Source organism: Myxocyprinus asiaticus, chromosome 46 (genome assembly GCF_019703515.2).
Source record: "Myxocyprinus asiaticus isolate MX2 ecotype Aquarium Trade chromosome 46, UBuf_Myxa_2, whole genome shotgun sequence".
NCBI classification, from domain to species: Eukaryota; Metazoa; Chordata; class Actinopteri; order Cypriniformes; family Catostomidae; genus Myxocyprinus; species Myxocyprinus asiaticus.
This window is the reverse complement of record NC_059389.1, coordinates 30,392,509-30,531,218: the sequence shown is the minus strand read 5'-3', so window position 1 is coordinate 30,531,218 and position 138,710 is coordinate 30,392,509. Positions and strand designations below refer to the sequence as shown.

The following is a 138,710-nucleotide window of genomic DNA, read 5'->3' as shown; positions in this document are numbered from 1 at the left end:
AAATGCAGCTTTTAATGTAAACAAAAGATGAACAAGGTAACTCAGAATAAAATAAAAACAAAACACAGGGAACCAGGTACAGAACATGACAATACATGTGAAGACTGACAAACAAACCAGGGGAAACAAGGAATACCTGGGAAAACAATCAGGGAATGAGGAACATCTGGGGAAACAATCAGGGAGAACCAATCATGAAATAAAACTACAAAGGACTACAAAACTAACACAGAAGACAGGAACAGGGAACTAAACAAGAATTTCAACATAAAAGTCTAGACAAAAAACAGGGAATGCATGACAGCCTCCATTGTATTGAGGCTGTGATGTAATTTCTAGGGAAACAAGGGATTGCATTCCATGGGCATAATGAACAGAGTCAGAGTCAAAATCAGGGCAACTTTCTTGAGTGCATGAACCTTCTCACACAGTTTGACCCATTTCTACAGCGGTACAATGCTCTATCCCATGCTACCCATCTGTCTCACTCATCACACAATGAAATGATTGCATGTATTTCAGAAGAGGTCACAGAAAACATCATGAAATAAATTAAAATGTCAAACATGTATGCTTTGATGGCAGATGAGGCACAGAACAGGCACTCTGAACAACCGTGTATGTGCGTTATGTTATGCCTGAGGGCAGAGTCAAGGAAAATTTGCTTGGTCTTTGCAAACTGGATGGTTTTGATGCACAGACCATCACAGATGCAATAGAGCAAATGCTGCAGTCACATAAAATTGACCATCTAATGTGTGTTGCACAAGCATATGACGGTGCTTCAGTCATGAGTGGAGCTGTGGGGTGTGTACAGGCCCGCTTCAGAGTACGTCATCCAGAAGCAGTATACCTTCACTGCTATGCACATTAATTAAATCTTGTGCTGTGCCATACATGCAAGGCAATACCAGAAGCCACCAACTTTTTTTATTTACTGGAGAGTGTTTAATCTTTTTACAGTGCATCTCTATTGAATCACCAAAAGTTTGCTGATGTTCAAAAACAGCTTGGACTACAATCAACTGTGCTTGGACAGCTGTCAACAACATGCTGGGCATGTCAGGTGAAGTTTGTCAATGCTGTAATTGACAACTTCTGTGCTGTTCTGCAGTATCTTGACAAAATTTAAACACCAATGACTGTAGGCCTCCAGTCCAGACTCAGCAAGTTTAAGACTCTCTACATGCTGCTGATATTTCATAAACTTCTATCCATCACTGAAGGCCTCCACAGATACCTGCAGAGGGAAACTGTAGACTTGGGACAAGCAGTTCAGTACAAAACAGCAGTCCATGACTCTCTTAAAGAACAACGCACAGCTCAGCATGCTGCTGAGTTATATGCAAGGACAAAGGCCTTGTGTGAGGCAAATAACATTCCAGGGCCTTCTGTAGGTTTAAGACGCAAACAGAAGAGGCTGGATGATCATGTTGAGGAGGCAGCATGCAGTACATCCTCAGAAATCAGTTCTTCAGATGACTTCAGGTGTACATTGTACTACCCATGCCTTGACCGAATGATTCAAGAGATTGATAATCGTTTCTCAGGAGTAGGAGTTGATCTTATGAAATGCATTCAAGCCTGTCACCCAGCATCAGACACCTTTCTTGATGATGACCCCCTCAAGATTCTTGCCACATATTATAAAATTGACTTGCAGTCAGAGGAGCTCCTGGTGGCTTAAAACTTCTTGAACAAAAGAAAGGAGAAAGAAGTAATTCCTGACATAGTGTGTACAAGCTGTTAAATGCTGACATGTTTCCCACATTGTATTCAGTATTTCAAGTGGCACTGACAATCCCAATTAGTAGTTGCAGCTATGAACGTTCGTTTAGGGCCTTGTGTTGACTGCATACATGGTTAAGAAACACCATGGACCAAGACAGGCTTAACCACCTGGCAGTAATGTCAAATGAGAAGGAGCATTTGCTGCTGTTGACCATGAGAAGGTGACTGACAGATTTGCCCAAATGGAATCAAGATGATACTGTCTTATTCTACCATCATCAAAACAGTAGAGGAGAGAACCAGACTCAGACACACTGTAAATGGGATGGAAGGAGGAAAAAATCAGATAAAAAAACACTTTACAAACATGTTCTATTTGTTAACATTAGTTAATGCATCAACAGTTTTACAGCATGTATTAATCTTAATCTGTAAATATACATTTTTAAAATACTATTGTTCATTGTTTCTTCATGTTAGTTCATAATGCATAAATTAACATTTACAAAAAGAGGAAAAAGGGAAATACACAGGGTAAATGGAGTGGACTGACTAGAAGAGGAGAAAGGGAGTGGAAAGGGATATTGAGAAAAATGGGTGGAGAGGAGAAAGGATGAATAAGAGCAAAAAATGTCTGGAGAACATATAAAAAATGGAAACAAGAGAGGAGGAATGAAGAGATAAGAAAAAATGAGTGGAGAGGAGAAAAGGAGTAAAGAGAAGAAAATGACTAGAGAATTAAAAATGAGTGGAGAGGAGAAAGGATAAATGAGAGCAAAACATGTCTGGAGAAGATATGAGGAGAACATATTAAAAATAGAAACAACAGAGGAGGAATGAAAAGATACTGTACAATGAAGGAGAAGAAAACAAGTGTGGAGAGGAGAAGAGAGAAGAAATTACAGTGGAGTGAGAAAGGGAGAGCAGCCAACACAAATGGAAAGGAGAGAAGGTATGGTGAAAAGAAAATGCTGTGTAGAGAGCAGGAAAGCAGACAACAGCACAGCATGGGAAGATCAGACAAGACTCTATGAGGCAGAGACAGTGTAGAAATGATGCAGAGACTTCACAGGAAAGGTGAGGTATTGTATATTCACAGTGCTAGATTAAATAACTTAAAGCTGTGTTTAGTGTAATGCAATTAAACAGAAAGATAGGGTTCTTTGACTGGTATCTGTAGAGTAAGAGTACAGTGCATCCGGAAAGTATTCACAGCGCTTCACTTTTTCCACATTTTGTTATGTTACAGCCTTATTCCAAAATGGATTAAATTCATTATTTTCCTCAAAATTCTACAAACAATACCCCATAATGACAACGTGAAAGAAGTTTGTTTGAAATCTTTGCAAATTTATTAAAAATAAAAAACGAAAAAAAATTACATGGACATAAGTATTCACAGCCTTTGCCATGACACTCAAAATTGAGCTCAGGTGCATCCTGTTTCCACTGATCATCCTTGAGATGTTTCTACAACTTGATTGGAGTCCACCTGTGGTAAATTCAGTTGATTGGACATGATTTGGAAAGGCACACACTTGTCTATATAAGTTCCCACAGTTAACAGTGCATGTTAGAGCACAAACCAAGCCATGAAGTCCAAGGAATTGTCTGTAGACCTCCGAGACAGGATTGTATCAAGGCACAGATCTGGGGAAGGGTACAGAAAAATTTCTGCAGCATTGAAGGTCCCAATGAGCACAGTGGCCTCCATCATCCGTAAATGGAATAAGTTTGGAACCACCAGGACTCTTCCTAGAGCTGGCCGCCTGGTCAGGGAGGTGACCAAGAACCCGATGGTCACTCTGACAGAGCTCCAGCGTTTCTCTGTAGAGAGAGAACCTTCCAGAAGAACAACCATCTCTGCAGCACTCCACCAATCAGGCCTGTATGGTAGAGTGGCCAGACGGAAGTCACTCCTCAGTAAAAGGCACATGACAGCCCACCTGGAGTTTGCCAAAAGGCACCTGAAGGACTCTCAGACCATGAGAAACAAAGATTGAACTCTTTGGCCTGAATAGCTGTCTGGAGGAAACCACACACTGCTCATCACCTGGCCAATACCATCCCTTCAATGAAGCATGGTGGTGGCAGCATCATGCTGTGGGGATGTTTTTCAGCGACAGGAACTGGGAGACTAGTCAGGATTGAGGGAAAGATGAATGCAGCAATGTACAGAGACATCCTTGATGAAAACCTGCTCCAGAGCGCTCTGGACCTCAGACTGGGGCGAAGGTTCATCTTACAACAGGACAACGACCCCAAGCACACAGCCAAGATAACAAAGGAGTGGCTCCGGGACAACTCTGTGAATGTCCTTGAGTGACCCAGCCAGAGCCCACCGTGCACCGACGCTCCCCATCCAACCTGATGGAGCTTGAGAGGTCCTGCAAAGAAGAATGGGAGAAACTGCCCAAAAATAGGTGTGCCAAGCTTGTAGCATCATACTCAAAAAGACTTGAGGCTGTAATTGGTGCCAAAGGTGCTTCAACAAAGTATTGAGCAAAGGCTGTGAATACTTATGTACATGTGTTTTTTTTTTTTGTTTTTTTTTTCCGTTTTTTATTTTTAATAAATTTGCAAAGATTTCAAACCAACTTTCACGTTGTCATTATGGGGTATTGTTTGTAGAATTGAGGAAAATAATGAATTTAATCCATTTTGGAATAGGGCTGTAACATAACAAAATGTGGAAAAAGTGAAGCGCTATGAATACTTTCCGGATGCACTGTATGTAATTTCAAACATATTTTGAAGTGTATCCCGTCTATTTTGATGCATACATGAATGTCTCTGGGCTAAGCCCCGGATATCCACTGACCCAAGTCCGCCCCTTTCTGATACAGTTTTATTTCATGTTTCACCTTTTAATTGTCAGAATCTTTAACAGTGCATTTTAAATTATTAGGTTTTATTAGAAAAAAAAATCAAGTTTCAACAACATTACGGAAAGCGTTGCAATGGAATGCAGCTGCGCATAGACAGCGCTTTGAAGTGACCTGCGTGTGTGTGCAGGACATTCCATTTTACAAAAACATCTTCCTTTGATTCCTCTGTCCTCGTTTCCTTTACTTGGATCCTTTCCTTGTTTCCTATAAGAGGGTAGAGCTAGGAAATGAAGAAAGGAAGCAAAGAAAGGAAACAAGGATACACAATTTTAGAAATGGGAAGCACCTATGGTGCGTTCGACTTCATGTAGCGCTGTGCATATTGTTCACGGGTGGACTTATTTGATTACACCGCACCGATCTGATATCGTGAATTACAATTTTTCCTAGTGAGAATTCAATTAGAGATATCTTGAATTATAAAGTTCATAGGAAGAATACAATTAGAGATATTTTGAATTAGAATTCTACCTAGTAGAAAATCAGTTGTAGATACCTTTAATTAGAATTTCACTAGTAAAAATGAATTTGTAGATATCAGAAAGTATTTTTTAATGTAAGCCAATATGACTAGTCAAAATAGCATTGTAGATATCTTCAATGTATATTATGACTAGCCAGTATAACATTGCAGATATATTCAATGTGTATTATGACTAGTCAAACTTGCATTGCAGAGATCTTCAATATCAATTTTGACATCTGACATAGAAATCTGGAATTGGAATTTTGACTAATCAACTAAATTATGACTAGTCATGCATGGGGCATTAAATATGGAGCCAGAATGATCTAAAAAAGAATATATTTACAAAATACAATTCATAAATTCACAGCACAATTCACATTCACAAAATACAATTCATAAATAAACAAGTGAGGGCACAAATATTTCCCCAATTGCCCACACAAATACTTCTCACTTAAATTTAAAACATTTTTACATACACGTAACCAGTGGTGTAGTGGTGCCTGGAGAAGTGGGTATACTCTTAATTTATGCAAAGGATGAACGCTCTGTGTTATAAATAGTGACATGGAAGACTAGACTTGTATATTTAGTTCACCCCAAAATGGGCCAGTAGTATTTGCACATTGTCACTTAACTTCTGCTGCTTGACTTCACGGAGTAAGGATCATTATGAAATTAATATTAGACACAGAAGAGGTGCAGATTTTGCAATCAATACTGGCCCAAAGACTATAGGAAGAGACAACTACATAATTATGAATTTTGAATGAACTATTCCTTATTCCTTAGTCCATCCACACATGAAAATTGGACAACTATTCTCTAACCTTGCAAGTAGTCTGCACCAGTAGTTTCTTTTGTAAACTATCTCTTGGAACAGCTGATTTGCAACAGATAGTGTAGGCCAGAATGTATAATAACAATATTTAGTTAAATATAATGAACAAAAATATATACATTTTACAACATATTTATGAAAACCACAGTGAAATACTCTCTCAACCCAATGCAGGGTTTCTAAATAAGTGCTCATATTTTTGGCTCAAGGGACTTAACTTCAGGCAGGTAAGTAGTGCAATACTTATATAAATATGAAATAACAAATAACTGATTTTGAACACAAGATTTATTGTCAGTGCAGGTTTTGAAACCTGTCAACAGCCTGTCTACACCTGTACTACAGTATATTCCAGACAGACTTGCTCTCTGCAGGGGTTTTCACACTGCATTGTCTAGAACGCATAGAAGAGGCAGCACGGTGGCTCTTCAACCAGGTCCTTGTATACTTTCTAGGATCAAACTTGGAAGTAGGGGGTCCGTTGATGTTAATCATCATTAAGTTTGATATGTTTGAGACCAGTAGGACAGCCCTTTTGTATGTGCTGATATTGTTCATAAGGCTAAAGTTCCTTTCACACTCTGCTGTGCTGACAGGGAATGTTTTCATACAGTTAATGAGTGGTTTTAGGTCGTTGGACTCACTGTTGGGCTCTTCCAGTAGGTCCCGCATCCCATTCAGTGCTTGGTCTGTGTACAAGTTAAATCGCTTGCACAGTCACTTAACTTGTTCTTCACCATGGCGGATGCTGGGGTTTGATGGCCATTAACTCTGAGCAAGGATGCTGAGGTCCTTGATGGTCTCATCTTCGAAAGACAAGCGTTGCTCAAGATTGTTCACAAGTCTTTGTATGAACTGGCCTTGATTGATAGACTTGAGCTTTGTATTTCTTTTCAAGGCTATTGATCGATACACCCCACTCTCTTTTGCTTCTAAAGCCTCACCATATTTCTCACCTGGACTCTCTTTAAATGAATGTATCACTCTGATTGTGCATTTCAGCAGATGCTCTGCTCTGAGGAGAGTTATAGAATGAGCCTGAAGTTCCTGTGACAGGACACTTAGTTCATGGAGTGTGTCATACATGAGCCTAAGGTCACAAAGAAATTCAGGACTTTGAACACGGTCCAATAAACCTCTGTATATTTGCTTCTCATTGTTGGACCTCCTCTCATCAGAACAAGCATTCTTAAAGTGCTACACAAGAGCTCCCAGTGATGTCCAAACAGCATGAACAGTCCGAAAGCTACTGGCCACCCAGCGTACATCCAAGACTCTGCCAATGCGAAGAAGTTGTGAGCCTACTTCAGCTGCTGCATATTTGAGTTCACGCTCATTTTTGTTTGACATACTATACAGAGAATATAGCTTGTGCATAAAAGCTTTAAAGTGATTGACAGAGTTTACCTCATCAACTGCATCTGACACAGCTAGTTCAAGTCTATGGTTCATACAGTGCCATAAAAAAAGCTTTGGGAATCTCAAGGTCAACCTAGTTGCTACTCCTGACTTTTTTCCTAACATGACGCTGGCGCAATCAGTGACAAATGTTACCCAGTTTTCAACAAGCCATTGTTCTGTAAAGCCAGCATTAAAGTGAGTAAACCCTCTACTATGGCATCTGCTCTCTGATTTTCCAGTTCAACAAGCTCAAGGAATATGAATTCAGGGCTTTCTTCTTCTTGAACTGATGCTTTAACTGAAACTGTCATGACAGCTTTGTGACTTAAAGAAGAGGCCTCGTCAATTAGGACAGCTAACTTACTCGATGATGCTATTACGCTACTGACGATTTTGCTCTGCATCTCACTGGCAACATGTTTGGTTATTAGTGTTGCACTGTAACGTGAAAGAAGTATTGATCCCATCTTTATACCATTCAATTCCTGCAGCTCAGTGAGGCTCTCGTGGTCAGAAAAGGGTCTGTTCTTTTTGGCCAAATGGTTGGCTGTTCGAAACACAGCTTCGGTTTCCTTCATGTAGGACTCAGTCATAGCCTCCACTGCATTCTCAATGACCACTTCTTTCTGTTGTTCTGCCATCTTCACACTTGAGAGTGGGCCTTAGACAAAGCATGTTTCCTCACCTTATTTCTCAAGACTGACAGACTTGTCTCTCTACTTCCCTGGCCAGACGCTTGAATTTCAAAGTTCATCCATTCTCTCTCTCTCTCTCTCTCTCTCTCTCTCTCTCTCTCGAGAGAGAGAGAGAGAGAGAGAGAGAGAGAGAGAGATACACCTTGCTCCTTAATGATTCCAATGAAGTTCACACTGCTACAGACCAGACATCCTGTGAAGCATAAACAAACAATGTAACTACTGTATTCATATTTGTATGTGTGTAGTGTCCATTTCTCCCACATATATATATATATAAGCACACAAACACACACACTGTATATTTATCTGTGTCCACTGTTTTAGAAGCTGCCAAAACTAACAATCTACCTAAACTTACCCAATTTTTTGTTTTTGTATCCTAACCAGGGGTTCTTGGATTTAAAATTTTATTTTTGTTTGGCTGTCCACAGGTCTGGCCAGTCATTATTGGTGTCTACAAAAACAACAACAACAACAACAACATGAGTGACTGAATTATGGGCTATAAATGTAACAGTGGAAACAATTACCATAACCTGAACATTACTGAATTTAGTTCATTGACACAAGAATTTACAAACAATGCAAAATCTAAATGTATTTGTCACTGAATCATTCATTCAAGAGATTCATTCAAAAACACTAAATCATCCAGTAATGAAACAAGTGTAGTCTATATGAGTGAGTCATTGAATCATTCGTTAAAACCGATTTTTTTAAATAATTCAAATAAAAAATTAAAAATTAAATAGACTGCAGCAATTAACATTTTGTCAGGACCTCTATTAAATTACATGCTATTTTGTTTAGTTGTCTGTAGTGATGTTACATATGACACTGAAGATTCAAAGCGTGTATCGAGTTCACAGCGCAATTTCTCATGAAGCTCCGTGCCGGAGCGCGTATAGTTTTCAGAGAAACACGTGATCAACGAAAAAGAAGCCTCACTTTCTTTCCAGTCACGAGAATGCTTCACTTTGTGTGTCGAAATGTTTAACACAGGACCACTACTCTATGAGTTTATGGAAGTTCAAGTCCATTTACTAACATTTTTATATATATTACATTATCATATATTCTGCCATATAAACCCCATAAATATAAATATAAGGACATAAGTATAAAAACCATAAAATAGGCCATATAGGCTACTTGCCTCTGTTGGTCGTATTATTGTTGTTGTTGTTGTTACATTGAATTTATTGTCACACTATAATATGTTAATTATATTATGAGAAAACTGAACACATTTGTCGGATAAAATGGATAAATGGATTAATGAATAAAACATCGGAGCTGCGCACTCGATTTTATGGCTGCTATAAATTTAACCTGCCACAAGATGACACTGTTTTTGACACTCCTGATGCTTTGAATCTTTTCCCGAAACAATCAGAGAAAAGCTTCAAGAGGCTAAATCCCTAGTTGTCTGTTCAGAATCGTGATCTCTGTTTGAAACAAAAAAAGCCGGCGCCTTGGTCCTGACCGCATCACTGTCTTTACTGGGTGTTTTTAGGGTATATTTGCATTTATTCACATATGATTGGATTAGCTACTCATGTGCTGGACTGTCATGATTTTGGCTAATGCAGGACACTACTGAATGATGTGCATCAGAGGGGATTTAGAAGTGGGTATACGCAATGCCGACTGATAAAGGAGTGGGTATATGCCGTATACCTGCGTATACCCTGCACTACGTCCCAGCACGTATCTGTCAAGTTCTTTAATTTGTATCAAAACATTTGTGAATGTTGATACGTTTGTTTATGGATTGTTGAATCTGTATTTGCAAATAGTCACATGTGTGGATCGCTTTGGATTTGTGTGTGGCTTTTTTGAGACTTGCCTGCCAGGTTTCGATTCACAAATTGCAAATCATAACATGCCTTGCTGAACTCTGGTGGATATTGTGCACATTCGATCATGGTTTAGCGTTTCACTGTTCATTCAATCCTATGAGAACAACGGGGTGAAATATCAGATAGATTTGGCTGTTTTAACAATAAAAACATGACGAAAAGCTGTTGTGTAGTTTTTTGCACTTCAGACAAAGCCAAAAGAAACAGAACTGATTTTTTTTCTCCCCAATTTGGAATGCCCAATTCCCAATGCGCTCTACATCCTCGTGGTGGTGTAGTGACTCGCCTCAATCTGGGTGGCAGAGGACGAATCTCAGTTGCCTCCGCGTCTGAGACCATCAATCTGTGCATCTTATCACGTGGCTTGTTGAGCACGTTACCGCAAAGACATAGTGCATGTGGAGGCTTCATGCTATTCTCCGCGGCATCCACACACAACTCACCACGCGCCCCACCGAGAGCGAGAGCCAAATTATAGTGACCATGAGGAGGTTACCCCAAGTGACTCTACCCACCCTAGCATCTGGGCCAATTTGGTTGCTTAGGAGACCTGGCTGGAGTAGGCTTTGCTGGCCCTGAGAAATCGCCACTGCTGTAAATTATCGTCTGGAATAGTGTGACACAAAATGTATAGTTTCAAGTGATAGGTTATTTTAAAAACAAGAGGCTGGACGATCATGTCTTCATAGGCACTTTGGGGGTTAATACAGAAGATTATGATGATGACTCATTCAGAAGAGAGTGACACCGATTTGTGTGACACAGAGGATGAAAACTATGATGAAACCTATTATAGTGTTTTTGACATGTCAATTTCAGTGTCTGAGCCTGTGTTGGTTAGGTCACAAATATGTTGACTGGTGTAATGTATCTGTGTTGAATGAGATTTTTGCAATAATAGACCAAATGTTAAAATGATCTGTTGCCTACGAGTGTTAAAACAAAACAAGGAGAAAGTTTTTTATGTATGTTTTCAAAATAAGGAAACAGTTGTTTCAATGATTTTCAACACAAAAAAAAAAAAAAAAGAAAAGAAGAAGAAAGAAAGAAAGAAAAGGAAAAGAAAAAGAAAACATTTAAAGAAATTTGAGTGTGTTTAAGTGTAATGCCTGTACTGACCTGTTTGGAGTGAGATGTACAAGACATTTAAACTGTTAAAGAGGATTAAATTGAATATTTGCTTTTAACAAGTGGTTATAATTTACTATCCTCATGGTACTATAATCAGTTTTTAAGGGATCCACCAAAGGCCTTCTCTATAAATAAATGGTAAAACAAATATACTTACACTAATTATTTAACAAACATAACTGACATGTTTTAAACCTTTGAGTTTTATGTCTATATGTTTTTAAGCTCATACTCATTATGTTTCATTTTTAATTATTAATATGTTAAGGAATTAAATATTTCACATTATTCATTATATTATTTGCACTCTTCCAGTTTACTCAGTTCAGTTTGATAGGTATTGTTATACAATTAAAATCCATATAACTTTATTTATGTATTTTTGTATTTTATTTTTATAATTATTTTTAAATTGAATACAATTAAATTTACATTCTCTCATACTCTCTCTATATCCACAAACACACAGACACACACACACTGGAATTTAATTTAAACTGAATCATTTCATTTTAAATTGAAGAGGATTAAACACCATATTTATTTTTAACAAGAGGATCTACCCTCTAACTTTTTTAACTGATAAGTAAGAGTAAGCACTTTTGAGGGCCGATCCACCACAGGTCTTATGGTCATGAAACTTATAAGGCAAACATGATTGAACTACATGTCTGAACTAAACGTAAATAAAATTAGGACTATGCTGTTAAACACATTAATCCATATCATACAGCACCACAAAGTACAATACAAAAGTAAGATTTAAACAAATATTAAGATTAACTATACATTTTAATATTAAATATTTAATTCTGCCAAGTATACATTTTTGCAAAAAAAAAAAAAATAAAATAAAAAAAAACTAATGTAAAACAAGATATTTAACCAATTAACATGTTTTAAACTTTTGAATTTTAATGTTTTATATGTTTTTAAAGCTCATTCTCCTCACTCCACACACACACACACACACACTCGATTTTCATTTAAAATGAATTATGTCATTTAAAACTGAACAGAATTAAACAACATTTTTTGTTTTAACAAAACATCTAACAACTCTCTAAATTACAAATATGAGTTAACACTCCTCAGGGGGGCCCCATACACTAAGATGACCAGATTTCTGAAATGAAAAACGGGGACATTTCAAGTTCAATGGTCAATAGGTCATTGAAATTTCATGTTACTTATTAAAAAAAGGGGACAAATCGGATTTTATATATTTTGACCATGGTGAATGTGGTAATGTGCTGAACTATGCACTGTAAGAAATGATTTTGGTTTAACTTAAAAAAGTAAGAAACCTGGTTGCCTTCAAATTTTGAGTTCATTTAAAATAAAATTTGATAATAAAATAAAATAAATAAATAACAATTTGAATAAAAGGGTATAGTAAATAACAGTTAGTGGAATTTTTTTTTTTTTTTTTTACATTATATCAGTGCATTGCCGTTGTGCCATTAGTTTACTCAATAAAAACACAAATTCTTATGTTATCTGAACACATTAGTGAATCTAAGTTGATTTGGCAAAAAATATAAAGTTAACAAATCATGGAAATATTTTTTTACGGTGTGGTGTATCATGCTCTATTGAATACTGTAGCCTTTGTCTCAGTGAAATTCAAACACGGAGGTAAAGTTGTAAAGTAAAGTGTTTGCATATCTCATATGGACCTGTTTTTCTATTTTTTTATTTTGATCAAGTTTTATGCATTATGGTGCTCCTTTTCAGTCACTTGTTTCCCTGCAAGGCGCAATGTAATATATGCTGTGATGATGTACTGACTAACTGTACATTTCTTTGCAGATATTTTATTATACATTTTTCTTTATTTTTCCATGTTATTAATGTCATATTCTTCTTTGAAATTTATTTTCGGATATATGTTAAAACAACAAATGAGCAAATATGTGAGAAGGCACTTTCTTTAGTCAGTGTGTGATATTACTAGTGCGGGAGGGAGGGAGAGGGGGTGTTTGGCCGATAGGGCTGATATACACAACACACACTGATCAAAGATTCAATTATTGATTTTATTTGTTCATCTGTGGGGAATAATTTGACTACTTTTAACCAGCATGCTATAGTTTGTGGAGTCTATGCAGGAATTCCAGGCCAAACTTTCCATACAATTCCGGGCCGTATTCAGAACCTGTTATAAAATACATAACAATATAACTTTATAACATAAATAGCTAGTATGTGCCTTATCTTCAAGTTTATAACAATGACAATAATTCTCTTCAATTGCCTGGTCCAGTTCTTAATGGCAAAACTGGCCCGATCAAGTAATCAGTGAAGGAAAACAAATCAATTGAAGCTGCTATAGCGAGCAGCCCCCTCTGCAGGTCAAAATAAACAGCACATGGTAGGCTTTGCTGCTCGGGCTAAGTTTCTTGCCATTTAATATAATTCACTATGCAGGCTGTTTTGAACACTTGGGAAAAACGGGGACAATTCCAGGGATAGCTCCAGTCGGAGACAGACCACCAAAAATCAGGACTGTCCCCGGAAAATGAGGATGTCTGGTCACCCTACCATAAACACACCCCCAACTTAAATTCTTCCGGTTGTGAAACTTTAAGGCAAGACAGAGAATTAGTAAATATCTGCTACCATGCGTCAAAATAATTTATTACCCTTTTTTTAATGACTGCACCTGTTTTTAGACCATCCATGCCGTCCATCATCCCTCCCTCCCTCCCAGACACCCCCACCACAGTCAGGATGTGTTTATGACAACCAAAATCCCCACATGGCTTATAAACATGTTTTTAAATGCATCTTTAAATGTGTACAATGCTTAGTGGAAAAGTGGGTGTGATGAGCCGCAATGCTGACGTCATCATGACAGCGCCGGCTACAGCGTGCCTCTGTGTATTGTTATCTGTTAGTTCATAGGCGTTTCTCAATATGCGTTCTTTTCTGTACTTGTGTTCTTGTGGACTTGTGAAACGTCATCAGTCGCAGCCAAAGTACTGTTCCAATTCAAAGTCCGCATTTAGCCAAGTACAGTCCAAATGCCCAGATGTGTTCTTGCTCTGCCCGTTTTATTGAGGATGAATCAGGAGGTGACTTGTGTGTACTTTGGACAGCCAAGTATCCCTGAATGCATTTCGCACCAACCAGCGGCAATGGTGGAGGAGAAAGCGCACAACAGTAAGTTATAATTTTCGAAATACTACTGTTGTTGTGTCACAGAATATAGTTTTAAGATTTTTTAGGTGAGAATTTTGTTGTTTAAACTTCAAATCTGTGGTCGATTTATCAAGGTAGAGCCTACTTGAAAATTTGCTCTGATGTTTTCGGAGTGAGGTCCCGCTAGCTATAAAGATGGGGCTCATGGTACCCCCCTGAGAACAGCCTTATCTTGGCAAGTCCTTTTGAAATTTGCCTCTGGCTCTGATGTCTTTGTAGTGGTTAAACATGAGAGATAATTAGTTTTGGGTATATCTAACGGGCAATCTTTTGTCTCAGAATCTAAATCGTTATTTGTTCCTGGGCTAATCGGTTTGTCTGAGGGCAAAGTTAAGGTTCATAACTTTATATTTTTATTTAACTTTAACATTGTACTAGAGCGCTGCCTTTGTACTTTTGACCGAATTGTTTGCTTGTTTTTATTCCCTGTTGTACAAACTTGTTATACTTGTTATAATGGCTATTATTGTGCATTAAAACTAACATTTAAGCAATATTTTAATCAAAGGATAACTGAGGAAACCCGGGCCCTCATTGACTGGCGGGCGGCCAACGAGAGTCTTGGGAAAGTGGATGGGAGTGAGTATTGATTTTGAGTGCTTGTATCATTGCCTGTATATCTGGGGAAGGGTTGGAGCCAGATTTGGGCAGACTCCATCCATAATGATTAATATCTTATTGAAGTGGCAGTGTCACTCTTTGTTTATGTTTTTGTAGGACAAGCGCATCATGTACAGACCCTGGATTGCCAATGTACACATCCATAAATGCACCCTTGGCATCACAGATGCCTTGAAGTAACACTGAGGGGAAAAGTTTTCTGTTTATGTAACATTTCTTCTGTGGCTTTACAGGAGGAAGAATCCTGATGTGGCACCTATCGATGGCACTGGCAGCACAGCGGAATGCCTCATGGCCAGCAAAGCAAACAAAGATGACCCCCACCTCCTCCATCTCCTCTGGTTTGGGGAAATTAATAGCTCTGTGGAGGATGGTAATCATTTCCTCCATGACGTTGTGGACGGTCCTGCAAACTGTGGCTAGTGGCATGGCAAAGATGTCTGTATTTACCTTGTAGGAGGTTCTAAATGTATAAGAGATGTCATAACTTTGCTTAATCGGTTAGCCAGAATTTATAGGCAAGCCAGAATACCGTGACCAGCACCTCAATTTCATGGCTCCATCCATGGGCTTTTTGCCAGGGCAGCATCTGGACCAGCATGTTGATGCTGTTCCTGGATAGCCTGAAGGCTGGTTTCAAGTCAGCTCCAGAAAAGAACATGGTGAGGATAAGCACATGCTCATTCATTTGTGCATACCTTTGTAAGGGACTTAGGTCCAGTTAAAAAAAGAAATCTCTTTTTAGAATTTTTTAACCTTGTTTATTAATTGTTATGTTTATTATGTATTTATTGCTTATTTATGTGTTTTTACTATTTAATATTTATTCATCTGTATTCTAAATATATTGTCTGATATGAATTGTTGAAGTCTACCAGAATTAAATTTCCCTCTAACATCTGACCTGTTTGGTCGTGTACTTGCTTAAGCTTGAGAAGGTTTCTATTTCTTTCATTGCTTATAAGAGCATACCTGTCTTCCCAGATTCTGAGTCAAAAAGTTACTGTAGCCTACATGATTACTGTATCATAGACATGAAATGTCCTGTTTGTGTTGAAGTCTGTCCTGGTTAATAACTAATGATGTACGTGACACAGAGGAGGTACAGGTCCTTCTTGCATTAATGTATAGAGATGTTTGTGCACCTAACTGTACAAAGCCTGTCAGACTGCGTATCAACCTCTTGATATTTGAATACCAAGAAGACAAATGGCAGGTATGTATGTGGAATGTAAGCTAATCCATTTCAATATTATTAACTGTCAAACCTCCCCTGTACTTGGCAGTTTATTAGGTAGACCTAGACAAATCTAATGTAGTCTAATACAACAGACCAGCAAAAAATTGTAACATTATAATCTTGCTGAGGTTAAGTTTTTTATGTTATCTGTTTTTGAGAGGTGTTTGTCCATGCCATTTATGTGAATGAGGATAGACTAAATATTAGAAACACCTCTCAGGGGGGAGTCGCTTAGCACCATGCGAGGGTCGTACGTGTGAATGGCGAGCTCTGCGCACTTTGCTAGTTTTTAATATTTTTTGTGTCATAAACCAGTGAGATTCGATACACCCTGTTCCATAACTGTTCTATGAGCACAGTGGCTGTGTCTTGTTTGGAAGGATACGTCCTCCGGATGTCGCATTTGTCGGCCGCATACATCATTGATGCTGTCTCGTTTCAGAAAAGCGAGTAGGACACTTTGAATGCAGCCTTCGAATGCGACCTTCTTTCACGGGAATTCGGAGGATACATGAGGTGTATCCTTCGTGTGCACTCACAACCCACAATTCTTTGCTTCAATGGAAATGTCTAAATAAATTTGCCCATTTGCCAGTAAATATGATGTTCAAATGCAAGGAATGTTAATTCCCAAGTTGAAGTACCTCAGTAGATGGTGCAGAGTATATAATATGTATAATGATATTAATATATAATTAAAATAAAGTATTAGACTAAAACTACACCTGTAAAATCTATTTTCTTTTCTCTTTACATCATTATAACTCTCCTAAAATGTACCTCATACATTCCCTTCCAGAGGGACTTTGTTCCCTTCTCACTCAAAGCACTCGTGCTTGTTAAAGAGTGGCGTGCTATCATAGCAACCATGTTACGTTCCGTTTGTCCTATGAAGGCCGTCTCATTTATACGAGGCTTGTTTAAAGGAGGACACTTGGTATACTGCAGCCTTCAAAGGACGCATCCTACCTAGCATGCAGCCTTCCAAACGAGACACAGCCAATATGCCAAAGAATTCAAAATCCTCGGGCTCTGTCATTAAAAGACACTTATGTGCTCAAGCTGATACCCCTGACAGTGCAGTAGACCGGGGACGAGCATGTCGGTAATGCTGGCAAAGGTCATTGGATACAAGAGTGGGGGACGTTGAGAAATGGTCATCGGAGAGGGAATTAGCTGCTAACCCATTAGCAACCAAGACAGACTTGGAGCATATTTGGAAAAAGTTGGAAGATATTGAGAATCGTAACTGGCGAAACAACATCCGAATTGTTGGAATTCCTGAGATGAAGAAGGCAGAGATATGATGAAATTCCTAGACGAGCTCTTTCCGAGTCTGTTCAACATAACAGGCTGGAAATCGATCGAGCTCACAGGGTTCCGGCTCGGAGATCGACAGGCCCCGATCAATTCTTGCCAAATTTCTGTGATCATCCGATAAAGATCTTGTGTTACGTGAGGTGAGAAGTAAAGGAAGGCTTTCTTGGAAGAACCACAACATGTTCTTGTTCTCAGACTTTGCGAATTCGACAAGAGAGAAACGTGATCGATTCAAGGAAAGCAAGAAACTCTTACATCAACGGAAGTTCGCTTTTGCACTGATGTTCCCAGCCAAATTGAGAATAGATACTAAGGATGGCCGCAAAATATTTACATGCCCACAGCAAGCAATTTCCTTCATAAAGTCAATGGAGTGAGTAGGTCATTGTGTGATGCTCTCGATGCAGCCGAGTGGACCTGACTCACTGAACATTCACTTGACCATCCGAGGAAACTGGGCACCTTTTTTTTTCTTTTTGTGCTGGCTCCGCCTAGCGGCTGGAGTTTGTTTGTGTGGAATAACACTCCTTCAGGACAGTATGTGGATGAATCTGCACGTTCTTTGTGCTTATGCCTCCTATTGGATGGAGTTTGTTTTGTAGGATATTTCTTGCAAATCATTAGAGTGATTAGGGCATGTGTTACACTCATGTAACAGCCGTATTGGGCCGGCTTTCTGAACATTCGTTTGACTGCCCGAGGAAACTGAATGGCCTTTTTATTTATTTTTTGTGCTGGTTCCGCTAGCAGCTGGAGTTTGTTTTGTGGAGGAACACACCTTTGGGACAGTTATGTGGATGAATCTACATGCTCTTGGTGCTTATGCCTCATATTGCTGGAGTTTGTTTTATAGATTATTTTCTGTTGTTTAATTCTGTCTCACAAAATTAGCATAGAAACACCGGACTTGAGCAATCCGATGGCAGTGTTGTTGCGGGGGATCTCGTAGGCATACATGAGTTTAGAGAGATGGATGCCAGTTGGCGCTGTCGTGCGCGGGGTTAGTGCCCCCTTTTTTCTTTTGTTCTGTTTGTTTGGTTCGGGGGGAAGTTCGGGTTTTGTTTGTTGCTCTAATGTTGGAATATGGTCTTTATAATTTTGTTTTTGTCACACAATTTATTTTTTCTAATATGTCAAAATGTCAAATGTTAATATGAGTGGATTGTCTATCTCCATGTGGAATGTGAATGGGTTGGGGCACCCCATAAAAAGAAGGAAGGTTATTTCTTTTCTTAAACGTAAGAAATATGATATAGTGTTTCTTCAAGAAACACACCTATCTCCGCAGGAAGCTGAAAAATTTGGGAAGATATGGGGTGGACATGTTTTCTTTGATGCTTCACAGGATGAGTAAAAATCTTGGTCTTACAGATATTTGGAGACTTTTGAACCCATCTGGTAGGGACTATACCTTTTTTTCATCAGTCCATAAGATTTATTCTAGAATAGATTTTTTTTATATATCTATTTCCCTCATTTCATCTGTTGAGGATTGTTCAATTGGAAACATCTTAGTCTCAGATCATGCCCTGGTGAGTTTAGAGGTGTTGCCACATACGGAGAAAAAGAAATCATATAGTTGGCGCTTTAATGTATCCCTTTTGCAAAGTCCTGAATTCCAACAAATGTTAAAGGCTGAAATCAATGTTTAAATGGAGACCAACTGGTCCTTAGTATCCTCTGCAGGCGTGGCTTGGGAGGCACTTAAAGCAGTTCTTAGGGGTTGGATCATACAGTATGCCTCATTCATCAAAAAGTCCATAGCACGAGAACTCATGCAGTTGAAAGGGAATATTAAAAGTGCTGAGGCAGAGCTGAATTGTCGAATGTCGTCTGATGGTCTCAGAGAATTGACCCGATTGAAATACAGAAATAATACTATTTTGTCGCTGAAGGTGGAGTTTTGGCTATTCAGGGCAAGACAGTCTTACTTTGAGTCGGGGACAAAGCAGGGAAGCTTTTGGCTAGATATATAAAGCAGAGAGAGTCTTTTTCTACCATTCCCTCAGTGAAATCTGCTGGTGGTGAAATTTTTACCTCGGCCATTGATATTAATAATGGTTTTAAAGAATTCTATCTTGATCTTTATAGTTCCACATCTTTGTCTACTGATGAAGATATTAGAAATTTTGTGGAACCTTTAGAACTCCCTAAACTGATGAGATAAACTTGGAGGAGCTTGGAGAGGTAATTAAGGCCCTGCCAGCAGGCAAGGTTCTGGGGCCAGATGGCTTTGGCACTGAATTTTTTAGATCTTATGCTACAGAACTGGCTCCACTTTTGCTAGAAGTTTATACGGAATCATTAAAGAATGGAAAGCTTCCGCCAACCATGACACAAGCCCGGATCAGTCTGATACTTAAAAAGGACAAAGATCCAAGTGAGTGTAAGAGTTACCGTCCAATTTCCCTAATCCAGCTAGACATTAAAATATTGTCCAAAATTCTGGCTAACCGATTAAGCAAAGTTATGACATCTCTTATACATTTAGATCAGGTGGGGTTTATTCGGGTCCTTAGCTCTTCCGATAACATTAGGCATTTCATCAATATCATGTGGTCAGTGGCGAATGATCAGACTCCAGTCGCTGCCATCTCACTTGATGTTGAAAAGGCATTTGATATGGTAGAATGGGATTATCTTTTTAAGATTTTGGAAACATACAGATTGGGAAAACTTTTATTGGATGGATTGTTACTTTATAGACACCCGATAGCAGCAGTACAAACAAATGGATTAATTTCAGATTATTTTACTCTGGATAGGGGCAACCGGCAGGGTTGCCCTCTTTCCCCATTATTGTTCTGTCTTGCCCAGGAACCATTAGCAGCCGCGATAAGAAAGGAAGATGATTTTCCAGGGGTGGTGGCGGGAGGTGTGGCGCATAAGCTTCTGCTTTACGCAGATGATATTTTAGATCTATGCCTTGCCTCCACAGAATTATTAATTCCTTTTCTAATTTCTTAGGATACAGAGTCAATTGGTCTAAATCCGAAGCTTTGGCTCTGACAGTTTACTGCCCATTAACGGCTTTTCAGCCAGGTGCCTTCCAGTGGCCCAAATAGGGCATTAAGTCTTTGGTCATTTTATTCCCAGCAAATTTGTCTGATTTAGTTAGAGTTAATTTTGACCCCTTAATAAAAAGGTTTTCGAGTGATGTGGGGAGGTGGGCTTCATTACATTTATCTATGATTTGGAAGGTTAATGTTATTAAAATTTAACTACCTGCTACAGTCTCTCCCTGTAGATGTCCCCCTCTCTTATTTCAAGCAATTTGATAGCATAGCTAAATCCTTCATTTGGAATGGTAAATTTCCCAGATTACATTTCAATAAATTACATAGGCTGATTGACAAAGGTGGGCTAGGTCTACCCAAGATTTTGTTTTATTATTATGCATTCAGTCTCAGACATTTGGCTCATTGGTCACTTCCACCTGAGAGAGCCCCTCCCTGGTTGCCCCTATTTCGTCATTGCAAAGCCTTTCTATCAAACTAATCGGAGAAGTTAAGTTACACCCCGTTATCTCGCATTTGCACTCGGTATGGACAAAAGAGTCCAGAGTGTTTAATCCGGACATTTATTTAAATGTTGCCTCGAGCATATGGCTGAACCCAAAATTATGTATTAATAAGTCCCCTTTCTGCTGGTCAGAGTGGACTGTGAGGGAGGTTAATACACTCGGTGACCTATATGAGAGTGGAGTGTTGAGATCCTTTGAAAATTTGGATTCCCAGATCTCACTTCTTTAGGTGTTTACAGCTGCGCCATCTGCTCTGTACTATTTTTGGGAGTAGCATACACCCCCCTAAAGCGGCAGATACTCTGGGAGTGGTGATTACTGCTTTTGGAAAAGGTCATGAGGCATCAGTGTATTATTCTCTGCTAATTCAGAGTCAGGAAGACAGAGCTTTAATTTCTCTCCAGAGATTATGGGAGAAAAATTTAAACTTGGTATTTTGATTAAATGTTGATTCAGTGTATATATGTTTTGTTTTTCTTTGTTATCTGTACAAATCAATAAAAAATGTTAATCGGAAAATGCAATGTAATCAAATTACAAGTCCTTGATTTTTATAATCTGAAAAAAAAAGAAAACGAAAAGAGGCAGGGTTGTGTTTTATATCATACTTGGTATTGAGAACGCCCTAGATTTAGCACAATGTTTATGTTTACGGTTCAGATACAATTTCAACCAGTCATACTCATCATACTTCTGTGTTCATTCATGTGTTTAATACATTTTGACATACAGACATTTTCAACATAGGTGCATATACTCCAGGACATTATGTAAGTCACATTCCATCTGCCGGCATTATCTCATGCAAATGAAATGATGCGTGTGTGTAAATAAAGATTCAATATATGTTTTAATCGTTCATATATTGGTAATTTGTCATTACAGTCATGTTATATTGTTTGATAATTACCTGTTTCTCCTGTTGTTTCTTGGTCTGTTCCAGTGATCACATGTAACCAAAGGATTACATTTGTTATGTAAATGCAAAACTTTTCTTTGCACTTTAATGTATATAGCACTACCCTTTATCATGGACTGTAAATAAAGAAAACTTTTTACCTGAACCCATCATGCCTACCTAGCTCCTCCCCCCTATGGGGTTACATTTGTGCCACAATTCTGCATGTACATGATCATATTTTGAGCATGCAAAAGGGCATTTTGCACACGTGAGAACTGAGTTTTGTGGAGGAATGTTCGTCTCACAAAGTAGAATGTGTTTAGAGTGAAAGAAATTCAATTTTGCACTCAAAAAATGTTCATCTGAATGTGTGCAAATGTTCTTTTTCTCATACCAAATGTCACTTACTCGCTCCAGTTGCTCCCCTGATACCCACCCTCTGTGTTCTCTAAGCTCCGACTGCTCGCGTGCTCAACACAACACAACGTTACAGTGTGCCAAAATTCCAGCCAATCAGAGATGAGGCTTCTGAATTCTGATTGGCTGGCTTGACCACCAATCACAAGATCCCTGCACTACAGAGATTGGAAGAGGAAGAGACGTCTTTTGGCAGGGTTGGCCATCATATTGTTCAAATGTCTAATGCTCAACGACCACACATAAGCAGCTCATTATTAATCAAAATCAAATCGCGTTATTGTCATTACACCATGTACTACTGTTTCCTACACCGCAATTCAGTGGTGGTCCTTACTGAAGTCTTATGACAATACACACAACAAATACTCACTGCACAGTATACACAAAACACATATCGTCCACTTCACTTAAATCATATGTAGACACATGCACAATTTTAAGAGAAATGTTAAGACAAAAACTTAATTTGACCTCTATCCCACAGGATATTCTGTGAGAGCAGTTTATGGGGAGACTTGTGAACAAATTGCAATCTGCCATAAATCAGCAACCACTTAACCTTGATTACTTGGAGTTTAAGAGCTGCTATAAGCTTGTTATATTTTCTGGACAGATGTACATTCATCCAGAGATTATAGAAGGACTGCGAAACCTTCATCACCTGGTCAGGTCTGATATTGAGGCTAGATGTGTGCCATGTCTGGAAGTGGAAACAGTGGTTGGTCCAGGTGCTAGATGCCCCAAAATTGTAATTGAGAGAGAAAAACTGAAGATGGATACACAGCTACCAGTTTCCTGCATTGCCAAATGCCTTGGTGTTTCTACAAGGACAGATCACAGAAGAATGAAAGAATATGATCTTTCTGTCAGAGGAACATACGGCACCATCACAGACCCTGAGCTGGATAATGTAATTTCAAGTCTCAGATGCCAAATGCAGGATACCGCATGGTTCAGGGACATCTGGTTTCAATGGACCTCCGTGTTCAGTGGTGGAGAATGATGGCATCCATGCATCGGATCGATGCAGTGGGTATCTTTTCACGGATCACACAATTTGGATGTGTAGTACGGAGAACCTATTCTGTGCAAGGGCCCCTTTCCTTGGTCCATATTGATAGTAATCATAAACTCAACAGGTACAGTGTCATGTTTACATTTTAATTAATATATTAATTAGATGTCTATTAACATGTGGAGGGCATAATACAATCAGCCTAATTACAGTAAAGTCTTTGAGTGGAATACTTATAGAATGTACTGGTGGTGGGAAATTAGGGATTAGTCAAGAAATATGTATGTGTTCTAGTTGTATAGTCAAGGACTGTCATAAATTTAGCCTAATAATGATTTTACTCTGTCTTTTTCATCCTGATCAGGTACAATATTGTTGTATTTGGTGGAGTGGATGGATACTCAAGGAAGGTTATTATTAAACACGTCAATAAATTAATTTCATTTTAGGATATAGCGCCTTTGGCGAGATGTCTGGGTGGCTGTCACAAGCAAGTACTATGATGTTCTACACACTCTTGAGGAGAATGGTATGCTTGACATCTCGGACATCCTCCACCTCTTTGGAGTGCATTACATTTTTCTTCCTCGCAACAGGGTAGACCTTGATGCCTTCATTGGAGGATGGAACAATCACCCTCTACGAACAGAAGGAAACCACTCCTGTACAACTGTGGCAATTGGGAGATGTGCAAAATCTGGAAGAGGGGGAAAGACTTCAGGTTGGGCTACACACATTTTCTATTCTATATATAATATTGATTTTGTTTTTTTGTTTTTTCACTAATAAGACATAAGAAAACAATGTATAGACGCTTTTGGCTTCTAAACAACAACATACAAAAAAAAAAAAAATGCAATAATATTTAAACAAGAAGTTAATAAAAGCATCAGTGAGTGATAGTATTACTATTGTTATGTATTTTTCTATTAATTTTTAGGATTTTCAAGACTCAGGCATAGACTGGGAAAGTGCCATACTGCAAGAGAACTCCACTGGTGCTGTTGTGGTCCCTGATGTTGAATGATGAGTTGAAAAGTTGCTCACTTGATGAGCAAGCCTTGACTGAGCTGCAGAGAGCTATCGATCCTCTTTCTTACTCTCCTTCACATGGTCGTGACTTGTATGTCCAGTTTCTCAACAGTGTAGCTCCATAAGGAACAAACATACACAAACATTTTGCTCAGGAATTTTTTACTTTATTTTGTTTGCTCAAATGGTTACTATGAAAACACAGAACACCTCTTAACAGCTGTCATGTAAAAACAATGAAGCAGCAGTGAAAATATTGTAATACGTTAGCAGACCTTTCTGAAAGTTATTGTCAAGGCACGTGAATGTGAAATATAACAGAACATTTCACTTGTAGCCATTTTAGAACATGATGTGAACACGAACACCTGTGAGCATAATGCAGTTCAAAGACCTGTTTGAATATTATTAGTCACAAGTGATATGCTAAAGTGCTACATTTCTAAAGTGCTGTCAACAATGTTGTGAGTTTATAGACCTGTCTGTCTATCATGCCTTAAATTAAACTTTGAAGTATCCTCCTCCACATCTTACAGCATTACTCATAATTCTTTTAAACTCTTGGTACATGTTCATGTGTTTAACTGGAAACATTATTGTGCAAGTGCAGGCACTAACAATCGGACAGCACACAGAGTGATTTCCAAGTCGTTCCATGCAATCATGATCAAAATTACATGTCATTTTAAACTGTCTCTTTTCATCTGGGAGGATAGGGATGTGGGACTGCCCTGTCATCCACTGGGGCACAGTTTGGACTGAGAATGGTTGTGTGTCACAGGAACTGTATCTCCTTCCTCATCAGCAATGGAAGTGTCAACTTCATATAGAAAAATAAAGAAGGAACAAGACAAAGTTCTGGTTTTAGGTCTTCAATGCAAGCAGTACAGCATCAATAAAAGTAGTCGCTAATCTAGGTGTAAAAGAAGAAACACAAGTACCTAAGGTCATTCTGTTCGAAAAGTACAACAAAACTTACAATAAAACTGATATTTACCTGCCACTTCAAGCTCCTGCAGGAAGTCTTGAAGGAAGATAATCACCTTCCTCTCAGCACTCTCTTTCGATGTTACCTTTCCACTAAATTGAGGCTGACATTCATAATGATGATGAAGTCAGCATCATCAAATCAAATCAAATCACTTTTATTGTCACACAACCAAATACACAAGTGCAATAGTGGTTGAAAGTCTTGGGTGCAGTTCCGAGCAACATAGCAGTCATGACAGTGATGAGACATATACCAATCTACAATAAACATCAAATTTACACAACACAATTTACATATCTAATATACACATATTTACACACAACACAATATACAAATAATAATATACAATGTACAGTATACAATACACACAATATAGAATACACATACACACAAAATATAATACACATAATACAATAAAAATAGTATATATTGTATATATAAAATATACAGTAGGTTGTATTGTACTGTATTGACATTCAGGCTGTCGGTTGATAGTAAGTTGCCAGTGTGTTAAGAAGGAATATAATTTATGACAGTCCAGTGTGAGATAATAAGATTAATAAAGTGCAGTGCTGATGTATATTGATCATGAGAAATCAAGAGTTCAAAAGTCTGATTGCTTGGGGGAAGAAGCTGTCATGAAGTCGACTGGTGCGGGTCCTGATGCTGCGATACCGCCTGCCTGATGGTAGCAGTGAGAGCAGCCCATGGCTCGGGCGGCTGGAGTCTCTGATGATCCTCCAAGCTTTTTTCACACACCGCCTGGTATATATGTCCTGGAGGGAGGGAAGCTCACCTCCGATGTTGTGTCTGGCAGTTCACACCACCCTTTGCAGGGCTTTGCGGTTGTGGGCAGTGCTATAGCCGTACCAGGCAGTGATGCAGCCAGTCAGGATGCTCTCCACAGTGCAGGTGTAGAACCGTGTGAGGATGTGGCGGTTCATTCCAAATTTCTTCAGCCGTCTCAGGAGGAAGAGGCGCTGATGAGCCTTCTTCACAATGGCCACAGTGTGGACGGACTATGTGAGTTCCTCAGTGATGTGGACACCCAGGAACTTGAAGCAGCTGACTCTCTCCACCGGTGCTCCATTGATGGTGCCACAAGCTCCTTGGTCTTGCTGACGTTGAGGGAAAGGTTGTGCTCCTGACACCAGCGTGTCAGAGTGTGCACCTCCTCTCTGTAGGCTGTTTCATCATTGTCAGTGATCAGACATACCACCGTCGTATCATCAGCAAACTAAATGATGGCATTGGAGCTATGTGTTGCCACACAGTCGTGTGTACAGGGAATACAGGAGTGGGCTGAGAACACAGCCCTGTGGGACTCCAGTGTTGAGGGTCAGTGATGAGGAGATGTTGCTGCCCATTCTAACTACCTGGCGTCTGCTTGACAGGAAGTCCAGGATCCAGCTGCACAGTGAGCTGTTTAAGCCCAGAGCCCGGAGTTTCACATCAAGCTTGGAGGACACAATGGTGTTGAATGCGGAGCTGTAGTCTACAAACAGCATTCTCACATAATGTTCCTTTTTTCCAGGCGGGAGAGAGCAGTGTGTAGTGTAGATGCAATGGCATCATCAGTGGAGCAGTTGTTGTGAGGCAGCACAGAGCAGATGTAATCTCTGATTAGTTTCTTGTAGAGCCGAGGAGGGCGGGGCCGGGCTGGAATGAGACACACCCGGTCCCCAATCAGCCTGACAGGGCGCGCGAGGGATAAAGGCAGCCGAGGACGACAGTTCGAGAGAGAGAGAATTGCAGGCAGCTGTACTGTGTGGTTTTTGGTTGTGTGTTTGTTTAAGTTGTTTATTAAATTTTTATTTAAGTTGTCAAGCCGGTTCTCGCCTCCTCCTTTCCACTGAACCCCCTTACACTGGTGCCGAAACCTGGGAAGGAGGAGGGATTCCCATCGCAGAGTCCTCGACACTGCCATCCACCCAGGGGAGCGCCGCTGCCGTCCGACGGGGGACGGAGTAGCCCGACCACCTGGACGTGGGGAACGGCCGCCGTCCGCGAGGCGAGTGGGGACGGGACTCCCCGACCGCCTGGAGCGAGAGAGACGCTGCCGGGGGCGGAGGAGTGCCCTGCCATCCCCCGGGAACGCGGAGGGGTCAAGAGAAGACCGCCGTCCGCGGGGGGAGGAGGGAAGCGACTCCCCAACCGCCTGGAGTGGTAGGGCCGCTGCCAGGGGCGGAGAAGTGTCCCCACGGGATGCCGGGAACGCGGAGGGGTGTTCTGTCCGCTGGGGGTCGGAGGTCTGACTCCGGTCTGCCCGGGGAGGAGCGGCTGCAGTCCGCCTGAGAGGGTGGAGTAGTGATCGAGGACCACGCGACGGCGCATCAGAGAACCGGTGAGTTTCTTTTTTCTCTCTCTCTCCTCTCTCTCTCTCTGTCGCTCCGTGTTGGCCTTTCCCTCGCCATTTTGTTTTGTTGTTTTTCCCCTCCTGTCTCCTCCCAGGTCGAGGAAGGCGGGGATGACCCACCGGCAGTTGGGGCGTAAGGCACGCCCCCCCCCCAGAGAGGAAGGGTGGGGGATGTATGTCATGCCGGGGGCTCCCCGGCCTGAGGCAACGCCGGGAGGAGTGTAGAGCAGAGGAGGGCGGGGCCGGGCTGGAATGAGACACACCCGGCCCCCAATCAGCCTGATGGGGCGCGCGAGGGATAAAGGCGGCCGGGGACGTTAGTTCGAGAGAGAGAGAATTGCAGGCAGCTGTACTGTGTGGTTTTTGGTTGTGTGTTTGTTTAAGTTGTTTATTAAATTTTTATTTAAGTTGTCAAGCCGGTTCTCACCTCCTCCTTTCCACTGAACCCCCTTACATTTCTCAAAGCATTTGCTGATGATGGGGGTCAGAGCAACAGGACAGCAGTCATTTAAGCAAGTGATTTTGGATTGCTTTGGTACAGGCACAATGGTGGATGTTTTGAAGCATGTGGGGACCAAAGACAAGGATAGGGAAAGGTTGAAAATGTCCATTAAAAACACCAGCCAGTTGGTTCACGCACACTCTGATGACGCGGCCCGGAATGCCGTCTGGACCCGCGGCTTTACGGATATTCACCCGTCAGAAGGATCGGGTTACATCCACTACAGAGACGGAGAGTGAACTAACCTCTGTAGCTTCAGCTGCGAGAGCTCTCTCCACGAGGGCAGTGTTATTTCCCTCGAAACGAGCATAAAAATTATTTAGCTCATCCGGGAGAGAGGCAGCGGTGTTCATGGCGGAGTATTTATTCCCTTTAAAGTCTGTGATGATATTAATTCCCTGCCACATGTTTCTAGAGTTGGTGGTGTTTAACTGTCCTTCAATCTTGTCCCTGTACTGGCTTTTGGCTGCTCTGCTAGTTTTGCGGAGTGCATAACTGGCTTGTTTATGCTCCTTCGCGTTCCCGGAATTAAAAGCAGAGGTCCGCACATCAAGTGCCACGTGAACATCGCTATTTATCCATGGCTTCTGGTTGGGGTAGATCTGTATTGTTTTGGTTGGAAAAACATCGTCTATGCACTTTCTGATGAAACACGTTATGCCATCAGCGTAAACCTCGATGTCGTCATCAGAGGCGGACCGGAACATCTCCCAGTCCGCGTGATCAAAACAGTCTTGTAGCATATCTGATTGGTCCGACCAGCACTGGACGTTATGAGGGTGGGTGCTTCCTGTTTCAGTTTCTGCCTGTAAGCAGGCAGAAGCATAATGGAAGAGTGGTCCGATTTGCCAAATGGTGGGTGGGGGAGGGATTTGTAGCCATCCCGGAAGGGAGAGTAGCAGTGGTCCAAAACCCGGTCCCCTCATGTGTTGAAACTGATGTGTTGGTGGTATATTGGTACGATTGATTTGAAATTGGCTTTGTTAAAGTCCCTGGTCACAATGAACACGGCCTCAGGGTGCGTGGTTTCCTGCTCACTTATACTCCCATACAGTTTCTTGAGTGCCCGGTCTGTGTCAGCTTGTGGCAGGAAGTACACAGCAGTGATAATGACCACTGTGAATTCCCTCGGTAGCCAGAATGGTCAACACAAAAGCATGAGAAATTCTAGATCAGGAGAGCAGAAAGACTTGATAGAATGTACGTTCCTCTGATCACACCAGGATTTGTTGATCATAAAAAATACACCACCACCTCTGCTTTTACCTAAGAAGTCTTTCGCTCTCTCCGCTCGGTGCACGATGGCTGAATCTGGAATCTCAGCAGACATCCAAGTTTCTGTAAGGCAGATAATGCAGCAGTCCCTCATCTCTTGTTGGAAAGAGATCCGCGCTCTCAGCTCACAGAGCTTGTTATCCAGAGACTGAACATTTGCCAGTAGAATACTGGGTAGCGGGGGCCGATTTGTGCGACGTCTTACTCTGATGAGAACGCCGGCTCTCCTTCCCCTTTTCCTTCTGCGTTTCCGCGGCCGGGCTGCCCAGACAAAGGGCTCCACTGCCGTGTTTGTAAACAGTGGGTCAGCATTGAGGAATTTGAAGTCCGGTTTATGGCATGCAATTGCAGAACCAATGTCCAAAAGTGTTTGTCTATCGTAGACAATAAGGCAGACAACATCCAAGACAAAAAAAAACATAAGAATTGTAAACAAAACAAACAAAAAACTGCAATGTTGTGTCGGAGCTCGCAACGCAGCTGCCGTACTCGGCGCCATCTTGAGTCCATTTGATAGAGCTACCAAAAAAAACATGAAAGTGGATTTGGTGATTACATTGTCTTTGTATTGAACTATAAATAAAGAAAATACTTCTTGGAGAATTGTAACAATACATTTATATTTAAAATACATACTTTTATTATCTTTCCTGGAACAAACAGTGGTTTGAATACTTTGGAGTTGGTAGTCATTTGATCCACCAGGCCATACAATTGCATGCCCTTTTGTAGTTGCTGCATTATTGGAATCAGTCTTGTTGTAGAGTGTAGGAGAATAGCCCTTTAAAGAAAAACAGATAATGTTAACACACAAACAAAAACAACAAACAAATGGCAGTTCATGTAAAAACCCTTATCAAAGGATGACTTCTTTCTTCTCATGCTTAATCTGGCCATTTTACCCACAGCTAACAATTTCATCAGCCAACATCATTAGAGATTCTGTATCTAAAGCATCTTCGATCTGCAAGATTCAACAGTGGAAAGAGATGGTTAAATATCATGTTAAACATGTTATAGACCTGACACACACTGAACACACTGTGTTCCAGAGAGTCACTTACAATGGAAATGAATGGGGCCAATTTCTGAACGTTAAAATACTCACTGTATCAAAATGATAGCCACAAGACTTGAACAATATGCGTTAACATGATTTTAGTTTGATAAAATCGCTTACTAACCTTTTCTGTGTAAAGCTATATCCAATTTTATCTGTCACAACATAATGTCAACAAAACCTTATACCATGAAGTTACCATATAAATTACAATTTAAAGAACTTTACAGCTAAAATAGTGCACGAGTTTTAACAAAAATTAAGGCAGGTCAAAATAATTTTTTGTGGAAATCAACACTATGCCACAAATGCTGTCAGTTGAGCTTAACTTGTATTGAAACTGGAATATTCCTTTAAAATAAATGAACTCAGAAAAAAGACTGCGTGTTACCCACCTGAAATTCTCTTTATCAAGGTTAGTCAAAGTGTACTTGGGATTTTTCCCCTGGCTCTCATCTCCCTTAAAGAATCTGTTTTCAATGCCTGAAATCATGTCTTAAGCAAAGACAAATATTCATTTTTTTTTCTCCCCTTTTTCTCCCGAGTTTGGAATGCCCAATTCTCAATGCGCACTAAATCCTCATGGTGGCATAGTGACTCGCCTCAATCCGGGTGGTGGAGGATGAATCTCAAATGCCTCCGCTTCTGAGACCGTCAATCCACTCATCTTATCTTGTTGCTTGTTGAGCGAGTTACCGCGGAGTGGTTTCTATATGTGGATCAAACTTACATCTAGAATAAGAAAATATATGGTTATGTAATATTCCAGAGTTTGATGCATTTTGATTAAATGCCACAAAAATGTGGAAAAAAAACACACAAAAAATGGAGCAATCTTTCAAGTTCAAGGTCAAGTTCAAGGTCAAGTCAAGTTGTTTATGTTTGTTATGGTTTGGATATCACTTATGTAAATAAACTGCACTTGGGTTCATCTTTATTTCATCATCATTGTCTTCATCATTGCCAGTGCCAGCAACAATCATTACAACCTGAGAAGCAGCATATAAGATATTTAGACTTGCTTTTAGAGAACAGATCTTGAATATAAGTATATTTTGTCTTTACTGCACTTGCAGAAGTATAACAAAGTGAAAAAATACACATATACAAAATACATTTATATTTAAGATATATTCTCTTAAAGCAAGTCTAAATGTATATGTTGCTTCTCAAGTAAATGTATCTTGTTTTAAGGATTTTTTTATATTTGTAAATGACAAGACAAAAACACTTGATAACAATGTTTTTTTTTTAATTAAACTTAAAAAGTTTTTTTTCTTTAATTAAGTAAATGTCATTTAAAGGTATTTATAAATGATGATTTTGTCCTCTTTATTGTTAGTAAGCACGTTTAATACAACTTCTTAAGTTGGGGCACAAGCTGAATAGTCAGTTAAGAGCTAATGATTAATCGTTGCAATAATTGCCGAATAGTAGAATAATCGTTTTAATAATCATTAGATTAGTCGATTATCAATTACTCATCTGAGTCCAAGTCCAGTCTGAGACCAGAGTAGGTTGAGTTCGAGTCAAGACCGAGACCAGAAGAGGGTCGAGTATGAGTCAAGACCAAGACCGAAGAGGGCCAAGTCCATGTCGAGACCAAGACCAGTAAAGGCTGAGTCTAAGACAAGAGTTTATGAATGTATTAAATGTATAATTTAAATAACTATCGACTCTAGGCGCATATATCAAATAATCCTCATTTATTATTTTCTTAAGCTTATGTTGGTTACACAATATTACCAGTTGAGAATAAAAATTTAATAAATGGCATGTCCCAGGTTAAGTGAACAATTGGTATTACAATTACGACATGTCAATGTTAGCAAAATGTCAGTGAAAAACTTAAATGAAAGTTTCAAAGTGCCTGCGTGGCTCAGCATGGCAATACAAACTACCAGCTTGCTTCTGTATACTATTATATTCCATTCAAGTCAAGTAAACATTTCTGCTTTACAAAATACAGTATTACTGTACTATAACTAAAATGGGCCTAAAAACCAAACAATAATTTATTAAATATGATAATGTTTATATTTAAGTGAATATAAACATTTACATTCAATTTGTTAACAATTTCCTCAATTGCACTACTATATTTATTCATTGTAAATTGCATTTCTTCTTACTTTTGCCTCCAAGATTTCATCTCGGGGTACGCACAGAAACCGTTTTTTCTTTTTTTTACTTTTTTTTTCAGAAACCATTACATTCTGATGATACTGAGAAAAGTATTTTTACATTTTCCTAAGTATGTTAAGCATTCATGTAACTGATGGCTAAATCATTTCTAAAAGACTAGAGGCCGCTCAGACCAACGCAGTGCAACGAACCCAGATAGCATACGTATTTCTCAGAGATGTCTGTTTTAGATCTTTTAATCTGGAAAGTATCTATCATCTGCTAAACATCTTAAACATATCATATTTACAATCACTTTAAATTCTTATTAACATATGAGATATACTTATTGACATACGTCTTATAGATGTATTGCAGAAAAGCAAACAACGTAAACTAATCGTCTTCCAGATGTAATCACACACATCAAATAGATGTCTGGGTGTTGTACATGTGCTATCAGGGAAAAAAGTATAACACAGGTGTCTCGAGACATGTTTTTAACAGTTGATGTTCTTTTTAACTTGACAAAAGAATTTAAAAGAAGTGGCGCTCCTGCACGAGACGCCAAAAACACAGCGATACGTAATGCAACAGTCAAAAACATATGTTTAGCATGTTTACATAGAAAAACTACTAAAGATGCAACAACTCCTTATTTACAAGACATAGCACCAATGGACTTTTCTCAAAGTTACCTCTCAAAAAAGCAGTCTTTTGCTCACTGTAGGTAAATATTCACTTTATCCAATGATTAGTTTGTTTTCCGTTTTCTAAAATATCCTGATGCTGTTTTAACGAGTGAGAAGATGCTGCAAATTATTCAGTGAGATAGAAGTCCGAACTAATCGGACTGAATAGCCAATCGATTCAGACCTTTTTGCTAACGTTTTTGGCCAATTCGCTGAAAAGAACTGACTCAATAGAATGATTTATTCATGAATCGGGCATTACTAGTGCTGATTTTACACAGCAGAATGAAATGCAGGACAAATGTCAAGATCTCTGATATTGCCAGTCAAAAATGTTTGTCAGATAAATCGAAGCTTTCACTGTATATTTGTTTTAAAAGAGACTCGACTGGAGTCGGGGTTAAGTCTGAGTCCACACTTGTTCGAGTATGATTCAAGACTGAGTCAAATTGCTCACGAGTCCATAACTAGACCAAGACCATGAAAATATGGTCTTGGACTCAGACTCAAGACCGAGTCTGGTCTCAAGCACTACAACACTGATTTTTGCAACCCTTTACTTAAGCAAAGCTGCCTAATTTTTTATTATTTTACAGATATTGATAGCATATCTTTCGATTTTGTTATTAAGTATGTTTAATACATTTTAATTTTGTTATCTTCACATGAATTGTAATAGTAATCATTTAGAAATAGAAATATATCTTTATGTTCAGAGGGGGTGTACTATTTTCTGCTACAAATAGACAAAATCATTTTGCACTAAAGTCCTGCACACCCGTTGCTTTGTGTAAGAGCTACCCTCCACATAGGCCCTCCATTTTTGGAAAGCTTTTAGGCAGGATTCTTGAGGTCTTAGATAATGGCAAAAAGTAAAGCAGACAGTTGAACAGAGGCAAAGGATATAGCACAAGATTAGTGGTTGCTATATTCTGTGGGGCATTTCATTTAATGTCCTACAACAAAATTCCCAAATCATGTGAGTAAACTATACCTCTATTTGGTCACTGACTTCAGGAATAGATACTGTCTGTTGTCCCATGCCTGCTTGTAGTTCAAGTTCCTCATTTGGCAAAGGTGTCACTGTTGTATTTTTGGCAACAGGTAAAAACAAAGTGGGATCTTCTTGCTTGTCTTAAGGCACAGCTTAGTGGCAGTTAGGCACCTTTTTTTTTTTTTTTTTTTTTTTTTTTACCACGTTTGAAGTTTGGCCTGAAATATCCTGGAAAAGTTCTGTGAATTTTTGTGAAGTGAATTTTTGTGAAGTGTAAATATGAGTTGATTAGTCAGTGTTGCTAGCTGAGATGCACACAGTGTACATTTTCCAAGACAATTACAATCAAAATGTAATAGCATAGCCATGTTTCTGAACACACAAAAAAATATAATTTGGTTTACTAAATTATGTTTATTATAATATTTCTCTTAATGAATGCTTAATCTCCAGTGGGGCTTCTCAAGTCTCTTCTCTCTGTGGAAACTAAACACAATATTGACTGAGCTTATAACAAATGTTTCATTTTGAACAAAAGAGTGTGCGTGAACTTAGCCATCTCCTCCTGTTCTGTTCTGTTCTGTTACTTGGCCCTGGTCTCTCAGGTTCTGTCTGCCTTGATGGGCTGTTAGTGTTCACTGTGTTCAGCAGCAATGACACCAGGTTCCTTGCTGCTGATTCGATTTCACCATGTCCCTACATGAGTTTGAATAAGTTATAATATTTGTTTTCATGAGTCATTTCAAAAAATTTTGAACATTCTGACAAAATAATGAACTTTTCAATTCAGTTTTCCCCCATAAAAGCTGAAGGTAAATTTTTTTTTTTTAACATTTTGACATCATTTTTAATCATAAAGGGCAACTTGATTGTTGTTCTTTAATTAATTATTTTATTTAACGATTGAAGCAAGGGCTGTAACAACAGTGACGATAACACCAGTGACAAATTCTCTTAAAAGATGAATTTGCTGTCAAGAGCATCACAAAACACACACCACTAATCTGACTAAAATCAATAAATCATACCATTAAATCAATTTTTTTTTCAATAAAAAGCTATCATATGAATATTAAACAACATAACACCAATGACATATTAAAATGAACCCTGTGAAAATTTACAGTTAAAATGCAAATTAATAACTTATTCAACATAGTGGGAAATTTACTGAATGCTAATTTAAGCCACCTGTTCTTCCTCGGAACTTTGACGTTTTAGGTTTATTAAGTTTTTAACATGGATAATGCCACTGGCATGAAATCAAGGGACAAACATTCTTATTAAATTATTAAAATTATTAATTATAATTTGTTTTGCTTTTTTGCACACTTGTTAGGCTTTGCACTAATGCTTGACCTGAGGAAACAAAATTAGTAAAAAATAAACACATAAATAATGGTAAATGTCATAGAAGTGGAGTACCAGATGAAGGGGACAAGGGTTTTTTCTGGCAATTGCCCAATTCGTATGTATTATTTTTTAAATGTGTAAGGAAATATAGAGTAAAGCCACTTTGTTTTATTTAAAAACAGTTTAGGTTTTAAATTTGGGTTTTTCGCTATTTGAAGTCTTTTTCATGACTGAAAAGTCAAGGGACAAGTATGTCACCATATTTTGATAATGACCCTCATAAATGAACGCTTTTATCCAAATCAGAATCCTACAACAAAGGTGGTTAATGTTAGAAGACAGTTACAGTACTCAGCTTATCTGCTAATTTGACGTAGCCAGACAGCTACTTTAGTAACAATATGGCTAATTGTTCACAAAGAATAGAAACATAAGTTAAACAATGACAAATATTAAAACTCACTTTTTCAATCTTGTGATTGATGGTCAAGCCAGCCAATCAGAATTCAGAAGCCTCATCTCTGATTGGCTGGAATGTTGGCACACTGTAACGTTGTGTTGTGTTGAGCACGCGAGCAGTCGGAGATTAGAGAGCACAGAGGGTGGGTATCAGGGGAGCAACTGGAGCAAGTGAGTGAAACTTGGCACGAGCAAAAAGAACATCTGCACACATTCAGATGAACATTTTTCAAGTGCAAAATTGAATTTCTTTCGCTAAAAATACTTTCTACTTTGTGAGTCGAACATTTCTCGTGCGTGCGAAATGCCCTTTTGTAATGCCCTAAATGTAACCCCAAACTCCCCAACCCCTCAATATCACACATTCTGATACTGGCAACTTGTTATAAATGAATGGTATATCTCTTGTAAGGGACATACATTCATTTATTACAAGTAGCCTGTTGCATGAAGCCGGTTTCAGTGGCTAATCTGGTAATATTGAGGTTGGTTTAAGTAAGAAGGCAGGTTGGTTTTTACCAGTTAATCGCCATAGCAATTTACGCTACACAGCTAACCTGCTCCATTGCAGGTTTAATACAGGGTTACAGATCACAAACTGATGCTGAATAATTTGGAGCGAGAGATTCAGGGGGTGTGACTTTATTGTGTCAGAGATATCATTTTAAAGTGAGCTTCATGGGGAAATGTATATATTTAAAACATTTAAATGTATATATTATGATTTACTGCAGTATGCAGTGCGTAATGCTGAAAACCTCGTAAGGTTCTTCTCACACTTTAAAGACGCATCTTTCCACCTAAACAAATATACTGGTAAAATGTATTGTAGACTATCACACAAAGTAACATGGCTTGCACTTTGTTAAAAGATAATGCTTTTAATTTAAATGAATATAAAACTTTTACATATTAGATAAATATAAAAAAGCCTGTATGTTCTTATTGTGAACCTATATAAATTCAATTACACATTATATTCAGTTATTTTTTCCAGCAGTCACCTCAGCCTTCCGTGGCAGCAGCTGTGTTTTTTCATGCTGTGTAAATGTTAATTCTTTATATTTTAATAATGTTCTCTTCACATTCAGCAGAGACATAAATAACGCTGAATTTCTCGTGAAAAGTAAACCGTGCCAACTCTCTCCGAGCTTTACGCATGCTGTTCGTGGCAAACGTCAATCATTCATGTGCATGCGCTTCATGGTTAATCATGAACTCAGGATCAAACTCTAAGCTGACAGAGAATGTTTATTACCGAGTGTCTTTAGATCGAAAATAATAATTCCTTATATTTATATAGCGCTTTTCTATGCACTCAAAGCGCTTTACACAGTGAACAGGGGACTCTCCTCAACCACCACAAATGTGTGCAGCATCCACCTGGATAATGTGACGGAAGCCATAGTGCGCCAGTACGCTCACCACACACCAGCTATTGGTGGAGAGGAGAGAGTAGAGTTATAGAGACAATTAATGGATGGTGATTATTAGGAGGCCATGATTGATAAGGGCCAATGGGGGAATATGGCCAGGTTACACCCCTACTCATTTCGAGAAGTGTCCTTGGATTTTTAATGACCACAGAGAGTCAGGACCTCGGTTTAATGTCTCATCGGAAGGACGGTGCCTTTTTACAGTATAGATTCCCCATCACTATACTGGGGCATTAGGACCCACACAGACTGCAGTTTGAGCACCCTCTGCTGGCCTCCCTAATACCTCTTCCAGCAGTAACCTTAGTTTTCCCCAGGATGTCTCCCATCCAGGTACTGACCAGACTCAACCCTGCTTAACTTCAGTGGGCTACAGGGTGATATGGCTGCTGGACAGTGTTTTGGGGCTGATTTAGACTGTTGCTTTATTTTAGACTGTTATATATAAATAATTAAATACAGTATATTTTAGAAATATTATATTGTTTATATGTATATACTGAATGTTTTTATTGCAGCTTTGATGAACCTGTTCTAAACCGGTTTAGCTCTATCTGGTTTCGTCAACCTGAAACTTACTCTGAAACTTTGAGTTTATTCAACTTCATGCAATAGGCCTCAGGTATCACTAATGTTAATGTATTATTTGTTTAATGTATGTTTATTTTCATAAAAGGATTTCATTGTGCTTCTTCATTGTATGGTTAAAAATGTCATGACTATTTATGTGTTAAAACCTATTCTTTGAGGAATGTGTTTTAGGGAAGTAGCGTTACCCTGTACTAATGGTATGATCCATTCAAATTTTGTGGGAAAAGAGCCTATAGAGCCTGAGTGTTATTAGTGTCCCTCCAGCTGAGCTCCTCTGAGGTTGTTCAAGCTTTGTCGAGACCTGAAGATTGTTATATGAGTTTGAGACACTACATGCATTTTTTAGTGCGCAGCTTTTGCTGCTCCTAGCAATTTTGCTTTGTGTTTTGAATCAAAGTGTGCTAGCACTTTTGTTGTTAATATATATTTTTTTCTTTTGATTTGCTTATTTTGCCACTTTTCTTTGCACTTTAATGTATATAGCACCACCCTTTATCATGGACTGTAAATAAAGAGCTCTTTTTAACTGAACCCACTTTGTAGGGATGGGGAAATGAAGCCTCATAAAGCTGTGAGGCTTTTCCCTGACTCTTCCGGGAAAAGATTCAAAGATTCGAGTGTCAAAACAGTGTCATCTTGTGGTTAGTACAAAATAAAGTAGCAAAAAACCTGAGGATGAAGCTCCTACGGATGAAGCACCAACCACACACCTCATTGATGTAGTTTAAATGTTACATGCACAAAAAAAGCCTAACACATGTGTGTGTTGATTTTCTGCCTCTGATAAAATCATTTACCCAATAAAGCATGGCAATAAATGCCAATATGAACCAATATAATTCAATATGATGTAATATAATAATGTATATAAATAAACAAGAGTTGCATATGGCAAGTATTTGGGCTGTAATTATTATCTCTATACTACTTGTATGACAGGGTATTTCATAATGTAATTGAATAAGTTTGAATTAAAGCCTAAGAAGTTTGAAATGGACAAAATTATCCATCCATTTAAAGCGCAGGACTAAGATGTGAATAAGAACATCTTGTGTTATGGGATCATCTGGTTATTAAATGTGCTTATGAGACTTGGCAGTGATAGTGCTTGTGTAACTGTGGGAATGGCAGAAGTGGGATGGAGAAGTTTTTAATTATTTTTATTGAGAAATAAGAGCTGTTTGACAGTGTTGGGCCTGAGTCTATTTCTCCTCTTTGACAGTACTTCCTCTGCCTTAGAGAACAGTCTCTCACAGAGGAGGAGGCTGGTGTACAAAGAAACTGCAGTGCCAAAGTGTATAGAATGAGGGTAAACTTGTTTTTGTATTTTCCCATTATCCCAGTGGATCTTCGGCTCTTTGAATGTTTGTCTCTGTAAGGTATCTATCAACTTCGACTATTGCATCAGCTGTGGCATTTGAGCTTTGTTTGCTCTGGTCCACAGCACTGTCCAACAGGAGCCACAGGTTTCCACCTAAGAAATGTGAAGGGAAAAGTACTTGAATGGGAGTGACTATACATGTACATTGACTGAATACATCATACACCAACAGTCAACAACTATTTATTTTTTTGTGGAAAAAGATATTAATAAATAAATACTTGAGCTTGTTGTAGACTGTTGAGTTCAGGATGGTGGTTCTGTTGACAGAGTGCTTGTCGATGTTGATGGTCTTTCGTCTTCAGTCCTGATGATATTGGCACATTCTGCTTATAGCCGTTTGACAGCCTCTGTCATTTTATTCTGGTTAAGGAAACCCAATATTTTAAACCTTGGGACCAGCAAAGTTGCCATGGTCATTATGCTCAGCAACTCCATATTCTAGATGTGTTCCCTCAGATGCCTGATGGGTTACTCAAAGCTGCAATAAAAACATATAGTATATATATATATATATATATATATATATATATATATATATATATATATATATATATATATAAACAATATAATATTTCTAAAATATACTGTATTTAATTATTTATATATAACAGTCTAAAAAAAAAACAGTCTAAGTCAGCCCCAAAACATTGATTACTACTGTTAATGAATAGGTTAAATAAATACAAATAAATACTGATTTGTTCCCCCTGTAAAGAATGGTGTATCATTTTCAGTAATGGAATGAGTTTGGAGATGTTTTTCCTTATACAGCTCTACTGTGGCCTGGTGGAATGGGGAGAGAACACACAGAATTTGCTCTATGGCTTCATACTCACTATGGCTTCATCAGGCGGAGTAATGTCAGTTTTAAGTGAGGCAAGGGATGCCCCCATAGTCTGTCTTTCATCATGCAGGCATTGAAGCATGTGAAAAGTGCTGTTCCAGCATGTTTCCACCTCATTGACCAGTTTAAGAACTGGTCTGTGCATCTCCTGCTGCATCTTGGTCAACATTTATCTGTCAGTGGTGCTGCTTCTAAAATAGGTGACCACTTTCTTCGCTTTCTTCCAGATGTCACAAAGAATTTTTTTTTTAACCATTGTGTTAAGGGCATGTGCAATGCAGATTGAGTGTTTCACTTGCGTAATTCTTGCACAAGCAATCATGTTTGCTGCAGCATCTGTGACAAGGCACTTCGCTTTGTCCTTGACTGCCCACTCCTCCATAATATTATTTTTCACCAGGGCCATATTTTCAACCGTGTGTCTGTTTGGGAACTTTTCAACCCCCGACAAGACAGTGGTCCACTTTTCATTGTCATCAATATAATGACAGGTTATGGCTAGGTATGCATCCATGTTGATTGAAGTCCACACTGCTGTATTCATACTCACCTGCCTGGATGGCAGCATGTAGGTAGGGTCCAGAGCATGGATGAGCCCCCTGAAACCTTCATCCTCAACCACTGTGGCTGAAAGTCTTTGATAACCATATTGGCCAATGCCTCATCAACCCTCTTCTTGTGAGAAGCTATAGGGAAAAACAGAGTTTTGCTCAGTTTTTGCTCAAAAGTTTGCATACCCTGGCAGAAATTGTGAAATGTTGGCAATGATTTTGAAAATATGACTGATCACGTCTTTTATTTAAGGATAGTGATCATATGAAGCCATTTATTATCACATAGTTGTTTGGCTCCTTTTTAAATCATAATGGTAACAGAAATCACCCAAATGGCCCTGATCAAAAGTTTACATACCCTTGAATGTTTGGCCTTGTTACAGACACACAAGGTGACACACATAGGTTTAAATGGCAATTAAAGGTTAATTTCCCACACCTGTGGCTTTTTAAATTGCAATTAGTGTCTGTGTATAAATAGTCAATGAGTTTGTTAGCTCTCACGTGGATGCACTGAGCAGGCTAGATACTGAGCCATGGGGAGCAGAAAAGAACTGTCAAAAGACCTGCGTAACAAGGTAATGGAACTTTATAAAGATGGAAAAGGATATAAAAAGATATCCAAAGCCTTGAAAATGCCAGTCAGTACTGTTCAATCGCTTATTTAGAAGTGGAAAATTCAGGGATCTCTTGATACCAAGCAAAGGTCAGGTAGACCAAGAAAGATTTCAGCCACAACTGCCAGAAGAATTGTTTGGGATACAAAGAAAAACCCACAGGTAACCTCAGGAGAAATACAGGCTGCTCTGGAAAAAAACGGAGTGGTTGTTTCAAGGAGCACAACACGACGATACTTGAACAAAAATGAGCTGCATGGTTGAGTTGCCAGAAAGAAGCCCGGTTACAATATGCCCGACAACACCTTGACACGCCTCACAGCTTCTGGCACACTGTAATTTGGAGTGACGAGACCAAAATAGAGCTTTATGGTCACAACCATAAGCGCTGTGTTTGGAGAAGGGTCGACAAGTATTGTGCTCCTTGAAACAACCACACCATCTTTTTCCATTACCTTCTTTTCTGCTCCCCATGGCTCAGTATCTAGCCTGCTCAGCACATCCACGTGAGAGCTAACAAACTCATTGACTATTTATACACAGACACTAATTGCAATTTAAAAAGCCACAGGTGTGAGAAATTAACCTTTAATTGCCATTTAAACCTGTGTGTGTCATCTTGTGTGTCTGTAACAAGGCCAAACATTCAAGGGTATGTAAACTTTTGATCAGGGCCATTTGGGTGATTTCTGTTATCATTATGATTTAAAAAGGCTAAATAAATAAATAAATGGCTTCATATGATCACTATCCTTAAATAAAAGTTTTTTTGCATGATCAGTCATATTTTCAAAATCAAAGCCAAAATTTCACAATTTCCGCCAGGGTATGCAAACTTTTGAGCAAAACTGTATATTCATTGAAATTATGATAATGCTGCCCAAATTATCAACAAACAAGGTAGGGAAGAAACAATCCTACTACCTTGTGTGCATTCAGGATTTTTCTCGGGCTGCGCTTTCTCATGAAAAGCTCTGAAATGTCTTAGCATGGATGAAGTGTTATTTCCACACAAAAGCTCCTTGTCACACACCAAGCACCTCACCTTCTAAATTTGAATAATATTTACACTGTAAAATGCCCTACGAGCCTTGTCTGTTAAGTCTTTTACAGCCATGTCAAACTGTCCAGAAACTGAGATTGTCAGACCTAAATAATTGTAACTGGTAACATGGCTAAGAATTTCTCCCCCAAATGTAAAAACATATTTTTTTGTATTTAAGACGATTTTCTTTTGAAAAGTTTTGACTTTAGACTTGTCCATGTTTATTCGTAAGGCCCAGTTTCTACAGTAATTTTCTAGAATTGAGAGGCTTTCACGTAATCCCTCTGTTGTAGGTGAGAGCAGCAGTAGGTCATCTGCGTATAGAAGACATTTAATTTCTCTGTCCTCTAGATCAGGGTCTTCAACCATTTTCAGGCCAAGGACCCCTTGGTATGTAGAGAGACGGAGCAGGGACCCCTGTTGCATATTGTCTGAAAATTTAGTGTTGCATTTTATGCCTATAAAAACGTGTATGGTACTGTCACAGTGTGTCACTGTTATGTTCAAAGAACTCTTATTTTGAAATGTTTTTTGTCTTCTGTCTTTAGTTTCCCCTGAACTACATTTCCCATGATGCACTGCCTTCATCAGCCATCTGTTCCCCATCTTCCTCACCAGTTCTCCATTCCCTCATCAGCACCTATTTGTATAAAAACCCTTTAGTTTTGTTCCCTCTTTGTCAGTTCTTGTTTGTTGTTACATGTGTTCATGTTTATTTTTATTAACATTTTATTTACAAAATGTGACAGAAGAACTGACCCAGTATGGATCTAGCAGCTGTAAGAATTCTCCTCATTACACAAGGGGACCGTCCAGTTGAGGATCACGTCCGAGTTTCTTGAACTAGCTAATTTAGTGCACTATGATGGCCGCGCTCTGGTGATTTTCTTCAGGGCTGGTCTAAATAGTGCACTAAAGGCAGGGATGCCTCCAGCAGATCCTCACTGGATGTCGTGTGATTACGTGGAGGTGGCTCTGAAACACTGTGACTCCCCTTTCACTGTGGGTAAGGCGGTTGAGGACACTGAACCACCTCCCACAGTAAATGCCCCTCAGCCTTCCACAGCCCCTTGCTCCAAACCTTCCACGGCTCCTTGCTCCAAGCCTTCCATGGCCAACGGCCAACAAGCCCATGCCCGCCACGGCAAACGAGCCAGAGCCAACACCTTTAGCCTCGACCATCCCAGAGCCAGCGTTGCAAGCCCCGTTCGTCCCAGAGCCAGCTCTTGCTGAGCTAATAGACCTGGTGTTGATTCCCGCCCTTATGCCCACCCTGTGTACCCTTCCTCCTCCGCTGGTTCCGTCCAGCATCATAGACTCGCTGGTTCCGTCCAGCACCCTAGCCCTTCCTCCTCCGCTGGTTCCGTCCAGCATCATGGACTCGCTGGTTCCATCCCAGCACCCTAGCCCTCCCTCCACTGCTGGTTCCGTCCAGCACGATGGCCCCTTCTCCTCCATTGCCACCACCCAGGACATTAGCTCCTCCTCCTCCTTCTGATCAGCCGGTTCCCCCCAAGTCACCGGCACGACCATCACCCCCGGTGACTTCCCAGACAAGGGGATCTGTCGACCCTCCCACTCCGCCTTGGCCCTATGAGCCCTGGACTCTGCATTGGCCCTCCAATCCCTCATCATCACCTTGGCTCTACGTCCCCTCGTCTCCACCGTGGTCCTCCAGCCTATCAGCATTACCGGGGTCCCTCGTCCCCCCAGCTCAGCCTTGGTCCATCGGTCACCTGGCTCTGCCTTGGCTCTCCGATTCTCCGGCTATGCCTTGGCTCTCCGATCCTCCGGCTACGCCTCGGCTCTACGATTCATCGGCTCCACCAGAGACCTCCATCCCTACAGCTCCGCCTTGGTCATCAGTCCCACCGGCTCCTCCTTAGTCCTCCGATCCCCCAGCTCCGCATTGGTCCTCCGAGCCACCGGCTACACCATGGTCCTTCGAGCCTTCGGCTGCTCTCCAGGCACTAAAACCCCCAGTTCTGCCCCTTGAGCCTCTCACGGCTCCACCTTCTATGGCTCTGCCCCTCGAGCCTCTCATGGCTCCACCTTGCATGGCTCTACCTGCCTCCGTCGATCCTCCCTCGGCTCCGCCTGCCTCCGTCGAGCCGCCCTCGGCTCCGCCTGCCTCCGTCGAGCTTTCCACGGGTCCACCCTCCTGATCCTGTCCTGATTTGATCTATCTAATCTATCAACATGATTGGCTAGGGGGAGTCTCGTGATTCCCGTCAAATCAAATCACACATAAAAAACTTGAAGGGCAGCTGTAGATCTGGAGCCAACTGTTATGGATGTGGAGATGCCTCAAACACAGTTCAACACCTGAACATCTCGGCCACACCTGAAAGGGCTTTTCGCAGTGAAAAAGGCCAATTGCTTGACTGTGTCATGTGAGTTTAACTTGCTCAAGCCAGATGTCAGCATTAATCCTGCCTCTAATTTTAAGAAACATATCGAGGTAAATTTCATATTTCTGCTTACTAGATTCTGTGTGTCTATAATGTAGCCCAGGGGTGTCAAACTCAGTTCCTGGAGGGCCGCATCCCTGCAGAGTTTAGTTCCAGCCCTGCTCCAAAATGCCTCCTTGTAATCTTCAAGCACTCCTGAAGACCTTGATTAGCTGCTTCAGGTGTGTTTAATTAGGGTTGGAGCTAAACTCTGCTGGACTGTGGCCCTCCAGGAACCGAATTTGACAGCCCTGATGTAGCCTGTAATTTAACTATCTGTCACTGAGATTATTGGGTTGATGTGAGAGATTAAGGCAATGTTATCAATAGGGCTGTGCGATAAAACAATTGTGATGTTTATCTGAAAAGAGAGAGAGAGAGAGAGAGAGAGAGAGAGAGATGTCCTTGATATCGATGATACATTTTGGGTAATTTTCTATACTTAGCCTATGTTCTACATTTAGAACAGGGGTGTTCATTACATCAATCACGATAGCAAGACAACCACTGGTTGGTTGATCTAGATAAAATATAAAAGACTGACTTTTTATTTCCTGACATTTGTAGCTGCGTGCTGTTTGATTGACAGGTGGCTAATGTTTGTGAGCTAATGCGGGTACGCGTCTAAATGGTCAAATACACTTTATAATTCTGCCAATGCCCATCTTGGTGAGGCACTAATGTAAACACAGTCGGTTTGGTCTAAAGTGAATGTAAACAGTGGGACAAAAAGCGTATTTGCATCAAAATGTTGGACTTGAAATGTGCATTTGTGCACTGTCTAATAGGCTATGTCATATAAAGGCTATTAATCAAACAACAATAACAAGGAAACAAGAAAACCACTCACTACTTTTGGCTGAATAACTTAAGTAGGTTTAAAAGTATTAATGTAATAGAATAAAACAGTGACATTTTTAATAATAATATTTTTTAATAATACCGACCCCTGATGTAGAGAGTGTGTTAATTTGTATAATAAATTACCAGGAAAGTAGAGATGATAAAATAATTTATAAATTATGCTTAGCCTTTTTTTCTAATGCCTGATAGAAAAGTATCAAACTTTGTAGAGCAATTCTTCAGGCAGAATAGTCCATCAGTCACAAATATACTTCAGAAAAGTATGCATAATGCATTAGAACACAACTATTGCTGGGCTTAAAAGATACAAGAACAAAATCAATGGTGGAATATTGTATTTCAAAAGGAGGACAATGTGGCCCCCCATGTGCTACTTAAAGAAATAGTTCACTCAAAAATGAAAATTCTCTTATCATTTACTCACCCTCATGCCATCCCAGATGTGTATGACTTTCTTTTATCTGCTGAACACAAATTAAGATTTTTAGAAGAATATTTCAGCTCTGTAGGTCCATACAGTACAAGTGAATGGATGCCAAAATTTTGATGCTCCAAAAAGCACATAAAGGCAGCACAAAAGTAATCAATATGACTCCAGTGGTTAAATCCATATCTTCAGAAGAGATATGATAAGTGTGGGTGAGAAAAATATCAATATTTAAGTCAATTTTTGCTAGAAATTCTTCTCCCTGCCCAGTAGATGGTGATATCCACAAAGAATGTGAATCACCAAAAACAAAAGAAGAAAGTGAACGTTAAAGTGGAGATTGACTGAGCAGGGAGGAGAATTTATAGTAAAAATGGACTTATATATTGATCTGTTTCTCACACAACCTATCATATCTCTTCTGAAGACATGGATTTAACCACTGGAGTCACATGGATTAGGCTACTTTTATGCTGACTTGTGTGATTTTTGGAGCTTAAAAATTTTGGCATCCACTCACTCGCAAAAGAGATATTCTTCTAAAAATCTTAATTTGTGTTCTGCTGAAGAAAGAAAGTCATACACATCCGGTATGGCATAAGTGTGACTAAGGGTGCGTTCACACTTGTAGTTCGGTTCTCTTGGTCCGGACCAAAAAAGAAAATTATACATTTAATCCTGGTTCGCTTAGCATTCACACTGGCATTTTTTACACCAAACCTAAAGATACAAAACAAAAGGAATCAGGAAAAAGTCACAACCTGGTTGGACAGCTTTTATGACGTATATTTTTTGACGGAACTTGCAGAACATCCAAAACAATGCTGGCTGCGGGGCTAAATGCGCTTTATATATGTATATATGCTGGTATTTTTACCAGCCGAGAACAAACGAAGAGTTAATAAAATGTGTAAAGGAGTCAAAACAGCACCAGGAATTCCTCCGCTGCACACACAAACGAGGATATGCTGCAAGGACGGCTAACGGCGGTTCCGACGCCTGTACCGAACTGTAATGGGCAACATAGCTCCTATGATTAGAAGAACCAGGTATGCTTGAGGTCAGTATTAGGCAAATTACTTCCTGTTTTTGGTCTGTATTGCATTCATATATCAATTGAACCGCACCAGAGTTCGTTTGGAAGCGGATCGAGACCCACTATTCAGGCGGTCTCGGTCCGCTTGTTTGGTGCGCACCAAGGTTTGGATGGCAGCGTTCACACTTGTTTAAATTAACCGCACTAACAGAGCAATCGCACCAGAGTTCGTTTTAATTGAACCAAACCTGCCAAGTGTGAACACACCCTAAATGATGAGATAATTTTCATTTTTGGGTGAATTATTCCTTTGAAGGCCGATGTGGCACCTGTACCAAACAAATGCTCTACCCCGTTTATTGTGCGGGACATGACGCGCCAAGTGACCCTGCTTTTTTAGTGTTATTTTTTGCATTCCTTGCATTGTTTTGAACATATTTTATGTGCAACAGTAACTCTCTGTCGACATTAAGGGAAATTTAGACATTGCAGATAAACTGATTTTAATGTAATTGTTTCATACATTATGATATTGAAAATAACTTTCATCTTTTCATTTATATAATCATGTCACCCTTTTATTTTTATTTTTCCATCAGATTCATGTAGTGTTTGCAGTTTCATTGATAAGTGATGTATTTTAAAAGTTGTCAGTCACAAACACCCATAAAATACCTATATTTTGTTTTCTTTCTGGTTAACAGCCATAAAAGGGAATGTAAATTACAGTATGTGTGCTACATTTTGAAATTGCAGCATAGAGTTTTTATTATGACAGGGCATAGCTTTCGCAACTCAGTACTCAATACTCACTACTCTTGAGTACTTTTAAATGAGCTACTCTTTTACTCTTACTTGAGTAGTTTTTAGGACAGGTACTTTTACTCTAATCAAACTACATTTTTTAAGAAGTAACAGTACTTTTACTTGAGTATTATTTTTCAGTACTCTTTCCACTCCTGACTGTAGTTAAGAATTACATTATTGTACAATTGTATAATGATGTGCCTTTATTGTCCAGAAGATGGTGTCAATGTATTAGTTTTGATATTAATCCAAAACATTTTCTGAACTGGTTTAAACTGTTTATGAAAAGTTTAATATACAGTTCGGTGTAAAATGTTAGGCATTTCTGAGAAATGCTGTAAAGTGTGGAGTTTTCAAAAATAATGCCACAAATAGCTTTTATTTATCAGTTTCATACAAAGTGCAGTAAACATAAAAAATCTCAATCAAAATTTGGTGTGACATTCCTTTGCCTTAAAAACTACACCAATTCTCCTAGGTACACTTACACAAAGTTTTTCAACAGTGTTGGCAAGTAGGCTGTTCCAAGCATCATGAAGAACTTGACACAGTTCTTCTATGGATTTAGGTTGCCTTAATTGCTTAATTCTCTTCATATAATCCCAGATTTACTGTATGGCTTCTTGTTCTTCTATTCAATTCTGTGTGCAAAAGATGTTAATATCTAAAATTGATATTTCCTACTGACACACTAAAGCAAAAGACAGAAAATAACCATCTTAAGACAAATGTTTGTGAACCATCTCATGTGCCCGAGACTTTTGCACAGTACTGTAAATGTAAACAATAATAAAAACATGTTTATTATTGGGAGGAAAACAGAAATATTCATCAGAAAATGGGGGTATACATGAATATGTTTTACAGACAAAACTTCGGAGGCTCAGAAGAAAGAGATCCAGGAGAAGGAAAGTCTGACCAAGAAACTGTGAAAGAAGGTTCTAAATGCTCTCTTAAAGCTGCACATGACATCACCTGGAGATTCTCTAGATTTCCTGGAAAAAGAGACTGACTATATAAAGAATGATGGATTGATAGACTATTTGAGATGTATAATTATCAACATGAATACTGGTGTCTGTGCGAATAACAATAATCAACAATTTATTCATTTGGAGTGTTTTGTATGGAGTGTGAACATTGTACAATAGGCAGAACCTGCAATTTGAAAATCTTGAAATTAATGTATGGATTCAGATGGGAAAAATGTATTTGTATTTTAAATGTTATTTTATGTACCTTTACCCTGCAATTCATTCACCCACTGCTTATGTATACAGCCTATATACAGAGATGTGATGCCATGTACAGTATTCAATATGCTTAGAATATAAAAACATGAGGCAGTGAAAATGCATCCAGTGTTCACAAGACCTCTCTCTCCACCAGAAGATATCCATATATCAGAGTTCTGACTGATATACAAAACCAATCAACATCAACAGTTTATGTTAACTCACACTCTCCTACCAGCCCAAGAGTCAGCAGGGGGAATACAGAAGGAGGCAGGAGATGAAGTGATGGTAAAAATGAGCAGAGTTTATTGAATAATCTTAATTGCATCTTTCCCAATGCTCAGTCTGACTTTGTATGACCAGCACAAATTCAACAAGAGTTACTATACCATGCAGTCAATGGAGAATTACTTCTTCACAACATTGTCCCATGACATTGAAGACCTTGAAATTGAAACTCTTTATCTCTAACTTGTGAGACAATATAGCACACAAAATAAAATTAAACAATTTGACAAATAACAATATAAAAAATGAGTAAAAAAATTATATTAAAATGATATATGTATGAATAAAATAATATGAAAAAATAGAAAGACATAAATTAAGACTTTATATATATGTATGTACAGTATGTTTGCTCTCTTTAAGTAACATTCACACGGGCAGACTGGCCGTCGGGAGCACCGGGCGTTTTCCCGCTGGGCCGCTGGGTAATTTTGGCCGTTCCATTGCTGTGCAAGCACTGGCCCGTCCTACAGGCGATATAGGCAGCCGCCCTGGACTCCGACATGCCCGTGCAGACCCCATTACAGAGTGAATATTCTAAAAACTATGTTAGGTAAAGCCAGTTCAATTGCTTTTATTTTGGGAAAACTGAAATTACTTTTAGTTAGAAACTACTTACACATCGTAGCATATTTCTGCATATTCGCTTTTTACTGTGTACCTCACTTGGACCTCATTATTTGACCAATCAAAGACAACATATTAAGTATAAGATGAGCTCTGAATAATCACAAAATGACAAATAACTGCAAGTTAGAACAAATACAATAACAGCAGCATATATAAAATCTGCAAACAGTAAAGCTATGAGCAGTACATAGTCATTTGCATAATTTATTCATACCGCAGGGAGCTAAAGTGCAGCTTGCTGAATAATGCTCACGCCAGATACAAATGCAGAAAATAAGTAATGAAAAATATTACTTTGTGGCTGTTTGAGTCTTTGAGGCTTACTTTGTTTAAAGCATAGCAGAAACAGCACTTGTCAAAGCATAGGGCTTTTCACTTTTTCTCAAGCATAATCTGGGGAATTAAAACACTGCAGATATAAAGACGCAACAAACTCACATAGAGTGAAAATATGAGCAATTAATCTGCAAAATATCTGAAAAGATCTATACTTTAAGAGGTATGTTTATTTTGTTTTAATATATTTATTTTTGTTTATATTTACAGTCATGTGAAAAAGAAAGTACACCCTCCTTGAATTCTATAGTTTTACGTATCAAGACATAATAAAAATCATCTGGTCCTTAGCAGGTCTTAAAATTAGGTAAATACAACCTCAGATGAACAACAACACATGACATATTACACCGTCATGATTTATTTAACAAAAATAAAGCCAAAATGGAGAAGCCATGTGTGAAAAACTAAGAACACCCTTACTGCTTCCATAGGAATTAAGAGGCTAAGTAGTAGTAAGGTGCTGCTAATCAAATGCCCTATATGTACATATTCTGGCCAACTTTCATTGATAAAAAAATAAAATAAAAATAAAAATAAAAACATTTACACATTTATGTGAGTGATGACAATGCTTAAAATTTCATGTCAGTTGTGTCCTGCTGTGTGACACTTTCTTCATCTAACTATTTTAAAGAACATTTTATGATCTTGTATAGCTATATATACACGTATAATATATTATTATTATACTTGTTTCCACAACCTCATATTAACTAAGACAATAGTTTATTTACATTTCTAGAAAAAAGTTGAAAGGTGATTAAGATCTTTAAAAACTGAAGAAATGCTGACTTGTCACAGCACATAAAATACACACTTTCTCTTTTATTTTCATGTATATTTTAACCTACGTTAACATACGTAGTATGTTGGGGAAAAAAAATAAAAAAAATTCAGACATGTTATTTGTATGAGCTATAAAGTGCTTATTTTTAGTGCTTTCTCTAAAAATATCCACATCACATTTACAGTGATTTTATATGTTTTAAAGTTATGACAATTTTTGCACTGTGGGGCCCGTTGTCACGACTAGCAGTAAATAGAAATGTAAAATTGAATTTTTTTTTTCAACATGAAAACTTTAAACTGAGCCGGAAAATGAAATCAATGAGCTGGTGTGTTATGGTGTGGTGTGTTGTGGGCCGGGATTGGTTGGCCGCTCTGGGCCAGAAAGTCCAGGGCCACTTTTTAGTCCCAGTCCGCCCCTATTCACACACACACACGTTAATGTATGAAAATATAACTTTAGATCCTTCTGTCATGGAATGTGGTGAGTAAGTTTCTTTAAAAATTAACAGAGAAAGTCATGAACCTTTTTTATATCAGTTCATCACTCAGAATGATTTAGCCTACAACACCTTTCTCTAAATGCTTATTGAGGGAAGTACAGCAGGATGCAGGAAAAATGGTTGAGTATTGTTTTAGGTATAAAATATCTACATCTAGTGCCTTTATTGTCCATTTATAGTATTTAAACAACAGCTTGGCTCCTTACCTAGTTAAAAACCAGCTAATTTCAAGATGTTGACGTGACATCAGGTCGTCACGTGGGTCACCCGCTGTGTAAGATGCTCAAAGCACAAGACGTTTGGTCAGATGTTCGGTTAGACGTTCAGTCGGTCGGTCGGACACTGGGTTTTGGCATGGAGTTCCTGCCAAAGGGCAGACATTGACACGCTTCACTGAGCCGTGTTACATACCGTGTTGCAATACGTGTTAGCGAAATTGAACACGAATCACTCCATTGCAATATGTGAATGATGTGTGACGTCTGCCTAGGCTTCACTGACACACGTGGTTTACGTGACGTCTGCATCATGTCTACATCTCGTCTGCGTCTTGAATATAATGGAATAAATGGTAGAACCTTAAAAGAAAATCAATACATTGAGTGACACGTTCAGTGAGACGAGTGTGTGATGCAAAATCATAATTTTGAGCTAAATCATCTTTTGTTCCTCATTTGCATAAAGCAGAGAAATTTCAAAAATGTTGATGCTCTCGACCACCCTCAATGCTTTCTCCACGCCGCTGTCAATTCTACAATCCACCTCGAGAGCGTGGCGCTCAACTTCCATAGGAATGCATTGAAAATGCTCGCTCACCTTCACTCACAACGTGCCAGTGGAAATGTACAGCTTGCAGTTTCTGCTGAATTCAGTGCTTTAATAACAAACGGACTTCAAATGATGATTGCATGCATTCATTGTGACAATACTGTGGCTGGATGGAAAAAGCACAATAAATCACCAGTTTTTACGTTGGGCATTTGGAAATAAAGTTTGCTTCTTTCTGACTGTAATCATGCATATTTATGATGATTAGATTGACAGTGAACTGAAAATAATCACAGAATGAATTTGAAATTGCATACTACATACTGTTACTATTTCTGCCATAGACTGATGTGGCAGAAGCAGTAAAAGCAGTATGGGAAGTATAGGATTGCGAAGACATCCAACATTCGCTGAAACACACCCCAAAGTGACCACTCTCTGGCGTTGAGAGCAGCCTTGAGCTGAGTTTTTCAGCGCCAGTGGAAACATACGGTTAAGCAGAGAAATTTCAAAATTTTCAATGCTTTCTCCTCACTGCTCTCAATCCCACAATCCACCTCGAGAGCGTGGCACTCAACTTTCATAGGAATGGTTTGAAAGCACTCACTCACAACACACCAGTGTGGAAATGCTCCGCTCAAAGCCGCTCTCAACGCCAGCGAATGTGGGCCGTCTTCACAACTGCATGCTTCCCATACTACTTTTACTGCTTCTTCCACATCAGGCAGAAAGAGTAAGAGCAGTATGTAGTATGCCATTTCAAACTCAGCCAATGACTGTTTACAGTTCACGGTCAAAATAATCCTCATAAAATGCGTGATTACAGTCAGAAAGATGCAAAGCTTTTTCCAAAAGCCCAATATAAGAAAATATTTTTCATTTTTCATCCAGCCACAGCAGGGGCATAGCCATTATTTTAAAAGTGAGGGGGACGGAATGTTTGGAGCAAGACGAACATAAGTATACAAGATTATACAGTACTGTGCAAAAGTCATAAGATGTTTCACAAAAGCATTTGCCTTAAGATGGTTATTTATATCTTCAGCTTTAGTGTATCAATAGGAAATATAAATGTTAGACTCCCAAACATTCCTTTTGTAAATAGAAATTATTAGAATAGAAGAACAGGGCACTCTGTAAGAGATGTCATGTCCCCCACGGAGCCCCCCACTGAACATCGTGTCAGTCTGAGATTACATAAAGAGACAGAAGCAATTGAGACAGTCTAAATAGATAGAAGAACTGTGGTGAATTCTCCAAGAAGCTTGGAACATCCTATCTGCCAACAACCAAGAAAAACTGTGTCCAGGTGTACCTAGGAGAATTGGTGCTGTTTTAAAGGCAAAGGTGGTCACATCGAATATTGATTTTAGTATTTTTGTTTACTGGACATTGTATGACATTAAGTGATAAACGAAAACTATTTATTTCATTATTTTTGAAGACATCCTTACTATGCAAAATTTTTCACAAGTGCCTAAAAATTTGCACAGTACTGTGTGTGTGTGTGTGTGTGTGTGTGTGTGTGTGTGTGTGTGTATATATATATATATATATATATATATATATATATATATATATATATATATATATATATATATATATACACACACACACACACACACACACACACACACACACACACACACACACTGATCAGCCACAACATTAAATGCACCTGCCTAATATTGTGTGGGTCCCCCTCGTGCCGCCAAAACAGCGCCAACCCGCATCTCAGAATAGCATTCTGAGATGATATTCTGCTCACTACAATTGTACAGAGTGGTTATCTGAGTTACTGTAGACTTTGTCAGTTCGAACCAGTCTGGCCATTCTCTGTTGACCTCTCTCATCAACAACAAGGTGTTTCCATCAACAGAATTGCAGCTCACTGGATGTTTTTTATTTTTGGCACCATTGGCATGGTAAATTCTAGAGACTGTTGTGTGTGAAAATCCCAGAAATACTCAAACCAGCCCATCTGGCACCAACAATCATGCCACGGTCGAAATCACTGAGATCACATTTTTCCCCATTCTGATGGTTGAGGTGAACATTAACTGAATCTCCTGACCCGTATCTGCATGATTTTATGCACTGCCACCACATGATTAGCTGATTAGATAATCGCATGGATGATTGTTGGTGCCAGATGGGCTGGTTTGAGTATTTCTGTAACTAGCAAACAATCAGTAGGCTACTAATGTATTATATATATATATATATATATATATAATGATAATTCTGTGGAGACTTAGAAGCATGGAGAAAAAAAAAAATATTCCTCTTTCCTTAATTTTACCTGACATTATTGCCGTGAAAGAGTCACACAATCGTCAAAGTGGGTAAATGAACTGGTAAGCTGTAATGTTGTCACCCACTTTGATCCAGTGTTGGATTAAAAACGCAAAATAATTCGCGTGTAAGCGCGAGTGCCGATTGCGTGCGTAATTAAGCTTATACCGCTTTTAGATGCGAGCTATAATACCATAATAATATCATAGATCATCAAAAACATCAACAGATGCCAAATGGAAACTTACATTTCTTGATGTCACAGTAAAAATATGAGTGAAGAGTATTTTTCAACGTTGAGTTCGTGACCAATGACAGTTGACCGAGAACCAGCTAGGGTGAGTGACGTAGTAGACATGGAAACGACGCTACATGACGAGGTCATGTGGTAGGTGGTTGAGCAGCTGTCCTCTCTTAAAAGATTGATCAGTGATTTTTAACGTTTGCATTTACACATATACACACTTACTTTATGAAACACATCACGTAAACATATTTGTCCCGTGAAAAAGTGCGGGGGACGAAGTTTGGTTTTATTGACAATGGGGAGACATGTCCCCCCGCATATTAACCACTATATTTTCACAATGAATGCAAGCAGTCTACATTTGTTAAGTCTGTTTGAAGTCTCACTTTTGCTCACCCAGCCACAGTATTGTCACAATGAATGCGTGCAATCATCATTTGAAGCCCGTTTGTGATTAAAGCAATGAATTCAGCAGAAACTGCAGCATTTCCTTCGTATGTTGAAGTGCTTATGACAGACCTCACTGCTTTCAGCTCACAGTGATTGGCTCCCGCCCGGCGTTTTTCGTTCCACATTTGAATAAAGCGGAGGAATTTCAACATTTCTGATGCTTCTCTGAGCCGCTGTCTAGCCTACATTCCACCTCGAGAGTGCTCAACTTTCATAGGAATGAAGTGAAAACGCTCGCTCACCTTCGCTCAACGCGCCAGTGGAAATGTACGGTAAAGTTTCTCACTTCAGAATCGCATTTAAACAGCCTTGTGTTGCCGTCTACAGAAGGACACCTGGCTTATGTGCATCTCAAGCTCTAGAAACGCTGCTCACCTTTGACTTCAAGACGACAGCAAAACGCTTCTATGCTATAAGAAAAAGAGTCATAAATTCTCACCTTGGCTAATTTCTTTCTCTTTATTCTTATGACACAATAACCACACAATTTATATATATATATATATATATTTCGTTGCGAACAAAAAGATGTGGCAATTTGCAGTTTAGTTTTTTTTGTTTTGCCCTTTGTTTTTATTAATAATGTTTTTAAGAATTAGACGCTTTTCCATGATTGCCGTTTTTTTTATGCTATAATGAACAAACGTTTACTGTTCATTTTACTTGATTGTATCATTATTATATTACATATTATGCACGAGTCCATCGTGTTCCAGCGTAAAATAAACACCGAAATGAGATGACCGGATTTTTTTCCAATTTGTCTGATAAACTTTCTAATTCCTGGACATGTTGGCCAGCACCACAATTTCTTAGAGGAAACTCTGATCCACCCAGTAGTTCATTACAATAATCTCATCTTGAGGTCATGAATGCATGAATTAGTTTTTCAGCATCAGCAACAGAGCATGTGTCATAACAGCAATATTTCTGAGGTGGAAGAATGTTGTTCTACAAACATTGGAAATGTGATTTTCAAAGGACAGATTGGTATCAAACATCACCCAAGTTCTTAACTGTAGATGACATAACAGTACATCCATCGAGAGTCAAATTATATTTTAGTGTCTTATTTTTTTTTTTAGAGGTTTTTGGTCCAATAATTAATACCTCTGTTTTGTCAGAATTTAGTAGAAGGAAATTTCTGTCTATCCGATCTTTGATTTATACACTCTGCTTAGAGAATTGGGATATTCAACCAGGTATTGAAGAAATATAAAGCTGAGTATAGTTGGCATAACAGTATTTGAACATCTGCAAGAGTTTTGTTTCTGCTAATATTCTACAAATTTCAAATGTTTTCATAAAAAAAAAAATATATATATAAAAAATTATAAAGAAAAAAGCTGATTTTGTGCAATAACCAGTGTGTTCACATTCCATCACTGGATTTTATTTAAACTATGTACACCTTAAAATGGCATGTCACAAAGTAAAAATAAATTCACTTCTGATCAACCTTAAAACAATTATTTTCTCTCTCATTTGTCTCATGTACACATACTGATATGATGCATTGAGCTCTGTTTACATCTGCAAATGAACTATCATAATAGTTTCATGATGATCATTGTTTTGGATTCTGCAAAAGGGAGTTTGAAAGTCTCCTCACATCACAGTAAAATCAGTCCCATTTTAAATAAGACAGTTCAGGGAATTCATTTTAATTGCATTGAAAATATAAGCAATTACATTTAATGCGGTGAATTGTGTTATCATTTGCATTGTTTAGTCTGCATAGAAATGTATGGTGAAATTTGAACTGTAAATTTAGATGTATTATTCCCTGAAATGCCTAAATGAAATATTATATTTGAACTACTCATAGGATCATATCATAAATCGGCTGTTGGTCCATCGGTGACCCTGAACTTTTAAACTGTAATTCAATTGCTGTTCTCTTCAGTAGTTCATCAGTTCAGTCCACATTAGTGGTATTAATGTAATGCCAAGTCAAATAATCTATGATACTGCTTAAATTATCATCTTGGTCCTGTTCACTCTTGTCCAAATCCCTCCGTTTCCTCGATAGCAAAAAGAAGTTTCTCTCGCAGTTGCTCTAGGTTCTTATAGGGTGGCAAATCCAGTCGATTGAAGCTATAAAATGAAGGCAGAAGGGATAAATAAGTAACTTCTAAGAAAACAGTTATTTTGTACCATCATCTGATGAAAAAAATCCTCACCAGGTGTGACTTCTAGGCAGCCATGTCTCCTTCCCCACTTTGTCTATGCAGAACTTTTGTGGCCCGTTACTTCCTTAAAAATGTAAAAGAGAAATAAATACTTGAAAAAATGATAAAAACGTAACTTTATACTATAAAGCACTCTCTAACAATGAATGATTGGAGCCATTTACATTTCTAAACATTGATAGTGTACAATGTGGACAAATGATTTATTATTTTCACATTTCAAGTTTTCCTCTCTGTTATTAATACTGTTCAGCTCACTGGCCAAGTAACTGCAAAACCAGTAAATCAATACCACAAAGAAAAATCAGGTAAAAAGTTCTTCATATCTTGATTTAATGCAGTTATTTTACGCTGATGTATTTATCTCTCGTGTCTGTGGTTTATAGACAATGTAACTGTACAAGGAAAGTTGATGCATAAATCTACCCACCTATAAGTTCAGCAAAACCCCCAACAGGCAATCGACATGTTCCTGTGACAAACTGAAGCAGACGAATTCTCTTTTCATTGTCCATTTCCTTCACGACCTATGTCACACATGATGATACATAATAAGAGAGGGTAGATATGAAGTGATCACACAAACACACATGTGCTTTAGTGTATAAATTACCTGCCAGAACCAGTGGATCTGTTTGCTGTTTTTGGTGTAATGCCGATAGATGGTGTTCTTCTGCCAATCATTCAGATCGATCTCCTGCATCCCACACAACATCAACTGCAGAAGAACCAATCACACATCATTATACAGAATATATATTCTGACCATACACAACAGATGCTTTGAAAAGCGGAATACTGCTCCTCAAACATGACCTAACATCAAATATAACTTGATGATTCTTTCCATAGAAACATCCCCCACCAAAATGTATCATACTAGTTTCAAAATAGCCAGAGTGCTGATTAGAACCAAGAAATATGATCATATTAGCCCCATTTTATCATCATTACATTGGCTACCAGTTAAATTTCGTATTAATTTTAAAATTCTGTTAACTACATACAAAGCTTTGAATGGTCTAGCTCCACAGTACTTAAGTGACCTTCTGTCATGCTATATTCCATCACGTTCATTACAATCGCAAAACTCTGGCCTGTTAATAGTTCCTAGAATATCAAAAATAAAAAGAGGTGGTAGATTTTTTTTCCTATTTGGCTCCTAAACTATGGAATAGTCTCCCTAACACTGTTCGGGATGCAGACACACTCACTCAGTTTAAGTCTAGACTAAAGACTCATCTATTTAGCCAGGCATACACCTAATTTATCCTTCAACTCACAATTAGGGTGCTTTAGTTAGGTCTGCCGGAAACCAGAAACATTTATCATGATCTATAACTCTGCAATAAATTGAATGGCATATAAATTAATATTATTATATTTGTTTCCCTGTCTCAACCTCAGATTTCATATTCTTCATCCTGCTTTGTGTCAGACTCCACTGCTACGTGTCACTGAGTGATGACGACAAATTACAGCCAGTGCTAGCCAGACATCACTTCAGTCTTTTACGATGGACTTCAGAGGATGAACTGTTGCCAACTCCAATTGTAACACATTGGATACTTCAAATGCTACTGCCTGAACCTTGGACTTAGGATAGACCTCACCGAAATGACCTGCCGGTTGAACTGCGATGCACCTCATTGATCTCTGCCTGCATCACCTTTGTCTATTGATGGACTACACTCTTGAAATGGAATACGTAGACTATCAATTAATTGGCAACAAAAGCCTTCATCAGCCAACTAACAAAGGACAATGAATCTATGTGAACTTCTGCAGTTAATCCAGGATGAACTTCAAAGACATTAGTCATTAATCTTACAGTTCATACAAATCTTTGTTTAAACACTGGCCCTTAACACTTACTTAGTTTACTCATTTTAAACCATGACCTGCACTGCACATAAATAACTAATATCAGCATTATATTCATGCTGGTTAGCCAGAGGGGAACTGGCCACAACAGTGAGCCTGGTTTCTCCCAAGATTATTTTTCTCCATTAACCAACATCTTATGGAGTTTTGTGTTCCTTGCCACAGTCGCCTTCGGCTTGCTCAATGGGATTCTAAATACAATTATTTAAAAAAATTTTTTTACTTTTTTTACACAATTTACAGTCATATTTCATCAAACTACACAATGATAACTCTAAGACATAATAGATATTACAGTTTCATTTTCTGTTAATGCATGATTTTTTCCTGTGTTGTTAAAAGCACTATACAAATAAAAATGATGACTTTTAAAGGATAGATTGAAATAGCTTATTACTTTTTCATTGCGTCTCTTTAACAAACGTTTCCTAATTTTTTAAGAGTGTTAAAGAGAATTTCACTATTCTCTGTCCCCTACCCAGACTTTTTAACTTCCCCTCTATAATAAATGTATTGTACAAAATGTGTTAATTCTACTTTGCACTTTCTAATGAATTTATAAAATCACATTTCCAAATTAATTAGCTATTTATATGAACAATCTGTTCTTTAATGATAACAAAGAACTGCTGAGAATCTTATTTGTATAAATTCAAAGTTAATTAACTGCTAGCTAACTGTTGTGCTAGCAAGTTTAAGTCTTAACCTTTTCTCCAAAAACTGAGAATATATCATTACCATCACACACAATTTGAGAAATCCACACTATCACACATTATACTAAAATCCACTTGAGGGTTTATTAAGGGCATTATCAGATCTTTATTACAGGACTTGGTGATAAACATTCAGCTGGAACATAGTTTGAAGAAAGTTAATTTTTCAAGATTAAAGAGTCAAAAGTCCCTTAAATAGAAGAATTACAGAAGGGTGCCAAGGGTGACTTGGCCTGAATTTACCATGCAGTCCAAACACAGTTATTTAAAGCTGTTTATTCAATGATGTCACTGATGCTTTGTGTCTTTGTATAGATGAGAGTTATTTTCTACTGTTAAGTGTTTATAAATGTAGCATGTCACGTCCTTGTTAGGAGATATTTTTGTTTGCTAAAAATACAGCAACACCCACCTCCAACTCTTTCTCATCAAAATACCGCAGCCACTCCAACGGTACGACCTCATTGAAGCCATCCAAGAAAGCCTTTGTTTGCTCCTCCACGCCCCGTGTGAACCGCCAATCAGTAAGCAGACTGCAGGAGAAACATGCAATGAGTTTAAATGACTGTCTTAAACAAACAACTCTCAATTTAGAAGAAAATCTCCTGGCTTAACATCTTAAATTTAGTTCTGTTTTTCGTAGAATGCTATCATTTGGGATTAGAACACTTTGAATATAGTGCATGAGTCATACGGACTACTTTTACAATAGTTTTATGGTGTTTTTTTTTGTTATTTGGAGCTTAAAACTGTCATCAAAAAGAGTGGCAGGATTTTCTTTTTGAAACAACATGAGGGTGAGTAAATAGTGACAGAATTTTCATGTGACAACCCATTAAATGGCCAATAGAATAATCACTAATATAACTTATTATGTGAGGATGGGGCTGAAGTACCTGATATACTCCTCTTTATTGTCCTGAGTGACCAGCTCATTTTCTCCATCGTTCTTCAGCTGGTGTGTCGTCACTTTACCCAGAATCTCCATGTCTTGAGCGAAGTACAGCTCTACACCACATTCTTCCAGATCATTCTCTCTGTGAACATCAGGGTGAATATAACGAGTGTTGTAGTATTGAGTCGTATTGTCAGTATCGAGCGCCGCAGTATTGATACTCTACAGTATTAAGTGATGTAGTATAAATTCCCTGCAGTATCGATACGTTGCAGTATTAAGTGATGCAGTATTGATACTCTGCAGTACCAAGTGCTGCAATACTTAAACTGCGCATTGGAGTGCTGCAGTATTGATACTCTGCAATATTAAGTGATGCAGTATTGATAATCTGCAGTTTTGAGCACTGCAGTATTGATACTTACTTGACCCACATGATGGAATTGTAAAACTCAGGGTCAATGGACTCCAGGTCTTTCAGGGTGGGTTTCTTGTTGAGCATGCGCTTGTAGAAGGGTAGAGTGAAGCCAGTGTCAATAAACTTCCCATGATACAATGCCTGCAGAAACAATTACAAGTCAAAGGTCATAAAAACAAACACTGAACTACATCATCAAACATTCCTGTGAGCCAAATGAACGCAGTTTAGCTTTGTTCTGTGGTTCTGTAAATTCTCTTTCACCATATATATAGACTTAAGAAACACACACTGCAGACTGATGTTGCTTTAAAGAGGCAGCAGACTGTTTAATGTAATAGCACAGAACTCTGGGAATGATCTCCAAAAACAACACAGAAACCCTCAGAAGAACAGTCTGTTCAAAGCGGACACAGAACAGCAGAAACAAGAGCTGTGGATGAATGTGTACACAGGATAGAGAAGCTCTATGATGCATGTTTGAGAATGTTAAAGAATTAGTTCACCATACAATGGAAATTTTGTCATTATTTACGCATCCTCATGTCGCTCAAAACCTGTAAACGGAGAACAAATTTTGAAGAATCTTTATATGTGGCTGTCAATCTCCAAAAAGGACAAAAAAGAAAACACCATAAAAGCACAATAAATGTAGATCATATTAGCTCCCACTCTATATTCCAAGTCTTTTGAAGTCATACGATAGCTGTGTGGCGAAAAGAATGAAATTGAAGTCGTTATTCAAGATGTTATTGATAATCGTTGCCTCCACTGAGACGCTACAATTTAATTGTAGTTCACGTTCAGATACAGAAGGGTGCGTTGAGCCTGGTATGATGTCAGTTTGAATATGCAGAATGGAGATTTGAGAGCTGCAGTGAAAGAAAAGTTTATCAGTGAATAGCAAAAAAAAAAAAATTACTGTATGACTTCAGAAGACTTGGAATGTAATGCACAGGTCTTTTGGACCACTTCTCTGATACTTTTATGGTGCTTTTTTTAACTTCTTAAATCTTAAACATTTGTGGTCATTACGATCAGAATCAGAATGAGCTTAATTGCCAAGTGTTCTCACGTACACAAGAAATTTTTTGGGTGATAGGAGAAACAAGCACACAGAACATTATAGTGAGACAAAATACAAAACAAGGTAAGAGTATAAATAGACATACAAAAAATATGACATAGAATGGCGTATGTACATGTGCAAGTGGTAATGTATGTGCAAGGTAGGGGTATGCACAGTTATTAATAATTAATTAAATATGTGAATTATATTGTTCATGTGGAAAATGGTCTGAGGGTAAAAACTGTTCTTGTGCCTGAATGTCCTGGTACTTAGTGCTCTGTGGCGTCGGTCAGAGGGCAACAGTTAAAAGAGGAAGTGGGCAGGGTGTGTGGGGTCCAGAGTGATTCTACCTGCACGTTTCTTCACTCTGGAGATGTACAGGTCTTGGAGGGTGGGCAGGGGGCACCAATAATCCTCTCAGCAGTCCTGACTGTCCGTTGTAGTTTCTCAATGATGGCCGAGTAGAACTGTGTAAGCAGCTCCTGTGGCAGGTTGAACTTCCTCAACTGGTGAAGGAAGTACAACCTCTGCTGAGCCTTCTTCACAATGAAGTCATGAGAGATGGTAGAGCCCAGGAACCTGAATGACTCCACTGCTAACACTGTGCTGTTCAGGATGGTTTTGGGGGGGGGGGGGGGTGGTTGCGGGGGTATTTCTCCTGTTGTCCACTATTATCTAAACTTTATTGAGCGTGTTCAGCTCAAGGTTGATGTGACCGCACCAGACAGCCAGCTGATCAACCTTCCATCTGTATGCAGACTCGTCACCGTCATTGAGGAGGCCAATGACCGTGGTGTTGTCTGCAAACTTCAAGAGCTTGACAGAGGGATCCTTTGCTGTGCAGTCATTCGTGTACAGGGAGAAGAGCAGTGGAGAGAGAACGCATCCCTGAGGAGCACCAGTGCTAACAGTGAGGGTCCCGGATGTGAGTTTCCCCAGTCTCACTAGCTGCTGCCTATCTGTCAGAAAGCTGGTGATCCATAGACAGATTGGGGTGGACACGGAGAGCTGGGTCAGTTTGGTTGAGAGAAGATCAGGCATGATGGTATTGAAGGCTGAACTGTAGTCCACAAATAGGATCCTTGCATAAGTTCCAGGTCTGTCAAGGTGTTGCAGGATATAATGCAGTCCCATATTGACAGCATCATCCACAGACCTGTTTGCTCAGTAAGCAAACTGAAGGGGGTCTAGCAAGGGTCCAGTGATGTACTTCAGGTAGGCCAAAACCAGTCTCTCAAACAACTTCATGACCACAGACGTGAGAGCAACAGGTCTGTAGTCATTAAGTCCTGTGATTTTGTTTTTTTGGGGGACTGAATTGATGGTGGAGAGTTTAAAGCAGCAGGGAACTTCACACTGCTCCAGTGATCTATTGAAGATCTGTGTGAAGATGGGGGCCTGTTGGTGAGCACAGATTTTCAGAAAGGCAGGTGAAACACCATCTGGGCCTGAAGCTTTCCTAGGAGGTGGATTCCAGGAGGTGTTGGTGTGTGTGTGTGTGTGAAGTGAAGATCAGAGTGGGGAGGGGTGTGAGACTGGGCTTTTCAAAACTGCAGTAAAACACATTCAGGTCATCAGCCATTTGTTGATTCTCTACAGAGTGAGGGGGTGGTGTCTTGTACTTGGTGATGCAGGATTGTTGGCTGAAAACTGGTTTTTCAGCTTTTCAGGAAAAGCTTCTTTTAGCCACTCTGATTTCCTTAGTCAGTGTGTTTCTGGCCTGGTTGTACAATATTTTTATCCCCACTTCTGTAAGCATCCTCTTTGGCATGACGAAGCTGTCTGAGTTTTCCTGTAAACCATGGTTTATCGTTATTGAATGATAAAAATGTCCTAGTAGGGATGCACATTTCCTCACTGAAACTGATATATGTCACAATATCTGTGACCTCATCCAGGTCTGTGGCTGCAGCTTCAAAAACACTCCAATCAGTGCAAAGCAGGCTTGTAGTTCCAGCTCTGCTTCATTGCTCCATCTCTTTACAGTCCTTACTACAGGCTTAGCTGATTTTAGTTTCTGCTTGTAGGTCAGGAGAAGATGAACCAGACTGTGATCAGAGTTCTAAAGCTGCTCAAGGGACAGAGTGATATGCATTCTTTCCAGTGATGTAGCAGTGGTCCAATATTTTTCTATCTCTGGTGGGGTATGTGATGTGTTGTTTGTATTTTGGCAGTTCATGGGTCAGGTTAGCTTTATTAAAATCTCCCAGAATAATGATAAGAGAGTCTGTGTTGTTGCTCCATGTCTGTGATGTGATCATCCAGCTGTTGCAATGGTGGGTTCACGCATGCTTGTGGCGGGATGTACACACCGACCAGAATAAACGAGGAAAACTCCTGTGGTGATTAAAAAGGGTTACAGTTGATGAAGAGCGCTTCTAAATTAGGACAGCACATCTTCTTCAACGCTGTTACATCTGTACACCAACTTTCGTTGATGTAAAAACATGTTTCACCGCCTCTCATTTTCCCCGATGATTCCGCAACACAATCTGCCCTGAACAGCTGGAAGCCTGGCAGATTTAACATGCTGTCCGGGATGGCTTCAATCAACCAATTTTCCATGAAACACAGAATAGCGGAGTTAGAGAAGTAATTATTTGTTTGAGTGAGCAGAAGCGGTATATCCGTTTTGTTGGTGAGGGAGCGGACAATCGCCAGATGAATACTCAGCAGCAGAGTCCTAAAGCAGTGTTGACGAAGCTTCACAAGCGCGCTGGCTGGCTTCCCTTCGCTTGCGTCTCTTGGAGCACTTGTAGAACACCGCTGTGCCTCCAACTAAGATGTCTAATAAAATGCATGAATAATCAAACACCGGCAAAAAATTACCAGGTATGCTCTGCCGAATATTCAGCAGTTCATCCCTGGTGAAACTGATTGGGAAAGAGTGACAAAAAAAACATGACAAACAAACAAAAGTAACAAAAACACTAGAGAGCTCCACACCGAAACAGCCAATCTTGTTATAATGTATCTGTTGTCGTATTGAAAAGACAGTTTGAAAGATGTTTGAAAACAATGTTTTTTTTCTCAATCCACTCAGTGGCACTAGTAACACAGCAATTACACACTTAAGCTTTGAGTATAACAGGTTTGAGTAGTGAAACTACTCAAGCGTTCTCACCATGGCAATGAAGCGTCCAATGAAGCGGAAGTATGTGAGGTGGTCAGGGTTGATGGAGGAGGCTGGGTTTATCTGCAGACAGTAGTTGTTTTTACCAGCGTACTCAAACAAACAATACATAGGGTTCAACACCTCATGAGAGAGCAAAAAAAACCACTCCCTACAGACAGAAAGAGAGAGAGACAGAGAAAGACATACATACATAGCAGACATACATGCATACAAACAGACATACATACACACAGACAGACAGAAAGAATGGAGGCAGAGGGGAAACAAGAAAAACAATGTCAGTACCTCATCATTATAACAGAAGTTAAAGGCAACAATAAACTGCACAGAGAGACTCAAAGGTCATATAATATTCCTACTTTTCCTTTACAGACACATAAGGAAAAACCATTTAATCCTCAATGTAGGCATGTTGCCAAATTAAGTAAAAATCAAAACTGGTCTAGAAAACATTCTTTGTTAACAAACAAATTGTTAGCTACATTTGTATTTGACATCTTCAGGAAAGGGGTGTATTTAAATTGTTTTAACTTGAATAGTAAATTAATTTCTAAAAAGACACCCGCCAGACAAAACATTTCACAAAATAATTTAAACATCATTGTAATAAACTATCAATTTCAGAAGCACTGACAAACTTCAGAAGCATTTTCTCTGCAAAACAAAATATAATAAGAAACATTACAAACAGACAGACAAAATTAATTACTGGGAAATAATATATACAAGTTCACAGAAATCACATTAAGCTAATGAAAACACTGAAAACCAAGAACATCAAATTTAATTGTAAAATGCTTAATCATCTTTTTGTGGCATAGAAAACAGTAAAATAGATAGATATGTAATTTTTAAAATCAAGGAAAAGCTTTTTTTATTTTTATAAAGGCATTTGATATGGCTTATACAGTATGTGTGATGTAAACATCTGGCATTAATTTATTATTCAGATTTATATCACACCCTGTTTAACAATACACACTGAATACATAGATTAAATTAATAAATTAAACACCAAGTATTTATGCTTCATGATGAAATTATTACCTGGTGTAAATTGTCCTGTTGCAATGAGAATGAGATAAAATCCCTTCTAATAAACAACCATTTAGTTTTGACCAAATTGTTTGAAGTCAAGTGACATTGGCTGTAATAAAGGAATGAAGGTGTGACATAAAGCCATGAAGATGGAAATGAAAATGTAGACAGATTCACCACCACACACAAACACACAGCAAACTATAACCACACGAACAGAACCCAGCCCTTGACCTTTGACCACAGGGTGTTTGGAGAGAAGGTGAAGGGGCAAACAGAGCACATGACTGGGGGTTTGGGGTGAGGGTGGGGGGCTTGTGACACCACAGGACGATGCAGACACCCCCACACATCCCGTCCGTGGTTCTACCCTGTGGTAGAACAGCATGATGTAACCTACCATAGGGTAAAACCACTGACGCAACGCAGGAGACACACAGACACAGAGTGACGAGTATGAGGAGCTCCAGACACCAAACGAGCAGAAATACACCAACACCTCCCAGAAACAAAAAACTTTCTGTGACCGATATTAACATGAGAGATGATACAGGCATTCAGTAACACTTGCCTGGCAATGCCTCCATAATCTAGCCCCTCCTCTCCTCTCATGATGATGTACAGCCTCCGACGCAGATCATACGGCTTCATATTCATGATCTGACAGGAAACATGGTCATATTTCAGATTATTTTATAATCTACATTTAGCATGATTATGGAACTAAATGTGATTGAAACTTTTAAAAATGATGAAAAAGTAACAAAAAAGGAAAAGAAGAGAAAGGAACCTTCAAAAAAGCTCTTTCACCTTCAGATATCATTGTTCAGATGTTTAAAGCAATTAAATAATACCTCATTTCATTTAATAAAGGTAAAAACTACACATAACTATAGCTGACACTCTGAATTGTATCACAAGCTTTGGCGGGAAAAATTTGCATATTAACTATCACAGCTTTCTAAATCACACAAAACTGTCACAGCTAGATAACACAACTGCTAACACTTTAAGAACAAATTTTGAAACGTTCCAAGTATTTGACCTGTAATACACACTCTTTATTAGGTACACCTGTACACCTAATTATTTATGCAATTATCTAATCAACCAATTGTGTCGCAGCAGTGCAATGCATAAAATCATGCAGATATGGGTCAGGAGCTTCAGTTAATGTTCACATCAACCATCAGAATGGGGAAAAAATATGATCTCAGTGATTTCAAGCGTGGCATGATTTTTGGTGCCAGACAGGCTGGTTTGAGTATTTCTGTAACTGCGGATCTCCTGGGATTTTCACGCACAACAGTCTCTAGAGCAGAGATTCAGACGAAAGAACAATTCAGTCTTGACCGAGATCTAAATCTTTGTGCTAGTTACCTGCCACCTGGCTAAGTGATTGTGTAAGTATATGTGTATAAAAAGCTTGGTGTGAATGGCCCTTTAATGTACCGTGTTAAATAAACGATACATATGAACAAGCAAAAAGACAGCTAGTATTTATACCCTTAACCTATATATATATATATATATATATATATATATATATATATATGAGCCAAAACATCATGACCACCTGCCTAATATGCTGTTAGTCCTCTGCGTGCAACCAAAACAGCACAGACCTGCCGAGGCACAGACCTGCCGAGGTGTTCTGTGGATCGGACTTATTGGTCCAGCACATCCCACAGATGCTCAATCGGATTGAGATTTGGGGAATTTGGAGGACAGGGCAACACCTTGAAGTCTTCATTATGTTCCTCAAACCATTCCCAAACAATGTGTGAAGTGTGGCATGGCGCATTTTCCTTCTGAAAGAGGTCACTGCCATCAGGGAATGACATTGCCATGAAGGGGTGTACCTGGTCTGCAACGATGTTTAGGTAGGTGGCACGTGTCAAATTGACGTCCACATGAATGGCTGGACACAGGGTTTACCAGCAGAACATTGCCCAGAGCATCACACTCCCTCCACCGGCTTGTTGTCTTCCCACAGTGCATCCTGGTACCATCACTTCCCCAGGTAAACGGCGCACACAGTCATCCGCGTGATGTAAAAGAAAACGGGACTCATCGGACAAGGAAATCTTCTTCCAATGCTCCAAGGTCCAGTTCTGACACTCGTGTCCCCATTGTAGGTGCTTTCGATGGTGGACAGGGGTCATCATGGGCACTCTGTTGCTACAAGCCCCATACGCAGCAGGGTGCGATGCACTGTGTGTTGTGACACATTCCTCCCGTAACCATCATTACAATTTTCTGTGACTTGCGCCACAGTAGACCTTCTGACAGTTCAGACCAGACAGGACAGCCTTTATTGTCCTCACGCTTCGATGAGCCTTTAACACCCTGTCGCCGGATTGTGGTTTGTCCCTCCTTGGACCACTGTCGGTAGGTACTCACCACTGCTGACCTGGAGCACCCCACAAGACTTGCCGTTTCAGAGATGCTCTGACCCAGTTGTCTGGCCATAACAATTTGGCCCTTGTCAAAGTCGCTCAGGTCTTTACTCCTGCTTATTTCTTCTGCATTCAACACACTGACTACGAGAACTGATTGTTCGCTTACTATCTACCCAGAACTTGACATGGGGCCTTGTTAGGAGATAAAGTCATTCGCTTCACCTGTGAGTGGTCATTGTTTTGGCTCATCTGTGTATACATACTGAATGTAAAAATATTCACACACAAATACTGGACTTCTATCACTCAGCTTCAAAATGAACAGTTCATCTTATCTCCTAATATTTATATCAAAGGGCACTCGATTGATGAACCCTGAACTATTGTATTTTTTTGACAGAAGATCTCATACTCATACTTGCCCAGTTATGAAGAGACTTTTTTGACTGTTTAGGATTTTTTTTCTTCTTCTTCTGTTTCAAAGTACAGAAGATGTTTTACAACATACAAATGTTTTATAACTCCCCCCCACAATTTTTTTTTTTTTTGGGATTATATCATAGCCGTACTGACTATAGACACAATGTAAGTTATTATTTTCCAGACCTTTGCTGGGAAGGAAATGTCGAGACCAGACCTCTTGGAACTTTAATTGATTACCCCTGCTCTAGAATTTACTCAGAATGGTGCCAAAAACAAAAAACATCCAGTGAGTGGCAGTTCTGTGGACAGAAACGCCTTGTTGATGAGAGAGGTCAACGGAGAATGGCCAGACTGGCTCGAGTTGACAGAAAGGCTACGATAACTCAGATAACCGCTCTGTACAATTGTGGTGAGAAGAATACAAACTCAGAATGCACAACATGTACACCCTTATGGCGCATGGGCTAAAACAGCAGAAGACCACGTTGGGTTCCACTTCTGTCAGCCAAGAACAGAAAGCAGAGGCTGCAGTGGTGATCTGAGATGCTATTCTGCTGTACAGCAAATTCTGTTTTATAACTACACAGTTAAATATTATGTTGTTGGTAATTAAACGTTTTTTAAAATTCATGTCAATTATGTCAAAATTATGACACTATATGTGACCACATCGTATTTGTAGTGTAAATGCTCATGCGAAGCACCTACTTACCTGCTGAAATGAGTCTTCAAACAGAGTCTGTCGTGAAACAGAGATCTTCACATGACTGGGCAGAGCGTTCGACTGCATACAGACACAAACAGACTAAGCTGCTGCATAATCATTAGAAAATGCTGCAAAAGAATGAGAATGCGAGCGATTCACTTGACTCACATGACACAAGAAGCGAAACTGGTGATATTTCCACCTGAAGCTCCGGTCGTATGCGCCTGGAGAGCCGCCCTGCCGCGAACTGCACAGGAAGAGCCAGAAAATAAAAAGCTTGAGAACATCATGATGTCATTTTCTACATGAGCTCCAGATAGTGGTATGAACATTACCCTCAATAAAAACCAAACAGACGCAGTGAATGTCACACTGAATGTAACGAATGGCAGAATACAGTCAGAGATTATGCATATTCCATAAACAGTTGAAAATAACATGTTAAAGAGTTTAAAAAGATACGTAGAAAAGACAGGAGTTAAAGTGAGCCCAGCTAAGCATTTACATCAGAAACAGTATAAGATGGATACATGTTATTTTTCAAGTTGTTCTGTTCAGCTGCACAGCTGTGTTAATAAAAGCTGACTCATTTCACTATACTCAAGAGATTTGTGCGCATGTCCTGTATATCTGTAACATTCATCAGATAAACAGACTGCTGAAACTACAGAGTGCAAATCTGAGCGATGAGAAACATATGAGACAACAAAAAGGTGAATTTAAAATAAATAGGATATCGGGAGAAACAAAGAAAGAAAGAAAGAAAAAACATCAAATTCCACTTCTATCTGTCTATCTGTCTGTGTCTATCTCTGTCGCAGTGTAAACCTTAATTTCATATTCCAAGTATGTGATCTAAGTTATAGCGTGTGTGATTTTTACCCTGACTCAAAGCCTGGTCGAGGGTCTTTAAAGGTGGTGGTGCGAGAATTGTGGTCCACAAAGTATCGCACCCCCTCTGCGGTGTACTTCATCTCCCAGCCGGGTGGCAGGGGCGGCTCCTGAATCATCCTGCAACATGGGGAGTGAGTAAGAGCAGCGCACCCTGCTGGATGCTACACACATATCACCTGAACTGAGCTGAGCGTTATTGAACATGACCCGATAGCATATAACTGTCTGTAAAATCTACAACACAATGAGAAAATGCAAAAATAAACATGTTACAAATTAAAAAAAAGAAATGATTTGCATATTAAGTGAATGAGATTGTTTATAACATGTTCCTCTGGTGATATTCATTTGGTGGTCTATCGCAATCTTTAAGAGTGTATCAAGTAATCTATTAGAAATATCAATCTCTATATATCTTCTTAAGTAGGTCCAGTGTTGGGGAGTAGCTATCTATACACAGCAGCACTACTAAGGTTACTAAGTTTGAAATCAGTAGCACAACAGATTTTTGACTTAAAAGTTTTGATTTAAAGTCTGGTCCATATTGCAGATTAAGCCAAGTGCACAATACAAGACTTAAGGTCATCGGCCTGTACACACTTAAGACTCAGGAGCAAATTCACTAAACAGTTTTTGCACGTGTCATTTCAGTGCAAAACCTGCATCTTTCTCACTAACCATCTGCAGTCTAGTTTAACCAGGCACAGTCTTGAGTATTTAAATTAAGTCACTGTTATTCCTTTCTGTGCAAACACACCTTCTTCTTATAAACATTAGGCTCACTGTAGATTAAGCTTATTCACAAAACTCTGTGCTATTTGTGCGATTGACATCGCACTATAATCGCCACAGAAAAGCATGCGGTAAACTGAATTTTATTTAAAAGAGACGCTTGTGAACATTTTCTATTGATCATGGCAGCAGTAATTCATCAAATAATGATTAAATTATGCTGAAGAGTATTATAACTTAACATTCTCGTCCGGTGTGAGACCACCTTTAGTTTATGTGTTCCAGTTAAATGACATCAAACTAATTATGTATGTGTTTGTGCCACATTATACAGCTGTTTCATACAGCCGTTTTGTAAAGTAATCTTATAGTAACAAAAATGAAACATATTGCCCCTTTATGTGGCTTCAAAGTAGTTAGCAGCATTTGATAATTCCTCAGAATGATCGCTTGAATTAAGTTTAACAAAATTTTGAGTAGCGTACAGTTTCAGTTACTAGCTGCAGATATGTACCCTGCATACTGTTACTTTGCCAAGACAAACACTATTTAACATACATGCTACACTGGAATCTGTAGATAATGTGCTATGGGCTGTATGTGTCATGTGACTGTATTACCCTTGGGTTCGAGGGTCCTCCCACTGTGTAGTTCGAGTGTTGTGATTGACGTAGTACACTCTGCCATTGTCCTGACGTTTCTCTAAGGGAAGAAGACACATTTACTTAGTACATGAAAGATATTTTTATTTTTACAGAAAAGAGCTGCGTGAACATTCTTCAACAATTAATTTTGTGGTCCACAGAAAATATATTGACGGCTTTACATGGGTGAGTAAATGAGGGTGAAATAGAATTTTTATATTCCTTTAAATGTTATATTTTTCAATACGTAATGTAGAATTATCACCTTTTGTTCTACCTACAGACTGATGGATAAGAGAGTGTAAAATGTGCCAGGGTTGTTTGAAACTGCCATGTTGGTGTGGTATCTCAATAGTACACGCTCTAAAATACCTTCCTACAATTCACTGCAGGTTTTTGACTGGGTTTAACTGAAAGAGTGAGAAAACAACGAGAATTTCAGGACAAATGCTGATACACATGAAACAACCTGAACGATTGAAAGAGCAAAAAATACGAGAAAATCTGTTGGCTTTTGAAAAACTCAAAAAACCATCCATATGTCATGGGTAAGCAGTGTGGTTGTGTGTCTGGTCCCCCTCACCCCCTCAATCTCTATATTGAGCGTGTGGTTGAGCTCTCTCTGTCTCACATCTTGTTCTCATTAACAGTCATTTGTGCAGCACACAGTAGCCCTCACATTACAGCGCTCAGCACTGCTCTCTTCTGCTGCTTCCTCTTTAACCCTCTCGCCTCCACCACACCATCACAGCTCTTTACCCATTTCAACACTGTGTTGAAAGTTGGCTTGTACAAAAAAGTGCAACTTTTGAACCCACTTAGAGAAAAATAAAGGAAAAATCGTTGGTTTGTTTATTTCTTTCTCTCTATGGGAGTAGAAGTAGTACCTTTCTGTTGGAGCCAAGTCATACATTATCTTACGATTTCGCACTTCTTGTATAAATTATTACGAGTTATCATGAGATTGTGTTGAAGAAACCGAATAACTCTGTGTAATGAAGTGTTTAAATGGGGCTTTTTAAGATTTTTACTGCAACGCAAGACTTTGTGATCTAAATATCAGTGTATACGAGAGAGAAAAAGTGAATACTACGTGTCTCGAAGAGCTCTATGAATGAATGAGCTCCTAAAATTGGCGCACACACACACACACACACACACACACACACACACACACACACACACACACACACACACAAAAGATTCTCCAAATTCTCCAATAATACTTTCTGGATATTGTTTTTTTTCTTCCAACGATAAGAATACAGCTTGTTTTTCTAAACATATATGTAATGGCATTGTTGGGTGCTATTTTAAGAGACCCACCAAATGGTAGATCTTGAATAAAGCAGTAAGCCATAAGAGTTTGTACGTTACAGTAATTTTACAACAGGTAAGATGTGCTCTTAGACGAGTCACAAAAAGGAGTGCTTAAAGTTGTAGGTGGGTAAAATCACTGTAACACATGGACTTGAGTGGCTTATTGCTTTTATAAAATGGCAACAACACTATGATAAAAATATTCAATAAACAAATTAATTATGATAATAATCAGAACAAACAATTCTTTCTGCAAATAATATAGTTTATTATTTTAAATGTTGGCTATTTGTATTTGCCAAGCAACGTGACACATTAATACAGAATGTGCAGTCACAGGTGTTGGTTTATAGTCATTTTATGATGGCTTGAACGTGGCTCATCCAATCAGAATGTAGAGTCTGAACCAAGTAGAAAAATGTGAAAATCGGTGCAAAATATTGGTCAAACTGATCATCAATCTGTTTCTACCACAAGTTAACTTCAAACTCAGTGATCACATGAGAAAACCTAATCTTTAATGCTCTGAAAAGGCAATAAACAGTAACTACACATTGTCAAAATTGACAACTGAAGTCACTTTTCTCAAATGCAGTGTTGCCGTAGTTGCTGCGTTTTGCCTTTGTAGGGCAGTGTAGATAAAGTATGAATGATGACTTACCCCAGCCTGGAGGAAGAGCGCCCAGCGGATCATTCTCAACCGCAACTCCAGATGACTGCAAGTGAGAAACAGACTTCAGTTAGTATACACTTCTTCTATCTTACCTCCTTTTCTATCAGACCTTTGGCACAACACTTTTTGAAAGCATAACCCACACACTGAAATTTCCAAACCAAACGACAGCAGAACCAGAAAAACTACAACTGCCAAGGGCATCTACCTACAGCAGTAACGCAGATGTTTCTGGAAGGTGTTGAACCCAACAGATCAGGGAGTTTGTGCCCAAGAGACTGACGGAGGTGTTCAAACCCCTCACCAGCACCGTCCAAATATTACATGCATGCTACGGGCAGAGAAGAACACACACAGTGCCACACACACACATGTAGTGTTCCAATGATCTCACTGGCTGTTGGAAAGCCCCACCCTTTATCCATACAATCTCACCCACGCCCCCGTGCTCTTCGAGCAGGGCTGTGAAAGTACGCAGGGAGGCGCGATGTCTGAGCATACTGAAGTGAACATTCATGGGACGCCTAGCAATCCCCACCCCCCCAACCCCCAACAAAAGCACCTTTATTCACTTGCCGCCGCCACCACTGCAGTTTACTCTGTGCACACGTGTGTGTGTGCGTGCTGCATGGAAATTTATTTGTACACCAAAAAAATCCACCCAGTGTGTGCTTTTGGATGGTTATGATTATATATGGAAGAGAAAAACAAACTCAGTGGGCAACATTGTGAATTCATACACTGAATGTCATAGAAATAGAAATGTCAGAGGATATTTAGCTAAAAATATGCTCTTTTTCTACAAGATAACATTACAATAGAATATCAAGGCCTAAAGCACAAACCCAACAGTTTATAAGAACCATATTACAGTTTATATATATGCAAGTGTAGTTACCCCTTTACAGATGTATTACTAGCTATATATGGGTGTTTCTTCAGGCACTTTTAATACTGTGGACTGCTAAAAAGTAAAGTCAGTCAAACCATTTTTCACACTCTCAAACATGTCTCTACTAACAATGCCCAACAATATATGTTCAGGTATCACAGGACATTTGTAATTTTTTTCATTATTTCTTCATTTTTTTCAACATTTAATGTTCATAAGTCCTGATCATTCCTACCATACATTTTTTTTCAGTATATCTCCAATTCTGTATTGTGTTTAATAGAATTCTGTGGTGGGAATAACACTAATGGACATGACATTCAATGTATTTTTTTTTTTTATAAAATGTCTGACTCTTTGTATTGCCAAGGCTTATGTCATAGCTAACATTTTATGCATCCTAAATACATACATTTAAATAATATTTTCACACTTCTTGCTTATTTAGCAAAATTACAACTTGATTGGAAATGATGCCCAATACAAATATTCTGCTAACAAGTGATATTTATCTTGAGTTTTCTTCAACAATAATTTTGATACCACTCTTTTTGTTTTTAACTCACTCTTTTTTTAGATTGTCATAGTTTTAAACATGTAATAATTTTAAATTTGTTTTTTTATAAAGATTATTATTTATTTTTTTAATGTTGAAAAATCTGGGACTGGAACAAGGAAGAGTAAAATCTATATTTTAAAAGCACCAAAAATAAATAATGATGGCCTTGTAAAAAGTTTCCAATTCAGTTTTATTGTGACCATCATATAACAAAAAGAAATGTGTTTATTAAATGTTTGTTTTAATAAAAATCAACCAAGGGGACATGAATTTGCCCAATATTGAAAAAACATATACTGTATATAAAACTCGTGCCTTTTCCATTCTGAAATTACAGTTTCTGTAAGACTTTAAAGATGCGTTTAGGTGTTAATAAATTGCATTGTGCCACCTCGAGCTCAATTATTATATATGAATACATGTTGGGATATGATTTTAGAAAAGTAACAGGGTTGATAATTTTGCACTTTAATTTGACTACTACTAAACTAAGTCTATTCACCTTATGCCTCTGAGAATCTAGCACGCAGCCATCTTGAAAATGTTGTCTCAGAACTTCCATTCTAGCGGTCGCTATATAGATATCTATGGCGTTGATATCAAAGTGTAATTAGCTAGCGAAGCGGATTTACAGGTTATAGAGTTGTCAAAAGTTATCATGAGTATTTTAAAGTGTTCAGGGGATGTCATAACAACTGGAAGCATAGTGGGTTGATTTTAAAACAAGAGTACTTCATTCATAAATCCACAGGATCCTACCTTCAAGCTGTGGACGTTTTGATGTGCCTCTGTGCTCGTGAAAATCCAAGAGACAACACAAAGTCATTAAAAATATCTAATGTACAATACCTCTAGCTGGCCATCTTTTTGTGTCATTCACCCATCGTGTTATTGTTAAGGTGAGTAGATTTTTTGAGCATTAAACTGGGACAAGGGAAGAGTGCAAATAAAAATTACTTTACAAACTTCCCTTTAAAGTAGGCACTGATTATATTAGTGGATTATGTAAAAAAGGAACGAAAATATCTCTTCTGGTTTATTTTTTTATTTTTTCTTCAATTAAACACTTCTAGTTTGAGGAAAGTACAAAAAAATAAAAAGACTAATGGTGAATGTCTTCAATGTTGTGTCATCTTTCCATTGGGCCTCTACACCTTCATTATATTCATGTTTAAATGCCTACAAGTTTAAAGAAGTTCCTTTTGCACCCAAGCACTCTAAATAAGCAAACTTAAAACTAGCATCATACAGCAACGTTTTCCCATCGTTTTGTCCAACACGTCATTATATTATGATGTTTGTGATCAGGCATATCTGATATCATGCATGTTCATTTAAGAATTATTACCCTCTATGTGCCTTTGTTGGGCTAAAATTGGTCAAAAATGAGGTGATTGTAAGAAACAAGTGTGTGTATGCCCCACCCTCAGCAGTTTCTATGACTAAAAAAGGTAGAAAAAAAAAATTTAAGAAAAGCATGATATCATCGTCACTCCCTCCACCATTAGAGTCAAACCAACACTCACAGAAACAGAGAGAGAGAGAGGCAGAAAGAGTGAAGATATTGAATAAAGAAGAGAAACAAAAGAAAATAAAGGAATAACAGGGTGTTTCTTCAACTATGGGGACATTTGGCGCAGTAGGCTTTTAGAAAAATAAACTCTTAAAATGAACTTTTGACACTCATTTTGAGCTGGTGACAAATAAAAAAATTAATGATGGATTTTAACATTTTAAGGTTGAACATGTGGGGCTTGAACAAAAGGTAAACCAATGAAATCTATACATAAAAGGCATCTAAAAAAAGAAGGCAGAGAATCTGTTAGTTTTACTAAAAATGAACCCCCGGGACATAAAAGTTTTCATAGTTGAAAAAAACAACCAACATGGGAATAGCTATAAACCCAATATGAATACTCAATATTCAACAAAACAGACTTTTCTTCATTTTAAAGAAAAAAACCCCCCCACTAACCTTCATGTTCATAAACATATTTGAAATGTTATAGTTCAGTTTGTCTGTATGAACACATTTGAGAACAAGAGCAAGAGTGTTTATTTTCGCTGAATAGCGGAAGCGGCGGTTAATGATATGTGCATCTCTCAGGAGCATCTAATGAGCTGCAATTATTACACAAAAGGCCAGTGTGCCGTGTGTTTGTGTAACACGAGCATCGGTGAGAGAGAGGGCTGTGTTGTGTCAATGCCAGCATGCTGTGTTTTCAAACACTACAGCAGAAGTACGCAGACGTGGCATGTAATGCTGGAATCAGGTGACACATTTGAGGCTCGTGAGAATGAAAGCAATGGTCTCACTTCAGTAAGAACAACTGCTGGAAACTATCATACAAATTCCATGACATGATCATCAATGCTGCTCATGTAGGTCATAAACTTTACACACGACTACAGCTGAAATTGTAGTTACAAGCTAAAAATATAGCTGCAAGCAGCGATGATGGGCCCAAGCACCATGGGTCCATTTCCACCCGGTGGCTTTCAGAAAACAATGCAAGGTGGACACATGCATTTGGCATTATTCTAAACAATTTTGAAGCAATTTGGGTAAATATAAGAGGACTATTTTAAAGCCTGTTGTAAGAGCCACACTTCCTGCTGCCAGGTTGTGGCGCTATGACCGTGATCCAAAATAGTCAAATCCATGTGATTAGCCCCCAAGACTAAACATACATCTCAATTTTGATCTAAATCACACATTGCACACAGAAGATATGAGACACATCCTGTATCCTCATCATGGTAAATCCGTTTGATACATCAAAATCTATTTGCAATTTAGCATCTTCAATGTCTTGATGTAATATTGTCTAAATGTGGTGACAGTCTCATTAATCACCTAGGAGGAGTATTTAAAATGTCAGAAACTGCAATATTAAAAAAATCCAAAATGGCTGACTTCCTGTTGGGTGGACTTAATGACTGGGAGCATGAAAGTTGTTCAGCTTTATGAGAACTATATATGTACTAATTTTGGTGACTGTAGGTTAAAATGGGGGTGCTACAGAAACCGTCTTAACTGCCCATTTTAAAGGGGGCACAACAGAGCCCCCCCTACACACCCATGTGTGAACTTTTGCTCAGTCCTAAGGGCAGACGACTCTGATGTGTGTGCAAAATTTCATGAAATTTTAAGCATGCCAAGTGCCTCAAAAACACCCAAATACAGGAAGAAAGGAATAATAACAATTAATGCATTGCCAAGGCAACAGTATTTAAGATATCAAGTATATCTTTACAAATTTTCATCAGCAGTGTCTTGACAATTTTCCAAAGAATTAATGGCCGACGACTCTGATGTGTGAGCAAAATTTCAAGAGTTTTCACGCAAGAACCCCAAAAATACCGAAAACCTTGAAAAGAATAATAATAATAAATAGAGCTGCAAGCAGCGATGACAGGCACAAGCACCATGGGTCCATTTCCACCCAACTGGCTTTCAGAAAACAATGCAAGATGGACACTGCAACAACTCAACATTCATGTAAACTTTGACCCTAATCATACAATGTGTAATAAATATATGCCACCATTCCAGTTTGACTACAACACCATGTAAATTAATCTGTTGCCATGACAACACCATTAAAGATATCAAGAACCCTTCACAATTTTCCATCAGCAGTGTCTTTACATTATTCTAAACAATTTTGAAGTGATTTGGGTAAATGTAAGAGGACTATTTCAAAGTCTGTTTTAAGTGCCACACTTTATGCTGCCATATCCAGTGATTGAAGAAAAAACAGCATGCATTTCATTAGGCTCGTTTGAAATGGGCAAGTTCTGTGCAGAACCGATCACCATTGATCACCGACAGGTGCATGCTGGTTAGAAATCTGTCCGACTTGCTGTGATATCATGACCACGTATGTCAAAAATACTCCCACGAGAGCGAGGTGGCAACTGCGTTGTCATATGTCAAAAAAATATCCCGTGAGAGCGAGGTGGCCGCAGCTGTAGCAGGCAGGATATTTTTTGACATACGACAAGTTTGGTGGCAGTCACATGAATCCCCTAAGAGGAGTATTCAAAAGTTCATTTTTCACAATTATCATGAAAATTCAAGCATGCCAAGTGCCTCAAAAACATGTGAATATGTATAAAAAGGAATAACGACATTTGTGTTGCCATGGCAACAGCATTTAAGACATCAATATCTGCACTGTCTTGACATTATTCAAAATGTTTTGGAAGCAATTCAGGTAAACATAAGAGGGATATTTAAAAGTCTGTTAAAAGTGCCACACTTCCGTCAGTTGGTGGCACTACGACCGTGATCCACAATAGCCACATCAATGTGATCAGCCCACAAGGACAATCATTTGGCTAAATTTTGATGTAAATCACACGATGTACACAGAAGATATAAGACACTTCCTTTTTCCCATATTTTTTACGTTATTGCGTTGCCATGGCAACATCGTTCAATATATCAAAAATCTGTTCACAATTTAGCATAGTCAATGTCTTGGCATGATGTCGCCCACATTTGGCACCTGTAACATGAAATCCCTAGGAGTACTTCAAATTCCAGAGCATGCATTTTTCAAACAATCCAAAATGGCCGACTTCCTGTTGGGCAGAGCTTATGACTGTCATAAAGAAAGTTGTCTGGCTTGATGAGATCTATATGTGTACAAAGTTTGGTGATGGTAGCTCAAAAGGGATGTGCTACAGTGCCCCCCGAACATGCCCATCTTCTAGGTGGCACTACAGAGCCCCCCCCCCTGCAACTTTGCCAAGCCCTAATGGCCAACGACTCTGACGTGTGTGCAAACTTTCAAGAGTTTTCACGTATGTTATTTACCTCAAAAATACCGAAAACCTTGAAAATAATAATAATAATAATAATAATAATAATAATAAATATAGCTGCAAGCAGCGATGACGGGCCCAAGCACCATGGGTCCATTTCCACTCGGTGGCTTTCGGAAAACAATGCACGATGGACACATCAACTATACCCGCAATCCACAATAGCCATATCCATGTGATTAGCCCCCAAGAAAAAACATACAACTCAATTTTGATCTAAATCTCACAATGCACGCAGAAGATATGAGACACTTCCTGTTTCCCTATTTTTGCCATTAATTTAGTGCATCACAAATTTTCATATATGTAAAATGTTTTTTTAAACATTTGTGGAATTTATTTTTTTTATATTATGTGTACATAAATGCTCAAATTATATGAACTCTACTTGTATTTGTTCGTATATGGCCATATAGCAGATTTAAATATCAGACAATGTAACAATTGCAACAGGCCTAATTATTCAATCCTCATTTGTTTTTAGTTTACAGATTTATTGTACGTATATTTTAACCTTGGATACATTTTCTTGCATTACCTAACTGCACCGTAATTTGATGACCAAACTTTCGTCATGGCAATTTTGTGCATGATTGCACACAGAAGATTTGAGACTCTTCATGTTTCCCATTTTTTGCTATTAATTTAATGCCTTGCCATGGCAACACCGTTCAATATATCAAAACTCTGTTCATAATTTAGCATAATTTAGCTTCAATATCTGGGCATAATGTGGTGACAGTCTCATGGATCCCCAATGAGGAGAAGAAAAAGCTTTCATATATCTGATCTTTTTGTATTATTGATCTCAGAGCTTGAAGTGGAAGACAAAAGTGCAGTGCTCCTTGCATATAATGCATTTTTTTTACATTAAAATCATATGCAATTACATTACAAGGGGTATTTAATTAACATTTGAGTCTGGCTATAAATTCCCTCTTAAGATCTGGCTGAAGAAAAAAACATCACACCCTCAACTAACAAATAGGTTTTGATTAACTTTACTTTGAAAATAAAAACATACAATGTAGGGTTATTGTTCATGAAATCTGAGGAAGAATATTTAGATCTGTTTAAGTCTATCTTTGACCATATCAACCCACATAAGAGAACAATGGCAATCAAATGTAGAACTCCCTTTTTACATAAAATAATGTAGCCTTAAAAAAAAAAGAGCATAATGACAGTTTTTCCTTTTTGTATTATTATTATCCTCCCATGTGAGGGGACGATTAGCCTTTTCTTGTCCTGCACACATGAATTTGGATTTATGCACAGGGAAGTTTAGTGACACATCTTTTTATGAGCACTACAGAAAGAATTGAGAATAAAATAAAAATTTTCCTGTTTATTTTCTTTGAAGCTTTGGTTTTCTTCATCGATTTATCTTTTGTGAAAAAAGGTTGTGCATATGAGCTGACAGCTTTGACATTTTTTTTTAAGTCTGTAGTTTTGACTGCACACAGCGGATAAACAATTTGCATCAATACATTTGATTGAATAAGACGCGATAAAATGCACTCAACTAAAAGTTGCTGGTTCATGTTTTGGAAAAGAATGTAACTTAACTATAACCAGACAAGCTTAAACATGAGCGCTCTGGTCCAGAACTGGACCATGGATAGCTTGATGACCGCCGATGCTGTTGTTGCACGTGTTGAGTGTTGTTAAACTCACCACTGAGCAAAGAGGGCTCGGATGTTTACCACAGCGATTTTATCAAAACCATTTGGAAGTTCAAATAAAAGTGAATAAATGCAAAGACATAATTTTAGCAGTATGACATTATTTTCATTCATTTATTCTTTCACAAACAGTAGTCCATGCGCTGCGGTGGTGGAGACTGAATCGGTTCCTCCTGTTATACCGTATATGGTGGTCTTGATAATATAATATCATCGTTAGATTATATTTTACCTCATATATCTGTCACAGCGACAGCATTTTGGAAATTAAAAAAAGCAGTTTGCAAACAGAGTTTACATAATTTATTCATAAAAAGTTAATATCAACCATCAGCTGCTGCGGGTCAGTTGTGTCTGATAGAGCAGACGCTATAACAATGACGGTGACCCGTGAATTATCATCATTTATGTAAAAGAGTTTTTCCTGATGCAATGATCTGGTGTAAATTTAAAGAAGCCATAATCTCCAATAGTCTGTGGGAAACAGGGTGTTCCAACCCCACAAACAGCACTTTTTGGGCAGTTTCAGCGCAATTTGAGTGAAGCGCCCATAGACAGCAGTTCTTTTCTGGGCAACTAAAGAACTAGGAAGGGGCGGAGTGAAGTGTTTGTTTGTAAACAGTAACTTCATCTGTAGGCTTCAGCAATACCCAATCACAGCTGAGTTTGCCTTCACTTGTAAACACATGAACGTGACAGACCGTGATGTCAGTAAATTCAGAACTTTTCTCATTCGTGTTCAACAATAGATGATATCAGACTGCTTGTGGAGGTGGAGAAGCAGAAAGTGCTCTATTGTTTACCTTTTAGATGCAAATGTGGTCATCGTCCTCATGTAAATAAGATTTCACGATGATCAAGTTTGTAATTCTTATCAATGACCCACTCTTGATAAACATTTTAAAAGTTATGGTCTTTATTAAAATAAATACCCAACTTAGTAGCATAGAAATCACAGTATTTTTCTGTACAGTACATCTGCTGTGACGCTATAGAAATGTTTCCAGAGTGAAAGCCCTGTCGAGTCTGCAGCTGCAGTTAAACTGGAATTAAGCTGATGCTATGCTCACGTCTCGCTCAAGTTTATTGATACAGAATTCCCGATTCGATTCCGATTCACAAGCTCTCGATTCAGTTTCAATTCCGATTCGATTAGATATCGATTCATATGGGTATATTTCAGTTATAATATTCCTTTTGCTTACATATGAAAGACATTCTCTCCCAGCTAATGCTGTTAATTATACATTCTTACTATGTACATTACGAAAACATTAATTTTACTAATTATATTTTATTAGTTTTTCATCATTTTGGTCACATTTTGGCTTTTTAAAAATATACAAATCCATGTATTCAATCAATAAATATTATATTTGCTATATTATTTGTTTTACATGTTTATTGTTTAATTGCATAATTTTTATTATTTGTATTTACATTGATTTGTTGAACACGTGCTAAAACCGGTACGGTCTCTTTAACAAAAAACTGCATTAGAGCATCTTTAAATGAGCACATGTTAATGAGAGAGGACTCGAATGGCTTTATCTCATTTGTGCTATGCATGAATAGAATTAAATGTTTATTTTCTGTTGTTTTTGATCAACAACTGACTGTAGAGGACCGAAAGGGTATTAAAAGAGACGTTATTCAATGGGTTGTGTGGACGTCATCTTTAAACACGCATTACCCAGAGTAACTTTTACTCTCAACACACAGTGAAAGGATCTCGCTGCTGAATACTCCACTACTATACTACACAATTACTGGTGAGTGAAATCTAATCATTTACCAGCTAGTTGCCAAGTTGATACATTTTAGTCGCAAAATTTTATTGCAAATGCGAGTGATTTCCTCTCATTATAGTGGAGGGTGCGCAGAGAGTAAAAGATCAATCTTTGGATTTAAGAATCGATATCGCTCAAATGAAGATTGCGATGCATCAGGAAATCAACTACCCCTAGACATGAATTGTGTGACTAGATTTGCAAATACTTTTCAGAGTGATTCGGATGATTTCACCAGGCAGACAATAAAACAAATCCCATAGACTCACGATCGAAGACATAGGGACCCAAGACATATCTACAGACCAGAATATCATAGACTAGGGATGGGCTCTTTTGACTTGGGCCAGTAAGTAACTAACAAGCACTCCACTCAGAACACCCTTGCAACCACAAAGCAATGTGCTAAAACTCTCAGAACACTGGAAGCCCTTCTAGATGCACAGATCAATTTGTAAGCAACATTTTTGTTTTATAAATACATGATAGCTTGAAATACTTCAAGATAGGATTTAAATGATCCATGCCAGCATGCAGGAAGATACATGCGATAAAGGTCTGTTAGCTGCTGTGTTTACCTGGTCGAGGTCTGTTACTGTCTTGACCTAGTAAAGGTCTGTTGGTTGCTGTGTTTGCTTAGCAGAGGTCTGTTAGGTAATGTGTTTACCTGGTAGAGGTATCTCTGGTTGAATTGCTGCATGGCTCCCTGTAGCTGACTGCGCTGTGACTGCCACTGCTCATAGTTACGCACAGACTCTTCAGTGGGTCGCTGCCATGTGGTGGTTCTAGTGTTGTGATCCACATAGTAGAATCTACCACGCTGGTCCACACGCTTCTCCCAACTATAAAACAGAGAGAGGGAGATTATGGATTAACACTCACACAAATGGTTGTATAAGTGGTCATGCACAAAAGTGAAGTGTCAATACATGAGCGTATACACACACACACAAGCATTTTACACACAGTGTTCAATGCTAATATTCTAGAGTACTGATATTGCTAATGTTGTAGCATACTTCCTTGACTTGTATTCTTAGCAATATTTTGTAGTAAAGAAGCAAGTTGACCTAGTAACTCCTTTTATAAACATGTGTCTGTGAGCAGGTGAAATCATGTTAAAATGTCAGACACACACCCGGGTGGGAGGGGTCTCTCCCATGTGGTGGTCTTTGTGTTGTGATCCACGTAGTAGACCCGTCCATGAGGCAGAACTCGCTGTTCCCAGCTGCACATAGAGAAAGTGTTGAGCATGAAACTCAATGATACAGCATTTGATTGCATTTAAATTCAAGTACCCAGAATTATCGCTCAAGCCCTGCTCTGTGAGACATACCCAGCAGGCAGAGTATCAGTGGCAGGTGTATCTGTAGTGGTCTGTTCGCTGCTGGATGGGGTCTCTGTTGCTGGTGGCAGTTCAGAACTGTCTGTGGCAGCAGGGGCGTTTGAGTTCAGTGATGGTGAGGATGAAGCTGCACGTGACAGTCGACTGCTGTCTATCCCATTAGCAGCTGTCTTACCTTTACCTGAGACAAGATGAACCAAATATTCATCAAAAAACAGTTAAAGGTGCAACAGAACGGGCCGAAATTCTGATCACAAAGTCTCTACACATCTTCTGCTATATTGTTTATTGTCTGTACAAACAGTTGCACAGACTGGAGCTCTATTTGAATGAGTTTTTTCTACAAGGTCAATTATTGTGGTAAAATTTATTTCAGATAAACCCTAAACAGAAAATACAAACAAAAGATCTGTGGGCGGTCGATTTAGATGTCAGTCAGATGCCTCTTCCTGTCTAAATGTGTGGTTGTTCGCCAGAATAATCTGCAATATGGACCAGATTTTATCCCAGCAAATAAAAAGTCTGGCTACAGGGGTTGCATTTACCGAAAATTCCATCATTTACAGATTTTTTAAAACATTGACGGATAATTCCAAATGCTGTCTGTCATTTTGACCGATAAGAAAGAAACAAGAAACCAATTTAAACCTAGTGAATCTTTTTTAATTTGAACCATCTTTGTGTGGCTTCACTTTCTCTTTCACTTCTGTGCATGATTGTGTATGCTTTTTTTCCAATTGGATGGTTATTTCCTTTAAAAACAGCATGTTTAAGTCTTGTTTAAGCCAGCGGTTGATTGACAGGTAAAACATATCTGTTTCACCCCAGAACTCCTTGGTTTGACTAGACTGCTTGTGGGAGTCAAAAATTGTAACTCCATTGTCATTTAAATGCTGTATTACTGAGTCTAATTTATTATTTGTAATTTACTGTTGCTGCTCTTATAACTTCCTGTCATGCAGATCAGTTTGTGTCATAGGTCTGACTGGATGAATGTTAAATGTTGAACTGTTGTTTCCTGATGGAACCTTATTTTGTTTAGCTCATTGCTCTGCAATGTGTATAAATCACAGTAAATCTGACTCTGTCCACCTAGTCCCTGATGAAAAGCAGTTGGCACTGTACATGGTAGATAACAGCTCACACATTCCTTCAGTTCACTGCCGAAGCGACCGGTCCACAGAGGCTTTTACTGGGCCATGAATTTATGTGGCCGGCAACAATCTTACATAATATATAAGAAACCCCCCAGTTATAATAGATGCTTTGTTGCTAAATTTAACCCTATACTTATCAGGTAAATGAAAAGAAATATTATGGACAAAAATAGACCATGACGGAAATTTTACAACTCTTTCTAGCGCAACCTCAGAGCAAGACAACCCTAAACTTTCTCTTAATATAGTCCATGATAATCACAGTAATACTGATTAAAGCCCATTAGCTTTTATTCCAAGATATGAAAGCAAATGATTTCATTCACAGGTGGCAGTAATGGGTCCACATAATGTAATAGGTATCATGAACTAATAATTAAAACATTTTGTTTTCAGCATTCATTAATCTTGGTTAATGTTCATTTATCAAAATATTATTGCTAATTGTTCATTCATGCTAGTTCATGTTGCATTATCTAATTAAAAGATTTATTAATATATGTAGAAATTAATTTATTAATGAGGGATTCTCAGGAAACCTGCCAAGAAAATGTCCTGTCATATTTAACCCCAAATAATACACAATATACTGCATATGAAATTTGTATTTTGGATAAAGAAAATTTTGCATTTTGACATTATTTTCAGGACAATTTTTACCTCCATATTCTGGAAGGTCTGGAAGTTTTACTTTTGCCATTTCCATTGTTTTCAATAATTTTAAATTTTTCATTACATTTTCATTCATTTTTTCATTACAGTAACAGTATTTTTGTTTTTACTGTATTAATGTTGTATAATGAATTTTTGAATTAAAATCAGCAAAAATGAAAGGCAGTACCAAGGAAATACTAATATGATGTAAAAAATACTTTACATCATGGAAAGTATTTTCCAATGGGAAATTGGAATTCAAATCTCTGTAACTTTAATGAAAATAATGTCACAGTATAAAAAATCTCAATGGCCCTAAAAATAGGCTTCATTTTCTATATAAAAAATACATGTACTTTTTCAATTGTTTAAATTTTGAAATTTTCTTAACAGGTTTCCTGAGAATCAACTAAATGCTGTGAAAGTTTTGTTCATTGTTATTTCATGTGAAATATAGCGTTAACCTTACTGTAAAGGGTAACCATATCTAAAGCTACAGAAGGCAGCAAGCCTACTGCAAAAACACAACAAAGTGTGTGTTTTGATCATAATCAACAGAAGCATGATTGAGTTTGTGTATTCATAAGAATATGTGTGCTTCTGACCAGTGTTACTGGGGCTGCTGTTGGCCGTCTTTGTGTTGTGGTGGCTTGTTGTGTCTGCAGGTTCTCCGTTCAGTTCTCCATTAGTAAGAGCAGTTCCTCTGATGTCAGCTGGAGAACCTCCTCGAGAACCCGCTGATGAGTGACCTGCCCTGCTGAACAAAAACACAGGAGTATTCATATGAGTGACCTGCTGAACACAAACATGAAAACACATCATATACCAGTGTGACTTTATACAGGTCAGTTTTTTCTGAACATAAACAGGAAGTGCGTTTCTGCCTCGGTCACACTCAAATACACTGAAACTTATACTGTGTTTGTGTTTTTAAGAAAAAAACTATTCTAAATTAATTTTTAAGAACTACACATGACCAGGTGACTAAAACATGCTCATTTAAATGTAAATACTGTTTATCATGAGGAAGGTACATTTTCCCCACCTTCTCTCTCCATGCGGACAATGTATTTCCTACAATAATCAAGCATGCAATAAAATCTGCAAACTTTTATATTCAAAAAGTGAGAACAAGGTATGTGATGGTGGTAAATTTAGTAAAATATTATTTTTTGGTAACAAAATATACATTTGACATCACACTGCTGTGATACAAATCTGGATCAAAAACTGAAAAATTTTCAAAGATTGCAGAATTTCCCTTATAATTATCCACAAATGAGACATGTGCCACATGCAGTGTGTGTGTGTGTGTGTGTGTGTGTGTGTGTTCTCATAGGCCGCCATGGTAGACTGAAAACACACAACACAGCAGCTCTCTCCTCCCATGATTCTGTCTGTGTGTGCTGCATAAAGCCGTTCACTGGATTTACACTGATTATTTTACAGGGAATATGCATCTGACAATCACATTCACTCAAATCTAATGCTGATCATGTTGTAGTAATGGACAGTGCTGTAGAGATGCGTGGTGTATGAAGTATGAAACTTATTCATAGAGAGGACTATAAAACACACACTAATGAATCTTCAGCCTATTTAGGGTATGTATAAAAACACAACCATGCTGGGAAATGACAGAAAAAATAACAGAGAAAATTTAAGACATGACATGACAGAGGTAAACAATGGGAAAATAAAGAGATATTAGTGCTGACCGTCCATGGGGGCTACTGGTGCTGGGGATCTCTTCACTCTTGACTCTGCACAGATTAGACCTGTTGGAGTGAACAATCTCTGCACATACGCACACGCACACACACACACACACACACACACACCATTATTCGCTGCATGAACAACTGATGCAAACACATCATGTAGACAGGTGTACAAAAAAGTAAACAATTTTAGTGACAATATACACAAATCAGCCACAACATTAAAACCACCTGCCTAATATTGTGTAGGTCCCCCTCGTGCCGCCAAAACAGCGCCAACTCGCATCTCAGAATAACATTCTGTGTGGCAGCAGTGCAGTGCATAAAATCATGCAGATACGGGTCAGGAGCTTCAGTTAATGTTCACATCAACCATCAGAATGGGGAAAAAAAATTGGATCTCAGTGATTTCGACCGTGGCATGATTGTTGGACCCAGACGGGCTGGTTTGAGTATTTCTGGGATTTTCACACACAACAGTCTCTAGAATTTACTCAGAATGGTGCCAAAAACAAAAAACATCCAGTGAGCGACGGTTCTGTGGACAGAAATGTCTTGTTGATGAGAGAGGTCTACAGAGAATGGCCAGACTGGTTCGAACTGACAAAGTCTACAGTAACTCAGATAACCACTCTGTACAACTGTGGTGAGAAGAATATAATCTCAGAATGTTATTCTGAGATGCGGGTTGGCGCTGTTTTGGCAGCACGAGGGGGACCTACACAATATTAGGCAGGTGCATTTAATGTTGTGGCTGATCGGTGTATTTATAGATTAAAAAACTAGGTTATCTAGGTCACATATGAAATGCAAGCAACTTTGTTACATTGACCATGTTAGCTTCCTTTCTACCATTAAGGCACACAAGATGCTCATTGGTACACTCAAATCATGATGGATAACAAACATTGATCATCAGGGTTTTGTTCATGCCAGCTCCTGTGCACACTGTCATTTAAGCAAAAGTTTTTAATACCAAATACCAAGTCATTCTGAAATTCCTGTTTTTCTATTCAACTTTGTAGTCAAATTCCAATAATGATAATATAATGTGTGCTCTTTTTTTTATTTATTTTTTTAACTCAAGTGTATATCTGGGTTTTTACAATCTTAAATGTACTGTCTGGCCCAAACCACAGTCCCCATTTTAACGTTCACTATGTGTGTGCATTATGCAGTGATTTTAAACAAATGTAAATAACACAAGTAGATGTGCATGGCAATAACATCTAACCAGTATTGTTCAGATTGTAATGTTCTACATTTAATATAATTTTTTTACACTATCACCTTTAAGACTAAAACGATCGGCAAATGTAGATTTTTGCCTAGTACTCTGATTTCGAGCTGCATGTTAACAAATTTACCAGCATTCTTACCCAGGGTTGCTACAGAGTTTTTAAAATTAAATTTAAGACTTTTTAAGACCTTTTTCAAGACCTGAACAAATAAAATTAATACCATATCCCCATATCAAAACAAACTCACATAATCTCAAAATAAATCATGTTTCACAGACTCTTAAACAAGCAGGGGCACACATTCAACATGGCCTTAACACTGCAGTAAAACAGGGTAGGATATATGCAAGTTTAAAATATATAATCACATTAAAATTGGTTTCTGGGGGGGGGGGTCGCGAGTTAGAAACCCAGGGCATGCTGAGTGACTCCAGCCAGGTCTCCCAAGCAACCAAATTGGCCCGGTTGCTAGGGAGGGTAGAGTTGCATGGGGTAACCTCCTCGTGGTCGCTATAATGTGGTTCTTGCTCTTGGTGGGGTGCATGGTGAGCTGTGCGTGGATGCCGCGGTGGATGGCGTGAAGCCTCCACACGCACTATGTCTCCGCGGTAACGTGCTCAACAAGCCACGTGATAAGATGCATGGGTTGACGGTCTCAGCCACCCGGATTGAGGTGTCACTATGCCACCACGAAGACTTAGAGCGCATTGAGAATTGGGCAGAAAAAAATAAATAAATAATAATAATAATAATAATAATAGTTTCATTATATAAATAAATACAAATCAGAGGTCGACAGATATTGGATTGTGCTGATTTGATAATGTGTTGAAAGACAATTCATTTGTCAACAGCTTTTTAAATTGCTAGCCTATATTACATGTTCTTAGTCTTTCCTTCCTGTGATGGGGAGGGCCAGGCAGAGGCTACAAGAGTCCAAATTTAATTAAATTCCAGATACACTTTATGGGGGGACTCTTATTTTGAAATGTTTGTGCTTCACTGCTTCCAGCTGCTCATTCAAACAAACAAGGTAGTGGGTCTCAATTTTTTCGGGTCACCCCCCTTTGAAACAAGAAATGGAAATAAGCTTCAGCAGTCTCTATAAAGTTTTTTTAAATCCTCATCCAGTAATAATAAATGACTGTGATTGTCGCATCCTAGCCAGATTTGGGGCAAAAAAACCTACAAAAAATGAAGTACAATGGAACCCTCCAAGTTCAACTCAAGAAAGGTTTTTTGTTCTTATGGGGGGGATTTCCCATCCTCACCGCCCATCAATTCAAACACAAAGAAAATTTGCTATTATGTATACATTCTAATAACAAAAGATGAACAGTTGTAATCCTTAAACAAATAACATGTGTAAGACACGTCTTCATAACACACACTCCTCTTAATAGTGACTTCTAAATTAAATGGAGTATAGCCACGCTGCTAATGTTGTTGGCTTCTTATGGTGAATCACTTGCGTTTGCGTTTTTCCTTCCATGTGTAAGTGGTTTTGAATAAACACATTGGCTAAATCAATAACTGTAAACTCCAGGACAGCCATCACTCCATACACTGCATTAAAGCTTATATTATATAAACACAGTTACTGTAATAATGCTCCAGACTGAAGCTTAGCGAACACATTTGAGCACAAGTTTCTGTTTAGTCAATATGTTTGTGTTTTTCCCCAGGCCTGTGCTACACAAAGGCCTGTTTATGTATCTGCATGTGTGTGTGTGTGTGTGTGTGTGTGTGTGTGTTTATGTCAGAAAAATTGCCAAGGGAAATGAAGGAAAACATTAAACCAACAAGAGTGCCTTCAGAGCGAACAGAGAGCCTTAACAAACCTCACCCAACATACACTCCAACATTTATACACTACTGAGGGTCTAATAAAACTCACACATTGACAGAACACACTCCACATCTTCATACCCTCCACACACACAGATATACATTCACACATGAGTGGTCACCTGCCTTGAGTTTGAGAGCCAATCACAGAGCCAATTGTTCTGATATGCAGTGAAAGACATCCAGTCTTGCAGAACTCAACATTATTCATGTTAAACACCAAACGGACAAACTATTAGGGGTGGGTAAAAATAGAGATTTTCCAATGCATCGCAATCTTCTTTGAACGATTATGATATCGATTCTTAAATCACAAGATCATTTTTTTTTCCTCTACGCACAACCCTTTACTACAATGGAAAGAAAACAATTGCATTAGCAACAAAATTTCGCGCTATACGACTATAATTTATATACTTGGCAACTATCTGGTAAAAGATTAGATTTAAAAGTTGTTCTGTGTAAAGACGAGATTCACGTGACCTATTTGTCACTGAATAATGTCACTTTATATACCCATACTGTTCTCTACAGTCAGTTGTTGATCAAGACAACAAAAAAAATAAACATTTAATTCTAATCATGCATGGCAAAAATAAGATAAAGCCATTCAATTCCTGTCTCGTTGACATACGCTCAACTTCAGATCTCATTACAGAAATGCTGGGTTTGTTAAAGAGACCGTACCGGTTTTAGCACGTGTTCAACAAATCAATGTAAATACATGTAAATAGTAAAATTTATGCAATTAAACAAACATGTAAAACAAATAATATAGAAAATATACTATTTATTGATTGAATACATGATTTGTTCATTTTTAAAAAGTCCAAATGTGACCAAAATGATGAAAACTAAAAAAATGTTATTAGGAGAGAATTTCTTTCATATGTAAGCAAAAGGGACACTGTAACCCATATGTACAGTTGTGCTCAAAAGTTTGCATACCCTGGCAGAAATTGTGGAATTTTGCCATTGATTTTGAAAATATGACTGATCATGCAAAAAAACTGTCTTTTATTTAAGGATAGTGATCATATTAAGCCATTTATTATCACATAGTTGTTTGGCTCCTTTTTAAATCATAATGATAACAGAAATCACCCAAATGGCCCTGATCAAAAGTTTACATACCCTTGAATGTTTGGCCTTGTTACAGACACACAAGGTGACACACACAGGTTTAAATGGCAATTAAAGGTTAATTTCCCACACCTGTGGCTTTTTAAATTACAATTAGTGTCTGTGTATAAACAGTCAATGAGTTTGTTAGCTCTCACGTGGATGCAATGAGCAGGCTAGATACTGAGCCATGGGGAGCAGAAAAGAACTGTCAAAAGACCTGCGTAACAAGGTAATGGAACTTTATAAAGATGGAAAAGGATATAAAAAGATATCCAAAGCCTTGAAAATGCCAGTCAGTACTGTTCAATCACTTATTAAGAAGTGGAAAATTCAGGGATCTCTTGATACCAAGCCAAGGTCAGGTAGACCAAGAAAGATTTCAGACACAACTGCCAGAAGAATTTATCAGGATACAAAGAAAAACCCACAGGTAACCTCAGGAGAAATTCAGGCTGCTCTGGAAAAAGACGGTAAGGTTTACTTTAAGGGTTAATCAACAATAATTTTAAGAAGCCTCATATAAAAGCATACAATAAAAGTCAGAAGTCTTTAGTATATTTAGATACTTATTTTATATTTAGATAGCTAGGCTAAGCAAAAATGTATTTACAGTATGTGTATGTATTTACAGTAACACTTTACTGGTTCCATTTGGTAACATTAAGTATCAATGAACATTTCTTAAATCAAAATTTGTACATGTATCTAAATGTTTATTAATTATATGACAATAATCTGATCTTGAGGATTGTTTTTATGAATTATTTTTGGTAGGGATGTCCAGATACCGATACTGGTATCAAAATCGGTCCGATACCGCAGTCATGTAGTCATAAAAATGCTCTGATACCATCTGACGTACAAATGTCCTTACATAAACATTCAGCGCACAAATTAAAATCACGTTATGTCCTAGTGAGATTATTTTGCCACAAAAGCTGCGAAACAATGATATAAAAATACAGTTTGCATGAGCTGCATGCTGCAAATGTGAGCACTTGTGAATGTGTGGAGACAGTGGCTGTGTCTCGTTTGGAAGGCTGCGTCCTCCGGATGTCGCATTTGTCGGCCGCATATGTCAGAGGCTGTCTCATTTCATAAAAGCGAGTAGGACACTTCGAATGCAGCCTTTGAATGCGACCTTCTTTCACGGGAATTCGGAGGATGCATGAAGTGTATCCTTCATCACAACCCACAATTCTTTGCTTCAACGCAGATGTCTAAAAAAAAAAAAAATGTAAAAAAAAAAGCCAATTTGCCCATAAATATGATGTTCAAATGCAAGTAATGTTAATTCCCAAGTTGAAGTACCTCAGTAGATGGTGCAGAGTATATAATATGTATAATGATATTAATATATAATTAAAATAAAATATTTGACTAAAACTACACCTGTAAAATCTATTTTCTCTTTACATCATTATAACTCTCCTAAAATGTACCTCATACATTCCCTTCTAAAAGGACTTTGTTCCCTTATTACTCAAAGTGCTCGCGCTTGTTAAAGAGTGGCGTGCCGTCATAGCAACCATGTTACGTTCCGTTTCCATTTGTCCTATGAAGACCGTCTCGTTTAAACGAGATTTGTTTAAAGGAGGACACTCGGTATACTGCAGCCTTCAAAGGATGTGTCCTACCTAGCACACAGCCTTCGAATTGAGACACAGCCAATGTTGTGCTGATGCCAGCTGCACGCACCTTTTAAAGCCCCACCTTGGCTCATATAGGAAACACTGTCATAAGCATCAAGCGCTCGGTTTGTAGCAGATGACAGTGAACAGAGCAAACTCGCTTTGCAGCATAAGGCGCTTTCAGAGTACATATTTATTTAAATAGCAGCCTTTTGTGGTTTAATAATCACTTTGAATCACGTAGCGACCGGCTTTTCCAGAGTGGGAAGCTGGTGTCTTATGTGAGAGATCTATGGTCATAACACAAACACTTCAAAATAAAAGCTCCTCCAAACTAAATGCTCAATTTAAATTAAAGTATGACAGAAAAGTAATATTCACTGTTATACTACTACTACTAATTGTATTATCTTTAAGCAATATCTTACATCTGTGATTTTCTGTTATGCAGCACTTTATTTGACAAAAATAACTCCAATGTATTTTAAATTGTGCAGTGAGGTTCTGAATAAAAGCACTTTATTTGATTAAAAAAAACAAAAAATAAAAATACAATATCATGTTGAAAATTAATTTATTTATTTAAACACCATTTTGATGATAAAAATGAAATAAACTGTTGATATGCAGTTCAGAAAAAAAAATCTGTATCGCCGAGTACCAAAAAAAAGTATTGGAACTCGTCCTCGGTCCCCCCAAAAAAAGGTAATCAGGACATACCTACATTTTGGTTTTGTTATTTTTTACTATTAATGTTATTATTATTGCATTTGTGTATGTGTGTGTTTGTCTCTATTTACTAGTTTATGGATGTGTGTGTTGTGTATGCACAGCTTGTTGTATGCCTGTTGGGAGAAGGCACATTTTTATTTTTATTTTTTTTAGTTGTAAAACTTAACATTATTTAATGCACCATGAACTAACATGAACCAACCAAACAATTTTATATGTATTAACTGACATTAATAAAGACAAATAAATGCTGTAAAAAAATATATTGTTCAGTATTAGTTCATGATACCTTCTGCATTCACTAATCTTAACGAATGGAACCTTATTGTAAAGTGTTACCACATTTACAAGAAACTGTAAGACAAAATCAGATTAACTTCTGAAAAAATAAAATGACGAAATTAAAATCAGCAGCATCGTTATGGCAACAATAAAACCCTTCACACACATGCGCGCACACAACCCAGAGTTCATAAAGAAGCTTTTACACACTCTCACATCATATATCACTTGTCTCATATATCATTTCAAGCATGCTCTTCTCTGAGACTTTCGACGACTTGATAAAAAGTACACTAACTTCATTAAGGGCAAAATTTTGATGTGATGGATATAACGCCTCAACTTTCTTCTTTATTCAGATCCCATTAGCTTTCAGATGTGGTTGCTAGTTGGACAGTAGGGATGCTCCGATTGATCGGCATCGGCCAGTATTTACGTCCTATGACTCAATCAATTAATGAAATAAGTGTTGTGATATCTCACCTGTCTCTGTGACAGATCTAGACTCTGTAAACAGCCAATAAAAATGTGTCCACGTGCCGCGGACAATGATGTTTTCAACCTGTCGTTCTCTTAGATTTGTAGTTGCAGCCTGTTGAGGGTGCATTCATCGTTCATGGCGGCAGCTTCTTTGTCTATGCCAGGCATAGGCATCTCAGCAATAACGCGAGTTACAAGATATGGTGTAATTCAAACATCTTTATTAAATATCTCCCGATTAAATGGCATTAACAATAGCAGCACCCATAGAGTCCAGAAACATGTGCTCTTTCTCCACTTTCCTTTCATCTCTTGCCCTAATAAGAGAGTGCATGTTTCGCTCATTAAAGTTCAAGCAGCAACAAGTGAAAATTAAACTAACAACTTACACCCTGAAGGTATTTTTGAGGATTTAATTCTTAAATGGCATGCCCAACAATAAGATCTTATAACTCTAAATAGCAAAGAGGGTCAAATGCATCGTATACATTTTTAGAAATGTATTTCTCAAAATTTTAAGAAAACATAGACTCTCATGACACAACACTGCTGACAAAACATACAAAACATTAGCACTAAAAATACACCAGTTATTATTCATGTTTGACATTATACCTTTTAGACAGTATGTATGAAAGGTCATTAAATTAACTTTGGTGTTGGTCAACATGTCAACTATACCAGAAAAAAAAAAAAAAAAAACATTTGTTGCTAGTACAATGCAATCCAAAGATATAGCATTTGGAACCATGGTTCCCAGGGTGGACTTCTATTTATCAAAGTGTCCAAAAACATCTCCAAGCAGGTTTTATTGAACACTAAAACAGAACAACTAAATACTATGAATGCAAAAATCTAAAAAACATATAAAAATACTTAAAATGATGTCAACTAAGTCCATAAAGATACAATTCAGATCACTTTGGCTTCCTATTTCATCACTTCATAAAATGTGCGTTGAGCATCCTCTAATGTGCAGTCTATGTATGTGCAATCTGGGTCAGTTTACCACACGTGGGACAAGGGGACATTCCAAATATGGAATCTAACACTCTCTAGACAGCCAGTGAGGATGATCTGACACATCTATGACGTGAAGGATAGTGTTTCAGTGAATCGATCCAAGAGAAACCGTCGCCATAGAGACACCATTAGCGATAGCCACCATAGCTTGTTACAACACTTTTTGACTAATATTTCTGGATCGTCTAATCATATTACGCTGAATGTGGGCTTGTTTTATTCGGAGCCGTCTGCAGTTGTGATATGCCACTTTTCACATCATGTTTATTTTTCATGAAGTAATAAACCAAAATGTGACAATGATTCTGTTTTCTCTGTTTCCCATACATGTGCATTGCACAAGCTAATACTCACTGTAGTTTGGTCTCTGAGTGAAACAAATCTGCTCTTTATATTCTACTAATCAATACATTTCAAAAGATAAATATGATTGTTTTGATTGCAAATTTGCAAATTATTAAAATGGAACAGTTCTAATTTTTCAGCAAATTTAAAAGCAGTATGTGAGAATTGGTCAAATCAGCTATATTCATTGCAAAGGTAAGATTCTAAGCTTTCAAATGTTTTGTGCAGATGAAGCAAGTGGTTGTTGAGTAATACCACTATCTATCTATCGATCGATCAGCGCCCCCTCTTGGCCCGGTACTGGGCCGATCTGAGTGTAAGAGGTTAACGGAATCATGCAACTAAATAAAAAGGCAGGGAAGGAATTTATAAATATAATAATTCTTTATACAATATTAAGATACCATAATATAATGGATTAAATATAATGCAAAAATAAAATATAAATAAAATAAGGAATAATAATAATTCTATGAAATAATGACAATAAATCAAACAAAAAAAAGTCACATCAAGTCTAATTGGTTATCAGTTTGTCTTCAGTTTGACACTAAACTTCATTTTTTATAAGGCTATCTATCTTAATATAGAGAATAATTTTTTCGCCTATACTTGTTTTAAAATCTTATTTAAAAAAGCTTAATAAGCCTTTTAAACTTTTTAAACTTTTGTTGTCAGCAAAAACTAGGCAATGTGATATTACTGGGAAGAGGAAAATTCAGTTAATAGTGACAATAGTGATATATTCATTTTATAATTTTTTTTTTAAAAAGTTCACATTTACCACTTTATTACACTTTCATTCTGCTTTCTAGTCGGAAATCATGAGATTAATCACAATTATTTTATTCTATTGACAGCCAAAGTTTCTCCTCGGCTTTAGCTTGCTCACTGGAAGCAATATTCTTTGTAAAACTGCTTGTGAAAAGTACAACTTCCCAGTCCCCATTCGCTATCATTATAAGGAAAAGAGCAGCCAGAATAAAAATAAAAAAAAGTATCATCAACTTTTGTTTTCCATGGAAGAATACGATTATGCGGGTATGGAAATATATGACGGTGAGGATGTAATAATTACTATGCCATTAACACAAAGAAACTTGGTTATTGCTGGTCCCCAATCAAAAATCAGTCTAGATTTCTGTGAAACAGATGAGGTTTGTAAGTGGTCAGTAAACCCACTGACCTCCTCCGCTCAGTTTGTCAGTTCTTGACCAAACAGTTCAAGTACACAGAGTAGATGTGTAGAAAAGTGACTTTCCTACAAACCACAACCTCCTCTCTCGTCCTGCATTTAGTTTTGGTGGAGTCGCATGAATGTGCAGTTGTTCGTGTGTTCAATGAAGTGTGCTCTATGAAGTGTGCATGTGTGTTGGAGAACAGAACTTACTGTCAGAGGCAGCGCGGCCATTGGGCAGAGATCCCAAATCAACAACCAGACCATCCAGACAGACGTTGAGCTCACCGCCTGCTACAACTGAGCCTTTGTTCTCCGTCTGCAGAACCAGACTGAGCTGAACGTTCTCCACTGCCAGAAAGAGACACATTCACGTGTCAGCAAATACATTTTATTTTACATTCTCTACATTTAATTTACATTCACTACATTTTACAAGATAGATTCTTTGTTTTGTCATTTTTTATGGCTGAAATGAGAACGGGGTTAAAGGGGGTTTGGGTAACACTCAGCTGTTTTTGCACTGGAATCTAACTAATATCAGCTTTTCCTATCTCACAATCATATGTGTCAAGAGTTTGAGGCTGGAGAAGTAATCCAGGTCATTTCCTCTTTTCACAGCACAGATCTCCAAAACCAACACAACCCCTTAAACACTGCACGAATGCAAGAATGTGTTTATTTTCTGACATAGTGATCTGTAGGACACATGTGCTGACATAACTTCTGTGGGAACCTTACAAATGTAAAAACAACAATAGCTGGGTTTCTATGTAATTATATGCAAATTTTGGAATATTGCTTAAAAATGCTGGATGGAAACACCAAGATCCGAATGAAATCTCCAAAATGCACAAACATTTTTTACGATCGCTATAGGTGGATACATTTTTATTCGGTAAGAAGACATGCACATAACCTACAATGGAAACACATTTACTGAAAATATTCCTATAGAATTTATATAGCATCAAAAAGCCACATAAATACATAATTTGCACAGAGAATATCATCAATATCCTCACATAGCATTTCAAATGTTACTCTGGTAATTCTGAAAAGTTCGGAGCAACAAAGTCTGTCATCAAAATGATTTGCTACTATTACCTCCCAGAACTGTCTGATAAGTTTTCGCTCCCAGATATTAGACATCTGCCGCATGTAAATTATTACATTTAATAAAAGAGCTTAAACTTCTATTTTCATTGCTATTTAGTGCCAAATTTCCCCAGAAGTAGCCATTTTGTCCTCTTAAAACACATGTGATGGAGCCATAAGCTGGGTCTCCATCTAAATATTTTGAATATTTTAAGCACATTTCTAAAAATGTGACAAAAGAAAATGTGAATTTTTACACGTTTCCATCCATTACATCATCTGGAGGGAACAGCCTTGTCATGCTTTGGATAGATTTGTATTTGCGGTATTGGAGCAAAAGTTTTATTAAATGCTGCCAGAAGACGCTGCAGAATGAGTGTAATATCTCAAATAATGTGGGCTGAAATGGCTATGCCCACAAGCCTCCAGCCTTTGAATACCTGGGAGCACCCATGCTCAAAACTGTTCTGGCAGATTGTAAGGACCCACTTTAACGAACAGCTGTGGGTTAAACACTTAAGAATGTCAAGAGTTATGTTTGAAGAATTGCTTTGTTGTGAGGAGCAGAAACACGTGCACAAATGGTCAAAACACATCACTGTTTTGCGAATAAACTGTTTCCATCAACTTAATGCACATTTTGACATACAAAACTCCAGAAAATCCACCTCTGCCTAGCACAAACTTTTAAGCAAATTTTGAGAGTTAATACTCATATCAAGCATTTCCATTAATTCCATTCAGGTTTTCTTAAAGGGTCATGAAACGCTAAACTACATTTTCTGAGAAGACAATGCCAGCATCCATTCATTTTATGAGAAAAGTGGTTCATTTATGGATTAAGCTATTTTCATCTGGGTTTAAAATCAACATTGAGTCAACGTCACATTATGTGCCATTTCCATGTCCAATAGTGCACTGCAGCGTCATAAGTGTCTTATAATTATTGGGACCACGTGGCCTTATCCAAAGGGAAAGCGCTGTCTCAAGATGTGACCAGCACTTCAAGAAGAAAGATAGACAGACAGACGTTACACCATGCCAGCTTCTATGGCTATTTTGATGGCAAAAAAAAAAAAAAAAAAAAAAAAAGGATAGTTGGATGGAAACCCAGCAATAGCTACTGTGGCTTTTATTCCAAAGAAATTCAGAAAACATTCAATACTGCAGAATATGCGTATATGTCAAGTATAATTACTTAACGTGCAAAGTACTTAAAATACCTCTTTAATCATTAAGTTTGATCAGCTCAGTTTCAATAGTATGTAAACACACGTCTATCCAGTGTATAATTATGTGTACAGTATATTATATTGCAAAACCTAAATAAAGTAAAACTTAGTAGGCCATTTTTCACATCCAGGTTTCTGAAACTTATTAGGGAAACTTTACAGGCTGATGCAACCAAATCAGAAAAAAGGTTTGAATTCTAAAAAATGTTTTATCACTCATAAAACCTTCAATTGAAATGCTCATTCTAAAATGCTTGAAATTAGTTTTGAAGACAAATATAAACTGTGCTTACATTGTATTTAAGTAAGTAAAGGAAAAGCAGCCAACAAGTGTCCAGCATAATGCGAACTCTTTCAAAATTATTAAAAAGAATCTCAGCATACAGCTCATGGAGTTGGTTGATGGAATGAACAGAGTAAGCAGAGCTGGAATCTACACAATGGGTGAACACTTTAATTTCAAAACAGAAGTTCCAGGCAAGGGACCGGATTCATGAAGTCTTCTTAATGACCATTTTCTTCTTAATTTCTAACTTAAGAAAAAAAGTTAACAATATTTTGTTTTTCCGAAAAAAATACTTGTTAAGAAAGGTCTTTTTCTTAAGATTGTTCTGATGAAAAAACGTAAGCAGAATTTGAAAAAAATCAGGGGAAAAATATCTTCCCATTTTAACATCTCATCTGTCAACAAATACCCAGTGTCGTGGGGTGTATTATTTGTATTATTATAGTCAGTTGAAGACATAAGTTTACATACACCTTAGCCAAATACATTTAAACTCAGTTTTTCACAATTCCTGACATTTAATCGTAGAAAACATTCCCTGTCTTAGATCAGTTAGGATCACTATTTTAAGAATGAGAAATGTCAGAATAATAGTAAAGAGAATTATTTATTTCAGCTTTTATTTCCTTCATCACATTCCCAGTGGATCAGAAGTTTACAGACACTTTGTTAGTATTTGGTAGCATTGCTCGCACATACTTTTTCAATTCTGCCCAAAATCAGACTGAGGTCAGGGCTTTGTGATGGCCACTCCAATACCTTGACTTTGTTGTCCTTAAGCCATTTTGCCACAACTTTGGAGGTATGCTTGGGGTTATTGTCCATTTGGAAGACCCATTTGCAACCTAGCTTTAACTTCATGGCTGATGTCTTGAGATGTTGCTTCAATATATCCACATAATTTTCCTTCCTCATGATGCCATCTATTTTGTGAATTGCACCAGCCCTCCTGCAGCAAATCACCCCCATAACATGATGCTGCCACCCCCATGCTTCACGGTTGGGATGGTGTTCTTCGGCAAACATAACGATGGTCATTATGGCCAAAAAGTTCCATTTTTGTTTCATCAGACCAAAGGAATTTCTCCAAAAAGTAAGATATTTGTCCCCATGTGCATTGCAATCTGTAGTCTGGCTTTTTTATGGCAGTTTTGGAGCACTAGCTTCTTCCTTGCTAAGCAGCCTTTCAGGTTATGTCGATATAGGACTTGTTTTACTGTGGATATAGATACTTGTCTACCTGTTTCCTCCAGCATCTTCACAAGGTCCTTTGCTGTTGTTCTGGGATTGATTTGCACTTTTCACACCAAACTATGTTCATTTCTAGGAGACAGAATGCGTCTCCTTCCTGAGCAGTATGATGGCTGCGTGGTCCCATGGTGTTCATACTTGTGAACTATTGTTTGTACAGATGAAAGTGGTAACTTCAGGCATTTGGAAATTGCTCCCAAGGATGAATCAGACTTGTGGAAGTCCAAAAAATTTTTTCTGAGGTCTTGGCTGATTTCTTTTTATTTTCCCATGATGTCAAGCAAAGAGGCACCGAGTATAAAGGTAGGCCTTAAAATACATCCACAGATACACCTCCAATTCAGTACACCTATCAGAAGCTAATTGTCTAAAGGCTTGACATCATTTTCTGGAATTTTCCAAGCTGCTTAAAGGCACAGTTAACTTAGTGCATGTAAACTTCTGACCCACTGGAATTGTGATATAGTAAATTAAAAGTGAAACAATCTGTCTGTAAATAATTGTTGGAAAAATTATCATGCATGTGTCATGCATAAAGTAGATGTCCTAAATGACTTGCCAAAACTATAGTTTGCTAATATGAAATCTGTGGAGTGGTTAAAAAATGAGTTTTAATGACCTAAGTGTAACTTCTGACTTCAACTGTATACTTGTAGCAGCCAAACATATTTGGAATATTGCAAAAGTGAAATTAAAAAAAGGGAAATCAGCGCATGGAAGCAAACAGAACCGAACTTGGAGCACATCTGTTACTCGGAACAAGAGAGCACAGAACTGCTCTGAAAACACTGTAATAATGCACCAAGAGAGTACAGCCAGGACAGAGCACATAATCTATGTATTCATTTTATTCAGTCGCAGCCTTTTGCAGTTTAATAAGGTCATATAGTGATTTAAATTTTGATTAATTGTGCAGCTCTACAAAACACTTAAATGAAAATAAGTGTCGTAAAAGAAATAGTTATCCCAAAAAAAAAAAAAAATGCGGTCATAAATGTTTTCACATAAATTAATTAAAACATCTTCGTTTGTGTTCCGCAGAAGAATGAAGTCAAATGGGTTTGGAACGGCATGAGGGTAAGTCAATGATGACAGGATTATCATTTTTGGGTGAATTGGGTATTACGTAGTAACCATATAGTTCAAGTAATAAAGCACTCGAGGCCATGCTATTATGTGAATATTCACAACGCAGCACAGCCTCTCCTTTTTTACTGCTTCATCAAAACATGATCTGTTTTGTGTTTCATCTTATTATTGCTGATTATATTGTCCTATTCAAAGGTCTAATGTCACTGGCATTGATTTTAATCCTTATATGAGCAATAACTGCAGTCTCAATACAGGTTTGTGGAGTTTCATTATCCATTGAACATAACAGAGACTCTTCTGTTCCTGTGTGTGTGTGTGTGTGTTCGTGCTCTTACTCTTGCCATCGTGTGTTCGTAGAGTGTCCAGTAAGTCAATAGTGGCACTGCCTAAAAGCTCCTTCCTCAAAGTGTGACAACTCCACAACTTCAGGTCTAAACGACTCTGAGGAGTCACATTCCTGTGGAAAAAAAATATTCATCTAACAGAAGCCATCATGCAGATGCATAACTGTTTAACCTCGCATTAGTTCTTACAGTAATATCTGTATCTTTCATGACGCAAACATGTTTAAGTAAAGATTTTCAGAAACATTTCACAAACTGTAAATGTAAATGTAAATAAATGTCTTTGCGCTCTTCTTAGGGTGAAGAAATCAAGGGTAAAACAACTTAGACTGATAGAAGGCATAGACTGATTGATTGATTGCGAAGGGAACGTATTTGTGTCCTTGAAATCAGTAATATATTATAAAATAGCTGTGTATCGTTTCGAAGGCTGTTGCTAGGTAGGACGTGTAGGCTGTGGTATACGTAATATGGTTGCTATGACAGCACGCATGCCTAGCGCTCAGCCTGCACAAGCACTCTGAAATGAATCTCCGAGGTAAGCTTTAACAATGTAAAGGGGAAAAGAAAATGGATTTTCTGGCTGTATTTTATATTTACTTTATAATACTATATTTTATTATTATTTAAAGTTTTATATACATTTACACCCATCTACAGAGGTACACCGTTTTTCAAAGACATTTCGTTCGTTTACACAAAGAAATGTGGGTTGTGAGTACCCATGAAGGATACACCTCAAGCATCCTCCGAATTCCAGTGAAAGAAGGTCGCATTCGAAGGCTGCATTCTGAGTGTCCTACCTGCATTTCTAAAATGAGAAAGCCTCGACGATGACATATGCAACCATCAAATGCGACCTCCGGAGCACATAGCCTTCGAATCGAGACACAGCTACAATGTCATGTTGGCAACTAGGAGCTGTCTTACAGGGTGAGGTCCTCATTCCACTGCAGCTCGAGGTGTCCCGTGCATTTGCCTGTTTTTTTTGTTTCACTGGTCAAACCGTCAGCAGTCACCTCCACAAACGAACTCAAACGAGAGTGACGACTTGGCAGCTTCGGAGACTGAGGCTTAGCTGACAACACTAGGAGAAAAGAGCAGAACAGAATTACAACACAAAATTGAATAGAATGCATTAGCACAGAACACAGAAAAGAACAGAATTAGATCACAGTAGATTACAATAAAATACAGAATAAAATACAACAGAGAATAGAATAGAATAAAATAGAATAGAATAAAAACATGAGTAACAATCAAACTTCAAATTATTAAAAATGATTGGATAGAAGAATGACAATCTTTTAAATTAAAATAGAAATTGTATATTTAATAAGTTCTGAACATATCTTTACCTATTATGGATTATCAAACAATTAAACTTAAAGCTGAAGTGGGTCACTTTTTCAGTGTTAAAATACTTTCTTCTTGCAGCTATGCAGCTACAACTATAAGCCATTAATAGGTACATTTTTTCCAAAACTGTAAACACTGTGTCTCTGTGGCACTATAAAAATTCCTGTGTTTATTTTGAGTGACTCACTTAGACCCACCCCAACAATGTTACTCAACCAATGGTGTGAGTTGGGGGTGGGACTATCTGACTGTTTGAACAGCCGCAAATGAGGGGCGTATTCAGAAATCTGTTTTGAAAACATTGTTTATTTTTGTAATTCCATTCGGTGGCGATAGTGTTGCAGAAATAGCATACTTCTGCTTTAAGACTGCTGACATACTACATGTCCAAAGCTCAAGACCAGATATTTCTTCAACTGAGTCAAGATTCACTGTTATTACCATTGAATACAACCAAAATACACAAAAGCTTTGGTTGATACCGATTTTAACACACACACAAAAGAAAACTAAAAGCTGATATCGATATTTTGCCACAAAGAGGTAAAAATAAATTACCTTTTTTTAATTGTTCTAACAATAAAAAATTACATCTGTTGAACACATGATTTTCAACAAATTTTAAAGGTACTGCAAGTGATTTTTTTCATGGAAAGGTATGCAAAAAATGTTCCTACTCCCTGAGAGATATTACTGAAAACAACAGTTTCTGCACGATATCAGTCTCAAAAAAGCTCATTTGGTATCTCTGGAGAGCAGGGTTTTGGAAAGAGGGGGTGTGGCTAATCCATCAGCTCAGTCTCATTGACACAGAACGGCTAAAATCATTTACAGCACCTTTAATGCCATATTCTGATTTATAATTTGTCAGTTGAGGGTGCTATTTGGCTACTGTTGTGTTTGACAATCGTGAGAGCATGCTTTGTGTCAGTTTCAATGGTATCGATGCGGTGGTTTGGAAAGAGGGAGCGTGGCTAAATCAACGGCTCGGTCTTGTGGACATCAGAATGGCTAGAATTACAGCACTTTTAATATGACAAATGATGTTTTTAAGGGTCCAAGCACCGAAGGTGCTGGAACCCTATTGTATCCATACTGATTTTCTTCTTATTAGGGGCCAAGAACTGAAGGTGCTGTGGCACCTATTGTTTTCATTAGTTAGGGGTTCAAGCCTGAAGGGCTAGAATCCCTATTGCTTTTGTCAGGATTTTTATTAGGGGTTCAAGCCCAAGGGCTGAAACCCTATTGTATTTGTCAGGATTTTTAGGGTGCCAAGCACTGAAGGTGCTGGAACCCTATTGTATCCATTAGGATTTTCTTATTATTATGGGTTCAAGCCCAAAGGGCTAGAAACCCTATTGTTTTTGCTCGGATTTGCATTTATCAGGGGTTCAATCCCGATGGGATTTATTCCCGATCATCAATTATTTGAAAAATCTACTTTTGTGAACTAATCAGAGGTTTTTCGTCCGATCAAAATGAAACATTTACATTTTACATTTACATTTATTCATTTGGCAGATGCTTTTATCCAAAGCGACTTACAAAAGAGGAAAACATAAGCGAATCATCTTAGGAGACAGTGGTATAAAAAGTGCTGTATTACAAAGTATCACTAGCATCATAATAGTATTCAAAACAGAATAAAGTGCAACAGAAATAGTAATTTATTTTATTTTTTTTTTTTTTTTTAATGACTGGTTAAGTGCTCATGGAAAAGATGTGTTTTTAGTCATTTTTAGTTCAGCTTCATGGATGGAGTTGGGAAGGTCGTTCCACCAACGTGGTACGATGAAACCAGTTTATAAAGATTGTTTGGAGTCCCTACATCAATAATTATAAAAAAAATTTTGAACTTTGTTTTACATGCCTATAATAGACCAATGAAATCATGTGGGCGGTGCCTAAAACACTTATAAGGCTATAACTCCTGAACCCAATGAGCAATCTCAACCAAACTTGAGACAAATCTGTAGAGAATCAATGTACGGACACAAGATAAATTTGCCTGGGATTAATTCATTTATTTTGTTGGTGTTGGATGGATAGGGACAGAGTGGACTTTAATTTCTTTATTTGGATAGAATTTAAGTAAGTCATATTAGATCAGTGTCTTACACAAACTATGAGACAGGTATACTTTTAGCCAACCTTGACCAAAAATAACCTTATTTCGACAGATTTTACACCCGTTGTCACCCGGCGTTTTGGTGGCTTTTTTATTAATTTTTTTTAATTAATTTTTTCCATGTTTTCACCCAATTTAGAATGGCCAATTCCCAGTGCGCTTTTTAAGTCTTCGTGGTCATGTAGTGATTCGCCTCAGTCCGGGTGGCGGAGGATGAATCCCAGTTGCCTCCGCATCTGAGACCATTAACCCGCGCATCTTATCACGTGGCTTGTTGAGCACGTTACCACGGAGACATAGCGCGTGTGGAGGCTTCACGCCATCCACCGCGGCATCCACGCTCAACACATTTAACTCTCAGCTCAAACCACGCGCCCCACCAAGAACGAACCACACTATAGTGACCACGATGAGGTTACCCCATGTGACTCTACCCTCCCTAGCAACCGGGCCAATTTGGTTGCTTAGGAGACCTGGCTGGAGTCACTCATCACGCCCTGGGATTCGAACAAGCGAACTACAGGGGTGGTAGCCAGCATCTTTTACCACTGAGCTACCCAGGCCCCCACGTTTTGGTGGCTTAAAAAAAATCCTGGTGGAGTATGCCCAGTTCCCCTAAGAGGCTTAGCCCCCCTTTCCATTAATCTCTAGTGACATCCCGGCTTGTGAGCACAATTTTTAAACTTAACAAAACTTAATATTCATGCACAAAAGAACATTCTTTTCTTACAGGTAACATGCAAAATGTCATAAATTTGGCAGTGCTATAAGAGAAGAAATAGCTGGTTTGTCCACCAGAGGGAGCCACAAGACAAAAACATTTTAAATGTCTGACTCCACAGAAATTCTAACACACTATATTTTGCCACAGCCCCTGTAAATCAGATAAACTTTTGAGGCCTGAAATCTTTGTCCGTCAGCCGCAATGTGTGCTTTCAAATCCAGGGTGCGAGTGCGATGGCTCATCTTGGTGTCTGCGTAATTACCGCTTCCCTGTAGGCAGGGACACAGGACAAAGACGGTTCTCTCGAGAAGAAATGAGAAAACAGCATTAATTCGGCACTTAATGACAGCAGTTACAAGCGACAGGTGAACGATTCTGAGCTCAACATTTACACAATAAGATATTTTTAAATGTCTGTTTTGATAAATAGTCATGGATGTCAAATAACAATAATAAAAAAAGGGTTATGGTTTATATCAGCGGCCACCAATTAGCAGACCGTGGTCAGGGTCCGGACCTCGGCTGTGTTCCATTCAGACCGTGAGACTTCATGACATCGTCTGACCCATCTCTCCATTTCTGCACTTCAAGTGATCAGCGCAACAAAAAAAACGGGCAGTGTATAGCGCAAGCACTTGGACGTAGATAGCACTGATCTTTCAGCACTGTATCCTCAAAATATTTTTCTCTATTACAGAACATGCTTCATTTATACCCTTTTGCGCTCCGCGCTCATTGCTAGACGTAGCGTCGTGCTCAGATTTGCAGATGTGACTATTTTAACGACAGTAGGCAGTAGCAGAAAATACAGTGAGCAGAAGTATAGATACTGGCATCTTTCGCTAAAACACACTGCAGAAAACAAGAATGAAGCAAAGTGAACTTCATGTGCCTGAAATGAATCTGACCGTTCAGCTAAACCAGGTTTGTGACAGGACAACGTGCTTCCAGAGCGCCTTTAAACAAGTATGCTTTTTTATGTCTAAAATTGCTTTTATTATGATCAGCATGTTTAAAGTCTTTCACAAACGGATTATTTTTTTGAATTAATCAAAGATGTCATCATCTCTGGCATAACTGGCAAGGAAAAACAACCAGAAATGTGATATTACTAGTAATATAGTGGAGTTCTCATGAGAATGTCTCCATTATTTGATATTATATTCCATTTATAGGCCTACTTAATTTTAGCTAACAGTATTTTAATCTTTACTATTGTGATGCACATTGTTTGTTGATGGGAGATTTTCACTTTATGGAAAATATAAAAACGGTCCATTCAGACTTTTACATTTTTCCACATTTTCTCTCAGGGTACCCCTGAACCCTCATAATGTATCTTTCTTTAGTCACAAGGCTGATATCAAAAAATATTCAAACACAAATACTGGACTGCTGTCATTCAGCTTCAAAACAAACTGATTTTATGCACTCGGTTGATGAACTTAATGAAATATTTTAATCTTTTGGTCGAATATTCCCCAAACCCCACTACTTTGGCTTTGTCTACTTTTAACTTCATAATCCTTGCCTAATTTTGAAGAGACTATTTTGACTTAATGATTTTTTTTTCTTTTACGAAGTACTATTCTTGCCAACTTGGACATTTAGAATAACTATTTCTTAAAATTACAATTAAATTAAAAATAAGCAGTCAGTGTCATCAAAAAAGTAGAACAAAAATGAAATTTGTATATAACAAACATTTCCAGGGTTGACTTCCATGGTGAAAAAACATCTAAATATTTTGACCAGTAGAGCTCACACGATGACAAAAAACGTTTCATTTTGGTGGCATTGGCCAAATTACTGACACAATAACTACACTTTGAAGCATGAATTAAATGTGTTGGGTGAGTTACTACATTTTGCAGACATGCAATAGAGTTGTGATGTCCCATAAAACAGTTGTGACAATTGCACTTACAGTTTAGAGAATGTTAAGACTGTTTCAAAAAATGAGCCAAAACGATTGAGAACAACTGTAAGATAGTAACATTCAAAGCGACACACATAGCAGAGAACCCAGATAGCACATGTACGTCTTTGAAATGTCTGTTTTAGATCTTTTCATCTGGAAAGCATTATAATCTAATTAAAATCTGCTAAACATCTTAAAAATATCAGATTTACAAACATTCTAAATCATAAACATCTCAAAGACATCTGCTGAATGTCTTATTGACATCAGAGGGGAAACATCTTTTAGACGTATTACAGATGAGCAAACAACCTAAAAAATACATTTTCCAGATGTAAACACACATCAAATAGACATCTGAGAGATGTACCTGTGCTATTAGGGAATAGACTGGGCACGCGACTACAAATGCTCGGAAACCGTGAGTGCTTCAGGGCTCGAGATTTCCCCCATTCATTTTCTCCATTGTCATGTCAACATTAACAGACTGGGTGATTACATGAGAAGACTCATTTCAGTAAGTTGTGCTGTATCTTTCAACATACCCTCTGATATTCATTTTTGTTTTTGTTTTTGTGCTCGACATTGGAGAGTGAGAGCATTCTGCCCTGCAAATCTGTCACACACAGCATTAAAGAGAATGGACAAAACATTTATTGTCTGAATTTCGTGATAAAAGTGACAAATTGAAAGCTGAAACTAAAATTGTGTTTCTCAAAAATCTACTTCTCACTCAAATGATGGAGCATATCACATTTGTGGATATGTTGCTGTAGCTTGTGCTGTTCAGTGCTTCAAATCTGCGTTAAGTATGTGCAGATAATGATGAGACCAGATGCCGGTTTAGCTGCTGCGGATCTGTGTGGATTTCTATTAATGGTTCAGTGCGGATTGACAACAAGCAAAACCAAAGTAGAAAGCGAATGGCTATGTGAAGCACTTTTGTACATCTGTTGTCAGCATCATTTTTCAAAATAAAAGTCCCAGATTTAATGAACTAATTTTGAAATTAATACAAACATGAATTACATTGTAAAAATAAAGTAAATAAATTAAAAGTAATATAAAATAACATTTTATCAAATCTTCTTTTGTCTGCTCCCGTATATCCGCATATTTGACGGCACAGCTTTTATGCTGGATACTTTTAGGATATCAAATAATATGGTGAAATTAGCTTTATATTCATATGCTCAGAAAAAATTACAATAATTGAAGATTAATTTTAATATCTGCTACACAGCTAATGGTAAAACTGTCCATATTATACACAGTCTATATGCAATTTGGAACAAAACACATTTATATTTGTGATCTGGGATAGATGGTCCTTTTTTATTCCAATAATCTTCAGTTTATTTGGGAGGTGGGGGTTCTGATGTTCTGCATGCTTCTATAACATCATCATAGCAATATCGTATCGCATATCGCATTTTTCCTCAATATCGTGCAGCCCTACAGCTTATTAACATACGATTTTTCATCATACAATAAATGCAATATCTATTTTTTTTATGTCTGGCTTGTCAGGACCAAGTTTTTTGATGGCTAATTTATCTGAATTTGCAATAGAAACAACACGCTGTTGCACACAAGTTTATCAATAGCGGTCGCCATGTTCACAATCTGTAAGACTGCTGGCGCACACTAAGTTACCTTTGGTTTGATACTTCACTTTGGGCATGCTCATTTCTGGCCCACTGCATCTCAATGAGGGCTCACTGCAGTACCATATTTGACCACAGATTTCCATTGGAAAAATAAGAGGCACTGTGGTATTCAGGAGAGCAGCAGTTTCTCTGCCCCATATGCACGTACCTCTATCATACAACGTCTAACAGAGTTTTCAGATCAATTATTTACGACTTAAAGAAATGATTCAAGTCTCATAAAAGGCTTTTAAATATACATTTCAGCATTTTGAACATTACAGGTTAACAAATACATTAATGGAATGTTTTCAAATGGATGAATATTTAGGTGGGCTCTGCCCTACCTGCCCATATGGACGAGCTGTGCCTGTGTATACAGTAATAAAATCAGAGACCCTCTCCTCAATTCACATTCATTGTGCATTTCGGCAGAGAATTTATAGTAAAAGACTTAAACATTGATCTGTTTCTCCCCCATTTATAATTTTGCTTCTAAAGATATGGATTTAAACAGTCGTATTCTATGCTGCCTTTGTGTGTTTTTTGCAGCTTCATAATTTTTGTCCCAGTTCACTTTTCAACAAATTTAGTTTAGACAAGATGTATTCTGTCAATTCATATTATTTGGCATCCACTGGATCATTTCTGTCAATTCTGATTATTTTGGTCATCTCTCCTCATGTGCTTGGACCCAGATGATTGCCGCTTGCGGCTATATTTATTATTATTATTATTCTCCCATAAAAGTTATCATGGAGACCAAAACGTAAGGTCTAGAAACATGAAACTTTAAAGAATGGTAGTAGTCACACAACTTGCACATGTTCATTCACCGATCGGTCAATAGGTGGCGTTATAACAAAGGTAAATGCTTTTTGGGCCATAACTTCTGAACCGAAAGGGCTAGAATCAAAATTATTGTTTCCTCTGATTCATTTAGTCAGGTCCTACTAAATATATGTATATCTCTGATTTCACTCCCATCTATAATTTTATTCCATCATTTAGAATTTTTTGAAAAACCTACTTTTTCAAACTCCCCCTAGACCATTAGTCCGATCAGCACAAATTTTATATATATCATCCATCAGACCAGACAAGTAGCCTGATTAAAATCTCAATAATGAATGTTGGCTCAATTGCACGGGATTGCAGGGATTGAGCACAAGTTTAATCATTCCCGCATGTTTCACTTTCAAAATGCGGGGAATTCCCTCTATCGTGTTGCCCTCTTTCCCTCTCACCTTCACTCGTGCAGCTTTCAGCAGCTTGTAAGCGCGCGCAATGGGAAAGCGTATCTACTGAACTTTAGATTTTACATATATAAACGGGTATAAACCTGTTAATTGGACATGCGAATGGTGTTGTACCACGTCTCTAAGCGAGTGATGTGATAAAACTATTGCTCCTGTTTATAATCAACAAAGATGTCTTCATGGCAAGTGTGCAACATTGGAGAAATCGAATTTTGTTTCATCATATCGTGGCGCTCCCTCATAAAACAGCAAGAAAGTCAGAAATAGCAAAAGCAATGTGTGTAATAATACCGTCTGTAGAGTGAAGAGAAATGCTTAAAACAGACTTATGCACCCGTTACATCTCATCTTTCTAGAACTCCCTCTAATGTATGTATCCGAGGTATTTTCTCTGCCATGTGAATCAGACAATTTTAATAAGTATATAACAATGTACATAATAATAATATTAACACTGTAACATTAATAAATTACACACAATTAAAACATCAATCTTTAATATGTGTGTCTGTTTTGAATATTCAACATAACTGATTTAGCAGCAAGGTTCTCTCAGGATTTTATCTGTTAACATTTTCAAAGCATTTTGTCAATATTAAACAACCGTTTTTAATGCAACTGGTGAGAACTGAGCTGTATTCTCAAAGAGATGATTTACCCAAAAATGAAAATTGGGTAACACTTTGCAAAAATGTTCCATTTGTTAACATCAGTTAACTACATCAGTTAACAATAAACACTTTTCTATAATTTATTAATCTTGGTTAATGTTAATTCCAACATACAGTATATGAATACATTTTCATACATTAAAATAAAAAGTTGTATGTTAACATTAGTTCATGCATTATGAACAAACAATGAACAGTTGTATTTTTTAGTAACTAACATTAACTAAGATTGATAAATGCTGTAAAATATTGTTCATTGTTAGTTCATGGTATCTAATGCATTATCTAATGTTAATGAACCTTATTGTAAAGTGTAACAAAAATTCTGTCATTATTACTCGCCTTCATGTTGTTCCAAAACCGTCTGACTTTCTATCTTCCGTGGAACTCAAAAGATGTTAGGGAGAATGTGAGTTTCAGTCTCAATCCACTTTTATTTTATGGGAGAGTAAAGAAAAGATGCAGTGACAGTGAATAGTGACTGTGAACTAACATTCTGTCAAAAATCTAATTTTGTGTTCCTCAGAAGAGAGAAATTCATACAGGTTTGAGGGTGAGTAATGATTTACCGTCTTTCTGCACTGTGTTCTTAATCCCTATTAGGTGTAAATGATGATGATGGAGGCTTTTCTCTTTTTTTTCTTTTTTAACTTTTACTAGTAACTTTTTTACTCAGACAAGTGAATGATCAATTTACTTGTCAGAAGGACAAGCACATGACAATGCTTAATGTCGAGCCCAGGCCAGTATGTCAACTTTTTTTTTTTTTAAAACAGTGGTAACAAAAATTGTCAATACAATTAACCTAAAAGCTCATCTAAAATATAACCATCCCATCCAGTTTTCCGAGCTGGGAACAAAAACTGTAGTTGGAGATGGAGAGGGGCCTTCCCGACTTAATTTTTTTTTGACATTCCAATTCCAGTGTCTGAATGTTCTTAAGAATTAAAAGTTCAGGGGGCCTGGGTAGTTCAGCGAGTATTGACGCTGACTACAACCCCTGGAGTCACGAGTTCGAATCCAGGGTGTGCTGAGTGACTCCAGCCAGGTTGGCTTGGATTGACTGTCTCAGAAGCGGAGGCAACTGAGACTTGTCCTCCACCACCTGGATTGAGGTGAGTAACCGCGCCTACTAAGTAGTGGGAATTAGGCATTCCAAATTGGGAGAAAAGGAGATAAAAATTCAAAAATAAAAACAAAAACAAAAACAAAAAACAAAAACAAAAAAGAATTAAAAGTTCGGGGCCTGGGTAGCTCAGCACATAAAGATGCTGACTACCACCCCTGGAGTCACAAGTTCGAATCCAGGGTGTGCTGAGTGACTCTAGTCAGGCTTCCTAAGCAACCAATTGGCGCGGTTGCTAGGGTGAGTAGAGTCACATGGGGTATCCTCCTCATGGTCACTATAATGTGGTTCTCGCTCTCTGTGGGGCGTGTGGCGAGTTGTGCGTGGATGCCGCGGAGAATAGCATCAGCCTCCACATATTTAGGTCTCCGCGGTAACGCGCTCAACAAGCCACGTGATAAGATGCACGGACTGACGGTCTCAGATTCGGAGGCAACTGAGATTCATTCTCCGCCACCCAGACTGAGGCGAGTCACTACGCCACCACGAGGACCTATAGCGCATTGGGAATTGGGCATTCCAAATTGGGAAGAAAAGTGGACAAAAAAGAAAAGAAAAAAAAAGAATTAAAAGTTAACTGCTCTTTGAAAGGGTGTACTTGCATTATTATGCTATTATATTATCATTATATCCATGGCATAAAATGGTCTTAAAATGACAATAATATCATTTATCGCAATTATTTCTGCGACAATATATCATCCATCAAAAGTAGTTATCGTGACAGGCCTATCTATAGCCACTATTTGGCAAGCGATCATTTTGACAGACTTTGCTAGTTGAGTTGTAATGATAAATTATTTCATATTGCTGCACTGCTTAGTGTGAAGGGTTTATGAATATACACACAAAATGTTTGATATACAATGAGTACTTTCTAAATAAACTTGATAATTTATAGATATTGATTTCAAGATAGACTAGCAGGGTTACTGCAGAGTTTTTAAAATCAAATTTAAGACCTTTTTCAAGACCTGAACAAATAAAATTAATACCGTATCCCCATATCAAAACAAACTCACATAATCTCAAAATAAATCATGTTTCACAGACTCTTAAACAGGCAGGGGCACACATTCAACATGGCCTTAACACTGCAGTAAAACAGGGTAGGATATATGCAAGTTTAAAATATATATCACATTAAAATTGGTTTATGTACCATTATATAAACAAATACAAATTAGAGGTCAACAGATATTGGATTTGATAATGTGTTGAAAGAAAGCCAGTTAGTCTGCCAATAGTTTTTTTAATTGGTAGCATATATTACATGTTCTAAGTCTTTCCTTCCTCTTATTTTGAAATGTTTGCGCTTCACTACTTCAGCTGCTCATTCAAACAGATAAGGGAAATAAAATGTGCACTCCTACAATGATCTACAGCATATTACAATATAAACAATTAAAAGCAAACATTGTTTTATTTCATCAACACTACATCATCATCATCAACAGTTGATCATTAGTGATAGCTTGTCATAAATTTTCGATATGTCCTAATAATTATGAACTGCTCTGCAACAGCTGGAAACATTCACAAGCCCCCGCGTGCTTGGAGAAAATACAACAGTGTTGCATTTTCACTCTGAAGGATGCGGCGCATGCATTTATTTAATTAAATCATATTCTTTTGAAGTTTGATAATCACATTAGGTCATATCATGATTCCTGTCTTTCTGCCCTAAAATTTAAGTCACATGAATAAGTAGATATAGAGGTGTACCTAATAAAGTGTATGTATATGTATATACATATATACATACACACACAAACACCTTTAGTATTAAACTATTAAACTGATGCAAGCATTTATATTTTGATTCCTACAAACTGCAGTAACCTCATATTTTGTCAAACCATATAATCTGCTCATGGACATTCAGAAAATGTAAGTGAATGTGTCCTGACATAAATGCAGCTGATGTTACAACTATTATGCAGTGCACACCCCCCTCTAGAGGACACACAACACACTGCAATAACACATAAAGCTCTGAGATGTCATACCAGCTGATAAATCAAATCAAACTGATCAGATAAGGATGAGTCATTCACACTCCTGCACAAATGTGATGCTGAGACAGGGCTTCTGATAAATGATCTGTATTAGGTGAGACTGGGATTCTTACCCTTCAAGGTCAACTGTGATTTCTCTGTGGCCTGAATGCTGGCAGACTGAGACACACTGGCAGATGCCATCATCACAGCACATCACAGCACAGCTACGCCTGAAACACGCAAACACACAGTTACAACATTGTCAGAACACAGTTAGGGAATTTCAAAGCAGATATTCACTCAGCTACTGTAAATGTCTGTGATTGGATATAATAAAACAGTGGCATGTATTGCGTTTACTGAGTGTATCACGAAGCATAAAATCAAACACACAGTGATCTTTCAGTTGAAGCACCTCTCTCTCTCTCTCTCTCACTCACTCACACACACAGAGAGAGAGAGAGAGAGACTAGAGTTTATTGCATGATTATTTGACCCAAACAGTTAAACTATCAACAGTTAAACAATATAACAATAAAATGCCATCAGTAAAGAGTGAATATATAACTTCTAAATCTATATCATGATAAAATAAGAAGCCGCCACATTCCGATATTGACATATGTCAATCACTGCTGTTGCTAACCAGACATCAACAAACAGTAATAAATTAAACATATGAAGTAGAAACATGAAACAGTTTACAGCGAAATCGGCACATAACATCGCATTTATTCTTGGCACTTGATTTAGACAGCATAGATACTCAATCTGAGATTACTTCTGCAGTCAATAAACGTTTATAATCATAAAACATAATTTGCAATCGTTTATAATGTTCAGTTGAATGTCGCGTGATGTGTAAATGTCGCTGTTTGACAAACCACACATCATTCATGCGTCACAAAAGACACATTAAACACAAAACCGTCAACAACACAACACAAAAACAGTGTACAGACTAATTATACATAGTTTAAGCGGTTATCTGCTTATGATAATGATACAAATGTATTTATTCGTACCTTTTATCTACCGTGAGTCTATGAAGAGCAGACCGTCATTTCCGCTTTAATGTCACGATCACGTGACTAACAGGCACGCACTGAATGGTGACTTTTCTTCTTCGTCTTCTTCTTCTTCTTCTGATTTTATTGGCGATTCGCAAACTAGCTCATGGCGCATTACCGCTACCAACTGGACAGGAGGTGGCCAAAATTTTGGAATAATGTACAGATTTTGCTGTTTCGCAAGGAAATTGGTACTTTAATTTACCAAAGTGACATTCAACTGATCACAAAGTATAGTCAGGACATTACTGATGTAAAAAAACCAGCACCATCACTATTTGAAAAAATACATTTTTGATCAATTCTAGACAGGCCCCATTTCCAGCAGCCATTACTCCAACACCTTATCCTTGACTAATCATGCTAAATTTCTATAATTTGGTATTAGAAAATCACTTGCCATTATATGAAATACATATAATGTACCACAGTTCGTTCAACTAATTGGTCTGTTAACATTGTCTTTGTGTTTGTTTTTGAGTGGCCACAGTATGCAATAGACTGGCAGGTCTTAAGGTCAATATTAGGTCAATTTTAATTTTCCCTATAACCTCTGCCTTGCTTAGTGGTACATAAATGTCAACTTGTTGCTTGTTTTGCCAAATCATTAACTACCTCATTTCCTTGGACTCCCACATGTGCAGGTTCCCACAGGAAACTTAGCATTATTCCCATATTCTGTATTTTTAGCAAACTTGTAAGTATCTCATAAATAATATCTTGTCTTGATGTAGACTGCCCAGTTACAAGACTAGTTAAGGCTGAGCATGAATCAGAACATATAACCACATTCATGGGCTGAACTTCCTCTACCCAAAGTAGGGCTAAAACAATGGCTATTAATTTTGTTGTTAATACTGAAATGTCATTAGTTGTCCTCTTCTTTATGCTGATTTTGAATTTGGTACTATATACTGCTGAAGCTGTGTGACCAGAGTTAGGATCCTTGGAACCATCTGAATACATACTGAGCACAAAGAAATATGTCTGATCTAGACATTGTTTTACTATAAACTGCTTTGTGATAGATGTCACATTTTTTTATTTATCCTGTATTTGGGAGATCAACTCTAGGCATATGGACTAGCCAGGGAGGTATACTTAGTATTACAACAGTGGGATTAATTGTTGTTTCTGTAAAACCCATTGTTTGAGCATCATTATTAGCTGTCTATCCAAAACTTCTAATGTTACTATTTCCATGCTCCCAGCATTCGTCCAAAAATTCCTTTACAGGGTGATTTTCAAAATGTCCTTTCAAATTAACCCAATATGTCACTGGCAATTTTAATCTACGTAAACACTAGGGCATTTCTCCCATCTCTTCCTGCAAATGCAGGTATTGGAGATGATCTAAAAGCAAGACAACATACTCTTAAAGCTTGTGCCTATAATGTTTAAATTTTTTTAATCAAAGTTGGTGATGCAGAATTGTAAATAATACTACCATAATCCAGTGTAGACCTGATCAATACACAATATATTTGTCTTTTCCAATTAATATTTTTTATTGATTCAAAAATACACAACAGAGAAAAACACAACACATACACCCACTAATATCCCTCCCCAATCACCAACCCCACCCTGACCCCCAACGAACACCCGTGTGGTCACGTATCATAATACACACACACACACACACACACACACACACACACAAACACACACACAAAAATTTAATAAACATACATAATTAAACTAAACGTCTCTCTACATATCCCCTCCCCGAGAGTCCCCCAAAAACGCCAGATAACTGCCCCACTTCCTAACAAACAAGTCCCCAAAACCCAGCCTTCTACCTGCCACCTCCTCGAAAGCTAGCACCCTCCCCATCTCTGCACACCACTCCGGAAACGAGGGCGCTCCATCCGACTTCCATCCCCTTAAAATAATTTGTCTGCCAATCATGATACTGGTCAGAACCCAATTTTTTCTGTGTTTATCCCCCAAATTTATGACCGCCCCATCGCCCAAAATACAGAGTCTGGGGCAAAGTAAAATTTGAGTGCCCAAAACGTCACACATACAACTCTAAACCTTCAACCAAAATTCTTGGATCTTAACACACCCCGAAAAACATTGGTTGTGTCTCCAACTTCTGATTGGCATCGCGAGCAGGTGGGTGTGTCTTTAAAACAAGCCTATACAATCTAGAGGGGGTCCAATAGAATATATGTAAAATCTTGAACAGCACAAGGCACACCCTTGCATCTCTAGATGCAGACTTGACATTTTTTAGAATCCCTCCTCCAATACCAAGTTTAAATCTTTCTCCCATAATCTCTTGATAGAAGTTAAAGCTCCCACCCCCAGACTCTGAATTAGCAGGGAGTAATACACTAATGCCTTATGACCTTTTCCAAAAGCAGTAATCACCTCTCCCAGAGTATCTGCCACTTTAGGGGGGTGTGTGCTACTCCCTAAAACAATACAGAGCATGTGGCGCAGCTGTAAATACCTGAAGAACTGAGATCTGGGAATCCCAAAATGTTGAACCAAATTTTCAAAAGATCTCAACACTCCACTCTCATATAGGTCACCGAGTGTAGTAACCCCCTCACAATCCACTCTGACTAGCAGAAAGGGGACTTATTAATACATCATTTAGAGTTCAGCCATATGCTCAAGGCAATATTTAAATAAATGGTGTGTTTGTCCATACAGAGTGCAAATGCGAGATAACGGGGTGTAATTTAATTTCTCCAATTAGTTTAATAGAAAAGCTTTGCAAAGGCAAAATAGGGGCAAGAACTTCCTGTTCAATACAAAACCAGGGAGAGGCTCTCTCAGGTGGAAGTGACCAATGAGACAAATGTCTGAGACCGAATGCATAATAATAAAACAAGATCTTGGGTAGGCCAAGCCCACCTTTGTCAATCAGCCTATGTAACTTAATGAAATTTAATCTGGGATGTTTACCATTCCAAATGAAGGACTTCGCTATGCTATCAAATTGCTTGAAATAAGAGAGGGGGACATTTACAGGGACAGAATGTAACAGGTAGTTGAATTTTGGAATACAGTTCATTTTAATAACATTAACCTTCCCAATAATAGATAAATGTAATGAAGCTTGAAAAACTTTGTATTAAGGGGTCAAAATTAACTCTAACTAAATCAGACAAATTTGCAGGGAATAAAATGCCCAAATACTTAATGCCCTGTTTGGGCCACTGGAAGGCGCCAGCTGGAAAGCCATTACTGGGCAATACGCTGTCAGAGCCAAAGCTTCGGATTTAGACCAATTGAGGAATTAATAATTCTGTGTAGGCAAGGCATAGATCTAGTGGGGTCGGAGACGAATAATAAAATATCATCTGTGTAAAGCAAAAGCTTATGCGCCACACCTCCCGCCATCACCCCTGGAAAATCACCCTCCTTTCTTATCGCGGCTGCTAATGGTTCCAGGGCAAGACAGAACAATAATGGGGAAAGAGGGCAATCCTGCCGAGTGCCCCTATCCAGAGTAAAATAATCTGAAATTAATCCATTTGTTTGTACCACCACTACCGGGTGTCTATAAAGTAACTTAATCCATCCATTAAAAGTATTCCCGAACCTGTATATTTCCAAAATCTTAAAAAGATAATTCCATTCTACCATATCAAACGCCTTTTCGGCATCAAGTGAGATGGCCGCAACCGGAGACTGATCATTCGCCACTGACCACATGATACTGATGAAACGCCTAATGTTAACAGAAGAGCTACAGCCTCGAATAAACCCCACCTGATCTATATGTATAAGTACTTAATCGGTTAGCCAGAATTTTTGACAATATTTTTACATCTAGCTGGATCAGGGAAATTGGACGGTAACTCTTACACTCGCTTGGATCTATGTCCTTTTTAAGAATCAGACTGATCCGGGCTTGTGTCATAGTTGGCAGAAGCTTTCAATTCTTTTTTGTTATTAACAGTTTTTATTGATTCCATACATAAATCATACAAACATAACACAGAATACAGAATCAATTATATACATTAAACCCCTACCCCCGAACATTCCCCCACACCCCCCACCGACACAAACACGCACTACAGTGGTCACCAACAATTAGAACATAAAAATAAATAATAATAATAATAAAATATAATAATTAAATAAATAAAACATTAAAAAAAGGATATACTTTCAAACAACATCATCTATTCAAGAATAAATCTAATGGACTGATTAAAAGAATGTATAGTCCCTCCCAGATGGGTTAAAAAGTCTCCAAATATCTGTAAGACCAAGATTTTTACACATCCTATGAAGCGTTACTGTTGCTCTAGAGGGCTTACACACTTTTGCTTCACTATGATCAAGGACTGAGTCCATCAAAAGATTAAAGTCTCCTCCCAATATTATATCTGGATTTTTGGTGAATGAGGCATACTGTATGATACCACTCCTAAGAACCACCTTGAGTGCCTCTCAAGCCACGCCCACAGAGAATACTGAGGACCAGTTGGTCTCCATATAGACATTGATTTCAGCCTTTAGCATTTGTTGGAATTCAGGATTTTGCAAAAGGGATACATTAAAGCGGCAGCTATATGATTTCTTTTTCTCCGTATGTGGCAACACTTCTAAACTCACAAGGGCATGATCTGAGACTAAAATGTTTCCAATTGAACAATCAACAACAGATGAAATGAGGGACTTAGATATAAAATAAAAATACAAATCTATTCTAAAATAAATCTTATGGACTGATGAAAAAAATGTATAGTCCCTATCGGATGGGTTCAAAAGTCTCCAGATATCTGTAAAACCAAGATTTTTACACACTGTTGCTCTAAGGGGCTTACACACTTTTGCCTCACTATGATCAAGGACTGAGTCCATCAAAAGATTAAAGTCTCCTCCCAGTCTATTATATCATGAGGGGTGCCAGCGGCTTGCAACATCCCTTCAAGATCTATAAAAAAGCCCTGATCATCAGCGTTAAGTTCGTAAATATTAGCCAAAATCAACCTATGCCCCTGAATTTCTGCTAAAACAATAATGACTCTTCCTAATTTATCTTTAATCTGTTTGAGACATTTGAATTGTAGATGCTTGTTTATCAATGTAATGACTCCCCTGCTCTTACTTGAGATAGCACTAAAGAAAACATGTCCACCCCATATCTTCCCAAATGTTTCAGCTTCCTGCAGGGAAAGATGTGTTTCTTGAAGAAACACTATATCATATTTCTTATGTTTAAGAAAAGAAATAACCTTCCTTCTTTTTATGGGGTGCCCCAACCCATTCACATTCCACGTGAAGAGAGACAATCCACTCATATAAACATTCGACATTTTGACATATTAGAAAAAATAGATTGTGTGTAAAAAATTAAATTATATTGACCACATTCTGACATTAGTACAACAGTCAAACCCCAAACTTTCCCCTGAACCAAACAAACAGAAAAAAGAAAAACATGCGCATTAAAAATTAAAAATTTTGTGAGACAGAATTACGCAACAGAAAATAATCTATAAAACAAACTCCAGCCAATAGGAGGCATAAGCACAAAAAACATGTAGATTCATCCACATAACTGTTCCAAAGGTGTGTTCCTCCACAAAACAAACTCCAGCCACTAGGCGGAACCAGCACAAAAAGAAACAAAAAAGGTGCTCAGTTTCCTCGGACAGACAAGTGAATGTTCAGTGAGTCAGGCCCTCTTGGCTGCATCGAGATCATCACACAATGACTTACTCATTCCATTGACTTTATGAAGGACATCGCTTACTGTGGGCATGTAAATATTTTGCAGCCATCCTTAGTATCTATTCTCAATTTGGCTGGGAACATCAGGCCTTCCAACTTTTCCCAGACATGCTCCAAGTCCATCTTGGTCGCTAGTTGATTAGCAGCTAATTCCCTCTCCGATGACTCCAGATAATTGATACTTTTCTCAACACCCGACACTCTTGTAACCATCTTAGTGAATTTTGTCTCCATGACATTGATCGATCGACGTATTACAGGAAGATCCTCCAAGTCAGCAACGACCTTCGCCAGCATTGCCAACATGTTCAACAGTTGATGCTGAATCTTTTTGACCGCACTGTCCAAATTGAGTCCCTGGTCTGCAGCCTTGTCAGGGTTATCAGTTTGAGCACGTAAGTGTCTTTTAATGTCTCCAGAGCCCGAGGATTTTGAATTCTTTGACATATTGTCTTCCTAGAACAGTCAAGAATCAGAGTGTATTGAATCTCACCGGTTTATGACATCAAAAGTATTAAAACTATCAAAGTGCGCAGAGCTCGCCATTCACACGTCCGACCCTCGCATGGCGCCACATGACACCCCCCACAATATATTTGTCTTAATAATATTCTACTTGCACCCCATTCAGCTCCTGCTAAACACCTTAATATATTTATAACTTTTTTATTACATTTATCCAGAAATTTCTGAGCATGTATACTGAAGATCAACCTACAGTCCATCCAGACACCTAGATATCTTATGACACTGACTTGTTCAAGTACTTGTCCATAAAGTTTAACTTTTACCTCTGGAATTCTGTTACTTTTTGTAAAACATATCACCTGAGTTTTGGTTACTGACAATCTGAATCTTCATTTATTGGCCCATTCCTCAACTTCGTTTAATGCTAACTGTATGACTTTTGTTACATGTTTGATGTTATGACCACGCTTCCATATGTCTCCCTCATCAGCATAGTGTGATCTTCCTATATCTATATTTATTTGCTGAAATACATAATTTATCATGATATTAAAAATATTGGGTGGCATACACTTCCTTGTGGTGTGCCATTGTCTATTCTATAGATCTTAGGATAAGATTACCCCATTCTCACTTGTGTTGTTCTATCAAACAAAAAATCCATTATCCAACTGTACATTCTTTCTTCAATACCCAGATATTTTAGCTTTATTAAAAGTCCCTCTCTCCAAAGCATTTCATAAGTTTTCTCTATGTCAAAAAAATAAACAAAAAACACCTATTATCACTTCTTTATTAGCCTGTGCCTTTCCTATATCTGCTTCCAAATATTGAGCAGTGTCCATTGTACTACGCCCTTTACAGAAGCCACTCTGATATGGAGATATAAATCCTTTCTTTTCCAGCACATAATTCAGCCTGTATACAGTCATATGCTCCATAATCTTACAGATATTGGATGTCAATGCTATTGGCCTATAACTCTCTTTAGATATATCCTTACCTGGCTTTTCAATTGGCACAATAACTGCATGCTTCCATGAAGAAGGAAGTCTGCCTATCCTCCATACTTTATTACACAGATGCAGTATTACGCTTAAAGATTTATCAGACAGGTTTTTAACCATCATATAACAAATCTCATCCTTTCCTGGAGACGTCTGCTTAGCTCCCCCAATAGCTCTTTTTAATTCATACAATGAAAATTCCACATCAAGAGAATCTCCAGAAGGCTTTCTTCCCACCATAATATCTGGGTTCCTCCTCCTATTTTGTTCTCTGTATTGTTCTCTTTCATTTCTTCCGCTACATTATTGTGGTAAAAACATCAGCTAGCATTTCAGCCTTTTCAAAATTTGTCACATTTATTTTTCCTTTACTATTTAGTACAGGTAATCTATGGCTTTTATGTATTCCTCCCATTTTCCTGATCATGCCCCATGCTTCACTAATATCTACCTCCTCACCTATAGATTTACAAAAATCCCTCCAGTAATTGTTTTTTTTTTTTTTCTTTTTTCTTTTTTTGCAGTTCTTATTACCCTCCTTACTTCTGCTTGCGCTTTCTTATATAAAATAAGATCTTCAAATGTGTGAGTTCTTTTAATCTTCCTAAAGGCCTTATTCCTAGTTTGTATTGTTTGCACATATATCTGTCCACCTTTGCTTTTGCCAATAACTTCCTCTGCAGTATTATACAAAGTTTTACATATCTTTTCATTAAACTCTTCTATATACTCTACTCCCTCAGCCACATCCAATTCTTGCAACCTTATGTCATTTAGATATTTATATGCCTCCCAATTTGCCTCCTAGGTATCTTGTCCTCTACAATTTCAGTTATATCCATACCTATTTTACATAATATTGGAAAGTGATTACTACCTATTGTAGTGTCTTCCTAGACATCCCATAAATACATCCTGACACCAGTTTTAAGTCTATAGAGGAACAACTACCCAGAGCAACATCAATTCTAGTGGCTTTACCATCGTTAAGATATACTAATCCCTTCCAGTCTATAAATTCCTCTACTATATTTCCATTATGAGTAGTATCACCACTTCCTCATAAAGTGCACATTAAAATCCCCACATCATATTACTTTATGGTTATCTGTTCTCATAATTATTTCCATCACTTCTCTGCTCAAGTTATCACATGGATTATAATAATTTATCACCTTTATATTCTGTGCTCCTGAAATTATTTCTGCTATCACTGATTCATATTTTCCAATGACTTCAACAACTTTACATCCTATTTCATTTTTAATAAATGTAGCCACCCCACCACCATTGCATATTTGTCTGTCTCTCCTTATTTCTATGTATCCTTGAAGCACAAAATAATCTAAATGTGATTTTAACCATGTTTCTTGTACACATATAATATGACACTTACATTCTTCATCATCAATAATCTTTCTGAATTCTTGCCCATTTGCAATTAGACTCCTTTGCATTCCATTGTAGAGTTGTCAGTACCATTAAGAAGTATCCCCACATGGAGCCTGCATACAAACTATTTGGATCTTAATTTTCTTGCTGATTTGCTCTGTAGTGATACATCTAGATGTTTTTCAGCCACTATGATAATAATTCTAATCCTCTCAGTTATATTATCAATTTGTGCTGAACAATTCACTACCTCCCCCATTAAGGCTATGAAGTCCACTTTTCCAACATTCAATGAGTCTTCATTTACTCTACAATTTGGTATAGACTTTTTTAAGAGCCTCAAAGTATGACATTCCCTCTGATAATCTCACATTTTGCACTTTTAATGCACTCTTATGTGCTACACATCCTCCATAGCCAGCACTATGTTCGCCTCCACAATTACAGCATTTGGACTGTGCCCCTTCTTCACATTTCCCATATTCAAGATTGCCACCACATCTAGCGCAACGCTGAATCCCTCTACAGATTGCCGCTACATGACCATTCCTATGACATATAAGACATCTGTTTGGAGGAGGTACATATGGTCTTTCAACATAACTGACAAATATATACACTCTATTTGGCATTCTTTCTTCATCAAATTGTAGCATTACAGACAGACTATCCACTCTTTCTTTATTTCAAATGCATTTTGATCTTTTTGCTTCAGTCACCTTAGCCCCCATAATGCTGCTCTTTATTTTATGTGAAGATACTTTGGTTGGAACTCCAGATATGACTCCCCTAACCCAAGGCTTTGTATTAGGTATGTTGCATGTAATTGCCTGTCCAAGTAATGACTTTACACCCGCCAGTGATTTCACCCTCCATCTCCATATCTCGTCCGGAACTATCATCACTGCCTCCCATCAGCACTCCAGTCACTGTCCTGTGTTGCCACCACCGTCCACAAACACAGACCGAAAAAATCTAACTAACATGTGGCGGGTGACTTTTCTGTTTAGAAAAGGTGATTTATAAAGTAAATTATGTTTAAGAATAAGTTAATTGTGTGTATGTAATTGTACTCCTTTCCTATACAGAGTATGTAAAACTCCCTGCCTATAATGAGTTATACAGTATGTATGTAGGGGAAGAAGGGGGAAGAACAATGTACATTTATTACTTTTAAACTGTAACATATTTAGATATAATTTTAGCATGCACTAAATGTAATATATATTGGAATATATAATCACAAGAAATAAATAGAAACATTTACTAATTTAGTTGTCATAAAAAAAATGTAAACATATGAAAAGGGGCCATCTTACAACACTACTGGCGTAAAAAAAAAATAAAAAAAAATAACAGAATCCCAGTAAAAGAGATTAATCTAATTGATAAACTAACTCTATGAATTATATACTGCACAGGCTACATATTTAGATGCCCATATTTTTAATTGAGGGAATCCAATAATGGCAACACTACGAATTCAGATTGAATTTCACTCAGTAAGCCTATAGGTTACAATGAATAGTGAAGATGTTTGAAATGTACAGTACATCTAACAAATTATTTGACAATAACCCCATAAATTATAATGATTATTAAATGCATAACTGTGTCCACAAATCCCCCATTAACAAACAGACATAAAATCTTTTAATATCCAACATAACAGAATGTCACAGAATACTATTATACAATGACACAAAATTAGATCGCTTAACCTCAAACTGTTTTAATGAAATAAAAGTTGACATTCAGATGAAATGTCAAGATTGTGAGGAGCACAGCCATTCAATAAATGTGTTGAGATGAGATTTGGTGCCATTTATGGTCAAGAAAAAAACAAATTTTTGTTCTTGAAAGAAATCGATGCTTCTCTTCACCTCAAATGCATTAAATTGATCATAAAGGCTACCTTGAAAATGAGTGATGCCGCAAATCATTATTACTGTTTAAAATAACTGTTTACTATTTGTATTTATTTTAAAATGGCAGTTTTACCTGTGATGTCAAAGCCCCATTCTCAGCAGTCATTATTCCAGTCTACTAACGAAACAGTGTCACATAATCCTTAAAAAATTATGAATGTGCTAATTTGGTACTCAAGAAACTTTTTGTTTTGTTTTGTTAGAACAGTTGAAAACAATTGTGCTCAGTATGGACATCAAGATACAGTGTTTTTTACCAGTTGCTGAAGTACTGAGTACACTTTTATGTTTCTTTAAAAACATAAAATTTATGTTTTTAAACATGGCCAAAAAGAAAGAAATCTCTCTAGAAATTCATTAGTCTAATTGTTTTTTTTTAAAGATGAAGGCTATTCCATGCACTAATGTCTTGAAAGAAGAAATCAAACTGGATCTGACTAGGACAGAGAGAGAAGTGAATGGCCCAGATGCATGATAACAAGAAGACAAGAACATCAGAATCTCTAGTTTGAGAAACAGACCCCTCACAGGCCCTAAACTGGCAGCTTCAATGAACAGTACATGCCAGTTTTATCTGCAACAGTGTTGGGTGTAATCCAATTACAAAGTAATTAGTTACTGTAATCTAATTACTTTAAGTAAAAAGTTTTTATACTGTAGGTATGTGTTTGAGTAAAATGAACATTTTAGTTTTATTCTATAAAGTACTGACAACAATTCAATAAAAATTAAAAAAAAAAAACAAAAAAAAAAAAGATGCCGTGTTTTCAGACCTCGAATAATGCAAAGAAAACAAGTTCATATTTAGTTCAAGTTCAATTTTAAACAACACAATACTAATGTTTTAACTTAACTAAGAGTTCAGAAATCAATATTTGGTGGAATAACCCTGATTTTCAGTCACAGCTTTCATGCGTCTTGGCATGCTCTCTACCAGTCTTTCACATTGCTGTTGGGTGACTTTATGCCACTCCTGGTGCATAAATTCAAGCAGCTCGGCATTGTTTGATGGCCTGTGGCCATCCATCTTCCTCTTGATCACATTCCAGAGGTTTTCAATGGGGTCTGGAGATTGGGCTGGCCGTGACAGGGTCTTGATCCGGTGGTCCTCCATCCACATCTTGACTGACTGCACCTTTCACCCGCTGTGATATTGAGAGCTCTGTGCGGGGGCGGCCGCGGCCAAGTAGGTACCCTGTCATGCCGCCCCAGACAGCATTGTCACCCTAGGCGGCTGCCTATATCGCCTATGCCAGAATCCGCCACTGAAACCGGCACAAACTGAATACAAACAAACGGCACCGGTTTGGAGCGATTTGGACAACATGGGGTGGAAAGTGCATCACACAGCCAAAACAAATATGTCTAATATCTCAAACACCAAACCAACACAAATGTTCGTTTTTGCTGCACAAATCAGCACAAACGAATGGTATAGTTTGGTAATGATTTGTTAGGGTGCAACTTCACTGAGGTCAGAAACCTGTAGCAGTTCTGTGATTGGCCAAAATGCTCCGTTCGACTTTTCTGAAACCCTCTACTTTTCCCTGTGGAACCCGGAAGCTTGGCCTCTGGCCTATTATCTGTAAGATCTGAATTTCTGCATTTTGAATGTTAGAATATTTAATTTCTTCTTCAGATGTAATTTTATAATCTGAATATTTACAGCTAATTTCACCTCTAAAAATTTCAGAACACAAAATCTGCTTTTTAAAAATACAAATCTATAAAATATGCAACAAAAACAATTACATTTTGTTAAATTCCACGTCTAGAATTCAAATTTATAAAATACAAATTAAAAACTATAAAAATACGCCATGGAAAATTACATTTGGTTAAATGCCATATGTGTAAAATTCAAATGTACAAAATTCAGATTCAAATCTTTTTGTTATCTATCTGGCTCCACAGACAACACAGCTACACAAAACAGGAGCCCACCGCGCTGAATACTTTTTGTAACTCATGTAAAATGACTCGCGCGCGCATGCGCAGTGACATGTTGGCTCTACGATAACGCTAGCACACACTGACCCGAAGCGAGCGACAAAGTAAACCCACAAATAACATTAAACTCCGCATTAAACTAGTTTCTTAAACATGAACATCGACTTTACAACATCATGCAAGACAACAGACGGTTAAAATGTGTTTTGCACGGTTAGTTTGAGTTGATCTGATAAGTTAGGATAAGTTATTTTGGCGCTCGGGCGGGTCTGTGCTAGTTGAGCTAGTGACCAACTCTTAATAAAGTTAAACAGATAAACATGTTCGATCAAATGTGGATTATTCAGCGATGAAAAACACTCACCTCGATTGATTATGAGCTTTACGTAAGTATGGTTAATCTGTTTAATAGAATCTGTGTATCTGTTAACATACATTAGCTGTGTATGTTTGTGTTAGCTGAGCTACATGAAGAGATGCACATATGATCAAACACTGATTTTACGCCTTTAAGAAGTTTGAACAGAAATGTAAAAAGTGGTTAGTTTTGTCAGATGTACCAGTATAAACTTTGTGCATCAGGTTACCTGATCATTGAGAAGCTACAGTTATTGGCAGTTTAACAAGAACGTGAAGTTCTGTAAAATAAGCCTAATACATGTTGTGTTGAGCTCGGTGAGTTCAGTTTAACTCTTGTTGAAATGAAGCACTTGTTTAAACAGACACATACGCGATGGAACTTGATTTCAGTGCTGTAACGTGGTATGCCACTGTGTAAATGAAAATATAGTCGAGTTCTTACGAGTAGCCTAATTGTAATTTGCCCAAATGAATGACAACGGTTATGTATTTGTTTACTCTAAACATTTCAGCAGGTTACCTATAGAAATAAGGCCGCATCTAAATGCATAAAAATAAAATGGCATATTTTTGTAAAATATGATTTACTGTGAGTTCTAATGTGAAGGTATGGCAGGTTTGAGTGAGAGGGAAGAGTGCTGTTTGAAAATATTCCAGGAATGTTTCATTTTCCAAACCATTTTGTACATTAAGATAACTCACCTCATCCTCAGGCAGAGGCTTTTCTTTGACTCTTACAGTGACTCATGCACAGCTGAACTTGACCTCAAACTCATCATCTCTCATTTATTCCTGTCATTATAGACATACAGCTTAAGCAGTTCATCCGTTAAGTGTTGATCAGTTCTTGTGATTTTTGGGGCCTAGTTTCATGAGAACACTCTAAACAGTGTTATGACATATATCATATTTGGTTTATGTTTCAACAGATAATAGAGTGCTTCAGACTATCACATCACATAAAGCCATTAATCATTCAGAGAATGACTGTTTGCTTTGGGCTGGGGAATGAACCAAGAACCCTGGTGGCTGGATCTGGGTAAGAACTATCATTTCATCATATAAACTGTGTAAATGATATACTACTTTTTTTGTCCTGAGCTGTCAATTTATTCAAAAATACATTCAAAATGTCATTCAAACAAAACAATGACTTGAATACTCCTCTAATGTGATTTAAATGTTTTCAATTACTGATTTCAAAGTTGGGCTTGAAGTCAAAAATGTCATGTGGTGTAACCGTCCAGAGACAAAAAACAAACCAAAAAATCTCATGTAAGGCTGATATTCTTGAAAAATAAATGTTGATGTGAGTAGTGCAAAATAATATAATTATTTCTTACAAAAAAAGAAAAACAAGAAGTGAAACAATTTTGTTTAAAATATTATTCATATTTGAAAAACTTAAAAGTTAGGTGGTGGACAGAAAACAAATTACATAACTACAAACTTGACATGATTTTTAAGATTTCTCATTTTTATCAACCTTATTGGTCAATGACTGTAATACTATTACACTACTAAAGCTGTGTAAATCAAATTAAAAATTAATAAATAGTATGAGACAGTGTTAAAGAAACAAATCAAAAGTATCTTGCAGATTGACATCTCACATTTTGCTTTCCTAATTGTCCAATGCTAAATGTTTGTCTCTGCCTTAGGTATCAAATGGTCCTCTGAAGAAGCCATGGGAAGCTGTTTTAGCTGTCCAGATAAAGAGTCGATCCCTGACAATCACCAGAGTAAATTTAAGGTCAGTAGTTATATATTAGATTGTGATGCTGCTTTTTTTTTTTAGTTAGGGTTTGGGTCTGTGTTATTTTTTACACTGTCTTTTGTAGTGGTGTAACGGTTTATCGTGGCACAATACATCACGGTTAAAAAATGCGACGATGCACATTGTGGAGATTTCTTAATTTTGTAAAAATTATTTTAGTGTCTGTTCTATCCAATATGCCCGACTTCCTGAGCTTATGTATGTGGGCATACAAATGGAAATCGCTTCATTGGACACAAGGAGCTCTAAAACACAATTGCAGACTAGCATCCAGAGGTGTTGTAAGATGACTTTATAACTGAGATTTCGGAAACTGAAAGTGAAACCAGGAGTGGGAGAGAGATGAGTCTTTTCAGCGTGAGGGATCGAATGTCATTTTGAAGTGCAAGACTGATCTGCTCTGACTGCACGAGAGACGATTACAGTGTACAGAGGTTTAATAATCATACTAATCATTATTAATCATATTAATCTACTGTATATAATGCTGAATATTATGTATAAAAATGCTATGTGGGAATATACTCCTAATGTCAAATGTCATGTCTGATTTGATTTCATCAGTAAATGATTATTATTTAACTGGATAAGCATGCACTTCCTTTAAATATGTATTTTTGAAAAGAATAGTTAGATGTAATCAGAGACAGTATTATTTTAGAAAAATACAATTCTAATTTTAAATATTTTTCATGTACAGTTTTGCTCAAAAGTTAGCATACCCTTGGAGAATTGGTAATATATGTACCATTTTTAAAGAAACCATGAGTGAGCAGGCAAAACACATTTATGTTGTTTCTTATGGGATTCATATTCAGCTGTAGGTTATAACAGAATGGCACAATCATAAAACAAAACATGGCAACAAAGAAAAAAATGAAATGACCCCTGTTCAAAAGTCTGCATACCCTTAGATCTTAATACTGTGTATTGCCCCTTTAGCATCAATGACAGTGTGCAGTCTATTGTAATAGTTGTCTATGAGGCCCCAAATTCTTGCAGGTGGTATACCTGCCCATTCGTCTTGGCAAAATGCCTCCAGGTCATGCAAAGTCTTTGGTCATCTTGCATGAACCGCACGTTTAAGATCTCACCAGAGTGGCTCGATGATATTAAGGTCAGGAGACTGTGATGGCCACTCCAGAACCTTCACCTTTTTCTGCTGTAACCACTGGAGGGTCAACTTGGCCTTGTGCTTAGGGTCATTGTCGTGCTGGAAAGTCCAAGAGCGTCCCATGCACAGCTTTCGTGAAGAAGAATGCAAATTGTCTGTCAGTATTTTCTGATAACATGCTGCATTCATCTTGCCATCAATTTTCACAAGATTCCCCATGCCTTTAGAGCTCACACCCCCCCAAAACATCAGTGAGCCACCACCATGCTTCACAGTGGGGATGGTTTTCTTTTCACTATAGGCCTTGTTGACCCCTCTCCAAACATAGCGCTTATGGTTGTGACCATAAAGCTCTTTTTTGGTCTCGTCACTCCAAAATACCGTGTGCCAGAAGCTGTGAGGTGTGTCAAGGTGTTGTCGGGCATATTTTAACCCGGGATTTTTTGTGGCATTGGCGCAGTAAAGGTTTCTTTCTGGCAACTCAACCATGCAGCTAATTTTTGTTCAAGTATCTTTGTCCAGAGCAGCCTGTATTTCTCCTGAGGTTACCTGTGGGTTTTTCTTTGTATCCCGAACCATTCTTCTGGCAGTTGTGGCTGAAATCCCCGAATTTTCCACTTCTTAATAAGTGATTGAACAGAACTGACTGGCATTTTCAAGGCTTTGGATATCTTTTTATATCCTTTTCCATCTTTATAAAGTTCCATTACCTTGTTACGCCGGTCTTTTGACAGTTCTTTTCTGCTCCCCATGGCTCAGTATCTAGCCTGCTCAGTGCATTCACGTGAGAGCTAACTAACTCATTGACTATTTATACACATACACTAATTGCAATTTAAATAGCCACAGGTGTAGGAAATTAACCTTTAATTCCCATTTAAACCTGTGTGGGTCATCTTGTGTGTCTGTAACAAGGCCAAACATTCAAGGGTATGTAAATTTTGATCAGGGCCATTTGGGTGATTTCTGTTATCATTATGATTTAAAAAGGAGCCAAACAACTATGTGATGATAAATGGCTTCATATGATCACTATCCTTAAATAAAAGACAGTTTTTTTTGCATGATCAGTCATATTTTCAAAAGCAATGCCAAAATTTCACAATTTCTGCCGGGGTATGCAGACTTTTGAGAACAACTGTATGTAATTAGTGACGGTGTGTAAGCAGCATATGTATCTAACATAATTCTGTATTTTCAGTAAGAAGAATTATTAGCTAATATTTCCATTTGGTGTTACCATTGCCCTGTTCTGGGCTGATTTTTAGTCCCAGTACATGTCTGATGGATCATTTAGCACTTTTAAGAACAGTACTTTAGCTACATTTTTAATGAAACATACTGTTTTTCATATGTCTATAAAGTAATAATAATAATAATAAAAATAAAATAAAATTTTTTTCAATCTTAGTTTAAAGAATTGTGAACCAAACCGTGAGTTCAGTATCGAGAGATGAGTGATCAGTTACACCCCTAGTCTTATTCAGACAAAAATGCGTATCATTTTAGTCAATGAAAATAACATATATTAGTTGATGATAATGTGCAAAATGACAACATGCCAAACTTTAACAGACCAAACTTGATTTCCTGTTTCAGTGGCATACCCAAAATTAAAGGCTTATAACTCGACAAAAAAACAAACAAAAAAAAAAAAAACCAGGTCAAGTGTTCAATGTAAAGAAAACTTATCAATTTTTTTAATGATATAGATTATGATCAATTCTGCCTACATCTCTCACCCTAAGAAACTGCTGAAAAATCACAAAAAACTTGACCAAAAATGTATTTCTTTTCCCTCTTATTTTTCTGATTTGACATTATATATCTCTGGGTGTAAATAAGGTGGCTCCAAAAAGCTTTTGTTTTGCTCCAAGTCATGTCAACTGCAACCTAGAAAAAGTTTGTGTTGATACAACAAAGCAATCCAAAGTTATAACATTACAAAAATAATTTATCAAAGTGTACAAAAATGTCTCCAGTGTCCAAAAGCCTTTCCAAACAAATAAAACATAATAATTTTACATAAGAACTAATTACACATGCAAACACAACAATGACTAAAGGTTTGCATAGCATGCCGACATGATTTTAGTAATGAGATTTCACAGAATGAGTGCCTTTTGACTCAGTGAGTCTGCATCAATGAGTCTGTGTCATGTACTTGGCGCCATCTCTTGGTGGCCATATGTAACAGTCACCAATCAATCACATGTCTCTCAGCCCAAAATATGGATGATTTTTACACTGATCTGAATCCAAACTGATTTTTAAAAAATTTTTTTTATTGTTTCATGATGCTACATAATTTCCGATAACATCATCTGATCCAGGAAAACTAACAAGCTTTCAGCCAGATAGCCAGATGCTGTGTGTACATTGTACTTCATGTGGATTATCTAACGATCTATGCATCCCATTACCTTGTGCAAGGGCTCATTTGAAAGATAATTGCCCCCTCTAAGTAAGATATTTTATGTTCTGTTTATTTTTCGTGACGTTATAAGCGAAAACGTGGCATTTAAGCAACACCTGTTTACAAGAAACATAAATGTTAAAGACATACTTGGCTATTATACACTATATTTTGTCTGTGAGCAAAACAAATAGGCTGGTTGTATTCTACTCTTTGATAGCTTTGCAACAACATATTACACATGACTATTTGATTAGTTTGATGTTTTTACTGATTACAATAATATGTACATTGCACATTACATTTTTTTTATTTTGTTTTGTATAAAAACAGAACACTTCTGATTTGTCTGCAAATTTCAAAGCACTTGTTCAGTTTTGGTAATAATGCCTGCATGCACTGAGAAGTAGCGCTTCTAAGCTTTCAAACAATACCTATTTTGTGTTGGTCAAACTGTAGGTATTAACATTTTGCATCCATTACAACCAAGCTTAAAGGGTTAAACATATCAAACAAATAAAAGATTAATGTTTGATATGTAAGATTCAAAAACATAAAAACAAAAGCCAGTACTATAAGCCTGAAGTATTACCTACTTTAAGAAGTTACTCTGTTGTAAATTCCTCACGTTTAGCCAGTTTAGGATATTGCGTTACATGTTGCATGATTTTAGGGAAACAGCGTATTCACAATGCAAGTTACTCATTCTGACTAGCATGCAATTTAGTTCAAGCTCACCTGTTCATTGACTTCATTGTCTGTGTAGGTGTAAGTTATAATATTACATTTATGTTGTAAATATAGTGAATAATCTCATGTATAAATAGGATGCTTTAAGTGCGGTAATTAACCCGTTTGTAAAGTGGTTAATTTAGTTGGTGTTCAACTCTTTCTGTATACACCGCTCAAGTGGTGAAATCCACAACATACTGTATTATTGTATTAGATTATTTAATTCTTTGTAGATGTTACTGTCTTGCATTATTATTATTTTTTCATTATATTTTCATCAACAGAATGTTTTAATTAAAATAATTTAATAATCATCATGATGCGTCTTTTTCGTCTCGCCTTTGTTATAGTTGACGACATCAAATACCTTTCTTGAGCGAACATTTTAACCAGTAATTTCGTTGACAATTTAACACTGTTTTGGGTTGTGTTAAGTTAAATTTGATTTGGTGTGTTTGTTGAGTTGTTTAGTTTGAGCTTGTGTTGTTGATAGTAGTTTGGTTTGAGTTGAATTTGTTTTCATGTGTTTGGCTTGATAAGTGTGTTGAGTTGTTTGTTTTGATGATTTTGTGTTGAGTTGGGGTTGTTTTGTGTTCAGGTGGTGAATGTTGATGATGATGGGAATGAGCTTGGAGCAGGAATCATGGAGCTGACGGAGGATGAACTGGTCCTGCGGACACGCAAATGTGATGCTGTGAAGTGGCCTTACCTATGCCTGCGTCGCTATGGCTACGATTCAAATCTCTTCTCGTTTGAGAGCGGCCGACGCTGCCAGACGGGGCAAGGTAAAGGCAAAATCTAATTTTCTTCCATATTTGCTAGAACTTCATACATAAATGGATGCATTTGTAAATTCATGAATTATAAAAATCTAAACACCAGTCCTGAGAATAATTGGCATTTTACACATGTACATTTGGCTAAGAGTCTTCACTTTGAAGACGTCCGCAGTGATTAATGCAAGACTGTTAACTTTGAACCCATGCTTTCACAAGGATGAGCTCAAGAGAGTTTGCATGCTTGATCTGGTAAGTACGGTTTGCTGTGCTCCCAACACTTACTACACCTGCTACACCAATGTCAATAACGATTCTACTGTTACAGTTTATAGTACTTAGCAAGATAAACCACTTTAAAAAGTTTATACAAATTAATGTAATTACATTACCTGTCGTCTTGGGGGTAGTATCGTCTATGGCAATCTTGTTGAGCAATGTAATAATGTTGGATTGCATTTCTCTATACGTTTAAATATGTCCTAAAAAAACAAGGAGTTAAAACTTTAG

The 138,710-nt window shown here is 37.8% G+C and overlaps 2 protein-coding genes across 5 annotated transcripts in view; one reads left to right on the top strand and one right to left on the bottom strand.

Moving 5' to 3' along the window:
- Nucleotides 1–56,139: 56,139 nt before the first annotated feature.
- On the bottom strand, nt 56,140–118,625 carry LOC127435765 (NEDD4-like E3 ubiquitin-protein ligase WWP2). 4 transcript variants are annotated; one of them, XM_051689442.1, is made up of 24 exons: nt 118,527–118,625; nt 117,633–117,731; nt 105,595–105,751; nt 104,656–104,777; nt 99,575–99,712; nt 89,475–89,553; nt 88,362–88,513; nt 85,937–86,126; nt 85,739–85,828; nt 85,268–85,442; nt 74,830–74,884; nt 72,825–72,906; nt 71,461–71,589; nt 70,747–70,825; nt 70,585–70,656; nt 67,615–67,707; nt 65,998–66,153; nt 61,812–61,945; nt 61,388–61,528; nt 60,904–61,024; nt 58,505–58,609; nt 58,322–58,418; nt 57,883–57,955; nt 56,140–57,796 (listed from the first exon to the last, which is right to left on the bottom strand). In XM_051689442.1, exons 2-24 carry the CDS (start codon nt 117,703–117,705, stop codon nt 57,697–57,699), a joined length of 2,613 nt encoding a protein of 870 aa, XP_051545402.1. In that variant the 5' UTR covers nt 117,706–117,731; nt 118,527–118,625; the 3' UTR covers nt 56,140–57,696. The 4 variants fall into 4 exon arrangements, with proteins under 4 accessions (XP_051545402.1, XP_051545403.1, XP_051545404.1 ...); XM_051689443.1 differs by having other exon boundaries at nt 88,362–88,510; XM_051689444.1 differs by lacking the exon at nt 71,461–71,589.
- A 12,460-nt stretch (nt 118,626–131,085) lies between these two features.
- The window catches only part of LOC127435769 (fibroblast growth factor receptor substrate 2-like), a 20,675-nt gene continuing 13,050 nt past the window's right edge, over nt 131,086–138,710 (top strand). Inside the window, exons 1-4 of the mRNA XM_051689450.1 lie at nt 131,086–131,411; nt 132,315–132,424; nt 133,047–133,138; nt 138,023–138,209. Of these exons, the coding sequence (XP_051545410.1) occupies nt 132,394–132,424; nt 133,047–133,138; nt 138,023–138,209 (310 nt within the window). The 5' untranslated portion in view covers nt 131,086–131,411; nt 132,315–132,393. The remainder of the gene's footprint in view (nt 131,412–132,314; nt 132,425–133,046; nt 133,139–138,022; nt 138,210–138,710) is intronic.

Coding starts and splice junctions, on each gene's coding strand:
- LOC127435765 (XM_051689442.1), bottom strand. CDS start 117,705: ATGATGGCATCTGCCAGTGTGTCTCAGTCTGCCAGCATTCAGGCCACA. Junction 88,514..89,474: donor ACCAGTAGCCCCCATGGACG/GTCAGCACTAAT, acceptor GTTTTTGTTCAG/CAGGGCAGGTCACTCATCAG. Junction 66,154..67,614: donor ATGGAGGCATTGCCAGGCAA/GTGTTACTGAAT, acceptor GTCTGTAGGGAG/TGGTTTTTTTTGCTCTCTCA.